General features: G+C 44.1%; 1 protein-coding gene and 6 long non-coding RNA genes across 7 annotated transcripts; 3 read left to right on the plus strand and 4 right to left on the minus strand.

Moving 5' to 3' along the window:
- The first annotated feature begins 2,279 nt into the window (after nucleotides 1-2,279).
- LOC125623147 (C-type lectin domain family 2 member D) lies at nucleotides 2,280-13,981 on the plus strand. The gene is made up of 5 exons (XM_048822022.2): nucleotides 2,280-2,726; nucleotides 4,432-4,521; nucleotides 8,412-8,575; nucleotides 9,996-10,099; nucleotides 13,247-13,981. Exons 1-5 carry the CDS (start codon nucleotides 2,378-2,380, stop codon nucleotides 13,380-13,382), a joined length of 843 nt encoding a protein of 280 aa, XP_048677979.2. The 5' UTR covers nucleotides 2,280-2,377; the 3' UTR covers nucleotides 13,383-13,981.
- LOC142069383 (uncharacterized) lies at nucleotides 12,194-15,837 on the minus strand. The gene is made up of 2 exons (XR_012665185.1): nucleotides 15,095-15,837; nucleotides 12,194-14,515 (listed from the first exon to the last, which is right to left on the minus strand). It is a non-coding gene; the product is annotated as an uncharacterized LOC142069383 (long non-coding RNA).
- A 2,512-nt stretch (nucleotides 15,838-18,349) lies between these two features.
- On the minus strand, nucleotides 18,350-21,993 carry LOC142069384 (uncharacterized). Its single transcript, XR_012665186.1, has 2 exons — nucleotides 21,251-21,993; nucleotides 18,350-20,671 (listed from the first exon to the last, which is right to left on the minus strand). It is a non-coding gene; the product is annotated as an uncharacterized LOC142069384 (long non-coding RNA).
- A 2,512-nt stretch (nucleotides 21,994-24,505) lies between these two features.
- On the minus strand, nucleotides 24,506-28,149 carry LOC142069386 (uncharacterized). Its single transcript, XR_012665189.1, has 2 exons — nucleotides 27,407-28,149; nucleotides 24,506-26,827 (listed from the first exon to the last, which is right to left on the minus strand). It is a non-coding gene; the product is annotated as an uncharacterized LOC142069386 (long non-coding RNA).
- A 3,116-nt stretch (nucleotides 28,150-31,265) lies between these two features.
- LOC142070631 (uncharacterized) lies at nucleotides 31,266-50,737 on the minus strand. Its single transcript, XR_012666556.1, has 3 exons — nucleotides 50,611-50,737; nucleotides 31,725-31,805; nucleotides 31,266-31,386 (listed from the first exon to the last, which is right to left on the minus strand). It is a non-coding gene; the product is annotated as an uncharacterized LOC142070631 (long non-coding RNA).
- Nucleotides 50,738-57,712: 6,975 nt separating this feature from the next.
- Nucleotides 57,713-59,650, plus strand: LOC142070632 (uncharacterized). The gene is made up of 3 exons (XR_012666561.1): nucleotides 57,713-57,839; nucleotides 59,117-59,268; nucleotides 59,376-59,650. It is a non-coding gene; the product is annotated as an uncharacterized LOC142070632 (long non-coding RNA).
- A 55,549-nt stretch (nucleotides 59,651-115,199) lies between these two features.
- Nucleotides 115,200-118,071, plus strand: LOC142069387 (uncharacterized). Its single transcript, XR_012665190.1, has 2 exons — nucleotides 115,200-115,835; nucleotides 116,985-118,071. It is a non-coding gene; the product is annotated as an uncharacterized LOC142069387 (long non-coding RNA).
- The last annotated feature ends 11,767 nt before the right edge of the window (nucleotides 118,072-129,838 follow it).

The following is a 129,838-nucleotide window of genomic DNA, read 5'->3' on the forward strand; positions in this document are numbered from 1 at the left end:
AAGGCTCTGTAGTGTCAGAGCTGGGGAGGAGGATACTAAGGAAGGAAACTGGAATCATGCTTGCTGGAAGTTCACCCCAATAAACATTGAATTGTTTGCACCTTTGGACTTCAGGTATTGTTGCTCTCTGTTCATGCGAGAAGGACCAGGGAAGTAAATGGGTGAAGGAATAAGCCCCTAACATCAGAGAGCATTTTCTAGAATTTAATGACATTGATGATACTATAGGAGCTGGTATGACAAATGTGATTCTTAAAAAGCTGGAAGATAGGGGAATTGTGACAGCTGACATGAGAGGTCAGGGCTACGATAATGGTACCAACATGAGAGGAAAGAACAGAGGAGTGCAGGCACGGATCCAAAAGTTAAACCCTCAAGCTTTTTTTGTCACATGGAGTTCTCATTCATTGAACTTGGTGGTCAGTGATGCAGCATCAGCTTCAAGTGAGGCTGCTGAATTTTTTAATGTAATTCAAAGCATCTATGTATTTTCCTCTACATCAACTCATCGATAGCAAATTTTGAAGCAACATCTGGGAACATCCTCTCTGAAACTGAAACCACTGAGTGCCACATGATGGGAAAGTCGAGTGGAGGCGATAAAGCCTATTAAACAACAAATTAGGAAGATAGATGAGGCCATAGTTGCCATTATGGAGGATAATGCTATGACAGGAACTGTTCGTGGAAGAACAGTGGCAGAGGGAAATGGAATCACCAGAAACATACATCACTCCAAATTTCTGTGTTGCTTAGTGCTGTAGCATGACATACCGTTTGAAATAAATGTTGTAAGCAAGAGACTCCAAGGTGTTGACCTTGATATATCTGGAGCAATGGAACAACTGGACAAAGAAAGTCATACCTACAGTCTTACTGATCAGGTGAGGGATTTCAAAACGTTCTGAAGAGTGCACAGAAGTTGGCAGAGGAACTTCACACTGAAGCTATTTTCCCACCCATTCAAGAATACAAGAGTCACCAAAGAAGAAAACATTTTGATTACGAGGCACGGGATAATCCCATAAGAGACCCCAAACAACAATTCAAAGTTGAATTCTTTAACCAGGTGCTCGATTGTGCAATACAGTCAGTTGAAGAACGTTTCATGCAGCTCAAGGAACACAGCAGTATATTTGGGATGTTTCTATGATATTCCAAAACTCCTCACTATACCTGAAGAAGACCTACACCAGCAATAGAGGGCACTAGAGACAGTGTTGACACATGATGACATGCGCGATATTGATGCGAGTGATTTAGGTGATGAACTGAAAGCCCTTTCGAGATACATTTCAGCAGGATCAACTCCAAAGGCTGTTCTGGAGTATATGTTCACAAATAAGATGACCACCCTCTTTCCAAATGCTTTTGTTGCTCTGTACATACTTCTAACACTTCCTGTAACAGGTGCCAGTGGAGAACACAGCTTCTCCAAGCTGAAGTTAATAAAAACACATCTACACTCCACAATGACACAGGAGAGGCCGGTCGGTCTTGCAATCATGTCAACAGAGCATGAGCTGGCGCAGACTGTGGACCTTCAGCAAGAAGCAGTTCAAATCTTCGCAACCAAGAAGGCACAGAAAGCACCACTTTGATTACTCAAACAGATACAATATGCAGACAAGAAAAGTTACATTTGCTTTTCAGGCATTTGAAAGTTAAGTGTTACTTAAAATTTTTGAACAAGGCATTTAAAGTTGTTTGTTCTCCTTTATTGGGGTAGGTAGCAGAGCAGTACCATGAGAGGAGTAGAACAGGAGAAAGGCAGAATTGAGACCTTTCAAAGCTATGGCCGAGCAAGAGGGCATGGGGGCATCATTTGAGCTCCCCGTCTCAGATGCCAAAATGTTGTGGGCCGGCCCTGCCATCTATGCATTAATCCCTTGTCCCCTGTCTCTGTCTGTCTGTAAAACCTCAGTCCTGTGCCTTGTTGCAAAGAGGGGGGTGGAACAGGAAGAATGCATTGATTCTGTGACTTGATGTGGATGACATGGTTTGACACTAAAATTGGATGCTTTTGCTTGCTTCTGCCACCTGGCTGTCCTGCGTCCTCAGCCTTTTCTACAGCGGGGAAGAGCGTCTGCATCTGGTGTTTGGGCTCAGCTCACTCGAAGGTTCAGGTTTCTGAACCCCTCTGATCTCCCCGAGTCTGGGCGCGTTGGTAACTCGGCAGGAGGGTGCCTGTCTCTCTCTGCTGGCTGCCGCCTGGGACTGTCCCTCGGCGGGGCCCCTGCTGAGCCCTGTCCCCGCCCTGGGCGGCGGGGCCGGGGCTGGGAGCTCGCGGGGGCAGTGAAAGTGAAAGTAGGCGCGAGAGGCGCGTGCTGGGTCCCGGGAGGCCGCTCGGGGCCGGGGGCGCTGCGCCGCCGGGGGGATGTGGAGCCTCGCAGGGCAGAGCGGGAGCGAATGGCCCCAGCGTCCTCCGCCCCGCGGGGAGAGGCCGCAGCTGAGGAGGAGGCTCGGCCGCCACTGTCGATCCAAGTCCGAGCCAGACCTGAGGGGTGTAGCCCCCGTCCCGGCTGGGGCCCCGCGAGCCCTGGGCGCCGCTTGCCCTGCGGACCCCTCCGGGAACCGGGGCTCAGCACGGCACTGCCTGGTGCAGGTGGATACCAGGGACCGCGATCCGGAGCCGGGACAAGGCGCAGGAGGGGAAGCGGAGCAGCTCTTGGGGCCAGGGCGGGGCGCCGGGACCGTAAAGGCCCGCTGGAGACAGGCCACGTGGGGTAAGAGGGGGGAGGGGGGAGGTCCGTGGCTGGTGTTTGTGTGACAGGATGCCTCCTCCTAGAGCCCCTCATCGTCCCTTCTCCCCAGTTTGCTCTTTCACCCCCTCTGCGACGCCACCCAATCTGCCTCCAAGCCCTCTGCTTCCCCCACAGCCCCTCGCTCTCCTCCACAGCCCTGGTCTCTCCTTTCCCCTCCACTCACTGCCTTCTTCTGCCCTTTCTATTTCCTCCTCTGCCCTAGCCTGCTCGCCTTGTTCTTTCCCTGGAACAAGCAATACTTCATTAATAATGTGCAAGACAGCTCCTTACACTTCAGCACAGCAGGGCTGAAAGAGATAGGAGAGGAGTGGGGGCAGGGGAAGATTGTGTGGGGAGAGAAAGAGGCAGGGGCTGTGAGAACAGGGTCACCTTACAGGCCATCTGTGAGGGAGGGGATTCCTGGATACACAGGCTGTGCAAGGAAATAAAGGCTTTCGAAGTCACTGCTAGAGCTGGGAATAATTGGGTTTTAGGTTTGGGGAATCGACCTGAAAAACCCAAATGAAAATTTGTTTTCAGTGAAATTGATTTACCTCCCCTGCAACAAAATGGAAACGCTGGAGGTGTTTGAGGTTGAACAAAACATTTTGTTTTGACCCATCATCAGCATGGACACATGTCCCCTGGACTGGTGGTTGAAGCATGAAGGGAGATATGAATCTTTAGTGCATCTGGCACGTAAATATCTACAACAGTGCCATGAGAACGCCTGTTCTCACTTTCAGGTGACTTTGTAAGCAAGAAGCAGGCAGCATTATCTCCTGCATATGTAAACAAACTTGTTTGTCTGAGCAATTGGCTGAAGAAGAAGTAGGACTCAGTGGACTTTCAGGGTCTAAAATTTTACATTGTTTTATTTTTGAATGCAGGTTTTTTTGTACATAATTCTACATTTATAAGTTCAACTTTCATGATAAAGAGATTGCACTACAGTACTTGTATTAGGTGAATTGAAAAATACATTTCTTTTTTTTTTTACAGGGCAAATACTTGTAATCAAACATAAATATAAAGTGAGGAGTGTACACTTTGTATTCTGTGTTGTAATTGAAATCAATATATTTGAAAATGTAGAAAACATCCAAAAATATTTAAATAAATGGTATTCTATCATTGTTTAACAGTACGATTAATCACACGGTTATTTTTTTTAATTGCACGATTCATTGCGATTAATTTTTTTAATCACTTGACCGCCCTACTAGTTATCCTTCAATATAACATGGGTTCCACTCTTTGTGATGTCAGAGGGATGTGTGTTGTAATGAGTGGACTGAGGTAGGGTAGACCTGGCCTCTAGTATCTCAGTTGTCCATCCTTCTAAGATGAGAGGTACTCTATCAATGAGTCATTCTCTAGCTAACACTACTGAAGGAAACCACACATTCACAGAGGTAAACACTTCACATTTTGAGTGCCTAAAGTTAGACACCCACATCCATATTTAGGCCTTATTTTCAGAGGTACCAAGCATCAGCAGTTCCCATTGACTTCTGCGGAAGTTGTAGCTGCTCAGCACCTCCGAAAATCAGGTCACATATTTAGGTGCCTAAATATGGATGTAGTTGGAATCCATGTTTGATTTTTTTTTAATGACCAAGTCTCTAAACTCTTCAGTTCTATACATGTTTAATTCACCGAAGCTTCTCAACTCTCTCCTTTTCAGGCCTCTGCTCACACTTCTGGTTCTGGAGACGGGTTGCTGGAGTTTTGATTGCCATTATTGTGATTTTACTCTTGGGCTGGTTTAGCTCGCGTAAGTGCTTTTAAGACAAAATGATGTTGGAAAGACAAAGCAATATCTCTTTTCTTTCCTCCTTCCCACCTCAGAGCCTTCTGGCTGCTATGAGGATGGGAGAAATCTATTATTATTTATCTCCCTCTCCCTGCCCCAAACCTACTGGCTGCTCTGATGGAGGAGAAGGGTGTCTTTACCTTTCCCCCAGGCTTCTGTTTTTGAGTCCCTGTCAGACAGTAGCCCAAACGTGTGACCCTTTTTTGACTGTATTCTGTCAACACACTTAAAATCTCTACACCAGCGTATGAAGTGCAAATCTTGCCCAGAGCAACAAGCTGTGCATTTCACCCTGCTCACTGCATCACTGTGACCCCCCCCCCCCATATTCCCCTGGATACAACATGGACTGTGGGACTGCTGTGCCTGCTTTAATTCTCTGGCTCAGGATACCTCTCACACTGCTCTGCTAGTGACAAGCAGCCCCTTCAGGCTTTGCTCTCACACAGCCATTAGTATACAAAGGCACACCCAAAGTTACATGCAGGCTCTCATAGCCTCTCATAAACTATCCACAGGGAGACACCACTAAATCCCCGCAGCCTTGCATCCCAGTAATGTGCCATCTTATACTGCTCAAGGCTTCCTTGGACAGTACAAGCTCATACGTCCATCATTTTATCAAATAAAATTAATATGCACCAGCCCTTGTTATTCTAAGCTGAGATTCCGTAAGCACTTCAATCAAAAATACACTGGTAGAGATAAAACATTAAACAAGTTTATTAACTACAGAAAGATAGATTTTAAGTGATTATAAGTGTTAGGTATAGAGGTCAGAGTTGGTTACATAAGAAATAAAAGGTAAAATCCTGAACTTTATCAGACTAAGCAAGTTTTGAATCAAACAGTTTTTCTCACTTTACTGAATGTTGCAGGCACTGGAGGCTGTCTGTCAACAGACTTAGGAAGATGGCACTGTATTGGTTACACTTGGTTCCAGTTTGGAAGGTTTCCTGGCTTCAACCGGAGAATCTAAGAGCAGAGAGTCAGATTCACCATTTTGTGTCAAGCTAGGTTTATGTCTGCTTTGAGTTGTTGTATCAGTGCAAATCACCAAGGATACCAGTGAATCAGGCCTTTAATGAAAACTTAGGTTCAGCAGAAGTTGATGGTACTTTCCTGGGAAAGTTTCCTGTGCATTCTTAGTGAATGGACAAATGGACTTTTCAAGCTCACTCAGACCATTTCATCTTCAAACTGCTTAATTACTATTTATTCTTGGTAAATATTATCATTCCTAGTTTATAGGTGGAGAAACTGAGGCAGAATTGTCAAGTGACTTGCTCAAGGTCACACAGTAAATCAGTGGCTCAGGCAGATTGGAACTTGAGCTCTTGGCTCCCAGTCTTGTCTTCAATTTACTAGACTGCATCTAATTTTCCACTTTTCCCCATCACGGTGTCTAACTAGTAATAAAGGCCCAGATCCTCAAAGGCCCAGATTTAGGCTTCCAACTTCCATTAATTTCAGTAGAAGTTAGGGGCCTAAATACCTTTGTGAAACTGGGCAAAAGTGCCTGTATTGCTGTGCAAAATTTGATAGTATTTCTAATTGATATTAAAATTTTAGCTAAACAGCATCAATGCCTCTCGTCAATTTTTAAATTAGAACCGTCTTTAATTTACATAGAGTGCTTTCCAATGCTCTCCAAGACATTTTAAAAAAATAATACCTGTCCTGGTATTTAACAAAACAGCCCCAAAATAATACCAGTCCTGGTATTTAACAAAACAGCCCCAAAATTGTTCTCTTTGTCTTCTCAGGTCCTCCGAACCTGCGTGTGGTGCCATATTCTAAGTAAATAAATTGCTGCTTCATCATGTAGGTCATTGAAAGGTTTCAAAGTTCATAAGAACTGTTTAGAATTAATGTTAATTTCAGCTCAATCCTACATACTTACCTGTATTAAGAGAATGTTAATGAGGTTGCAAAGTCAAGCACTCAAAAGTCAGTAAATGCCAGTATTATGATTGTCTGTGCAACTTAATTCTGCCACCTTCTGTGTATATATTATGAGACAGTCTTTAGTTATGTGATCCCATACTATTTTTTCCCTGGGACCCCAGCCTCATTCAGTGTCCAGTATGGTTGGTGTGCAGGTAGTGAGGCAGCTGTTCAATATTTTTATTCTCATTATTTAGTTATTAGTGTACACTATTCAAAGTCTGCAGTGAATAAAACATTTTTCGTTTCCTGGTAGTCTGTAGTTGAGCACTTGTCACTGTACTATCTGAGGACCTCACAAACATTGAGAAATTTCTCTCTACAATGAGGTAGGAGGGCATTATTATCTCCATTTTACAGATGGGGGAATTGAGACAGACCTGCCTGAGACCAAACAGTGTATCTGTGGCAGAACCAGACTTAAAATTTAGGTCCGCTTCACTCCCAGCCTTGTTTTCATTCCTTTAGACCATGCTGCCTTACTGTCAAGCATCCACTGACTTTAATTGTAGTTATAGGTGCTCAGCAGTTCTGCAAATCAGACCTCAGGTGTCATGGTTGGGTACCCAGAAAATGAGAAACATGTCATTAATAGCCACCTACAAAATTTTTGGTTTAAGTGCCTTGTTCAGCATCACATAAGAATCCCATGGCAGAGCCAAAGATAGAAATGAGTTTGCCTGTTTGGCATTCACCTGCTTTAACTACGATACCATCCTCTCCACACATTTTCTAACTTCTAGAGCAAGTGGGGCAGGAATCCTACATGCAGCCTAATTTACTCCACAACCCTGATTCATTCTCTGACCATTATCCATCTGTTGCACTGAATGAGACAGGGACCTGTAAAAAAAAGTATGTGATCATGTAATTAAAAACTGTATCATAATGCATATGCACAAGAGGGCCAAATTAAGGTTACACAGGCCACCTAAATTCTGGCATTTTCTAGGTTTTGAGTGCTTTCCTTTTGCAACCTAAATAATGTTCTTTTAACATAGTCTCATAGACTTAAGATCAGAAGGGATCATCAAGTCTGACCTCCTGCACGCTGCAGGTCACAGAACCTCACCCACCCACTCCTGTAATAGACCCCTAGCCTCTGGCTAAGTTACTGACGTCATCAAATCATGATTTAAAGACTTCAAGTTATGGAGAATCCACCATTTACACTAGTTTAAACCTCACTGAAAGTGGGTTCTTTTAATAGTGGGTTCTTTTAAAAGTGCCTAAACAGGTTCTTTTAAAAGTGATTTTAATGGGAGTTAAGCACCTAACCTGTTTAGGTGATTTTGAAGAGATCACTGTAAGTGCCAAAGTCACTTTGAACATTTTATTCAATGTCAGGTTTCAGAGTAGCAGCCGTGTTAGTCTGTATTCACAAAAAGAAAAGGAGTGCTTGTGGCACCTTAGAGACTAGCAAATTTATTTGAGCATAAGCTTTCGTGAGCTACAGCTCACTTCATCGGATGCATCTCTCACAATCTCAAACCACTTCCCATGCCTCAAAGCCCCAAACATTCTTCACTCAGCTGTCTGCCCTTCCATGTCCTGCCAACTTTTAGCTGTGTATTTTCAATACAGAAATTTACAGCCCATTGTCAATTGATAATTTAGGGAGAAAGTAAAATAAATTGAATTTAATATTTTAAATAATTAACAGAGCATATTGTATTGTATCGTTCAGTTTCATCTTTAATTCAATACAAACTTCCATTTTTTAATATACTAGAGGTTGCTGCAGAATTTCCAGGTTGTTCTGGCAGTATCACAGACACCAAAGTGCCTTGCCACAGAATTTAAGACCAGCTTGCTGTGAAGATTTTAGGGAATAGTGAATAAAACACAGTCCTATGCATTTGCTATGTACTAGGATAGTAATATTCACTTCATTTCAAATAAAGATCCTCTCAGATTGCCTCACCTGGAGCCGTGCCCTGATGACTGGTTATACTACAGAAAGAAATGTTATTACCTCTCAGAAGATCAAGCAGACTGGGACTCCAGTCAGAGCTTCTGCTCTGCACACAGGGCTTCTCTTGCTGTGATTGAAAGCCAACAAGAAATGGTAAGGTTTCCATCCTTCTGATACAGCATCCCTTCTCTCACCCCAACAATTCCTGTAATTGTATCACTCTTCCCCCTTCCTCCCTCTCCACCCCCCCCCCCCCATACACCCTGGAATATCAGAATATGCTGGAATCCAACATAGCATGTGACAGAGCTGCTTGTCACTAACAGAGAAGTCAAATCGCAAACAGCATGTTCAATGACATATAGGTTGTTTTCCATCAGCATCCATCACAGAAGCCCATTCATGTTCTGAGATGGGGTGGAAGAAGCTTTCAGAAATTAAAACTGCAAAGTGGGCATGTATTAAAAGTAATCATCAAAGGAAATAAAAAATTTGAGATGGACTTTTTTTGTGTTTCTTTTTTAATTAACAGAAAGGCCTAAATGTTGTTTTTTTAATAATAATTTTTTACTTATTAGAAATTTAGGGTCTCCTGTACCCCTAAAGTCAGTGGGAGGTTTGCAATTTGACTTCAGTGAGTGCAGGATCAGAATTTAGATCTGATCTTCCCAGAAAGAAAATAGAATGAAATGGTGAAATGATATTGCCAAAGTCAAGAGTAAAAATTGAACAACTGGGAAGGTAAGGGATATTTGTTCTGTATTTCTCAACTTTTATGCTGGTGTAACTCTACTGAAATCAGTAGAGTTACCCTGGCATAAAACTCCATCAGGAAAATGGTGAATTAGGCCCCGTGTACTTAAACACTGTAATCTCTTAATCTAGATATGTATTTACTTAGATTTCACCTACTCTCACCCCTCACCACTATTAATTGAGTGAAGTCATTGTACTGAAATATTTTGCTATCCTTCAGAGCATTGTATTATCTGTTATCCATGATATACAGCTGATGATATTAATGATCTATGTACTTTTGCAACTGCAGGGGTAGCGGAGCATGAGGTGAGGTGGGGTGAGGATATACCAGTGTCATTGTGGTGGTTTCTTTCTGACTGGCTGAAGTTGTATTTTGGTCTACTCTGATCAGCGAGCAAGGCTCTGTTTGTCCAATAACATGGCCAACTGGCTCATCCTCCATTGACTATAGGTCGTGACCTCTCTCTGCTTTTAGAATTGTTTCTTGCAATGAAATTTAGCAATAGAGCAGTAGCGATCTAATCAAGAAAACACATTGGGCTTGATTGTCTACTTCCTTGTATCTTGTGTGGCTATTTAGAACTGTACAAAGATGGGGTAAAACCCTTCCTGTTCAGAATGGTGTCATTTTTGACCCACTTGGTCCGGCAAAAATGACAACACAAAGTGCAGGGCTGGGGAGAATCAGATCCCCGGTATCTCTAAAATAAAGGTAGGAACCCATTTTCAGAACGGAAACTCTTCCATACTGAATGGATTCAGAAAAGATGCACTTCTCAGTGTGGAAATTCATTGTGACATATGTTTTGTCTAGAATTTCATAATGAATCGAATACGCACAAGAGACTCTTGGATTGGGCTGCGCAAGAAAGGAGCCAAGTTCTACTGGGTGAATGGAGAGACACTTAATACGAGTCTGTAAGTTTTCTTTCAAATGTGCTATGTAAGAGGAGAGTAAGGAAAGTGAGAAATTAAGGGCTTGTCTACACACAAAAGTTGTTCTGCTTTACCTTTACCATCTAAAGTGGACCCCCACCACCACCCCACCCCAAGTGTGGACACAGTTATACTGGTATAAATGTACTTAGGGGAAGAGGAATAAGCTATGCTAGTAAAAATCACCTTTATACTGATGTAACTGTGTCCATACTAGGAAGGCTATATTGGCATAACTATTTCAGTAAAAATATCAGGCCCCTCACTGAACTAATTATACCAGTACAAAGTCCGTGTGTAGACCTGGCCTAATGCTGTTGTTCTTCACAGAAGCTGGGGCTATTGTCCCCCTGAAGTATCATTTTCCTTTGTTCATTAGGAGAGAGCTCAGCTTCTTTTTAGTTAGTTAAAGAGGAGAGAAGAATTAGATATTGAAATTGTTGCTGTGTGTATGGTAACAGTAAAATCAAGACACTGGCCCACTTTCTACTCTGTTATGTCAATGCTGATCTGAAAGTACTTCATTGACTGCAATGGAGTTACTTCAGATTTACACCAGCTTAAATGAGAGCAGATCTGGATCAATCTGTTTCATTTAATCTTGTTGCCTGCCTTTTATTTGACTATATGCACATTATGCTGCTACAGTCATGACTACAATCCATTATATCTATAAATTTCCACCTTATGTGAGGAGAAATTGACAGTAGTAATTTTAGTGGGTAAGATTGTTCTCTAAACAGGAATTACCTATGCAATATGTTAAACTCCATGAGGTTACCCGGTATGTGAATCGTCTAGGATCCAGAGGTCCTGTACTCTTTTAATAGCTCTCTGTAGTATAGCGCTATATTGATAAGGGCTCCAGCACTAGCAGATGTCCCCAGAAGCCCCACTAAAGATTGGTTCCCAGTGTGAACTGGGAAATGCCTGAGGTAGCATTAATTTAGATGATTTTCTCCACCAAGTTGGTGGCCACCTCCACCTCTACCCCTCAAAAACCTAGCAGAGGAGGCTTCTCTGAAGTCTGGAAATCGGGAGACCTATGCTACAGGTGGGACTTTCCCTTTCCGTGGATTCCTCACAAGGTTTTTGCTGGGATTTTGTCCTCTCCATCCATGGAGATGGTCTGGGCCATTCTTTCATATCGAAATACCATTTTAGATTTTGAACTGCCTTGCGCATTCCAAACACACAAGCAGCTCCAGTAACCTAGCATCCAGCTGTGACTAAAGTAACCTTCTTTAGAAAGGGTGTCACACTAAGCAATAGTGGGAGTTTTCCATATACGAGTGTCACATGGTATGCTCCATCTCCCCATGTGCTTTGCTTTGCAAATAGCCCCCACACACTCCTCTCTAAGTCCAACATCATGTGCTTTAATTATAATGTCATATACACGTTCATGGTCTCCAAAGCATAATGCTTTCCCCAAGCTTCTACTTACTCCCTAGACACAGGATGAGAGGAGGGGGGTGTGCTCACCTTTCTGAGCTCCTGGGCTTCTTTGCTCTTCCTTCCAGCCTCCTCCTGTCCCATTCTGTCTCCATTTTAACTGCCCCCGCTGATGAGCTGAATCCCCTCGTTAACTGGTTGATCACCCAGTCTTTAATCAGTTATCTCCCATTTGAGCCCAGACAGGGAGGCTTACAGAGTGCATAGAGTGATGACTCAGCCTTAGGCTATGTGACGGGTTGGATCACAGAAACCCCCTTGGGGCTGCCAACTGATTTGCCAAGATTACTTCTGCCCCTGCTTTCCTGCCGTGGCAGCTTGGGACTTCAGTGCCCTGCCTGGTTTGAGCGAGACCTGCTAGCCTGCTACAAACCCAGTCCCAGGTCTGAACCATGTCCCCTAACAGCTGTAGGCTTAATTGAAAGCAGCTTAAGAAGTGTTCCTGCTTTAACACTCAGATACCCAACTTCCAATGGGTCCAAACCACAAATAAAACCGTTTTACCCTGTATAAAGCTTATACAGGGTAAACTCATAAATTGTTCGCCCTCTATAACACTGATAGAGAGATGTGCACAGTTGTTTGCCCTCCCCCCCCCCAGGTATTAATACATACTCTGGGTTAATTAATAAGTAAAAAGTGATTTTATTAAATACAGAAAGTAGGATTTAAGTGGTTCCAAGTAATAGCAGACAGAACAAAGTGAATCACCAAGTAAAATAAAATAAAACATGCAAGTCTAAGCCTAATACAGTAATGAAACTGAGTACAGATAAAACTTCACCCTCAGAGGTGTTCCAGTAAGCTTCCTTTTACAGACTAGTCTTCTTCTAGTCTGGGTCTAGCAATCACTCACACCCCCTGTAGTTACTGTCCTTTGTTCCAGTTTCTATCAGGTATCCTTGGGGGTGGAGATGCTATTTCTTGAGCCAGCTGAAAACAAAATGGAGGGGTCTCCCACGGGCTTAAATAGGCCTTCTCTTGTGGGTGGAGACCCCCTCCTCTCTCCTATGCAAAGTCCAGCTACAAGATGGAGTTTTGGAGTCACATGGGCAAGTCACATGTCCATGCATGACTCAGTTTTTACAGGCAGCAGCCATTGCCCACATGCTATCTTGACTGTCTCCAGGAAGACTTCTTATGTGGATTGGAGCCTTCCAAGATCCATGGTTTGTTAAGTGTTTCTTGGTTGGGCACTTAATTTGCACATTCCTTTCTCAAGAAGCTGACCAAATGCTTTACTAAGGTGACTTAAAAATCAACTAAGTACACAGCCAATATTCATAACTTTGAATATAAAAATGGTAGATGCATACAAATAGGATGACTAGATTCAGTAGATCATAATCTTTACAGAGATATGTTACATGGCATATGTAGCATAAAACGTATTCCAGTTATGTCATATATATACATTCATAAGCATATTTCCATAAAACCTTATGGGGTGCACCATCACAGGCTACTCCTGTTCTGACCCACAGAGAGATGGACAAAGCAACACGTTTGTTCCTCCTGAATCAGACAAATGTCAAATGGTTCCCTAAAATATGTTCTCTGGGGCTTTGTCAGCTCCAGTTTTAAATGACATAAGCAATGAAGCATTGATCATTTATTTCAGAATTTTCAGACTGGAATTTCTGCCTTAATTCCTATTTTCTTGTGGTTTTTCAGATTTCCTGTACACCTATCAGGTCATGAAGAATGTGCCCACACAGATTCAATCTCCATTTCCACATCAGAGTGCAGGTTACTCAGGAACTGGCTCTGCAGTGTGGGTCTGCCTCAGTCCAGCACACTTTCTCCATAAAACAGAGCTTGATGTGTAAATCCATTGACTTTCTTCACATGTGGATCACTGGCCTGTAGTCCACAATATCTGAACATTTTGAAATTCAGGATCATGGTAGCAGCAGAGAAAAGAGAGCCATTGTGGTAGGGTTCATGAATGCACATCTTCAGTGCCAGCTGGATACTGATAAAGAGAGCAGTCATCCCTACATGGAGAAGAGTGATAATTCCTACAGAACGCTGGTAGGGTCCGAGGGAAGGGCTGATATACTGATAGCAATTGTAGCAGACTTGACGGGCCATTGACCATAATGAGACCTAAGAAATGACTGCAACATTTATGGCGGGGTGGGAGATTGAGGCAAATCTCCTGGCCGCTGGTTATGCGCAGCCAGACACCAGGGCAGTTAGAAGAGCACAGGAGGGCACGGTGCGCATCAGAGAAGCTTTGAAAACCAGTTTCATGACTGGCCAGGCTATGGTGTGAAAGTTCTGTTTGTTTCTCCTTGATGAAATCCCCCGCCCCTTGATTCACTCTACTTCCCTGTAAACTAACCACCCTCCCCTCCTCCGTTCGATCATCGCGTGTAGAGGCAATAAAGTCATTGTTGCTTCATATTTATGCATGCTTTATTAATTCATCACACAAATAGGGGGATAACTGCCAAGGTAGCCCAGGAGGGGTGGTGGAGGAGAGAAGCGCTGGGAGGGGTGGTGGAGGTGGTGGGCGTCTGGGTGAGGAGGCTATGGAACTTGGGGAGGAGGGCAGTTGGTTACACAGGGGCTGTAGCGGCAGTCTGTGCTCCAGCTGCCTTTCCTGCAGCTCAACCATACGCTGGAGCATATTAGTTTGATCCTCCAGCAGACTCAGCATTGAATCCTGCCTCCTCTCATCACGCTGCTGCCACCTTTCAGCTTCAGCCCTCTTTTCAGCCCGCCACTTACTCTCCTCAGCCCGCCACTTCTCCTCCCAGTCATTTTGTGCTTTCCTGCACTCTGACATTGTCTGCCTCCATGCATTCATCTGTGCTCTGTCAGTGTGGGAGGACAGCATGAGCTCGGAGAATATTTCATCACAAGTGCGTTTTTTTCGCCTTCTCATCTTCACTAGCCTCTGGGAAGAAGATCCTGTGATCCTTGAAACACATGCAGCTGGTGGAGGAAAAAAAAGGGACAGTGGTATTTAAAAAGACACATTTTAGAGAACAATGGGTACACTCTTTCACAGTAAACCTTGCTGTTAACATTACATACATAGCACATGTGCTTTCGTTCCAAGGTCGCATTTTGCCTCCCCCCACCACGTGGCTAGCCCCTCCCCCCTCCCTGTGGCTAACAGCGGGGAACATTTCTGTTCAGCCACAGGCAAACAGCCCAGCAGGAATGGGCTCCTCTGAGTGTCCCCTGAAGAAAAGCACTCTATTTCAACCAGGTGACCATGAATGATATCACTCTCCTGAGGATAACACAGAGAGATAAAGAACGGATGTTGTTTGAATGCCAGCAAACATACACTGCAATGCTTTGTTCTACAATGATTCCCAAGTATGTGCTACTGGCCTGGAGTGGTACAGTGTCCTACCATGGTGGACGGAATAAGGCTGCCCTCCCCAGAAACCTTTTGCAAAGGCTTTGGGAGTACATCCAAGAGAGCCGCAAATGCCAGGGCAAATTAATCATTAAACATGCTTGCTTTTAAACCATGTATACTATTTTAAAAGGTACACTCACCGAGGTCCCTTCTCCGCCTGGCGGGTCCAGGAGGCAGCCTTGGGTGGGTTCGGGGGGTACTGGCTCCAAGTCCAGGGTGAGAAACAGTTCCTGGCTGTTGGGAAAACTGGTTTCTCCACTTGCTTGCTGTGAGCTATCTACAACTTCATTGTCATCATCTTCCTCGTCCCCAAAACCTGATTCCGTGTTGCACTCCATCTCCATTGAAGGAGTCAAACAACATGGCTGGGGTAGTGGTGGCTGAACCCCCTAAAATGGCATGCAGCTCATCACAGAAGCGGCATGTTTGGGGCTCTGACCCGGAGCGGCCGTTTGCCTCTCTGGTTTTCTGGTAGGCTTGCCTCAGCTCCTTAAGGTTCACGCGGCATTGCTTCGGGTCCCTGTTATGGCCTCTGTCCTTCATGCCCTGGGAGATTTTCTCCAAGGGTTTGGCATTTTGAAAACTGGAACGTAGTTCTGATAGCATGGATTCCTCTCCCCATACAGCGATCAGACCCCGTACCTCCCGTTAGGTCCATGCTGGAGCTCTTTTGCGATTATGGGTCTCCATCATGGTCACCTCTGCTGATGAGCTCTGCATGGTCAGCTCTGCTGATGAGCTCTGCATTCACCCGCAGCTTGCCACGCTGGCCAGTTTTATTCCCGGAAAACAAACATTTGAGAACAAACATAGCTAAGCACTGCTGTTGAGATATTACTATAGAATTGCCCTTGCCAGGAAGACCCTGGATGAACCAGTTGCTTGTTCTTGTTACACTCTTCAAATGCAAACAATCGCTAGTTCAGAAAAACAAAACAAAACTGTGCTCTGTCTCTGTCTGATTTTAGCACTGAAACAGAACAAAGTGTTTGACTTAACCACGTTAAACTTATTTATTGGAATATGGGTTTGAGCCAAATTCTCCTTTTAGTGATATGCAGGCCTGCCTGTAAAGGCCTATACTTTAAAAACTTAGGTGTATTTTTATCACTTAGCTAGTTATTGAGGTATAAAACAAAGAATCAAAATCACAAGTCTGCCTGTGTATGGGACTTCTCTCACTAGAATAGTCTGAGGCTTGGTTCTTAGGCTAAGGCCCTTGGCTAAGCAGCAGGGGCAGCCATAAGCTGGGAAGTGTATGGTCACATCCTCATATTCCAAACCAGTCACATTGAAATAAGGTGGTATTGGGCTGTTAGGAATACAATCCTGTCTGGCAAGAAATCACTTATCAATGGTTGTGGTTGTCAAACCCTCATTTCTGTATGTTTTATCTTTATAGCCCCCACTTTTCTATTGTTAATCTGTCTGGTTCTTTAATTATTTCTGTCTGCAGTATAATTAATTTTGCTAGGTGTAAGTTAATTAGGGTAGTGGGATATCATTGCTTAGAGAATTATGTTACAATATGTTAGGATTGGTTAGTTAAATTTCAGTAAAATGATTGGTTAAGGTATAGCTGAGAATATTACTATATAAACTGGAGTCAGACAAGAAGTGGGGGGAAGGGAAATTGGAATCATGTTTGCTAAGGGGGAGGGAATGGGAACAGGAAATAGGGAATGGGGAACAGGGACACAGGCAAGGCTCTGCGGCATCAGAACTGGGAAGGGGGACAATGGGCAACAGACTCTATCGGCGTATAGAGATAAGCCCGACTGATGTGAAGGGCTTCGGAATATGCTTGTTTGGAAACTAACCCCAATAAACATTACATTGTCCACGCTTTGGACTTCTGGTCTTTTGCTGCTTGCTGTCTGCATGACAAGAACCAGGGAAGTGGGAGTGTTGAGGGAAAGCCCTCTAACAGAAACCAGTGTAAATCCAGAGTCATTCCACTGCAGTAACTGGAGTTACTTTGGAATCACCCCGGTGTAACTGAAAACAGAAATTGTCCCGAGAAGTGTAAAGTTTTTTATTTACTGAAACCATTTTAAACTTCTTTCACGATTAATGCATTTTGATATTCACAGATTTCATTGAGTTATGTATGACTGGTGAAAAGAATCTAGAACAATGGATATTGGACATTAAACACTGAGCACTAGTTAGTATTTTAACTGAAAATAAAGCCAATAGCTCCTACATAATCAAGATTCTGCAAGTAAACTTCTGCCCTCTATTACACTTATGCAACCCTATTGTGGGACCTGCCCAGATGTGTAACTGAGACTCAGGGTATGTCTACACTGGCAAGTTTCTGCGCCACGAATTATACCACTGTTATTAAAATGCTGGAATTAAACCGCTGTTGCATGTCTACGCTGTGCTCCTTGTGACGCTGGAGTGAATCCACATTAGCAGCCCTTGCAACGGCAAAGACAGCAGTGCACTGTGGTAGCTATCCCACTGTGCAACTGGCTGCAGGGTGCTTTGCGAAGGGTTTGCAGTGCCTCATGGGGCAGGTACAGCATCACATGAGGCAGGTTTCCCATGGGCATCCGACTACATTGCCAGCCACTTTTCAAATGAAGTGGGTGGGGGGGAGTGTGTGACAGGGAGTGTGTGTGTGTATGGAGGGGGGAGATAGTGTGTTTTGGGGACAGAGAGTGTGTCAGCATGCTGTCTTGTAAGTTCAGACAGCAGCAGGAAGCAACCAGTCCTTAGGCAGTGGGAGGGGGAAACCCCAACATCAGCCCCCGCCTCCCTCCCTGGGTTCTCTGCACAGCAATCTCTCTCTCACACACATGCACACACAGAGACCGGCCTGTGTGTTCACCGGCATGAGCATTCTACATTAGTGGTTTGCTTTTTGTCCCGGAGCAGATCAGCACAGCATGCAACGGCTGTCAGAAATGGTGCTTTGAAAGGGGAGGGGCGCATGTCTCCAAAGCTGCTGAGTTCAAAACAATGACAGAGCAGTCACTTGAGGCATTATGGGACAGCTCCGGAGGCCAGTTACAGTGCAGAAAGCAATTAAGTGTTCACACTGGCAATAGGGCGCTGGAGCCTCTGCGCAAATAGCCTTCTGACTCTCGTCAAGGTGGGGTTTTTTACAGCGCTGCAACTGAGGAGTTTCTGCGCACCAAGTGGCTTGGCAGTGCGTACACGTCTGCAGCTTGAGCGCAAAAAGCTGCTTTACTCCACAGAGTGTTCCTGCTTTAACACTCAGATACCCAACTTCCAATGGGTCCAAACCACAAATAAAACCGTTTTACCCTGTATAAAGCTTATACAGGGTAAACTCATAAATTGTTCGCCCTCTATAACACTGATAGAGAGATGTGCACAGTTGTTTGCCCTCCCCCCCCCCAGGTATTAATACATACTCTGGGTTAATTAATAAGTAAAAAGTGATTTTATTAAATACAGAAAGTAGGATTTAAGTGGTTCCAAGTAATAGCAGACAGAACAAAGTGAATCACCAAGTAAAATAAAATAAAACATGCAAGTCTAAGCCTAATACAGTAATGAAACTGAGTACAGATAAAACTTCACCCTCAGAGGTGTTCCAGTAAGCTTCCTTTTACAGACTAGTCTTCTTCTAGTCTGGGTCTAGCAATCACTCACACCCCCTGTAGTTACTGTCCTTTGTTCCAGTTTCTATCAGGTATCCTTGGGGGTGGAGATGCTATTTCTTGAGCCAGCTGAAAACAAAATGGAGGGGTCTCCCACGGGCTTAAATAGGCCTTCTCTTGTGGGTGGAGACCCCCTCCTCTCTCCTATGCAAAGTCCAGCTACAAGATGGAGTTTTGGAGTCACATGGGCAAGTCACATGTCCATGCATGACTCAGTTTTTACAGGCAGCAGCCATTGCCCACATGCTATCTTGACTGTCTCCAGGAAGACTTCTTATGTGGATTGGAGCCTTCCAAGATCCATGGTTTGTTAAGTGTTTCTTGGTTGGGCACTTAATTTGCACATTCCTTTCTCAAGAAGCTGACCAAATGCTTTACTAAGGTGACTTAAAAATCAACTAAGTACACAGCCAATATTCATAACTTTGAATATAAAAATGGTAGATGCATACAAATAGGATGACTAGATTCAGTAGATCATAATCTTTACAGAGATATGTTACATGGCATATGTAGCATAAAACGTATTCCAGTTATGTCATATATATACATTCATAAGCATATTTCCATAAAACCTTATGGGGTGCACCATCACAGGCTACTCCTGTTCTGACCCACAGAGAGATGGACAAAGCAACACGTTTGTTCCTCCTGAATCAGACAAATGTCAAATGGTTCCCTAAAATATGTTCTCTGGGGCTTTGTCAGCTCCAGTTTTAAATGACATAAGCAATGAAGCATTGATCATTTATTTCAGAATTTTCAGACTGGAATTTCTGCCTTAATTCCTATTTTCTTGTGGTTTTTCAGATTTCCTGTACACCTATCAGGTCATGAAGAATGTGCCCACACAGATTCAATCTCCATTTCCACATCAGAGTGCAGGTTACTCAGGAACTGGCTCTGCAGTGTGGGTCTGCCTCAGTCCAGCACACTTTCTCCATAAAACAGAGCTTGATGTGTAAATCCATTGACTTTCTTCACATGTGGATCACTGGCCTGTAGTCCACAATATCTGAACATTTTGAAATTCAGGATCATGGTAGCAGCAGAGAAAAGAGAGCCATTGTGGTAGGGTTCATGAATGCACATCTTCAGTGCCAGCTGGATACTGATAAAGAGAGCAGTCATCCCTACATGGAGAAGAGTGATAATTCCTACAGAACGCTGGTAGGGTCCGAGGGAAGGGCTGATATACTGATAGCAATTGTAGCAGACTTGACGGGCCATTGACCATAATGAGACCTAAGAAATGACTGCAACATTTATGGCGGGGTGGGAGATTGAGGCAAATCTCCTGGCCGCTGGTTATGCGCAGCCAGACACCAGGGCAGTTAGAAGAGCACAGGAGGGCACGGTGCGCATCAGAGAAGCTTTGAAAACCAGTTTCATGACTGGCCAGGCTATGGTGTGAAAGTTCTGTTTGTTTCTCCTTGATGAAATCCCCCGCCCCTTGATTCACTCTACTTCCCTGTAAACTAACCACCCTCCCCTCCTCCGTTCGATCATCGCGTGTAGAGGCAATAAAGTCATTGTTGCTTCATATTTATGCATGCTTTATTAATTCATCACACAAATAGGGGGATAACTGCCAAGGTAGCCCAGGAGGGGTGGTGGAGGAGAGAAGCGCTGGGAGGGGTGGTGGAGGTGGTGGGCGTCTGGGTGAGGAGGCTATGGAACTTGGGGAGGAGGGCAGTTGGTTACACAGGGGCTGTAGCGGCAGTCTGTGCTCCAGCTGCCTTTCCTGCAGCTCAACCATACGCTGGAGCATATTAGTTTGATCCTCCAGCAGACTCAGCATTGAATCCTGCCTCCTCTCATCACGCTGCTGCCACCTTTCAGCTTCAGCCCTCTTTTCAGCCCGCCACTTACTCTCCTCAGCCCGCCACTTCTCCTCCCAGTCATTTTGTGCTTTCCTGCACTCTGACATTGTCTGCCTCCATGCATTCATCTGTGCTCTGTCAGTGTGGGAGGACAGCATGAGCTCGGAGAATATTTCATCACAAGTGCGTTTTTTTCGCCTTCTCATCTTCACTAGCCTCTGGGAAGAAGATCCTGTGATCCTTGAAACACATGCAGCTGGTGGAGGAAAAAAAAGGGACAGTGGTATTTAAAAAGACACATTTTAGAGAACAATGGGTACACTCTTTCACAGTAAACCTTGCTGTTAACATTACATACATAGCACATGTGCTTTCGTTCCAAGGTCGCATTTTGCCTCCCCCCACCACGTGGCTAGCCCCTCCCCCCTCCCTGTGGCTAACAGCGGGGAACATTTCTGTTCAGCCACAGGCAAACAGCCCAGCAGGAATGGGCTCCTCTGAGTGTCCCCTGAAGAAAAGCACTCTATTTCAACCAGGTGACCATGAATGATATCACTCTCCTGAGGATAACACAGAGAGATAAAGAACGGATGTTGTTTGAATGCCAGCAAACATACACTGCAATGCTTTGTTCTACAATGATTCCCAAGTATGTGCTACTGGCCTGGAGTGGTACAGTGTCCTACCATGGTGGACGGAATAAGGCTGCCCTCCCCAGAAACCTTTTGCAAAGGCTTTGGGAGTACATCCAAGAGAGCCGCAAATGCCAGGGCAAATTAATCATTAAACATGCTTGCTTTTAAACCATGTATACTATTTTAAAAGGTACACTCACCGAGGTCCCTTCTCCGCCTGGCGGGTCCAGGAGGCAGCCTTGGGTGGGTTCGGGGGGTACTGGCTCCAAGTCCAGGGTGAGAAACAGTTCCTGGCTGTTGGGAAAACTGGTTTCTCCACTTGCTTGCTGTGAGCTATCTACAACTTCATTGTCATCATCTTCCTCGTCCCCAAAACCTGATTCCGTGTTGCACTCCATCTCCATTGAAGGAGTCAAACAACATGGCTGGGGTAGTGGTGGCTGAACCCCCTAAAATGGCATGCAGCTCATCACAGAAGCGGCATGTTTGGGGCTCTGACCCGGAGCGGCCGTTTGCCTCTCTGGTTTTCTGGTAGGCTTGCCTCAGCTCCTTAAGGTTCACGCGGCATTGCTTCGGGTCCCTGTTATGGCCTCTGTCCTTCATGCCCTGGGAGATTTTCTCCAAGGGTTTGGCATTTTGAAAACTGGAACGTAGTTCTGATAGCATGGATTCCTCTCCCCATACAGCGATCAGACCCCGTACCTCCCGTTAGGTCCATGCTGGAGCTCTTTTGCGATTATGGGTCTCCATCATGGTCACCTCTGCTGATGAGCTCTGCATGGTCAGCTCTGCTGATGAGCTCTGCATTCACCCGCAGCTTGCCACGCTGGCCAGTTTTATTCCCGGAAAACAAACATTTGAGAACAAACATAGCTAAGCACTGCTGTTGAGATATTACTATAGAATTGCCCTTGCCAGGAAGACCCTGGATGAACCAGTTGCTTGTTCTTGTTACACTCTTCAAATGCAAACAATCGCTAGTTCAGAAAAACAAAACAAAACTGTGCTCTGTCTCTGTCTGATTTTAGCACTGAAACAGAACAAAGTGTTTGACTTAACCACGTTAAACTTATTTATTGGAATATGGGTTTGAGCCAAATTCTCCTTTTAGTGATATGCAGGCCTGCCTGTAAAGGCCTATACTTTAAAAACTTAGGTGTATTTTTATCACTTAGCTAGTTATTGAGGTATAAAACAAAGAATCAAAATCACAAGTCTGCCTGTGTATGGGACTTCTCTCACTAGAATAGTCTGAGGCTTGGTTCTTAGGCTAAGGCCCTTGGCTAAGCAGCAGGGGCAGCCATAAGCTGGGAAGTGTATGGTCACATCCTCATATTCCAAACCAGTCACATTGAAATAAGGTGGTATTGGGCTGTTAGGAATACAATCCTGTCTGGCAAGAAATCACTTATCAATGGTTGTGGTTGTCAAACCCTCATTTCTGTATGTTTTATCTTTATAGCCCCCACTTTTCTATTGTTAATCTGTCTGGTTCTTTAATTATTTCTGTCTGCAGTATAATTAATTTTGCTAGGTGTAAGTTAATTAGGGTAGTGGGATATCATTGCTTAGAGAATTATGTTACAATATGTTAGGATTGGTTAGTTAAATTTCAGTAAAATGATTGGTTAAGGTATAGCTGAGAATATTACTATATAAACTGGAGTCAGACAAGAAGTGGGGGGAAGGGAAATTGGAATCATGTTTGCTAAGGGGGAGGGAATGGGAACAGGAAATAGGGAATGGGGAACAGGGACACAGGCAAGGCTCTGCGGCATCAGAACTGGGAAGGGGGACAATGGGCAACAGACTCTATCGGCGTATAGAGATAAGCCCGACTGATGTGAAGGGCTTCGGAATATGCTTGTTTGGAAACTAACCCCAATAAACATTACATTGTCCACGCTTTGGACTTCTGGTCTTTTGCTGCTTGCTGTCTGCATGACAAGAACCAGGGAAGTGGGAGTGTTGAGGGAAAGCCCTCTAACAGAAACCAGTGTAAATCCAGAGTCATTCCACTGCAGTAACTGGAGTTACTTTGGAATCACCCCGGTGTAACTGAAAACAGAAATTGTCCCGAGAAGTGTAAAGTTTTTTATTTACTGAAACCATTTTAAACTTCTTTCACGATTAATGCATTTTGATATTCACAGATTTCATTGAGTTATGTATGACTGGTGAAAAGAATCTAGAACAATGGATATTGGACATTAAACACTGAGCACTAGTTAGTATTTTAACTGAAAATAAAGCCAATAGCTCCTACATAATCAAGATTCTGCAAGTAAACTTCTGCCCTCTATTACACTTATGCAACCCTATTGTGGGACCTGCCCAGATGTGTAACTGAGACTCAGGGTATGTCTACACTGGCAAGTTTCTGCGCCACGAATTATACCACTGTTATTAAAATGCTGGAATTAAACCGCTGTTGCATGTCTACGCTGTGCTCCTTGTGACGCTGGAGTGAATCCACATTAGCAGCCCTTGCAACGGCAAAGACAGCAGTGCACTGTGGTAGCTATCCCACTGTGCAACTGGCTGCAGGGTGCTTTGCGAAGGGTTTGCAGTGCCTCATGGGGCAGGTACAGCATCACATGAGGCAGGTTTCCCATGGGCATCCGACTACATTGCCAGCCACTTTTCAAATGAAGTGGGTGGGGGGGAGTGTGTGACAGGGAGTGTGTGTGTGTATGGAGGGGGGAGATAGTGTGTTTTGGGGACAGAGAGTGTGTCAGCATGCTGTCTTGTAAGTTCAGACAGCAGCAGGAAGCAACCAGTCCTTAGGCAGTGGGAGGGGGAAACCCCAACATCAGCCCCCGCCTCCCTCCCTGGGTTCTCTGCACAGCAATCTCTCTCTCACACACATGCACACACAGAGACCGGCCTGTGTGTTCACCGGCATGAGCATTCTACATTAGTGGTTTGCTTTTTGTCCCGGAGCAGATCAGCACAGCATGCAACGGCTGTCAGAAATGGTGCTTTGAAAGGGGAGGGGCGCATGTCTCCAAAGCTGCTGAGTTCAAAACAATGACAGAGCAGTCACTTGAGGCATTATGGGACAGCTCCGGAGGCCAGTTACAGTGCAGAAAGCAATTAAGTGTTCACACTGGCAATAGGGCGCTGGAGCCTCTGCGCAAATAGCCTTCTGACTCTCGTCAAGGTGGGGTTTTTTACAGCGCTGCAACTGAGGAGTTTCTGCGCACCAAGTGGCTTGGCAGTGCGTACACGTCTGCAGCTTGAGCGCAAAAAGCTGCTTTACTCCACAGAGTGTTCCTGCTTTAACACTCAGATACCCAACTTCCAATGGGTCCAAACCACAAATAAAACCGTTTTACCCTGTATAAAGCTTATACAGGGTAAACTCATAAATTGTTCGCCCTCTATAACACTGATAGAGAGATGTGCACAGTTGTTTGCCCTCCCCCCCCCCAGGTATTAATACATACTCTGGGTTAATTAATAAGTAAAAAGTGATTTTATTAAATACAGAAAGTAGGATTTAAGTGGTTCCAAGTAATAGCAGACAGAACAAAGTGAATCACCAAGTAAAATAAAATAAAACATGCAAGTCTAAGCCTAATACAGTAATGAAACTGAGTACAGATAAAACTTCACCCTCAGAGGTGTTCCAGTAAGCTTCCTTTTACAGACTAGTCTTCTTCTAGTCTGGGTCTAGCAATCACTCACACCCCCTGTAGTTACTGTCCTTTGTTCCAGTTTCTATCAGGTATCCTTGGGGGTGGAGATGCTATTTCTTGAGCCAGCTGAAAACAAAATGGAGGGGTCTCCCACGGGCTTAAATAGGCCTTCTCTTGTGGGTGGAGACCCCCTCCTCTCTCCTATGCAAAGTCCAGCTACAAGATGGAGTTTTGGAGTCACATGGGCAAGTCACATGTCCATGCATGACTCAGTTTTTACAGGCAGCAGCCATTGCCCACATGCTATCTTGACTGTCTCCAGGAAGACTTCTTATGTGGATTGGAGCCTTCCAAGATCCATGGTTTGTTAAGTGTTTCTTGGTTGGGCACTTAATTTGCACATTCCTTTCTCAAGAAGCTGACCAAATGCTTTACTAAGGTGACTTAAAAATCAACTAAGTACACAGCCAATATTCATAACTTTGAATATAAAAATGGTAGATGCATACAAATAGGATGACTAGATTCAGTAGATCATAATCTTTACAGAGATATGTTACATGGCATATGTAGCATAAAACGTATTCCAGTTATGTCATATATATACATTCATAAGCATATTTCCATAAAACCTTATGGGGTGCACCATCACAGGCTACTCCTGTTCTGACCCACAGAGAGATGGACAAAGCAACACGTTTGTTCCTCCTGAATCAGACAAATGTCAAATGGTTCCCTAAAATATGTTCTCTGGGGCTTTGTCAGCTCCAGTTTTAAATGACATAAGCAATGAAGCATTGATCATTTATTTCAGAATTTTCAGACTGGAATTTCTGCCTTAATTCCTATTTTCTTGTGGTTTTTCAGATTTCCTGTACACCTATCAGGTCATGAAGAATGTGCCCACACAGATTCAATCTCCATTTCCACATCAGAGTGCAGGTTACTCAGGAACTGGCTCTGCAGTGTGGGTCTGCCTCAGTCCAGCACACTTTCTCCATAAAACAGAGCTTGATGTGTAAATCCATTGACTTTCTTCACATGTGGATCACTGGCCTGTAGTCCACAATATCTGAACATTTTGAAATTCAGGATCATGGTAGCAGCAGAGAAAAGAGAGCCATTGTGGTAGGGTTCATGAATGCACATCTTCAGTGCCAGCTGGATACTGATAAAGAGAGCAGTCATCCCTACATGGAGAAGAGTGATAATTCCTACAGAACGCTGGTAGGGTCCGAGGGAAGGGCTGATATACTGATAGCAATTGTAGCAGACTTGACGGGCCATTGACCATAATGAGACCTAAGAAATGACTGCAACATTTATGGCGGGGTGGGAGATTGAGGCAAATCTCCTGGCCGCTGGTTATGCGCAGCCAGACACCAGGGCAGTTAGAAGAGCACAGGAGGGCACGGTGCGCATCAGAGAAGCTTTGAAAACCAGTTTCATGACTGGCCAGGCTATGGTGTGAAAGTTCTGTTTGTTTCTCCTTGATGAAATCCCCCGCCCCTTGATTCACTCTACTTCCCTGTAAACTAACCACCCTCCCCTCCTCCGTTCGATCATCGCGTGTAGAGGCAATAAAGTCATTGTTGCTTCATATTTATGCATGCTTTATTAATTCATCACACAAATAGGGGGATAACTGCCAAGGTAGCCCAGGAGGGGTGGTGGAGGAGAGAAGCGCTGGGAGGGGTGGTGGAGGTGGTGGGCGTCTGGGTGAGGAGGCTATGGAACTTGGGGAGGAGGGCAGTTGGTTACACAGGGGCTGTAGCGGCAGTCTGTGCTCCAGCTGCCTTTCCTGCAGCTCAACCATACGCTGGAGCATATTAGTTTGATCCTCCAGCAGACTCAGCATTGAATCCTGCCTCCTCTCATCACGCTGCTGCCACCTTTCAGCTTCAGCCCTCTTTTCAGCCCGCCACTTACTCTCCTCAGCCCGCCACTTCTCCTCCCAGTCATTTTGTGCTTTCCTGCACTCTGACATTGTCTGCCTCCATGCATTCATCTGTGCTCTGTCAGTGTGGGAGGACAGCATGAGCTCGGAGAATATTTCATCACAAGTGCGTTTTTTTCGCCTTCTCATCTTCACTAGCCTCTGGGAAGAAGATCCTGTGATCCTTGAAACACATGCAGCTGGTGGAGGAAAAAAAAGGGACAGTGGTATTTAAAAAGACACATTTTAGAGAACAATGGGTACACTCTTTCACAGTAAACCTTGCTGTTAACATTACATACATAGCACATGTGCTTTCGTTCCAAGGTCGCATTTTGCCTCCCCCCACCACGTGGCTAGCCCCTCCCCCCTCCCTGTGGCTAACAGCGGGGAACATTTCTGTTCAGCCACAGGCAAACAGCCCAGCAGGAATGGGCTCCTCTGAGTGTCCCCTGAAGAAAAGCACTCTATTTCAACCAGGTGACCATGAATGATATCACTCTCCTGAGGATAACACAGAGAGATAAAGAACGGATGTTGTTTGAATGCCAGCAAACATACACTGCAATGCTTTGTTCTACAATGATTCCCAAGTATGTGCTACTGGCCTGGAGTGGTACAGTGTCCTACCATGGTGGACGGAATAAGGCTGCCCTCCCCAGAAACCTTTTGCAAAGGCTTTGGGAGTACATCCAAGAGAGCCGCAAATGCCAGGGCAAATTAATCATTAAACATGCTTGCTTTTAAACCATGTATACTATTTTAAAAGGTACACTCACCGAGGTCCCTTCTCCGCCTGGCGGGTCCAGGAGGCAGCCTTGGGTGGGTTCGGGGGGTACTGGCTCCAAGTCCAGGGTGAGAAACAGTTCCTGGCTGTTGGGAAAACTGGTTTCTCCACTTGCTTGCTGTGAGCTATCTACAACTTCATTGTCATCATCTTCCTCGTCCCCAAAACCTGATTCCGTGTTGCACTCCATCTCCATTGAAGGAGTCAAACAACATGGCTGGGGTAGTGGTGGCTGAACCCCCTAAAATGGCATGCAGCTCATCACAGAAGCGGCATGTTTGGGGCTCTGACCCGGAGCGGCCGTTTGCCTCTCTGGTTTTCTGGTAGGCTTGCCTCAGCTCCTTAAGGTTCACGCGGCATTGCTTCGGGTCCCTGTTATGGCCTCTGTCCTTCATGCCCTGGGAGATTTTCTCCAAGGGTTTGGCATTTTGAAAACTGGAACGTAGTTCTGATAGCATGGATTCCTCTCCCCATACAGCGATCAGACCCCGTACCTCCCGTTAGGTCCATGCTGGAGCTCTTTTGCGATTATGGGTCTCCATCATGGTCACCTCTGCTGATGAGCTCTGCATGGTCAGCTCTGCTGATGAGCTCTGCATTCACCCGCAGCTTGCCACGCTGGCCAGTTTTATTCCCGGAAAACAAACATTTGAGAACAAACATAGCTAAGCACTGCTGTTGAGATATTACTATAGAATTGCCCTTGCCAGGAAGACCCTGGATGAACCAGTTGCTTGTTCTTGTTACACTCTTCAAATGCAAACAATCGCTAGTTCAGAAAAACAAAACAAAACTGTGCTCTGTCTCTGTCTGATTTTAGCACTGAAACAGAACAAAGTGTTTGACTTAACCACGTTAAACTTATTTATTGGAATATGGGTTTGAGCCAAATTCTCCTTTTAGTGATATGCAGGCCTGCCTGTAAAGGCCTATACTTTAAAAACTTAGGTGTATTTTTATCACTTAGCTAGTTATTGAGGTATAAAACAAAGAATCAAAATCACAAGTCTGCCTGTGTATGGGACTTCTCTCACTAGAATAGTCTGAGGCTTGGTTCTTAGGCTAAGGCCCTTGGCTAAGCAGCAGGGGCAGCCATAAGCTGGGAAGTGTATGGTCACATCCTCATATTCCAAACCAGTCACATTGAAATAAGGTGGTATTGGGCTGTTAGGAATACAATCCTGTCTGGCAAGAAATCACTTATCAATGGTTGTGGTTGTCAAACCCTCATTTCTGTATGTTTTATCTTTATAGCCCCCACTTTTCTATTGTTAATCTGTCTGGTTCTTTAATTATTTCTGTCTGCAGTATAATTAATTTTGCTAGGTGTAAGTTAATTAGGGTAGTGGGATATCATTGCTTAGAGAATTATGTTACAATATGTTAGGATTGGTTAGTTAAATTTCAGTAAAATGATTGGTTAAGGTATAGCTGAGAATATTACTATATAAACTGGAGTCAGACAAGAAGTGGGGGGAAGGGAAATTGGAATCATGTTTGCTAAGGGGGAGGGAATGGGAACAGGAAATAGGGAATGGGGAACAGGGACACAGGCAAGGCTCTGCGGCATCAGAACTGGGAAGGGGGACAATGGGCAACAGACTCTATCGGCGTATAGAGATAAGCCCGACTGATGTGAAGGGCTTCGGAATATGCTTGTTTGGAAACTAACCCCAATAAACATTACATTGTCCACGCTTTGGACTTCTGGTCTTTTGCTGCTTGCTGTCTGCATGACAAGAACCAGGGAAGTGGGAGTGTTGAGGGAAAGCCCTCTAACAGAAACCAGTGTAAATCCAGAGTCATTCCACTGCAGTAACTGGAGTTACTTTGGAATCACCCCGGTGTAACTGAAAACAGAAATTGTCCCGAGAAGTGTAAAGTTTTTTATTTACTGAAACCATTTTAAACTTCTTTCACGATTAATGCATTTTGATATTCACAGATTTCATTGAGTTATGTATGACTGGTGAAAAGAATCTAGAACAATGGATATTGGACATTAAACACTGAGCACTAGTTAGTATTTTAACTGAAAATAAAGCCAATAGCTCCTACATAATCAAGATTCTGCAAGTAAACTTCTGCCCTCTATTACACTTATGCAACCCTATTGTGGGACCTGCCCAGATGTGTAACTGAGACTCAGGGTATGTCTACACTGGCAAGTTTCTGCGCCACGAATTATACCACTGTTATTAAAATGCTGGAATTAAACCGCTGTTGCATGTCTACGCTGTGCTCCTTGTGACGCTGGAGTGAATCCACATTAGCAGCCCTTGCAACGGCAAAGACAGCAGTGCACTGTGGTAGCTATCCCACTGTGCAACTGGCTGCAGGGTGCTTTGCGAAGGGTTTGCAGTGCCTCATGGGGCAGGTACAGCATCACATGAGGCAGGTTTCCCATGGGCATCCGACTACATTGCCAGCCACTTTTCAAATGAAGTGGGTGGGGGGGAGTGTGTGACAGGGAGTGTGTGTGTGTATGGAGGGGGGAGATAGTGTGTTTTGGGGACAGAGAGTGTGTCAGCATGCTGTCTTGTAAGTTCAGACAGCAGCAGGAAGCAACCAGTCCTTAGGCAGTGGGAGGGGGAAACCCCAACATCAGCCCCCGCCTCCCTCCCTGGGTTCTCTGCACAGCAATCTCTCTCTCACACACATGCACACACAGAGACCGGCCTGTGTGTTCACCGGCATGAGCATTCTACATTAGTGGTTTGCTTTTTGTCCCGGAGCAGATCAGCACAGCATGCAACGGCTGTCAGAAATGGTGCTTTGAAAGGGGAGGGGCGCATGTCTCCAAAGCTGCTGAGTTCAAAACAATGACAGAGCAGTCACTTGAGGCATTATGGGACAGCTCCGGAGGCCAGTTACAGTGCAGAAAGCAATTAAGTGTTCACACTGGCAATAGGGCGCTGGAGCCTCTGCGCAAATAGCCTTCTGACTCTCGTCAAGGTGGGGTTTTTTACAGCGCTGCAACTGAGGAGTTTCTGCGCACCAAGTGGCTTGGCAGTGCGTACACGTCTGCAGCTTGAGCGCAAAAAGCTGCTTTACTCCACAGAAACTTGCCAGTGTAGACAAGCCCTGATTCTCTCCTGCTTTGCACCTTGTGTTATTCCGGTGAAAAGTGGATGTAAAACTACCAGATTAGAACAACTGGGCCTGATTCTTCTCCCACTTACACTGATGGAACTTCATTGATTTCAATGGAGCTACTCCAGATTTAGGTCTGGTCTACACTAGAGACATTGGTATTACTGTGTTGCTCGGAGGGCTTCTCCCGTCGACAGAGCTACTGCCTCTTGGGGAGGTGGATTAACTACACCGATGGGAGAGCTCTCTCCCATCAGCCTAGAGCATCTTCATTACAGGGCTGCTGCAGGACAGATGCTTCGGTGCAGCTGTGCCAATGCAGCGTTTTAACTGTACAGCTGCCCTTACTTAAGTGTGGGAGAAAGTTCAAGCCATAGAGCTGGCCACAGGTGTAAATTGCGTGCACGGGTTGCCAGGGAGTGGAGAATCAGGCCCTTTGTTTTTAATGTGGTTGCAGAGGTGTAAGAGAAGAGTTTATCCCTGCATTTGGAATGTAACAATTCTGCTTCTGATGCACAATGTGGAATAGGATCATCTCATGCGCCCATTGCTATCAGTCTCTGCAGTGCCACTAGGAGTGAAAAGGAGTGAAAAAAAAATTTGTTCTTGATGTAAGCAGATATGACTGTGAATACAGACAGGTGGCCTGAGTCTCCTGTCACTTGATCCAGGTTGTTTAAAACACTTTGTTTTTTGTTAGTTAACTATTTAATTCAAATTCTTGAAAATCAGTTGGGTTGAAATATCTCTTTATTAAACATTCAACACCTCTCTCTGCCTTTCCCCCTTCAATTGAGGGCTGAGAAATCTCCATCTCCAGTTTTCTGGTCTTGTTAAGGAGTCTTCCAGCAACAGCAGGAAAGACAAGTCTTCTCATTTCTGAGGTAAAAAATACAGAAGCAGATTTAAAAAAAGAAACCCTCTCAGCCCTCTTTATCCCTCCTAAAGGAATAACAAAATGGCAAAAGCTCAATTTTGTTTTCTGTTGTGGGTCCCCTTTAAGTTCCAGATTTCTCCTTCCCATATAATATTCCTGCCTGTTATTGTATCCCAAACTCTTCGGGTGCTGCAGATAGCACAGTTTTTTGCTCCCCATATTTCAGTGCACTCCTTCCCCTGGTCAAGACAGATTCTTTTTCTCCCCACTGGGACATATTACAGTTTCTTGCATCACATGCTATTTAAAGGGGGTTCAATCAGAAAATATATTTAATTACCTTTTTGAGAAGTTGACAGATATTAGAGCCTACAATTCTGAGAGAGATGTGATCTTCAGCCAGCAATCTAGATCCATGACCCTAAGAGCTCATAAAATCAAGAAGAGTAGTGTTAGGCCCACCAGAAGTTGCGATATTAACTCTTTCCTTTTCAGGGAATGGTGTTCAGAACCCCATAGGTCTCTAGGATTTCCCTTTTTCTGTGATCATAGAATCATAGAATATCAGGGTTGGAAGGGACCCCAGAAGGTCATCTAGTCCAACCCCCTGCTCAAAGCAGGACCAATTCCCAGTTAAATCATCCCAGCCAGGGCTTTGTCAAGCCTGACCTTAAAAACCTCTAAGGAAGGAGATTCTACCACCTCCCTAGGTAACGCATTCCAGTGTTTCACCACCCTCTTAGTGAAAAAGTTTTTCCTAATATCCAATCTAAACCTCCCCCACTGATTCCCCAGCTGTAATGCTGCTCACCTCTGTGCAGTATTTCTTGCCCAAATCTTCAGTCATATTCCCAGTGTCACCAACTGCAACTACCCTGATGGGATATTTAGCCCAGACACCCCCGTACGAATTTAAATTGTACATTTTGGCCCCATATGTACTACAACTATAACTGGATCAGGGGCCTGGCTACTGCACACATGTTCCTTGATCAAGTTATTATAATCCAGACCAAAAACACATTAAGATGGAGTCAATGTTGAGAGGTTTCAGAGTAACAGCCATGTTAGTCTGTATTCGCAAAAAGAAAAGGAGTACTTGTGGCATCTTAGAGACTAACCAATTTATTTGAGCATGAGCTTTCGTGAGCTACAGCTCACTTCATTGGATGCATACTGTGGAAACTGCAGAAGACATTATATACACAGAGACCATGAAACAATACCTCCTCCCACCCCACTCTCCTGCTGGTAATAACTTATCTAAAGTGATCAAGTTGGGCCATTTCCAGCACAAATCCAGGTTTTCTCACCCTCTGCCCTCCCCCCCCCCCCACACACACACAAACTCACTTTCCTGCTGGTAATAGCCCATCCAAAGTGACCACTCTCTTTAAAATGTGTATGATAATCAAGGTGGGCCATTTCCAGCACAATTCCAGGTTTTCTCACCCCCCCACCCCCCTCCAAAAACCACACACACAAACTCACTCTCCTGCTGGTAATAGCTCATCCAAAGCGACCACTCTCCCTACAATGTGCATGATAATCAAGGTGGGCCATTTCCAGCACAAATACAGGTTTTCTCACGCCCCCCCATACACACACAAACTCACTCTCCTGCTGGTAATAGCTCATCCAAAGCGACCACTCTCCCTACAATGTGCATGATAATCAGTTTGTGTGTGCAGGGGGCGGGGGTGAGAAAGTTTGAGAACCCCTGATCTAGCCAGTTCGATGACCCATCAAGGGCAATCAGCTATATAATGAACCCACTGAAAGAAGCCGGGGCTTCCCTAAGAGTCAGCAGGACATGTAGGGATATGGTGATGGACAGGGGACTCTCATATGCTGTGAGCTTGTGTTTGGGACAGAGGATGTACAAGCCACATGGGAGAGAATATAAAAAAAAAGTTGCATTTTATCTTCAATCCTGCTTTTTACCTCTGGACCAACTTTTCTACAAACTGAAACATTGAACAAAGGAGTGGCAGACCCATCCAAGCTTTGGATGTGTTACAGGGGGACTCCACAAGCCAGAAAACTCAAAAATGCTGCTAAGAACCTGATATATGGACTCTGAAGTCTTATGTATGTGTCGGATTGCTTTGACCATTTAACAACTCTCTTTTTAGTCTTTTATAATAAACCATTAGTTTTAGATACTAAAGGATTGTCTGGCAGCGTGATATTTTGGGTAAGATCCAAACTGCTATTGATCTGGTAATGTGACTAGCCCTTTGGAGTCAGAAGAACATTTTGTATAGTGAGCAGAGTTTTTAAATAACTCCTCACTTTACTGGACCTATTTGCTGGCTGGGAGCCAGAGAACTGGAATGCAATAAAGAGGGCTCTGGGATTTCTTTTTTCAGCTTCTTAATAACCAGTGCGGGGGATCAGGAGCACAGTATCTCACTGGTTGGTGAATCTAACTTCAGTGTTAACCTCCAGTTTTGCAGCTTTCCTTTTGCAGCCTGCCTTGACCTTGATATTTTCACTGTGGACTATGCTACGCACTATTCGTTCATCTGTTTGGGGGTGGTATGCAATGGAGCTGGATATCTGGACATCCAGTAGCCTGAGCACTTCACACAAGAAGTGAGAGGTGATTTGTGGGCCTCAGTTGAAAACTATGTGGTCTAGGAGTTCATGGAGCTGGCCCACATTGTGCAGTAGGAATTGGGCAGTAATCTCAGCAGTGGTCAGCTGGTTGCAGGGGATGAAGTGGGCCATTTTTTGTCAGGCAGTCCACATCTGTGAAGACTATGGCGTGGCCATCAGATGGTGGGAGCTCCACATTAAAGTCTAGACTGATGGTGGAGCAAGGCCTAGCTGGAGTCTCCAGGGGTACTATGGTGCCAAGGGGTGCCAGGGATACTGTGGTGCCCTCCTTTAGCTCACCATAAAATATCTTCTGTGGCAGTTGCTCATCTGACATTCTGGTGACATGACCTGCCCATCTCATCTGTGATTTCATCAACAGAGTATGGATGCTTGGAATACCTACCCATATTAGATCTTCTCATAAACAAAGTAGGGAAATAGAACCTAGATGGAGCTATTATAAAATGGGTGCATAACTGTTTTGGGGTGTCTTGGTACGTGCACACCACTTGCAGGAGTCCACATATGCTTGGACCTTAGCCCACATGTGGGGCTACCAGAAAAAATCAGAACCAGATGTGAGGTCTTCCAGTGGCCAATGTGATCCACCAATGGAGCATCATGGCACAGCCGCAGCACCTCCTGTTGGAGACGCCTTGCGGGCACATATATGTGCTCATTGAAGTATGTTACCCCATCCCAAATAGAATGGTACATCTTAGCCCCCAATGGCAAGGGGCTGAGTCATTTGAGCAAGCAAGTCTTCCTTCAAGATCGATCAGATAAGGGAGAGCAGGTCTCACTGGATTGTGGCATTGGCAAAGTTACCAGGCTTGAGGAGGTAGCGGGGGCTCAAAAGTCCATTATTTGCTTTCCAGGTAGTATTTCCCCTTCTGCAACAGAGCACCAGCTTTTCCATTTCGCCTTCCCGGGCGGTAGGTAACAGTGAACTCAAACCAAGCAAAGAAAAAGGCCCTCCTTAGCTGCCTCTGGTTCAACGCTTGGGCCTTGTGGAGGTACATGAGGTTCTTATGATTGATGAATACCTGTATTGGATACCAAGCCCCCTCAAGGGTGACACCATTCTTCAAATGCAGTTTGTATAGTGAATATCTCCTTGTGCCATATTTCAGTTTAGCTCAGCGGGGCTAAGCTTCTCAGAATAGAATGCACAACTGGGGCCTGAGTTGCTGTGAGAGTACCACCCCTAGGGCCACATTGGATGCATCTGCTTCCAGTGTAAACAGATTAGTTGGATCAGGGTACACCAGGCTGTAGTGAAGGTGGCCTTTAGCTGGTCAAAAGTGAGCTGGGCTTCAGGTGACCAAATGAATCACATAGCTTTATGGAGAAAGGAAGTCGGGGTGGGGGGTTATTACTTGAGAGAAGTCAGTGATGAATCTTCTATAAAAATGTGAGAAACCTGGGAACCAGTTAAGTTCCCAGAGGGACTGGGGTTCTGTCTAGTTACGAATGGCTTCCACCTTCTGTTGATCCATCTGGATTTGCTCTGGGGAGATGATGTATCCCAAAAATTCCATGGCGGCCTGCTGGAAAGTTCACTTTTCTAGTTTGGCATACAACCCGTGCTTCCATAATGTCCCCAGGATGGAACAGATATGGTAGTAGTGCTGCTCCAGGTTCTCAGAAAATATCAATATACTGTCCAGGTAGATAATCATGTATTGATCCGGGATATCCCATAACAAGTAATTTATTAAATATTGCAGGGGCATTGGTGAAGCCCAAACGGCATCACCAAATATTACTGTCCATACTGGGTACAAAAAGCAGTCTTCCATTCGTCCCTAGGCCTTATGCATACTAAATTGTCTGCCCTCAAAGATCTAGTTTTGTGAAGATCCTCGCCATCCTCAGGCGTTCCAGCAATTCTGGAATGAGGAGCAAGGGGTATCAGTTACATATGGTCACTTGGTTCAATGCACAATAGTCTACTCAGAGTCGTAGTGACCTGTGTTTCTTCTTCAAAAAGAGGACGGATCCCCCTGCTGGAGAGGTAGGTCACCAAATCTAAGCAAGCCCTTGGCAAGGTTTTCCTGCATATACCCATGCAGTGCTCCCAGTTCTGGTTCTGACATGGAATATATCCATCTATAGGGCACCTTTGCCCTGGGCTGTAGGTCTATCAGGCAGTCATGGTCTCTTGTGGGGATAGCAAATCTGCATTCTTCTTCTTGAACACAGCCAGGTAGTTGTGATACTTGTTGGTGGCTGAGGTTCTGGCCTGGAGCCACTCCCGCCTGGTTAGCACTTGCCATCAGGGGCTCTGCTTCTCAGGGTCCTAGGCGCAGGTCAGTTAGGGGTTGGTTGCTTCGTTAGAGACACACATTCTGACAATATTCAGGAGATAACATGGATTGTTCTATTCCAACCATATATATATATATAGGTAGAGGTCAACAATGTAATCAAACAGTCTCTGTCTATGCTGTATTCTGTTAATTCAAAGATCAAAAGACCATTTTAGCATTTAAATTAACTGTAAACACGGGATATCCGCTGTGTTAATCTCTCTTTGAAATGCATAGCCAATCATCTGAGAATGGTTGAAAAACAGGCAGTTTCCCTCATGTTAATTCGTGTAGCTAAGTTTCGGTATAAAGGATCCTTGTGTTCTGATCCTGTCATCTCAGATCTGCTTGAGATTTCATGCAGGAGAAGCTTAAGCAACCACGACTGAGATCCCAGTTCTGACTAGATCATCCTGATATAAACGTTGGACTATAACCTATGGACTATTTCTGAAAGAACTCTTTGCATCTACAAAGTTCTCCATCTATGTTATGAATCTGAATCTCAAGACTGACTCATGTCTGTATGTATTCTGTTTTTTTTTCACCAATTCTCTCTCCCTTTTCTTTTAAAATAAATTTCAGTTTAGTTAATGAGAATTGTCTGTAACCATGTATTTGGGGTAAGACATGGAATATTCATTAACCTGGGAGGTAATGTGTCTGATCCTTTGGGATTGGTAGAACTTTTTCTTTTATATGATGAATAAGATTTTTATTAATCCTCATCATACCTGACTTGGGTGTCTAGGTGGAGGCCTGAGGCTGGGTTACTTTAAGGGAACTGTGTTGTTGACTTCTGTGTAACCAGTGAGGTATAACAGAAGCTGTATTGTGCTGGCTTGGTAAATCTAAGTATTGGAATATCCACCAGCTTTGGGGATTGCCTGCTCCATTCTTTGCAGTTCACCCTAATTGAGTGACCTCAGCCGGCTCCCCTGGGATTCCAGTCACAGTGGTGAAATAGAGACACCTGCTGGCTAACATTTGGTATTAAAATGACAGGGAAAACAAATCTAAAGACAAATACTCCAAAATATAAGTGTACAGATGTAGTGATATGCCTCTCTTCCCACCGCTATCCCAGTTAAAAGTAATTTATTAAGATACATTTTAATTAACCATCCTATTGATGAAAATAAAATAATGAGCAGGCTGGGGAAAATATTGCTGTGGATTATGTGAGAAATTATCCAGATAGAAAAGTGCATGATTTCTTTACTATCATTACTGATCTGTCAAGACCAGCTTTGTGTTGTGAAGGACTTCCCCCCCCTTGTATAGTTGGTAGGCAGAGTGGGAGGGTGGTAGGTGTGGTGTGAGATATGAGCAGCAATGCCATGCCAAAGGTTCACTGTTTCATTGCTGGACATTCACTCTCCTCCCAGCCCTGCACACTTTCTCCTCTCAAACCAGACACATACATTCTCCTCTCAGCCCAGACACATAAATAGATGTCTTTGGTGAGGGCCCATCCAAGGAGGCTCTTCCTTTTCCCCTTTGGGCTGAGCAGAATCCACATTCTCCAATGCTTGGGAAAGACCAAAAGAGAATTAGAAATAATAGAACCCATTGCCCTAGCTCCAACCCTAATGATAAAAATAGTAATTATAATACACAGTTACTAATACTAAGCAATAATGAATTAGAATAAGTATAATACAAAGATAATTATAAGTATAATACAATGATAAATAATAATAAATACTTATTTAATAATAACGATAATATAATTGAAATTTAAAGCTATTAATAATACAGTTTATAGATAAAGCTAGTGCAATATACATTGTAACTGCTCTATAAGGCTAATTATCATAATACTTTATAGGTTTTATCCTAATGGTAATACCCACAGTAATGAGTAGTAAATAACTCAACTAATGGAATAACATAAAATATAATAAATAACAAGATGTCTTTGGCTGCAGGTGACTCTTCCTATTTTGGTTGAGGTCTATTGCAGGGCTAGAAAAGAAACGCAGTGAGATACTGACCCATCAGCTCCTGAGACCCTTGGGCACTCAGCTCTTGCACATGCTGCAGCCTTGGGGCTTGTACATGGAAACAAAGAACTGGAGTGGGTGGGTGAAGTTCTGTGGCCTGCAATGTGCAAGAGTCAGACTAGATGATCATGACGGTTCCTTCTGGCTTTAAAGTCTAGGAGGCTATGAGAGTGTTACACAGGCCAGAGGATCTTTATCCCTAGTAAGGATCATTTTTCTAGTTATAGCAGCTAATGTAGGCACAGGCACTGGCTTCTTCCTGGCCCTGGGGATGCTCAACTCCCCACTCTGCCCTTTCTTCTCGGTTCCCCTGGCACTAGAGGCTGAGCGATCATGCCAGGGTGATTGAGGAAAGGCACCGGGGAGTCTGAGGATGCTGAAGGATGATGCCGGTAACACTGAGGACACCCAGGAAGGTGCTGGGGTCACTGAGGATGCCCAGAGAAGGTGCCAGGGAAACCAAGGACACCATGGGATTGCGCCAATAAGATGGACGATGCTATAGAATCATGCTGGGGAGACTGAGAACACCATGGGACCATGCTGGGGAGACTGAGGGATGGTGCCAGGGAGATCCAGGATATTGAGGGAAGGTGTCAGAGATCTAGGAGGCAGAGGGAAGACACCGGGAAGCATAGGTGTTGACTTTTATTTTTCCCTAGGGGTGCTCCACCCTGGCTTCGCTCTGAGGCCCTGCCCATGAACCTTTGAAATCAATTCTTCAGAAGATTACACCCCAAAGTAAAGTTCATCCAAGCTGTGAGGAAGGGGTCATGGAAGGAAAATTGTGAAGGAAATTTCATGCTGGCTTCTTCCATTGGTGGTGTTTGATAACATGCAAATTGATCTGTTTCCTGCAACCTCCTCCCCCTGCTGTCTTGATGGTCCTGTTTACCTTCTATGTAATTTGCACTGCCATTGTCTTATCATGTACGTTGGAGATGCCTTCCAGGTGACAGAACATTCCTTTGTTTAGGGTGGGGTAACTTTAGTTTTGCCTGACAGGCACACTTTGATAACATAATTTCCAATATGCTTGTAATTTTGATTTTTGTCCTCCATACATACACCACACAATAATATTAATGATCAGTATGATATTAACTTTCAGTTGATATCTTGCATGACACCTTTTAGATACAGGGTATGACATTAGTGAGTTGAATATACTGGTCAAGCCAGCTGATTCTCACAACAAGATACCAATGAGCCCCTTGTCCTCTTGCATTGGGATGCTGTTAGGATCACAGCTGTCCCATCATATCCATTGCAATCTCTAGTTTTGCAGAATGAAGGAAAACGAGTGGTTCCCTCCATTCTGGAAGCACTTTCAGCAATGAAGACATGGATCCATATGGTACTTTTGCTAGCTCCAAACCAGAGAGGGAAGTAGGCTCATTCCTTGCACTGAAGAACCCTTCTTCAACACCAAGAGAGTCTTTTATCCTTATGGCACTGACACAGGTGAAGAATTTTCCGCAGTCCATTTTCTTGTTCCAGATCCAGAGGCTGGTGTCACTGAGGCTCTGGAATTTTTATCTTGACTTCTGAAGAGGGCCTTTCAGCAGAGGATGGGATTTTGTGGCCCTGCATGGAGTTCCTCAGAATTGGAGAATTCCGCTGCTAAAGCATCTTTCAAAAGAAGGCCCTGTAAGTGGTTCTTCCTTTCTTTCTTGGCCTTTCATGGAAAAAGATCTACGAACAGGGCACTGGGAAGGAGAATGTTCTTCACCAAGGCAGCTGCTAAGGCCAGGAAGGCTGGTGCACAGGAGATGACATACCTAAACTACGACTTCTGGATGGTCATGTCCAACATATCAGATCCAACTGGGAACTACATGCAGAAGGCTCCAGTGATCCTGCAGCACCACAAGGCATCTGTCCAGACTGAGAATGTGCAGCGCTCACCCTAGAAAAACTACTGGTAAAATATCCCCAAAAACTCTTCTCCATTTCTATCCCCATCCCTGCTGCTCAGCCTGACATTCTGAAATCCTCAAAGCAGCCAAACACCAGCCCAGCCCCTCAAAGGAATCCATCCTCCTACTCCTCCTCCTGGTGCTGAGTGAACCAACTGAACTGAAAGATGCAGTTCCAGGTCCACAGCAATTCCAGTGCTGCCAGACTCAAAAGAGCAAAAGTCATGAGATTTGGCCCCCAAGTCATGAGATTTTTAAAAAAATCTAATCATGTTTTTAGTCTTTTGACTTTTAACTCCCCCCTACTCTTCTGCCAATGTGTGTGGGTATTTCAGGTTGAAAAGTCAATGTTTAATGCACACAATATGAACATCTCTCCCTGAGTGCTCTCCCTGATCTTTTTATTAGATCTCAAGCACTGTAGCAATATGTTCAGAGCCCCCCCAAACATTATAGTTACCCAAAGTCTGAGATGGTTTTAAATGATACACAGCCAGGCTTCTGGAGGCCCTCCTTCCATCCATCTGACAGGGAGTAAAGGTGTCAGCTCCTTGCCCAAAGAAAAGTTCCCTCAGATTGCTCCAAGGTGTTTACTTTTACTTAATCTTTTATGGCTAACACAAACTCATAACTCAGAGCAACCCCTAGGGAATTACCATAGTAACCTGTACTGGGTCACCAATTCTCCTAGCTTTAACCAATTACTCATTATCTCTTATCAACAATACATTCCTAGTATTTCTAGCCATAATAAACTTATATGTCAGGGACACCAAATTCAAGGTTGCTGTCCACTTACTCTATTCCATTCTTTTCGTCTGTTAACTCTCTTCCCCTCCTCGCATTCTGATTAGCAAAGCTGCAACTGCAGCAATTTGGCCTGGCCTATGAGAGTTGTCAAGGTTCCTTCCCCACTCTGAACTCTAGGGTACAGATGTGGGGACCCACATGAAAACCTCCTATTCTGCTGAGCCTTTGCCTTCTCCATCTCCAGTGCATGCTTCCTCTCTTTTTCCTTCTCCATCTCCATCTGTCTGAGTTCTACCCATCTTTCATGTTCCTTTTGTCTTTCCTCAGCCTCAAATCTGGCTAATTCCAGCTTCTGTTGAACAGTGCAGTCTGTCATCTTAACCTCACTGTTTTTAACTGACTTTACACCTGAGAGTTAGAAAGAAAACAAAACAAAACAAAAAAAAAACCTTGGCTTGTAAAATTTTGCTGTGCTGTCTGGATACCTATGTTCTCTGATAGTGATTGTCAGACTACAGAAAAATCCTTTAAAAAAAACCCTAACACCTTTGTCTCCAGGTAAATAGACAGAAAACCCCTCTAGTTGCTCTTAGGAAAAAAAAAAACTTCTTCAGGTCTGTGAAGACTTATGAATTTCCCTGCAGGAGGTTAACTACCCTACCTTTAGGTCGAGAAAACTCTAGCTCACAAAAGACAATTCCCTTTTGTCTCTGCTCTGGCCCCAAAGCAGAGAAAAAAAAACCTCTAACTGCTTTTAGCTTAAAAGCTGCTTTCCAGCAGCCCAAAGGAAAAAAAATATTTCCTTTTAAAATCTGTGCTTCTGGTTCAAAAAATCTCAAATTGATCTCAAAATGATTTCAAGTTAATCCCACCGCTCTGCCACCATGTCAAGGTTCCTTCCCCACTCTGAACTCTAGGGTACAGATGTGCAGACCTGCACGAAAACCTCCTAAGCTTATTTTTACCAGCTTAGATTAAAACTTCCCCAAGGTACAAACTATTTTCCTTTTTCCCTTGGACTTTATTGCTGCCACCACCAAGCGTCTAACAGATATATAACCAGGAAAGAGCCTACTTGGAAATGTCTTTCCCCCAAAAATCCTCCCCAAACCCTACACCCCCTTTCCTGGGGAAGGCTTGATAAAATTCCTCACCAATTTACATAGGTGAACACAGACCCAAACCCTTGGATCTTAAAAACAATGAAAAAAACAATCAGGTTCTTAAAAGAAGAATTTTAATAGAAGAAAAAGTAAAAGAATCAGCTCTGTAAAATCAGGATGGTAAATACCTTACAGGGCAATTAGATTAAAATCATAGAGAATCCCTCTAGGCAAAACCTTAAGTTAAAAAAGACACAAAAACAGGAATACCCATTCCATTCAGCACAGCTTATTTTCTTAGCCATTTAAACAAACAGAATCTAACGCATATTGAGCTAGATTACTTACTAAGTTCTAAGACTCCATTCCTGTTCTGTTCCCGGCAAAAGCATCACACAGACAGATAGAAAGAGACTTTGTTTCTCCCTCCCTCCAGCTTTTGAAAATATCTTGTCTCCTCATTGGTCATTTTGGTCAGGTGCCAGTGAGGTTATCCTAGCTTCTTAACCCTTTACAGGTGAAACGATTTTTCCTCTGGCCAGGAGGGATTTTAAAGGTGTTTACCCTTCCCTTTATATTTATGACAAGAGTCCTGACAATTATTTCTAGCTATGTGGTGTTCTGCTTTTATTTAATGGTGGCTAAATACCACCCAAATGTCTGTGGTTTAGTTTGGTCAAGTTCTGGGGTTACACTCATGGCTTGAATGCTAGCTGCAGTTGCAGCATCTGAGTAAATAGTTCTCTTAATAAAGAGTTAGTTTTACAAGCATGGAGTCCTTTCATGTTATTCCCCATCGTGCCGTACATGAAATTGGGTATGTTATGGTGCATAGCAGAGAGAGAATCTGAAGATCTAATATTTCCAATGTAAAAAATCAGCAGGAAAAGATGTTTTTTTAAAAAGTCAATAGCAGTTTTTATACATAGGAGAGGAACAGTAAAGCGGGGGTGGGGAGGGAAGAAATGTTAGCTGAAGTGCACATTTAATTTCTATATCTAAAAATAGAATAATTTAAATTATAAAATATTAACGTTAACTGATGTGCTAGGATGATGTGGGCTGTAGGTGTTTGTGGTGGTCTGGCCTTCCTTTCTGCCACCTACAGCTGGCTTGTTTAGAAGCACAAACCAGTTTATGTAATTCAAAGTGACAAACCAGACAAACTCTCAGGCCAGATCAGTACAGGATGTTTGTTATACTACAGCTTTACTAACAACCTACCCATAAGTTTTAAAAATAACCAAAGAACAGTAACAATAGTGATATGAGTATGTAGCTGTGAGTCCTTTGCTTTCTGTGTACTGCACCGTTTTATTAAGAACTGCTGAAACAGACATTTTGAGAGGTAGAGTTGCTACATACAGCTTGTTAGAACGCACACACTGTGCTCTTTAAGGGAGACTTTCTAGCTTCTCTCTCTTCTTTTTCTTTCTTCCTTGTAGGGTATCTGTTTGCTTTATATGTAGTAAAGATGTGGACGGGCTCTAAAACCATAAGGCAAGAGAAAGTGAAGCAGCAAGGAATAGGGATCCTGATAAAAGCCCAGAGAAGTCAATGGGAGTCTTTCCAATTCATTTACTTCAGTGGGCTTTGGATCAGGCCCTAAGAGAAGAAAGGAGAAAAGTGAAAGGCCAGATTTTCAAATGTGTTTAAGCCCTAAAGATGCAGATAGCACCTTATGGAATTTTCCGAAGTACCTAAACAGGTTAGACACCCAACCACCATTGAAATCAAGATACTGCAACAATGAAGGCCATGGGAGTTTTGTAATTTAGGCTCCAATTTAGTAAAGCACTTACCTGTTTAAACTTAACTTTAAACACAGTCTTAAATTTCATTGTAAGCAATGGAAAGATTCCCCTTGACTTCACTGTGCTATCTGGACAGAGATGAATTTAAGAATGTACGTAAGTGCTTTGCTGAATTGAGGGTCTAACTTTACCACCTGTTATCTGGATAATATTGATAACCCTGAAAGATATAGAGGAACTTGTCAGAGACATAAATGAGACTCTGGTAAGGGTTCTGAATTCTCTCTCTCCCACCTCTGACCCCCTAAACCGCTGTTCCAGTTGGAGCAAACAGTAGCAGGTGGTTAAAAAAATGGTAAGATCTTAGAAATTCCACAAAGGAGTTCAGACTAAAAACCTTAACTCCAAAATTAAATATCAAATCTCCCCTTAAATACTCCAGAGCACTAGGTCTTGTGGAGGACAGCTGTGTTAAGCAACTCTAGAGATTCTAGCCCACACCATTTAAAAAATATTTCAAAAACTAAAAAACCAACAAACAAACCAAAAAAAAAAAAAAACCAAACAAACAAACAACAAAATCCCTTAAGAATGTGAGAAACATTAGTATTGTAAATTCCATGGGTGAAATCCTGGCCCCACTGAAGTCAATGGAAATTCACTTCACTGGGACTTAGGATTCACCTCAAAGCTCTGAAACATCTTGATTCCTATGAAAATGTGTACACATGCAAAAAACCAGTAACTCCTTGTGGCCAGAGATTGTGAGTGAGAAATGTCAGGCAGACAGGTTTTGATCTGAGGAATTCAGAAGGGAGCTCCAAATATCATGCATACAGGACAGCTAATTAATTACAGGTTTAACTTTGTTTTTATAAAAGGCAACACAGCAGAAACCTTATATCTTAACATTTTGGCTTTGTGGGGTTCTTTGTTTGGGAGCTGTATACTCCTTTAATAACTTGCAAATGTGTGAAATTAAAAATTAAACAAGACTAGCTAGAATCTATGAAGCCACATACAAAAGATGTATGATAGCTTCCTTCCTTTGGAAAGACTGACCCTTCTGTAGAGCTATTGCAGCAAGTGTGGTGGTGGGGGAGGGAGATGTAGGGTAAATACATCCCTTAACACCACAAAACCAGCTTGCTTTCAAACTGTCCCTCTCAGTATTAGTTTGTATTTTTCCATAAAGGTCTTTAGCTTAGAAGCAGAAATATCAATGTACCTTTATTTTTCATGTAATGTGTATGCACAGCTATGTAACACTTCTTGGAATCAGATCTATGTTCAAACATCTGGATCTGAAAAGGTCTAGCCTGTGTGGCTATGGTTACAGTCGTCTTGGCTATAATCATCTTGGTGTAAATCATGTTGGGTCGGAGAGATAAATGCTTTAAGATTGAAGAGGAGAGACTCTCCTCAAAATATATTGCCTCAAAACAAAACAAGAAGCTTTGGGCCAAATCTGAGAACTGGGCCCTTTAGAGTGTTCCAAAACTTAACAGGCTACTTTTAAAGCTTACTTTTTGATTAACAGTGTTAGTTATAATCATTCTAATTTTGCCATGATCCAATGAGAAATATTTTTAGCAAACATATTTGTCACCCCAGGGATGCTCCAGAATAAAAGCATTTGTTTTAAAAAGTAATTGTTTCCATCCATCCCTCATTGTTGAGGAGAGAACCTTCATTATACCTGGTTCACTTTCTCAAGTCTTCAAAACCAGGAAGACTAGAAACATGGGACCGACTATAATGTTGCCCTGCACCTTGTGTGGGTCACTTACACCAGTGCAAAGTACACGCAGAACGCTAGTGTGACATTTCACTCCATATTCTTTATGAAAATATGCTTATGATATGAATAGGACATAACTGAGATGTACTTTATGCAATATGGATCTTGTAAGGTATTATTGGAAAGATTATGATTTACTGAATGTGATTATCCAATTTGTATGCCTGTATCATTTCTGTATCTGAAGTTAGGAATATTAATTATGTATCTGTATTTAAAATGTGTTACTTTGGGTGTCACCCCCCACCAGCGCTTCAGGTACAACAATGGAAAAGCCAGACAGGGCTAATGGGCCATTAGCAGAGACAATGGACTGTGAAAGAGCTTAGTCTTCCTGTGGATGCTGGAGAAGGCTTTTGATAGCATTCACAGGACCAGCCTATGGCGCATTCTGCAGGCATATGGAATCCCTTTCCATATAACCAACACCATTAAAAGCTTTATTTCAACTTTACATGCAGTGTTGATCACAGTGTGCTCAGTTTTGAAGTCAAAACAGGAGTACGACAGGGGTGTGTCATGTCTACAATCCTCTTCATCATTGCCATCGACTAGGTAATGCGGCATATTGCAGAAGACATGCCAAGAGGCATTAAATGGACACTCTTCGCATCTCTTGAAAACCTGGACTTTGCAGATGATCGCTCTCCTATCACATACCCAACACCATATACAAGAAAAAACAACTCAACTCAATACATTCAGCCAGCAAATTGAACTGAAAATCAACAGCAATAAGGCAGATATCATGACTTTTAATATTGCCTCACCATCACCAGTACAGATAGAGGATTATGTTCTCACTAATGTAGAAACATTCACATACTTGGGCAGCACCATAACCAGGATGGTGGAACAAGCCAGGACATCCAGAACAAAATCAATAAAGCCAGGAACACCTTCAGGAGCTTAAATACAGGCTGGAAATCATCAAAATACAACACCAAACCCAAACTCAAGATTTATCAGAGCTGCGTACTTTCAACACTACTTTATAGTGCAGAATGCTGGGGAATGAGAAAGTATGACATGTCCAAACTGTCTTCATTCCATACAACCTGCCTCAGAAAATTCCTCCTTATCTTTTGGCCCAGAACAATTTCAAACCAAGATCTACTGACACAGTGCAGCCAAGAGGATCTGAGCACCATCATTGCCAGGAGGCGTTGGAAATGGATCGGTCATGTGCTTCGGATAGAAACTGATTCCATCACCAGAGTAGCAATAAAATGGACACCTGAAGACAAGTGAAAATGAGGCCACCCAAAAACAACAGGGTGAAGAGCTGTGGAAGCCAAGCTGAAAAACCTGGGACACAGCTGGGGAACCATTGAAAGACCTGCCAGCAACAGACAGGAGTGGAGGAGCTTCGTCACTGCCCTAAACGCCAAAAACGTAATAGGAACATAGAATCATAGAATCATAGACTTTAAGGTCAGAAGGGACCATCATGATCATGTCTGACCTGCACAACACAGGCCACAGAATCTCACCCACCCACTCCTGTAATAAAACCCTAACCTATGTCTAAGCTATTGAAGTCCTCAAATCATGGTTTAAAGACTGCAAGGTGCAGAGGATCCTCCAGCAAGTGACCCGTGCCCCATGCTACAGAGGAAGGCAAAAAACCTCCAGGGCCTCTGCCAATCTGCCCTAGAGGAAAATTCCTTCCCGACCCCAGATATGGCCATCAGCTAAACCTGAGCATATGGGCAAGACTCACCAGCCAGACAACCAGGAAAGAATTCTCTGTAGTAACGCAGATCCCACCCCATCTAACATCCCATCACAGGCCATTGGGCATATTTACTGCTAATAGTCAAAGATCATTTAATTCCCAAAATTAGGCTATCCAATCATACCATCACCTCCATAAACTTATCAAGCTTAGTCTTGAAGATGATGATGATCAGCTCTTACAAATGGGTATTACTGGCTTGGACTAACCAACAGAGCAAAGGGATGGGAGTGGTATGTAAGCTATTTCAGCTGTGGCTGGCAGGTGTGGGGGATGTTGGCACATCTGGCTGATCAAACCTAGAGAAAAAATCAAATCTCCCGAAGCAGAGTTGAGGAAGTGGTACTTGCTGGTTAGTTTTGATTTGGGGTGAGGTAGGTTGTGTGTGTGAATGCATGTATATATAAAAGGGGGACAGACACTATCAGTGGCCCTGTTACTTAATTTAAATGCCAACTTCACAATGGAGTCAACTTTATTCCCATGTTTTCACCCTCTCCAGAATTCCATTGAAAAATGATGGCCAAAACTTGAACTGTGCTTACCTTAGCATGAAGCTAAGTTACTGTCGACTGTGTGTTTCTAAGGACTTGTCTACACTTGAAATGCTGCAGCAGTTCAGCAGCATATCTGCACTGCTGTAGGCCAAGTGGACACTGCACACTTACTGTGGTATAACTACGTAGCTCGGGGGGGTGAAAAATATAGTTATACTGACCTTAACCCCCCATGTAGACTGCACTATGGGGGTAGCTCTCTTGCTGACATAGCTATTGCCTCTCAGGGAGGCAGAGTTATTAAACCAATGAGAGAGCTCTCTCCTGTTGGCTTAGAGCATCTTTACACAGAAGCAAAGACTTCCCTGGGACTGACAACAGCATAATACCTCTATAGTTGCTACATTCAGCCTTGTAGCCTTTTTTGAACAGAGTCAGAATAATTCCCTTCTTCCAATCATCAGGAATGATACTGGTGTGTCAGATTGTCTGGAAAAGCCTATGCAGTCATGGTACAATAATACTCTAACCTGTCTTCAGCAACTTAGTCAAATTCATTCAGCCCTTTGCTTTCGACAAACGTCTCGCAGAATTGCCACCTCATTTTTTTTCTTAGTTCCAACTGCTGTAAACATCTCTTCACTGATCCATGGTTGATATTTGAAGGGCTGAGGCCACAGCACCAAGCTGGCAGCAGTCAGCACTGCGGGCAGAGGAAGTGAGACTTCAGTCTGTAATGTTTCAGTGGCCTTACACAGGTCAGAACAGAAAGCTATCTGATAGCTTGGATGTAATACGAGCTTGGATGTAATACGAGCTGCCTTCCCCACTCTGAACTCTAGGGTACAGATGTGGGGACCTGCATGAAAACCTCCTAAGCTTACTTTTACCAGCTTAGGTTAAAACTTCCCCAAGGTACAAATTAATTTACCCTTTGCCCTTGGAATTTCATCTGCCACCACCAAACTTTAACTGGGTTTACTGGGAAAACGTAGTTTGGACACGTCTTTCCCCCCAAAATCCTCCCAACCCTTGCACCCCACTTCCTGGAGAAGGTTTGGTAAAAATCCTCACCAATTTGCATAGGTGACCACAGACCCAAACCCTTGGATCTGAGAACAATGTAAAAGCATTCAGTTTTCTTGCAAGAAGACTTTTAATAGAAGTAAAGGAATCACCTCTGTAAAATCAGGATGGTAGATACCTTACAGGGTAATTAGATTCAAAACATAGAGAATCCCTCTAGACAAAATCTTAAATTACAAAAAAGACACACAGACAGGAATAGTCATTCTATTCAGCACAGTTCTTTTCTCAGCCATTTAAAGAAATCATAATCTAACACATACCTAGCTAGATTACTTACTAAAGTTCTAAGACTCCATTCCTGTTCTATCCCCGGCAAAAACAGCATACAGACAGACACAGACCCTTTGTTTCTCTCCCTCCTCCCAGCTTTTGAAAGTATCTTGTCTCCTCATTGGTCATTTTGGTAAGGTGCCAGCGAGGTTACCTTTAGCTTCTTAACCCTTTACAGGTGAGAGGATTTTTCCTCTGGCCAGGAGGGATTTTAAAGGGGTTTACCCTTTCCTTTATATTTATGACACGAGCTTTTGGTTGAATTGCACTAATTTTGGCCCATTCACTGTCTGCATTCAAAGGTGTAAAAGCAGTTTTGTCAGTAGAAGTTGATGGTCAGTGTCAAGTGGAGCACCTCTGTGAAGGCGTACATCAGTGACCATTGACCACCAATGATTGTTAATGAGGACATGATCAGTAACAGTCACAGTGAAACCATCTGGGCTGTACCAGGTCAGTTTGTGAAACCTTGGATGACAGAAGAGCAAGTCAATGGTCACCCTGTCATTGGCAGCTGCAAATTCCAGCAATCACTGTCTGTCCCTGTTCTTCTGCCCAATACCAAACTTCCTGAGAGTACTCACCCAGGTGTCATTATCTTTTCCTTCCTGAACATTAAAGTTACTCAGGATCATGATAACATCTCTCATGATGACATATCTTCTTGGAGTTTCATTGAGGAATAAATGCAGTTGCTGGTAAAAATCATCTCCAGCCACATCATTGGCCTTGTACCATATACTGTGATGGGGGTAAAATGTCCAGAGCTGGTAAGGAGTCAGATGCTGCTAAGTCACTCACTAATCACCTACCAACCTGCAGTGCCCATCGGTCATTGTGGGAAAGTACAATAGCCACCCCTTGCTGGAGAAACCTATTGGGGCAGCCTGACAACAAAAATGTATAGTGCTCAACATTCTTTTCCCTGGCCATCACACTTCAGATAAAATGCAGATATCAACATTCAGACTTTTCAACTGCTTGACAATGAAGATGGCTTTACCTGTTTCAGACAGTGTTTGAATGATCCTGGCACAAATTTTACATTTGCCCCGAACATATAGCATACCGGAATGGCACTTTTACAAGGTTTCATTGGTAATTTTTGCCTCAGTGGCAGAGAAACTCTTGGCTGTTTCATCTACAAGGACAATCAACTAGATCATCACAGGTGGTCAGCTTCAGTATAAACACCCTCACGATGTGAACATACCAATCCTTCTTGTTAGTGTTCTTTCAAAGTGCACTGAAGTCAGTGGAAGAGTTCTGTTGGCTTCAATGGGCTTTGGTCAGGTCTTTACTGCTTTCCTTGCCTTTTTCTTTCCTGCCTGCATTACTGCCCCCCTTCAGTTTCTGCACCCAGTAACATTCACCCTTACTCACCATCCTCTTCTCAGTTAGTCCCTCCCTCCAGTCTCCCTGCAAGAGTCTTTCTTCCATTTATAACATTTACACTTCAGCCTTCTTGCCCACATTCATGAGAGATTATGAGAAAAATGTCTTTGCTGGGTAGCTCTTTGCTGACATAATTTGGCATGAGCAGTCAGCAAACATCACTGTGGTTTTAGCAAACTTTAATGCTTTGGCCACAATGTGAATGTCACTGCAGGAAGTGGAGAAAACTTCTGTATCTGATCACACTCTTTCCTGTCACTGCCTGTGAAATGTGCCTGGTATTGCTTTTTAATACAAACCAATTTCAATTGTACAAAGACCGGGCTGTGACATTGGGTGATGTCAGGGGAGTGAAACTGGTATAAAACTGGAGTGATTGCAGTGGGGAATCAGGCCCAGAGACTTTAACAATCTGAATAAAAATCCCATCTATTTTCAACTGTCCTTCCATGCCTGCCCAAGTTCCCCTCCCAACTGACTGTGATGTCAGAATCCGATGAGTTCTCCCATCTCATAAACTATTTCAGTATTTTCCATTCACTTTGCACTCACTTTGTTTTGGGGGAAATGACTATGTATGGTGCCAGGCCATGGGGAATCAGGCCCATAGAGTCAGAAGTCAGTGTTCTATATTGGTGTGTTACTGCTCAGAAGCGTCTGGTCTCTCCAGCCCTTCAGGAGTCTTGTTTCAGCTCTGTCTTTAAATGGGGGCAGGGGAGGGGTTGTTGAATAGCATCCAAGACTCTAAGGTAGAGTCCACACCACCAGATAGGAATACCTACCGACACCCTCTCTCTCCTTTTCACTAGGATTTAGCCCCTTACCCCCTGCTTAGCAAGTGCAGTTCAATTGAGGGTAACCTCCTCAGTCAGGGCAGACTAAGCACAGTTCTGCTGCCCTTTGCTCAGACAATAAGGACAACAATATAATCATTTCCCCTGCATTCAAATTTAAAAATTTTATTAAGATTATGTTGAGAGAAAAAGAAAACGGTACAGAGTTGAAGCATAGAAGTTTCTGGTTATCAGGGAATAAGGTACAGATTATCAAGGGGTGCGAAATTCAGTTTAGGAGCTGGTGGCGTAAGGAATACATGATCTGCAATCTCCCCGATTGGGGGTAAAAGTTTAACCGGTCAAAATAAAGACATTGAGATATGGGGGTATGTTGTTCATATAATGGCTATGTTCAGGTGTAGAGTATAATGAGCGGATACGATGATAGAGATGGATCTACCCTCATTTGGTGGGATTTAATGTTCAGTGAGTTTATGGTTCCAGTTCATATGGTCCAGTGGAAAAAGCCTCTCAGTCCCTTTCCCATAGTGGATGCACGATGTCGTACCAGCTCACACCGCCTGGTACTGTCGGTGGCCGGTGATGTGTTTGATGTAGATGTCCCTGGACCATCGGATGGTGTCCGAGACCATGAGGTGCCGCATGAGCCGTGCGTAGCGTCGACCGATCCCACAGGTCCGCAGCACACACTCGTTGCAGGGGTCCCAAGCGCCCAAGGCTCCAACGATCAGGGCATCCATCTGCACCTCGTAGCCCTTCGCTCTCAGGGTTTCGGCCAGAGGGGCATATTTTTCCAGCTTACGAGCCCAGGCTTCTCGGAAGGCCGGGGTCCTGTTCTCGAAGGAGACCGTGATGTCGAGGAGAATGATCTTTTTCTGGGCCTCGTCGGTGACTACCACATCGGGTCACAACTGGCTGTCAGTACCGGGGATGGCGCCATTCACGGCGATCTCCCCCAGGTGTGGTGCGATGGCTTTCACTAGGCGGTTCTGGATGGCGTTGTGGCGCAGCTGCCAGGCTCTGGAGTGGGGCTTGCAGCTGCACAGGACGTGGGGCAGGGTCTCGTTGGAGTAGCCGCACTTCCTGCAACGCTTGTCTCGGTTCCCGTGGTGGACGGCTCCGTTGAGCAGGATGCAGTTGAGCCGGGCACGGTGGATGAACTGCCAGTCGGCGAAACGGGTGAAGCCGCCCCCGGCGAGGAAGTGGTTGCTGGCGTCCCACTTGCTGGTCAGTTCGAAGGCTTTACCCTGGTCCGGTTTACGCTTCAGGGTTTCCATGTACAGCGAGTGGATGGCTGCCTTCAGGGTCCTCTCCAGCATGCCCCTGGCACTTGGGGTGTCGATGGTGTTGCCCTCAGACCTGATCTGCGGCACCAGGACTCCCAGCTCCTGGCGCTCCTCGCACCACTCCCAGCGGCAGCCGATGCGCTTCCCCAGGCGACGCGTGGCTTTGCGAGCGCGGGATCACAGTGAAGCGATGTCGCGCCCGTCCCGTCCGAATTCGCCATCCAGGAAACCGCTCAGGAAGCTGGCGGTGTCTTGGCTGGAGGGGGCTCTGCCAACCTGCTTCTTTGTTGCGTCATGGAGGGCGTTTGCTGCGATGTTCCTTACCATGGTGTCGGAACACGTCAGCAGGCGGAAGGCGTGGGTGATCACGGCGATGTCACATAGGTCACCCATGCAGGGGACATTGGCACCACCATGCCTGTGGGCGATGTAGACCAGCTCGTTGCTGGCTCTCTGGGGAAGGAACAGCCACTTCTTCACCAGCTGCTGGACGATCTTGTCTGCCTTGTTGAGGGGCATCTTTGCCTGATTTGTAACCCAACACCAGCCAAAATGGATCACTTTAGCAACACAGCTCTGTCTGCTGGATAGCTAGGCAGAGTAGGTGTGTTCATATAAATACAAGTATCAGGGTGTAGCCGTGTTAGTCTGTAACCACAAAAACAACAAGGAGTCTGGTGGCACCTTAAAGACTAACAGATTTATTTGAGCATAAGCTTTCGTGGGTAAAAACCTCACTTCTTCAGATGCATGGAGTGTAAATACAGTCTGCTCCTGAAGTCTTTTCCCCTCCCCAGGTCATCATTAGCTGTCAGGGGAGAGCTCGTTCAGACCCTGTTACATATAAATCGGAACCCCTTGGTCCCTAAAAAGAGTGGGTGTTATGTGTTCTGGAGACCTGTTTCATGGGGAGGCGGCTGCCTCATGATCCCTACAGATTCAGAGCTACATTTTCCAAAGGCCTGAGCTTTTAATTCAAGTCTTGGGCCCTGAAGAAACAGGCATAAGGGGAAAGTACAAGCTGAGCATCATGACTACAAAGTGTGACTGGAGTGCAAGTCATCAGCTTTGGCCCAACATAGTGCCTGTGGGGAAGGGCAAGGAGGATGCCACACTGGCATTTCTAAGGGGTCCTCCTGGTTTCAATTGTTCTACTGTGCTTCAAACTGTACCTGTAACTACCTGACCAAGTGACCGCCCCGACTCCCCCACACCACCCTACCAGCTGCTGTGCAATTATTCATTTCACCAGCCGTGGTACATGAACCAGCCAGAGACAAAGAGCAGTCACTCAGAACCTGGTCATTGCTGCTGAACACAGCACCAGCAACATCTTCAGAGCTCACTCCTGAGCCAACCCAACCCCAGGCAGGAGGGGAAAGGGAACAGAAACAGGAAGAAAAGACTCACAAGACCCTCACAAAACACACAAGGCTCTGAGTTGCTACAGAGAATTCTTTCCCAGGTGTCTGGCTGGTGGGTCTCACCCACATGCTTAGGGTCTAACTGATCACCATATTTGGGGTCAGGAAGGAATTTTCCACCTGATCAGATTGGCAGAGACCTGGAGAAGGGGTTTCACCTTCCTCTGCACCATGTGGCATGGGTCATGTGCTGGTTTGAACTAGAGTAAATGGTAGATTTTCTGTAACTTGAGGTCTTTACATCATGATTTGATGACGTCAGTAACTCAGCCAGAGGTTATGGGCCTATTGCAGGAGTGGGTGCGTGGTGGCCTGTGATGTGCAGGAGGTCAGACTAGATGGTTATGATGGTCCCATCTAGCTTTAAAGTCTGAGACCCAGAAATGGAGCAGAGTCCAACTGAATACCCAGCAGGAGTCACAGGATATGGGGCCACTGGGATAAATCCAGCAAGAATATCCCTGCTTGGACTTTCCTGGAGCCATGTACAAGTATACACACACACACACACACACTTGACATACTGTTGGACAACAGCCATATCCATATGCAGGATGTGACAGGGAACATGTGGCATATGAACAAGGACATTGCTGGGATCAGTCTCCCACCTCTGCTGCTGCCATATGCATAGAGCAGTCCAGGAGGGCCTGTCCCAGGACATGGAATCAGTAGCATAGGTGTCCATACCACAAAGGTGCAGGTATAACCCTGAGAGTGTATGTTCCCAGTGCACAGGGCCCAATCCTTCCCCCACCCCCCAGTGGCCATAACTGCAGTTTGGGATTTCATATCCTATGGCACAGTTTTGGCCTCTCTTGGAGTCAGACTGGGGATGACTCAGGAAATTTCAACCCTCATGCAAATTTCATCCCTGCCTGGGGAGAACATCCATTCTGACTGGCTGCCTTCCCCACAGTTTAACTCAGGCTCTTGTTGTGCCTGACACACTTCCTGCTGTGACTCTAGGGGAAGGTCAGAGATATGCACAGTAGGAACAAGGCAACATATTTATGAAATCATCTTTTTGGCCCCAATTTAGCAAAGAACTCAAGCACATGTGAATTATCACATCCCTTTTCAGCAAAACTCTTCAGCACATCCTTCATTTTAAGCAGATACATAATCCTATGGAGATTCAATGAGACTATTCACATGCTTGCTAGTATGAACTCAGCCTGAAGAGGTGAATAGTGAATTAAACCAGCCATGACTGTGGCTGGTAGGAGGCACCTATGATCCTGAAGCGAGGCAGTAGTCACAAGGAAATGATCATAGCCAATCTGCTGTGTAGTTTCCCCTAGAAGTTCTCAAGAGACCTGCCCCTGCTCCCTTCCTGTATGTACTTGCCTGGCAGTAAAGCTCATACTCTAGGGACCTAGAGATGGAGGATAAGGCTGGTTGTGGTTACACAATCCCACAACTCAAAGAAAGGAAACAAAGCTCCTACACAGGTAGGATTAAGACACGTGTATGTTTGATATAAAATACAGATATGGAGCTTATTTCCTGTGCTGTCTCTCTCCTCTCTTATCTTTCTCTGCACAGAATCAGACTTTCCACTCTGGGTAGGAGATACAAGTGAGAGCAAGATTTGGCTCTATCTTAATAAAAGTTTGGTTTAGTGTTGCTAGATGCCGATGCATTAGAAGCCACAGGTGAGGCACTCCGCTGTCTGATTCTGATCTCACCAGCATAATCCAGGAGTAATTTCACTGAAGCCAGTTTAGATACACTGCTGCAAGTGAGATTACTGTCGGATGTCAAATCTCAAGCTGCTGAATATGAAATTCAAAGGGAAATATAGATCCTAGTGGAAATAGCTTTGTTTTTTTTAAATAGACTCCTAGGGGACAAGTTCAATTTCAAGTGTAAAGAAAATATTTCTGTGCAGCACCAGTATTATCTAAACTATTCTTGGTGTTTGCTTCTATACCTTGGATCTGTATAAAGTTGAGAGAGAAGACATAGGTCCAGATCCTCAAAGGTATTTAGGTGCCTAACTCCAACTAAAAGCAATGGGAGATAGGCACTTAAATACACTTGGAGATCTGGGCCATACAGCCTAATAAGAGCCTGAGTCTCAGCTGATATCAATCAAAGTAGCTTCAATGTCAGCTCCACTAACTTACACCAGCTGAAGATCTGGCATAGTGAATTAATCCTCACAACACTCCCGGAAAGCAGAAAATATTAAATGATTTGCCCAAGGTCATACATGAAGCCTGTGGCAGCAACATGAATAGAATTCCCATCTCCCAAACCCCTGTCCAACATCTTAGCTACAAGATCATCCTTCTTCTCCAGTCAGTTATCCCCTAACTTTTTTCTCAAAGTGGTATGTGATCTTGAACTTCCACCTTGCCAGTTCATCAGTGTAGGGAAGAAAAGTGCTAGTCTTCTCACGCTGCAAAACAACATAGTTTCTTACAAGACAGTACCATACTTCCAGTGGACCTGGGCAGAAAGGCACATAATTTAACATCTTCTTTGAAGGACGCCACCCCAACCCACAATCTGCTTGTTGCTTAACAAAAAATTTACTCTGTCTTCTCTGAACAGCAGCACCTCTGTACTGTATCAGGGTTCAAAAGGGACCTTTTAGCCTGGCTTGTAGACTCCTTTTTACCAATGGGCACCTCTCACCTCTATTCAGATCTAAACTACCCAGCTACTGACACTTATTGGAACAGAGCTAACGTACAGCAGCTTCTCTCTGCTGAAACCAAACTCTTTCATTTCTTATTGCCAGGTCCCTGCTCTCAGCAGCCAGGCTGGTGCATTGTTGCTCTAATTCTAGGGACTAAGGCACTGCTGCAAGGAGTTGCAATCGTCTTAGCTCTGCAAGGTGAGTGACACTGCCCAAATGGCACAGTCAATAAGTGTGAGTTCTGTACTGTATTGCCATTGGCATTTTGGGTTTGTGATGGGCAATTTCAGATGAGTGATTAATCTGATATCACTTTGATCTGAGGTTGAGAAGGGTGAAGGTCAACTCCAAAAGGTGTATTCGTTCTATGGACCTGATTCTCCTCTCCCATACCTTGCTGTAAATCAGGAATAAGTCCAGTGAAGTCAGTGGAGTTTCACAGGTATAGTGAGAAGAATCATATTGTCAATATCTAGTTTTTTCCCAGTGACCATACTCTGCATAATAAAATGGTGCGGAGCTAGCCTGTCCCCTCCAGGCCTCATCTACCAACATTTTATCTGTCTACTTATAAGAACATAGGACTGGATGGGACCTCCTGGGTCATCGAGTCCAGTCCCCTTGCTATCACAGGCAATGCATGCTCCCATTACAGTAGTATACAAGTGCCTCACTAACAATAATGAATGAATCCTCACCACCACCTGTCAGGTAAGGGAAGTATCATTACCCCTATTTTACAGACAGAGAATATAAACACCTCATCTAAAGTCACAATGGAAGGCTGAGGGAGAGCTGGGAACCTAGATCTCTTACGTCCTAGCCCAGTACCTTAGCTGCAAAACCATCTTTCCCCTCATTTTATGTAACCAAAGTCCCTATTAACCATCAATTTATCTCCTTTTTTGTGTGTAAGCCTTGAGGGAGTGTTGTGAAAAGGCTGTGAAGACAGAGGCGTCACTAAGGCATAACACAAACCACACTTCAGTGGAAGATACACATGGAGCTCACTCCTTGGTACTGAGCAGACTGAAAGAGAATCTGTGTGGAAATAAACAGGGTGAGGAGATAAAATATTTCTGCAAGAAGATGTTTGTTTGTCATATCTCTGGGTCCCATCATGCTCCAGTTGAAGTTAATAGCAAGACTCCCTTTGATTTCAGTGGGAGCAGGGGCAGGCAACATAGTAGAAGGCTGCTCACTATGCGGAAGGTATGCTTACACTGCCCCGGGAGCAGTGTAATCCTAATATTCAGCCTACGGCCACATCCACATTGTAAATTAAGGGAGAGCACAAAACTGATCAAATGCAGGTTTCTACTGGTGGTGAACCCAAACGAGCAGTAATTTCTATGAATCTGGCAAGGAAAAGTCCTTTAAGTGCATATATTACAGTGGTGTGCATTTATTTTTATTTTAAAAGGGTAAATGGTACCTACATTTCATGCAGTTCTCAAACACCTGGAAAAGCTGCCAGCCTACTGTGGGCCTTGGTGTTCCAGGGGCTGAACGCCTCTGGTCTTTCAAGTATGTAGCTTTATTGAGACAGACCAGTGAAAGGCAATACAATACTAAGAGGTTTTTTTGCAGGTAAAATCAGGCCCACAAAAATTGTGCCTGCATTTTTTTGTGCCCATAGTTAGCTGAGCACAAAAATCCAAACAAAAATGTAGTTGCAGCTCAGTTATTTATGCCTCTAAATTGTTGGATTTGCCACCATAGTTGTGAGTGCAAAAACTTAGGTGCATTTTTCTGGGCACTACAAAAAACGGAAAGCTGTCCTTTAATACCAAGGTATAAGGCAAGTTTCATTCAAGGATCTCAAAGGGTTTAATAAATATTACCTAAGCCTCACGACATCTCTACAAGACAGCATAAGTATTGTTATAATAATTTTACAGATGGGTAAACGAAGTCATAGATCGATAGGCTCAAATTTCAAGACTCTCCACTAATTTTGGGAGCCCAACTTGAGACATGGTCGACCTGAATTTCAGAGGTTATAAGTAGCCACAACTCCACCTGAAGTGAATGTGTGCTGTGGATACTCAGCACCTCTGAAAAGCAGCCCCTAAAAGCCTCAGGCTGGGCACCCGAAGTGTTGAAAATGAGGGCCTAGGTGACTTCCCCAAGGTTATAGCAAGTTACGAGCAGAGTTCAGATCAGCATCTAGTTATCCTGATACTCAGTTTCCTTTCTTAACTGCAGAACAGCAAAGCTTTGTATTGTTTGTGTGAAAAGCCTATAATATTGAGAATTTTCACAGGTATAAACTTTAAAAAATGTACTGATGTAAAGAATCGTAAAAGGACCAAAAATATACGAATGCCCTTGCAGGAGCAGAGTGTGAGCTCTGCCCCCCTGAGTGGCTGCTGCACAGCGGAAGGTGTTACTACTTCTCAGAGGAGAAGAAAATCTGGCAGGCCAGCAAGGATTATTGTGCAGCCAGGAAATCCAGCCTCCTGATTTTTGAAAGTGAGGCAGAAATGGTGAGTACTGAAGTATTGCCCTATTCTTCAAAGAGGAGCAAAACAGACACCACACTCCTGGATTTCAGCAAGAGACTTACATATTCAGGTTATCATCTCACCCACAGGGATTTTTCAGTACCCAGTATGAAGATGCTAGTTTTCGCTGGATTGGATTAAATTTCAAAGAAGGAGGATGGACGTGGCTTGATGACCCCAAATTACAAGGATACAGGTCAGTGTTGTTTTTCTTCTTGAAGTTAAATTAGTTCTAAAGCAATTGGTTTGCCCAGCCCTAGTGCACAATTTGCTGCTCCCATTGCGTCATTCCCTTTACCCTGATACCTCAGCCTAAGAAGGCTCTTGAGTGCTGAGGCAGGCTGAGCTTCATCTACGTTTGCTTGAAAAGTACCCAAATCCCACAGAGCTGCTACTCACTTTTCCCTGGTCACGTTGTGTATCTCAGGTAGAAAGATCACTACATGCCCTCTCTTAGCCTTTTGATACATCCTTTTCGGTCAGAATTAGCCTCTGATTCAAACTAAACCCTACTGATTTTTCCCACTCCACATTGCTGCCTCCCTCAGATTTCCCCTCACTCTCACACTCACTTTCCCATCCCCCCACTAATGCCTCCCCACACTTACACTTACCCCATTTACCGTCTGCCACTGACCAGCAGCCTTCTAACTCTTTTCTCATGACTGCAACACTCACTCACTCACTCACGGTATTGCCAACCCCAAATGTTCAAAAATCATGAGTTAGACTCACCAAATATCATGAGATTGGCTTTAAAATCATGAGATTATGTACAAATAATAGATGTGGTGTGATTTTTATTTGCCTTCTGCTTTTTGAGCCTGCAGGGTGCTCTGGAGTCACATTTTGAAGCTTTCTCCGGAGCCCTCTTTTACCATTACCCCTGCCGTTTTCTGCTTCTTTCCGGTACTCAACTTCACAGTTCACATACCCAGCTACAATCCCACTCTCCCACTGTCTCTATTCTCTTCTTCTCTGTAAAACGTTTCTCAGTAAAACATTAAATCTCTCTCTCACTTTTCCTCTTTTCTGTAAAATCTGTTCATGCTTTATTTGAAGGATGTGGTATAACTGTGTATGTATTGAGCTGCAGCTAACATAACAAAGTGGTGAGAAGGCATGACAAGATTATAGGAAACTGGGTTACAGCAGCACAGACAAACTTCTGGTGCTCTAGTAGGAGCAAGGGTTGGTTTGTGGGCAGAGATATCACCAGTGTGTGTGTGGCAGGAAAGCAGAAGAAGCCTTAATACTCATGGTGGGAAATGTTCCTGGTCTTGCTGGTCCTTGCTGAGAGCAAATGGAGACTTTCAAGGGGCACTGTTGTATCTTAAAAAGAAAAGGAGTACTTGTGGCACCTTAGAGACTAACCAATTTATTTGAGCATGAGCTTTCGTGAGCTACAGCTCACTTCATCGGATGCATACTGTGGAAACTGCAGAAGACATTATATACACAGAGACCATGAAACAATACCTCCTCCCACCCCACTCTCCTGCTGGTAATAGCTTATCTAAAGTGATCATCAAGTTGGGCCATTTCCAGCACAAATCCAGGTTTTCTCACCCCCCCCCACCCCCCTCCAAAAACCACACACACAAACTCACTCTCCTGCTGGTAATAGCTCATCCAAAGCGACCACTCTCCCTACAATGTGTATGATAATCAAGGTGGGCCATTTCCAGCACAAATACAGGTTTTCTTAAACTCTGTTTTGACTGACCTTTGCTAAAGGAATCCTAGGCACTTACCTTGCTCCAGGCAGCGTTTCTGTGATTTGCTCACTCTGGCTGAAACTTCCTTGTTTCCTCTGCAATTGGCAGCAGCTTCTTTCCATCCTGAAGGAATGAAAATATCAGTGTTTGGTCAAAATATAATTGGTTTTGATTTTTCATTGAAAACTCAAAATTTTGTGTGTGTGTGTTTAGGGTGGGATTCTGTCCAGCTTTAGTCAGTAGGCACCCATCAAGCCTCAGTTGCAACCCCTGTTGCTTACTATTTGCATTCCTGGTATCCATTTAGATATGGGGAGATGTGCTCTAACTGTACCAAAGCACTAAATCAAAACCTATCTCAAAAACTTACTGCTTCCTTCAACCAGCTTAAAAGTTAGATAGAGATGATCCAAAATCAGAACTCTGTACCCAAACACACCTGAGCTTTGACGGTTTGGAGAAAATGGAACCCAGATCTGAAAATTCCCGATTTTGGGTTTGGTCTTGTAAATCCAAAAGCATAATGGGGCATCCTCAACCCATTTCAGAAGTTATTAGCTCACCTTTGAGATTTTCCCCCCCAGTTTTACCATGAAAGACAGAAAAGGTGGAGGGGGCTGTGCTGCTTTCAAGAAGCAGGAGATTCATGCGGATAGCTGTCATTCATCATACAAGTGGATCTGTAAGAAAAAGGCAACTCTGCTGGATTTCTGAAACATTGCAGGAGGACTGGCTGCATACGCAAGCCTTGTCACACTATATGTTCAAATGGATTGCTTCCCAATAGAGGGCACTTGTGACATTCTGTACTCCAAAGCAACATCCTAGCACCCCATATTCACCATGGTGATATAATTATAAGTTTTGCACAAAGTATGCCTTGTAAGGTATCATTCTAAAAGTCTTGATGTGTTGAACATTTATATCCTGTTGGATTGTATGTGCTGTCATCTAGGAATTTAGAGAACTTTTCTTTCAGAAAGTGCTTGATGAGAGAAGAAAAGGAGTACTTGTGGCACCTTAGAGACTAACAAATTTATTTGAGCATAAGCTTTCGTGAGCTACAGCTCACTTCATTGGATGCAATTTGTTAGTCTCTAAGGTGCCACAAGTACGCCTTTTCTTTTTGTGAATACAGACTAACACGGCTGCTACTCTGAAACTTGATGAGAGAAGAAAGTACATGTAGAGGAAGGAATAAAGCCTGAATGTTGCACTGTCTTGGCTCTCTCTCTTTGTATGCTGGACTACTGAATGCTGAGTCATTAATGAACTGGTTCCTTTATGTCCACATACCACATGGCTAGTAACCATTGCAGTTGTGTGCCACCCTTGCCAGTGGCCTAGGCTGGCACATATCTGTAATCCACTTACCACAGCTTTATTCAGTGCAGATGGGACCCTAATTGTTCCTGTTTAACCCAGTTTGGCTGCTTCTTCTTCCTCCCAGTTCTCTGTGCAACAGAACATCCCAGAGTGCACTGTGCTCCAGCTACTCTCTTCCAGTGCTTCTCAAACTTTTTTTTTCACAGACCACTTGAAAATTTCTAAGGGTCTCAGTGGACCACTTAATGATCTTTCCAAATGTTGTTTGTACCGTTAGCTAACTATTGTAAAGCTCTTTGGATAAAAGCGCTATATAAAAAAAACCTTAATACTAATGAATGTTTTCTTGTTCTACAAATAAAAGCACACAACTCATATTTTAATATCAGTAGTTTTACCTTTCTAATGCAATGGATGTGCCCTCTCTCCCCCGCCGCGGCAGTCCCCAAGTTGTGGCTGGGAAGGAGGTGGGGGTCTCTCCCTCTCTCCCCCGCCGCAGCAGCCCCTGAGCTGGGGCTGGGAAGGAGTGTGGTCTCTCCCCCGCCACAGCAGCCACAGAGCTGAGGCTAGGAAAGGAGGACCATTTCTCCCCACCAGCCACAGCCATGGAGCTGGGGAAAGTCACCTCTTTCTCTGGCCATCGCAGCCCCGCACATCCCAAATTCCCCCCACCCCCTCTTCCCCTCCCACCTACCCACTATTCCCCACAAGGCCACCGCCTCACCTTACATGTGCATCTTCTCCAGGGTCCAGACACCTAATTAGTGCATCCACGCTGGCCCTTCACTCTCTCGTGTGCGGCTGCCCAGGCACACACCTTAGAGGGAACTATCCGCGGACCCGTGAATGCAGCTGGGGGATCACTGGTGGTCCGCAGACCACAGTTTGAGAACCTCTGCTCTATTATATACTGCCTCAGCAAATGACACTGACTGGATTTTCCCAAAATGCCCTCTTAAAAACATATGGCCTATTCCAATGCAAACATTGCCATTGACCTCACTGGTTATTGCATCAAGGCCCTTAATGTGGGAGCTTAGCAGGTATGGATATGCAACTACAACTGAGCCTGGGTTCGACCCTGTGTGGTGAGAGGGTACCAGAGCTCGGGCTCCCTCCCAAGCCCAGAAGTCTACACAGCAATGAAACTACCCCAGCCCTGCGAGTCTGAGTTGCCTGGCATGGGCCAGCTTTGCAGGTTTTTCTTTGCTGTGTAGACATACTCTGTCTGCTAGCTTTCTCTCACTGAAACACACCACACACACAGCTGCAACCGGTCAATATTTGCAGCTTATGTTTGCAATCAGGCCCTAGGGAAATCCCTTGGCTCACATGGATTTATCTTCCGCTCAGGTCTTGCCATGCTGGCCCTTGCCTTGGACAGTAGCTTTTTTGTTTCATCTATCTCTACACAAAGGCAGGTGGTTGTGCCTTTATTTATATAGAGAGCATGCATCAGCTTTAGCCAGGTCTGTGGTCAATGGTAGCCATTAACACCTTCATTGAGCGTTGTCTCTGAAGACTAATTACAATTCATCTTTCACTGCTGATCAATTCACATAACTTTCACATAACTCTTTCACTGCTGATCAGTTCAGCAGAAATCTTCAGCAAATCGGCCTTTCCCACAATCTCAAACAAAGAGCAGAGGGGACTGCTGTAGTGATTGTATTAGCCATGATTCACAGTGAATTCCTCAGCTTCTTTTTCCAGTTAAATGCATTTCCCATTGACAGTATGAGTGGCTGGGGCTAATATCAGACTGTGGAGGTGATGCTATCCTCTTTCAGGAGATGGCACCACTGCCTTACACAGAATGCCAGTGCACCAAAAAGACTGTAGAGAGCGTATGTATGATAGGGCCACCTCTTGCATTGTTAGCGCTTAGACTCTTCTATAACAGACCTCCAGCAGAAGTGAGAGCAGCTTCCTGTTGCACACGCTGCAGTTGAAAATGTCCCTCCTTGTCTCTAAAGGTAGAGAGAAGAAACAGGACACTGAAGGGCTAAAGTGTGAACTTGTTATTAATGACTCTGCACCAGTCAGGCATAGTGTGAAGTTGTGAGACACATCTGTTGACTTCAGCTCTTCACCTTTCTAGTACACGTGCTAAATTTTTCTAAATGCTTTGCTGACAGTTAATCTAACTATACTTTTTACTTCTTGCTTAACATGTGGTAGCATGGCCACTTTATGCGGTGCAGGGACAAGGTCAACAAAGGGCAGAGGGTTTAATCTGTAAATGGAAAATGTCACATAACAAATACCAACCATTCACATTACCAGTTTAAATGATCACAGGAGGCTCAGTTAATAGGGCTGTCGATTAATCCCAGTTAACTCACGTGATTAACTCAAAAAAATGAATTGCAATTAAAAAAATTAATAGCAATTAATAGCAGTTTTGATCGCACTGTTAAACAATAGAATACCAATTAAAATTTATTAAATATTTTGGATGTCTTTCTACATTTTCAGATATATTGTATTCTGTGTTGGAATTGAAATCAAAATGTATATTATTTTTTATTATAAATATTTGTGCTGTAAAAATGATAAACAAATAAATAGTATTTTTCAATTCACCTCATCCAAGTAATGTAGTGCAATCTCTTTGTCGTGAAAATGCAACTTACAAATGTAGATTTTTTTTTACATAACTGCACTACAAAACAAAACAATGTAAAACTTCAGAGCCTACAAGTCCACTCAGTCCTACTTCTTGTTCAGCCAATCGCTAAGACAAACAAGTGTGTTTACATTTAGAGGAGATAATGCTGCCCTCTTCTTATTTACAATATCACCGGGAAGTGAGAATAGGCATTTGCATGGCACTTTTGTAGCTGACATTGCAAAGTATTTATGTGTCAGGTGTGCTAAACATTTGTATGCCCCTTCATGCTTCGGCCACCATTCCAGAGGACGTGCTTCCATGCTGATGATACTCATTAAAAAAATAATGTGTCAATTAAATTTGTGGCTGAACTCCTTGGGGGAGAATTGTATGTCCCCTGCTCTGTTTTACCTGCATTCGGCCATATATTTCATGTTATAGCAGTCTCAAATGACCCAGCACATGTTATTCATTTTAAGAACATTTTTACAGAATATTTGACAAAACACACAATGAAAAATGAAAGGGGAGGGGAGGTAGCTTCCTTTCACAGACACCCAGCCAGCCAGTTAGCTATAAAATCCCACTTAGTAGCTGTTCTCTACTTGCTTTACCTGCAAAGGGTTAAAAAGTCTCCCTGTATTGCATAGGTAAAAGGAAGGTAGTGGGCACCTGACCAAAAGAGCCAATGGGAGGGCTAGAACTTTTTAAAACTGAGAAAAAACTTCCCCTTTGTCTGTCTGTTGTTCTCAAGGAGAGGCAGACAGCGAGCAACTATGCTGTAAAAAGCTTGGGGTCAGGTATGAAAAATCATTGGTATCATACCTAGAAACTACTCATTTGAAATCCCAGATATGTCAGTAGATCAGGAAATGTCTAGCAAGACGCGATTAGGTTTATCTCTTTTTATTTCTTTATGGCTTGTGGACTCCTCTGTGCTAACCCCAGATGCTTCTGTTTTGCTTGTAACCTTGAAGCTGGACCTCAAGAAAGTTATTCTTGATGCTTAATCCTTGTCATTGCTTCTTTTTAAAATCTAGCAATAGCCTGAGTTTCCAGATGTATTTTCTTTCTTTTTGTTTTTAATAAAATTTACCTTTTTTAAGAACAGGATTGGATTTTTGTGTCTTAAGAGGTTTGTGCACATGTTGTTTAATTAGCTGGTGGCAACAGCTGATTTCCTTTGTTTTTCTTTCTCAGCTCTTCCCTGGAGGGGCGGGGGGGTGAAAGGGCTTGAGGGTACCCCACAGGAAGGAATTCCCAAGTGCGCCTTCCTGAGTTCTCGAAGAGGTTTTGCACTTGGGTGGTGGCAGCATCTACCCATCCAATGTCAGAGAAAAGCTGTAACCTTGGGAGTTTAATACAAGCCTGGAGTGGCCAGTATTAATTTTTAGAATCTTTGCAGGCCCCCACCTTCTGCACTATGGCTGGGGGTGTGGGCTCTGGGGTGGGGCTGGGAAGATGGGTTTGGAGTGTGGGAGGGGACTCCGGGCTGGGGCAGGAGGTTGGGATGTGGGAGGCGGTGCAGGGTCCCAGCGCTGCTTACCGCAGCTCAGAGGAAGTGGCTGCCAGGTCCCTGCAGCCTCTTGGCGCCGGTCCCCGTGGCTCCCATTGGTTCCAGTTCCCAGCCAATGGGAGCTGCAGAGCCAGCACTTGGGGCAGGAGCAGCACGCCAAACCTCCCAGTCCCTGGCTGCTGAAGCGCCTAGGGTCCACAGGATCCTGGTGGCCACTTCCGGGAGCCTCGCAGAGCTAGGGCTGGTAGAGAGCCTGCCTTAGCCCCGGGCCCCCGCTGCACCCCCAACCAGACTTTTAATGGCCCAGTCAGTGGGGCTGACTAGAGCTGCCAGGGTCCCTTTTCGACCAGGCGTTCTAGTCAAAAACCAAACACTTGGCAACCCTAGCCATAGCCCTCCCACTTTTCCCCATGGGCTTGACCTCCTGCCCTTCCTCTTCCACCTGAGGCCCTGCCTCCTAGCCAAGCCAGAAGCTGGATCCTGACTCAGGGAGCCCAGGCAGCTGTGGGGGGCATGGACCCTCCACCTGCCTGGCGTCAGGGGCCCGTGAGCAGCCTCCAGCCCATGTCCTCGCCCCCCGGGTCTCCCGCACAGGGTATATGGAGGGCCCGCGGCACCCTATAGCTTCTTGGGCAGCTCTTACCCCAACCCAGCTGTGACTCTTCGGCCCCCAAGGCCCCGCCCACAGGCCAGGCCTGGAGCAGGAGCTGGGTCAGGGTAAGAGCCGCCCAGACAGCTGTGGGGCACCCTGGACCCACTATCTACCCTGACTGGGGGTGGGGCCTCGGGGGGAAGAGAGGAGACTGGCAGGGCCTTGTGGCCCCCCACTTTTAGGAAGAATCTGTCACCCCTGCTAAGACTTCTTCATGGCAGTTTTGCCTGCAGTTCACCCTCATACCAGTATGACTCCTACCCTAAAGGCTTCTTCTTCATGTATTCATTTCTTCACTTCTCCAATACTCAATTTGCACCCCGTACAAGTGAAGGGGAACTTACAGGGCTGTATTCAGGTTGGTGCTGTTCACCCATCTCCTGTGCACTGTGATCCAAGAGTCTCACATATGGATATGATTAATTAGGAAATGCTTTAAAAAATGAAGTTTACAACAAGCTGAATTTCCTCCCTGGGAAGTGTACATTTTCTGTACCCATTCCGGAGGCAAGATCTTCTGTTCTCAAGGGAAATTCCCAACAATATCTCACAGAAAACCATGGTCCTGTGTTGAAGTCTGTTCTCACTTACACCTGTTATAGTCCAGTGTAACCCTAATCAGGCCCTGTGTTTTCTGGGTCAGATCTCTTCTTGCTTAATTCTGTTCCAGGGCACAGAGCACAGAGTTCATGTGCCGCATTCAGGCCTTGTGTAAACTGGTGAAACACCATTGACATCAGATGTAAATCTGGCCCCATGTCGCTAGCTGTTATCTCTGACAAAACGTGTGACAGCCAGTCAATTAGATAACATAACTTTCTAGCCCACCAACCATTATTGACTGAACAAAGCAGGAACTGAACATTCAAATGTCAGTCATCTGATTCATACCAGTACAGTATACTGCTATCTGATTGGTCAAAACACCAAAGGCCTGTTCACTATAAGGAAAACCAAACCAGATATCTAGGCGTAGTGCTGTGAAATGATGAAAGGTTCGACCTTCACCTTGTTGTAGGTATGCATCTCTCATAGGAATGACGGTCAAAATGTTCAAGTTTGGGTGCTTAAAGTTTGGCACTTAAATCCATGTTTAGGAACTGAAATAAAAAAGGACAGACTTTCAGAGCTGCTGAGCACCCTCAGCTCCCACTGAGCTCCCGCCCTCCGTGGTTGCAGAACATCTCTGAAATCCTGCCACTTGCTTAGGTGCCTAGGTATTTATGTAGGCGCAAAGCTTTAACCACACAAGTTTAATACATTTTTGCCTAGGTGTGTATCAAGGAAAACCAAGATGTGAGAAGCTACAAGAAACATCAGTTACAATGATGCAATGGATTCACACTTCTAACCATTCTTCAAGGGAAGGAAGGAATTAGGAAATCAGAAACGCAACAGGATTTAGAGACCAGAGTGATAAAGGCTAGAGACCACAGCTATAGTACCTACTGCTGTTCTGGCCCTGCTCACCACCCACAGCTCGGCCTAGGCATCTCCTCTGATCCAAGCAGACATGCTGCCACTGATGTTCAGACATCACAGCGATCCCCACAGCATAAATATTAGATAGACAGATACATAGAGAGGAGCAGGAACCTCACTCTTCCTGCCAAAATTCTGCTGGGGGGAAGTGAGCCAGTGCAGTGTCACCCCTCCTTTCTCTGACATCATGGAAGCCCTTCCATGGAAACTCCAGGTTTCTAGATCTAAACTTTCCAAGTGGGTTGGTTGGCCTAGCTGTGGCTGCAGAGACCATGGCAGCACAGCGTATAGCTCTTCTGAACACAAGATTCACATTAGAATTTCAGAGACCAAACCAAACTAAATAATCAATTCCATCCAAAAACCTACACATTAAGGTTGCTAAGTCAAGTATTCAGAAGTTACACTTAATTCTGTCATTTCCTCTCCCTTCAACCTTAATTTGCCCCCCTTTTGTCTATGCATTATGAGACAGTCTTTAATCACATGACTGTGTCCTGTCCTGTTGTGTACACAGGACCCCTGCCTCATTCAGTTAACAAATTGTCATATATATGCCTGTGACATTCCCCAGGGTGGCTCTCCAGCCTGGGATGCCTTTTCAGGGCTGGCTTTTGGGGTGGGCAGTCCGGGTGGCAGCCCAGGATGGCCTGCCAAAGAGGGCGCCGTGCGCAGGGTTTGCCATGCCTGAGTCCCACCTGACCTGTCGAGAGCCAGCTGGGCCGACGGAGGCAGCAGGCAGGCAGGCGAGCAGCAGTGTCTGGAGAGGAGGGAGGGACCCGAGCTGCAGGGGGGCAGTTGATGACCAGCCAGGTGATTCCTCCAGAGCGGGGATGCCCCTCCTCCCCCCTACTCCACTGCTGTGCGCAGCCGCCACTGCTCCTGTTCCCCCCCCCCACCCAGTTCCTCCCCCAGAGCTGCCCCTGGCCACCCTGGTCAGGACTGGGAGTGTCCTGTCTGCTGTGTGGGGGGACGACCGGAGAGAGGCTGATGTCAGGGTGTCCCGCTCCTCTCTGCCTGTGTACCTGGTCTCCGCTGAGCTGGGGTGGTTGGACGGGGGAAATTTGTCTGTGCTGCCGCCTCTCTGGGACCGAAGCTGCTGGTGTAGTGTAGTAAACTGCTCCACATAGGAATGTGCTACTGGTAGCAGTTACTGATACATATTAGATTGTAAGAAACAACTTTTGTAAAAATATGCTACTTCCCTCATAGGTCACATTTTCTAGACCTTATTTTTTTTTCCCTTTCTTCTCTGGACTCTCTCCAATTTGTCCACATCTTTCCTGAAATGTGGTGCCCAGAACTGGACACAATACACCAGTTGAGGCCTAATCAGCACAGAGTAGAGTGGACATCTGTTAGGATATAGATATTCAGGCCTGTCTGTAAAGGCCTGTACTCTAAGAATTTAGGTGTCTTCTTATCACTTAGTTAGTTCTAGAGGTATAAAAGAGAGAATCAAAATCACTGTCTGCTGGTGTAAAGGCCTTCTCTCACTGTGACAGTCTGAGGCCCTGTTCTTAGGCTCAGGCCTTTGGCTAAGCAGCAGAGGCAGCCATAAGCTGGGAAGCGACCGGTCACATCCTCACATTCCAAACTAGTCACATTGAAAGAAGGTGCTATTGGGCTGTTAGGAATACTGTCCTGTCCTGATATTGCCTATCGCCTCCAGAGAAAGGGAAGTGCCTAGAAGATGTAAAAGGAAACTTAGTTTGATAACATCCTGTCTGGCAAGAACTCACTTATCAATAGCTGGGATGTGAAATCCTCACTTCTGTATTGTTTTGTCATTATAGTTCCCACTTTGCCATTGTTTGTCTGTATAATCTCTGTCTGGTTCTGTGATTGTTTCTGTCTGCTGTATAATTAATTTTGCTGGGTGTAAACTAATTAAGGTGGTGGGATATAATTGGTTACATAATCATGTTACAATATGTTAGGATTGTTTAGTTAAATTTCAGGAAAATGATTGGTTAAAGTATAGCTAAGCAGAACTCAAGTTTTACTATATAGTCTGCAGTCAATCAGGAAGTGTGTGTGTGTGGGTAGGTGGGGAAATAGGAACAGGGATTGGGGGTGGGGAAATTGGAATCATGTTTTGCTAAGGGCAGGAATGGGAACAGGGACACAGGTGTAAGGCTCTGTGGTGCCAGAGATGGGAAGGGGGACACTAAGGAAGGAAACTGGAATCAAGCATGCTGGAAGTTCACCCCAATAAACATCGAATTGTTTGCACCTTTGGACTTCGGGTATTGTTGCTGTCTGTTCATGCGAGAAGGACCAGGGAAGTAAGTGGGTGAAGGAATAAGCCCCCTAACAACATCCCAGAGTAATCTGTTTTTTTGCAGTAGCGTTACACTGTTCACTCATATTCAGCTTGTGGTCCACTAGGACCCCCAGATCCCTTTCTGCAGAACTCTTTCCTAGGAAGTCATTTCCCATTTTGTATGCATGCAGCTTGTTATCATTCACAAACTTTACAGTTGTACTCTCTATGCCATTATCTCAATCACTGATTAAGATTTTGAATAATAACTTATCCAGAACTGATCCCTGGAGAACCCCACTGGTTATGCCCTTTCAGCCTGACTCAGCCCTTTCAGCCTGTGAATCACTGATAACTACTGTCGGAACTGTTTTCTGACTAGTTTTGTACCCATTTTATTTTAGCTCCATCTAGGTTGCATTTCCATAGTTTGTTTATGAGAAGGTCATGGGAGACAGTATCAAAAGCCTTACTAAAGGCAAGATAGACCATGTCAGTCACTGTTAAAGAAAACTATCGGTTTGGTTTTACATGTGAGCCTGCTTGAAATAGCTACATCAGATGTCCTTTTTTAGCAAAGCAGGACCTGTCACTGCTGCAGGTAGCCCGGTCCTACAGATAGCATTTTCACACACACACACAAGAAACTGCAATCTGTAGGGACATGCTACCTGTAACACTGCAACCTGATGAAGCTAATTCCTACAACTAGCAGTTTCTCACACCATAGGTTCATGAGACTGCTATCTGTAGCAACTAGCTACACCAGATGTCCTTTTTTAGCAAAGTAGGACCTGTCGCTGCTACATATGTTTCGGGATGGTACCAGGCCCTGGAATCTAATTGTAGAATCATATAATCATAGAATATCAGGGTTGGAATGGACCTCAGGAGGTCATCTAGTCCAACCCCCTGCTCAAAGCAGGAACAATCCCCAACTAAATCATCCCCGCCAGGGCTTTCTCAAGCCCGACCTTAAAAACCTCTAAGGAAGGAGATTCCACCACCTCCCTAGGTAACCCATTTCAGTGCTTCACCACCTCCTAGTGAAAAAGTTTTTCCTAATATCCAACCTAAACCTCTCCCACTGCAACTTGAGACCATTACTCCTCATTCTGTGATCTGCTACCACTGAGAACAGTCTGGATCCATCCTCTTTGCAACCCCCTTTCAGGTAGTTGAAAGCAGCTATCAAATCCCCCCTCATTCTTCTCTTCTGCAGACTAAACAAGCCCAGTTCCCTCAGCCTCTCCTCATAACTCATGTGTTCCAGCCCCCTAATCATTTTTGTTGCCCTCTGCTGGACTCTTTCCAGTTTTTCCACATCCTTCTTGTAGCGTGGGGCTCAAAACTGGACACAGTACTCCAGATGAGGCCTCACCAATGTCGAATAGAGTGGAATGATCACGTCCCTTGGTCTCCTGGCAATGCCCCTACTTATACAGCCCAAAATGCTGTTAGCCTTCTTGGCAACAAGGGTACACTGTTGACTCATATCCAGCTTCTCCTCCAGTGCAGAACTGCTGCCTAGCCATTCGGTCCCTAGTCTGTAGCTGTGCATGGGATTCTTCCGTCCTAAGTGCAGGACTCTGCACTTGTCCCTGTTGAATCTCATCAGATTTCTTTTGGCCCAATCCTCTAATTTGTCTAGGGCCCTCTGTATCTTGTCCCTACCCTCCAGCATATCTACCACTCCTCCCAGTTTAGTGTCATCTGCAGACTTGCTGAGGGTGCAATCCACGCCATCCTCCAGATCATTAATGAAGATATTGAACAAAACTGGCCCCAGGACCGACCCTTGGGGCACTCCACTTGATACCGGCTGCCAACTAGACATGGAGCCATTGATCACTTCCTGTTGATGATCTAGCCAGCTTTCTATCCACCTTATAGTCCATTCATCCAGCCCATACTTCTTTAACTTGCTGGTAAGAATACTGTGGGAGACCATATCAAAAGCTTTGCTAAAGTCAATGAATAACACATCCACTGCTTTCCCATCATCCACAGAGCCAGTTATCTCGTCATAGAAGGCAATTAGGTTAGTCAGGCATGATTTGCCCTTGGTGAATCCATGCTGACTGTTCCTGATCACTTTCCTCTCCTCTAAGTGCTTCAGAATGGATTACTTGAGGATCTGCTCCATGATTTTTCCAGGGACTGAGGTGAGGCTGACCAGCCTGTAGTTCCCCGGATCCTACTTCTTCCCTTTTTTGAAGACGGGCACTACTTTAGCCTTTTTCCAGTCATCCGGGACCTCCCCTGATCGCCATGAGTTTTCAAAGATAATGGCCAATGGCTCTGCAATCAAATCCGCCAACTCCTTTATCATCCTCAGATGCAGCGCATGCGGCCCCATGGACTTGTGCTTGTCCAGCTTTTCTAAATAGTCCTGAATCACTTCTTTCTCCACAGAGGGCTGGCCACCTCCTCCCCATGCTGTGCTGCCCAGTGCAGCAGTTTGGGAGCTGACCTTGTTCCTGAAGAGAGAGGCAAAAAAAGCATTGAGTACATTAGCTTTTTCCACATCCTCTGTCACTAGGTTGCCTCCCCCATTCAGTAAGGGCCCCACACTTTCCTTGACTTTCTTCTTGTTGCTAACATACCTAATGTATAAACATTAATCCTCACGGGGCATATCATTATACAAAAAAAAGTTTTGTCTGTGCCTGTAGTGGGGTGGCTTCCCCGCTCCGATAAGCAGGGGGTTAAATGCAGCCAAGCTAGGCTGATTGGGAGAAGCAGCCACAGCTGTGGTCATCTCAGTTAGGGCCCAGCTGGCCCTGGTAAGAAGGCTGTGGGCCAGAAACTGGAGAACTCTCACTGTAGCCCTGGAGTGGAAAGGGGAGCAAGGTACCTGAAGAGGAGCAGTGCTGGGGAAGGGCAAGGGGAGCTGGGGAGCTCCAGCCTGGTAAACCTCCAGGCTACAGGCCTTGATGAAGACCTATGAAAAGGTACTGGGGCTGCAGAGGAGCAGCCCAGGGATAGGCAAAGGCACCAGGTCCTAACCCCTTGCCAATGATGAGTAGCCATGACAGACTGCAGTCTGCCCCAGTAAGTGGGGGCTAGCTGATGACTGGCAGTAGCCACTGAGGCAAGGTGGGTTTAGAGGTTTGGGGGTAGACATAGTAACCATAGTGACTCTATGCTGACATAATTTGAGTTAACACACACTTAAAGTGTAGATATGGCCTAAGGTATATTAAATGTTTGGGAGAGGTAACAGGAACAGTGTGAGGTTAGACGAAGATTCATTCAGGTGTTTAGGCTCAAGGGATTGGAACTAGCCTTACTGCACCCTACAGGCTCAGGAACAAAAAGGCACATTAAAAAAAAAGATATCATTTATTTATTAAAATTTCTTGACTTGAGGGTGTATAACTCATGATTTTAGAATTCTTGTGGTTGTAAAGGTATCTTGGGTTGTAGATGTGTGTTCATTATATTTTTGAAAGGCAAAACTATGAATGGGTTGAACAAGGAATTAGATCAGTCCCTCAGGATAAGTACATTGGCGATTAGCCAAGATAACTAGGGATGCAGGCCCATGCTCTGCATGTCCCCAAACCGTCCTTTGACTGCCAGCTGCTGGGAGTGGACAATGGGATGGTTCATTGAGTCATTGCCTGGTCTGATCATCCCTTAGAAACACCTGGCATTGGCCACTGTCACAAGACAGGATATGAGATTAGGTGGACTATTGGTCTGACCTGTGATGGCAGTTCTAATTTTCTGCAAAAATTACAAGAGATTTTTTTCCAGGAAGAAAGAAGTTCTAGGAGATAGTATACTGCCTTTATTGAATATCTGAGAATCAAGTTGTACACAATGGCATGCGGAAAAACACTAAGGGCTATACTGAGAGGCAAAATAACTGTTGAAAAAATGCAATCCCCATTGGTGGATTGACTCAAAACAAAGTTTGACACTTGGCCAGAAATTCAGTCAGCTCTAAAATGAGAAGAAAAAATTAAATTTAAAAATTCAGGGAATCCCAGCAGCAGATAAGACAACTTGGGAAACTGCTAGGAGACTCCCTGCAATCAGATACAGTGATAAGGGATTCTTTGTTTCTGAGGGGATATATGTAAAATGTTTCACTGAATTAAGTCTCGGGGATTATCTACACTGGCAAGTTAAAGCGCTCTAACTTGCTGGCTCAGGGGTGTGAAAAATCACCCCCCACCCCACCCCCAGCGCAGCAAGTTTGAGCGCTTTACAGTGCTAGTGTGGACAGACTCAGCTCCCAGTGTTCGGAGCTAATCCCCTCATCGAGGTGGATTACCAGGAGCACTGGCACCAGGGGCAACGCTTTGAACTTTGTAGTGTAGACATAGCCTCAGTAGGTTAGATCAGACCAAGAGGAGCTGCATTTACTAGGCATGGGGATGCCTCTGCCTTTAAGAACCCAGCCCTGGGAAGCCGATGCTGAGAGGTGCTGTCTGTGAGAGGGGAAATAAAAAAAGCCCCTTTGCCCCCCCCCATTTTTGCAAACACTGGTGTCTCAGTCCCACTGGGGTAACTGCTACCCTCTGTGCCCCTGCCTGTGCCAGGTTTTGCCCTCTGACACCCTCCGCCAGCGCCTCACTCCTGGGCTTATCTCCTGCTCCTCCCCCCGCAGCCCTGATTTTGCCCTTTAGCCCCTCTCCTAATCCTCCCTCCAGCTGCTTGACCCCCCTGACCAGTAAATTTCCACCCCCTGTTCAGGCCCTGGCCACCCCCCTGCTCCGATTCGCCCCCTTTGCCCCTTTTTAACCCCGTCAAAAGCCAGCCGCAGAATCCTATGCCTAATAAGGGCAGAGTGAAGGGCAGTGGCTTCAGCAGATGAACTGAGCATGCTCAGTACAGGGTCACTAGCACATTACTAGGGAGAGCACTTTACTGCACTAGACCTGTAGCTGCTTGTGTCTGATCCTGAGTGCTTTCTTAAAGAGACAGCGCGCTCATACACTCACTCAGGCACACACACACTCCCCTCAACACACACACTCTGTCACACACTCACAGGTACGCTCTCTCACATACTCCCCCAACACACACACACTCTCTCACACACAGAGAGTCTCCCCAACACACACAACACAAACACTTCCTGCATCCAGGTCACTTTCCCCATCTGGGCTGAGCTGTGAGGCAAGAATCAGGAGCTGCTGCTCTCTGCCCTCCCCTTACATAGCCCAGGTGGGGAAAGTGACCTGGATGCAGGGAGCCATGATGTTGCTCCTCGCTCCCCTACCTCACAGCCCCCTAGAGGTGCGCGGGGCGAAGGAGCAGTCATCCGGTGGGGGAGTGAGCAGCAATGGCAGCTGCTTTGTGCATCCAGGTCCGTTTCCCCATGTGGGCGCATGAGGGGGTGCAGGGGTTAGGGGCAAAGGAGGCACAGTGCAGGGGTTAGGGGTGCAGGAGGGAGGTGTAGGGATTAGGGGTGAAGGGGATATAGGGATTAGGGGCAAAGGGGTTAGTGCAGGGGTTAGAGGTAAAGGGAGGGTGGGGAGTTTGGGGAGCCAATGGGGGCCAGGGGCAATGTGGGGCCAGGGGCACCAAAATGCAAATATGCCCAGGATGCCATTTGCCCTAAGGCTGACCCTGCCTTTTACACTGCTTTGCTAGTGAACAGCAAACTTCACCACAATCTCATCATTCATAGCCACCAGCAGGCAAAGTTAGTCCCAGCTGAGTACATGAATACTATGCTCACCATCCATGAATAGAAACAGGGCAATACCCACGAATTGCTCAGTCCCAGTCTTGACCCCAAGAAAAGTGTGTCCTGTACTGTTCAGTAGCCCACTGGTCTGTATAAGTTCATAATGAGTTCATCATTCCAACAAAGGATAATGAATATGCACCAGTCTTTTTGTCTCAAGTGGAGGCTTCCCAAACACTTCAACCACACACTCTGGTTTAGATAATAAACTTGTTTATTGTTTTAACTAGAAAAATATAGATTTTAAGTGACTAGAAGTGATAAGGCATATAAGTCAGAGTTGGATACAAAAGAAATAAAAAGATAAATGTACAAGCTAATTCCTAAACTTTACCAAGGCTAATAAGCAAAAAGTTTTCTCTCACCCAAAAACTTTTCACAGTCTGTACTGACTGGAAAACCTGCAAGCCGGGACCACTCCCCCCAGTTCAATTATGCCTTTCAAGTGATTTTGCTGTCAGCAATAGGGATGGGGGACGACAGGTGGTGAGGTGGTCACTGTCTCTCCTTTTTATACACTGGCCCTTTGTACTGGAAAAGTCTTTGCTGGGTCATGGGGTCAGGCAGTTCCATGGCATATGTGAGCTGCCAATTGTCCTTCAGGTGAATAGTAAATTTCTTGTTTGCAACTCCCCTGATGATGAATCCTGGCATGCCAGTGTGCCTTCCTCTTTGAGAAAATGGGTCTGAGTACCTAGAACTACAGCATACATCAGTAACAAGCATATAGCAAAATCTCATAATTTCACATGCAGTGAAGTTACACACATTTGAACAGGATAATAACATTCAGAAGATTGTGAGTTTTCAAATGATATCTCAGAAGGCATACTTCATACAAAACGAAAAGGAGTACTTGTGGCACCTTAGAGACTAACCAATTTATTTGAGCATGAGCTTTCGTGAGCCACAGCTCACTTCATCAGATGTGTACCGTGGAAACTGCAGCAGACTTTATATACACACAGAGAATATGAAACAATACCTCCTCCCACCCCACTGTCCTGCTGGTAATAGCTTATCTAAAGTGATCAACAGGTGGGCCATTTCCAGCACAAATCCAGGTTTTCTCACCCTCCACCCCCCCCCCCCTTAGATAAGCTATTACCAGCAGGACAGTGGGGTGGGAGGAGGTATTGTTTCATATTCTCTGTGTGTATATAAAGTCTGCTGCAGTTTCCACGGTACACATCTGATGAAGTGAGCTGTGGCTCACGAAAGCTCATGCTCAAATAAATTGGTTAGTCTCTAAGGTGCCACAAGTACTCCTTTTCTTTTTGCGAATACAGACTAACACGGCTGTTCCTCTGAAACCGCTCATACAAAACATATCCTAACCATATAAAAGTGGTGAACATGGGGCACAAGGTGTCACAATGTCATTTACCAGACATCATACAAATTTTGCCATAACTACAAAATCATAAATTCCCTGCTGAGGATTTCTATGGTGCTCTCACCATAGTATCTGAGTCCTTCACAAACATTTGACAAAATTTATCTTCACAACATTGCTGCTACAGGTGGGGATTTGAGACACAGAGCAATTAAGGTCAAAAGTGCCCATTAATTATGGGTGCCCAACTTGAGATCCCGAGACCCTGATTTTTCAGAATACATTCTATTATCATAGCACTTTATATATTCGAAGCACAGCTCCCACTGAGATCAGCTGCAGCTGAGAGCTAGGGTGACCATATTTCCCAAAGGGAAAACAGGACATCGTGCAGGGTTTCTCCAAGCCCCCAGCCCCGCCCCTGCACAGAGCTGGCCCAAGCCCCCGCGGCCGCCCACCACACGGAGCGGTGGCCCGACCCACTCACACAAGCCCCCAAGCTCCCCACCGTGCTGATCTGGCCTGAGCTGCTTGCACGAGTCGCCCCCCTTTGCCGGGGCAGAGCTGACCCGAAACCCCTGCCCTCCTCCTCGCGTGCGGAGCTGGCACGAGCCCCCCACCCTCCCACTGTGCAGAGCTGGCCCCAGTCGCTTGCATGAGCTACCCCCCTCACGCGGAGCTGGTCCGAGGTGCTCACACAAGCTGCCCCCCTCCCCAACACGGAGCTCGCGCAAGCAGCTCGCCTGAGCCCCCAGCTCCCTCACTGTGCAGAGCTAGCCTGAGCCGCTCACCCGAGACACCCCGCAACCCCAACAGAAGTGGCCTGAGCCACCCTCCTCTCCTGCGCAGGGCTGGCCTGAGCAGCTTGGTGTTGCTGCCCCCCGCAACATTCCTCCACATCCCACTAGGGGGTGCAACCCACTTTTTTTTTTTTTTTGGCAAAACTGGGTATTTGTCCCATTTGCTGTTGCCAACTGATCATCCAAATTTGGGATGGTCAGGACAGGATTAAAAAGGGAACTGTCCCAGCCAAAGCGGGACATATGGTCACCCTATTGAGAGTGCTCAGTGCTTCTGCAAGCCTGGCTCTGTGTCTCAAGTTGCACAGACAACCTTAATTTGCCCCCTTGAGTCTGTTTTATGTTGCAGCCTTTAATTAGATGATCACAGACTATTTTTTCCACAGGAACCCTGCCTCATTCAGTGCACAGGCTGGATGATGCTCACTGAATTGGCAGCTCTTCAATGTGTCTTTTTATCTTATTCATCCAATGTGTGGCCTCAGGACTTATTTACAGCACATCATCTTCCCTTCCTTGGGAGTTTTACCATTGACTCCAATGGGAACAGAGGCCAATGCACTTTTGAAAATCCTACCCAGAGACTTGAGGCCCCCAAGTTCATTTACCTCTCCATTAGAAAGGACAGTTTGTGATTAAAGGACTGCACAGGGACTCAGGAGATCTTGGTTCAAAGTCTGGCTCTGCCACTGACACACCAGCTGACCTTCAGCAAGTCAATCTCTCTGTGGGCTTCATCTGCAAAACGGGGGTAATAATATTCACCTACTGGACAGAATAGTTGTGAGTATAAATCAATTAATGCTTGTGAGGCTGTCAGATACCAGTGATGGGGACCTGTCACAGGCTAGCTGGCACTGTAAAGCAAGCCAGGCTCCGCCTGGCCTGTGTCCTACCAGCTAGCCCCTGCTGATGGTGATACAGCAACTGACTGATGACGAGTGACCCCAGTGGCAGGGAATCAGGAAGGATATTTAAATAGAGCTGGGCATTCAGTCCAGGGGGAGAGATTGTAGAGAGGGTAGGACCCTCCCATAGGCAGGTGAACCCAGAGGAAGCAGATCAGGCTTCCGTGGGGGAGGCTCTCAGGTAGGGTCAGTAAAAGCACGTCAGTGGCCCCTGAGGGGGATAGCGGACTCCGTAGTTCAGCAGGTGCCTGAGAACCAAAGGGAGGCTGTGTTAAGCACAGGCTGTGGGGAAGCAGCATAAGGGAGCTCAGAGGTAGGAAGTGGCCCAGGGAAACAGCAGCGTGTCTGAAGAAGCAGACTTGGCTGCTTAATACAGGGTCCCTGGGCTAAAACCCAGAGTAGAGGGTGGGCCTGGGTTCCCCTACCAGTCCCTAAGGAAAGGGAACACAAGCCCAACTGTATGAGCCAGTTAGGCTCTTGGGAGGGAGGCCCTCAGGGGGGGCCAGTAAGAACAATTCAGTGGTGCCTGAGAGGTACGGAAGAATTGTTATTTGGATGCTAAGCTTGGACTTTCAGTTGGAGCTTTTGTTATCCTGGAAGAGGACCGAACCTGGTGAGAAGCAGATGGCCTACCAGAGGTGCTGGAGACAAACCCTTGCAGCATTGCACCTGACATGGGGGGCTCTATGGGTGATGAGTACACTACCTTACAGGGCTATATAAGAACCTAGGAAATGGGAGGAGGAACGTGGCTGGTGATTTCGTAGATTTTTACTGATTGTGGTGGTGTACTGGCATTGGAGTAGTCTTAAATCTAAACACTGAACAGCAATCCACTTATATCCCCGCTGTGGCCCCACTGGGCTGCAGTGTCCCCTATGGTACCTGCTGAGTCCTGCTTCCCCTATTGAACCCCCTCTACAGCTTCACTCCTCCCTCCTGGCCACTGTGGAGCCTGCTTTCCTCCATGTCCTTTGAGCACTGCCTAGAGTGGACTGGTGCTACTCCCCCTACGCAGCCCTGCTCTCCCACATGGCCCTCAGAGCTTCTCATCAAGCTCTTCTCGTATTCCCACTGCTGACCATGCCCACCTTTGACCTTAGCACTTCAGTATTAAAAAAATAAATGTAGTAGGGCAGTGGGAAGCATGGGGAAGAGGGTGGCTCTTTAGATTGCAGAGTCTGGAAAAACACAGGACTCTGGGGGTGTGGGGGACTCAAACAGGGCTAATGTTTATCCATTTTCTCTGCCAAAGTTAGTAAATATATCAGTAAACAATATGGAGAATGCAACTTGCCTCTGAAGGGTAAATGTGTTTAAATTTGAAAATTAAATTCAAATATTAAGTGTGAACCAATGGGATCTAACGTTGGTTTGAATGCAATGCCCAATGCAACCTGAACTATGGAGTTCCCAGGGTACATCCATAAAAGTGTGTAACATGATCCAAGTGCCAGTCGCAGGGCAGGGTGTAGTCAGTGACACTGTAGAGCCACTCTTTAGACCAGTGGTTTTCAAACTTTTTTTCTAGCAACCTAGCTGAAGAAAATTGTTGATGCCCGTGACCCAGCGGAGCTGGGGGATGAGGGGTTTGGGGCGTGGGAGTGGCTCAGGGCTGGGGCAGAGGGTTAGGGTCCGGGGATGAGGGCTGCGGGGTGGGCCCGGGAATGAGGGGTTCAGGGTGTGGGAGGGGGTCAGGGCTGTGGGCTGGGGATGCAGGCTCTGGGCTGGGGCTGGGGTTGAGGGGGTTGGGGTGCAGGAGAGAGCTCTGAGTTTGAGGGGGGCTCACGGCTGGGGCAGGGGATTGGGGCATGAGGTTGGGGCACAGGCTTACCTCTGGCAGCTCCCGGTCAGCGGCGCAGCCAGGGTGCAGAGGCAGACTTCTCACCTGTTCTGGCAATGCGGACCGCACTATGCCCCGGATGCGACCAGCAGCAGGTCCGGCTCCTAGGCGGAGACACGCAAGCGTCCCTGCGCAACTCTCGCCCGCAGGTACCGCCCCCGCATTTCCCAGTTCCCCACCTAGGAGCCCCATGACCCCCCCACCTGGGAGCCGGAGCTCCTTCTGGCCGCTTCCGGGGTACAGCGCGGTGTCAGAACAAGTAGAGACTAGTCTGCCTTAGCCAGGCAGCACCACTGTTGGGACTTTTAACAGCCTGGTCAGTGCTCTGCCAGTACTGGGTCGCGACCCGCAGTTTGAAAACCACTGCTATAGACTACTCCAGTCTGATGCCTGGGTGAGATAAAACAAATTTAAGAGTCTGCTAATTTTGAAGAATCTATACTTACCCCGGAGCAAGACCTCAATGACAATGCAAGCTATGTAGTGCTGCATTCCTGAAAAGGCAAATAACTGCAGTAGCATGGGATTTGGGACCACTGTGGGTAGGCATATTCCCTAGTTTGGCAGGCAGAATGTATACTGTATGGGAAGACCACTGGCTTGTTGGCCAAATTCTGCTCTCAGAAATACTGGAATACATCTAGAACAATTCTACAGAAAAAAGAAAAGGAGTACTTGTGGCACCTTAGAGACTAACAAATTTATTTGAGCATAAGCTTTCATGAGCTTTCTACAGAAGTCACTCCAGCTTTTCTCTAGTGCAATGAAGAGGAGAATTTGGTCTGTGTTTACTCAACATCACAGAAGGGAATTGAGACACAACCTCACCAAAAATCAGCTTTTCCAGGACGATGAAGCACTTGGTGATAGTCTAAAGAGAGCTGGCTGGTCAAATGGACTAACTCTCCTTGTTCCTACTTGCTCAATTGCATTAAAGAAAGCTAAAAATAAATATTCAGGTGTAATCCTGAATGGGCATCTACTGGAAAACCCCAACCAGTGTGACCAAGCACATCTGGTGCGTGTGAGATCATGCTTTGTGAAGGACTCCATTTTGAGAACAAAATGGCAGTTCTGCTGCTGATGCACAATGTGGAACAGAACCATCTCATTGTCCCATTGTGGTCTATCTCTGTAGTGCCACTAGGAGTAAAGCAATTAAAACAAACATTGTACTGTTGTCTCTGATGCAAGAGATATCAACGTGAATACAAATAGGGACCTGATTCTCCTGTCACTCAAACAGGAGGGGGAAGACATTTCTGTACAGACTGTTAAATACATGTGAGTATTGGTTTGTTATCTATTTAACTCAAACTCTTCTAAAACAGTTGGGAGGGAAGATATCTTTGTTAAACATTCAACACCTCCCCCGCCCCTTCAACTGAGGGCTGAGCAATCACCCTCTCCAGTTTTCTGGTCTTCCTAGAAAAATAACTGCAGCTGCATTTCACCCTCTGTACGTCAGCAAGGGCACCCCACTCTGAGGCTTCGGGCTTCCCTGGCCATCACCTCTCTTGCGTGGAGACATACCCTAGTCAGCATGGAGTGAGATGTATCTCCAGGCTGCACTGCTCCCTGATTATACTGTGAATTTACCAGCAAAGTCAGCCAGCCTGAGCAGGCCTGCTTCGCCTTTCTCCTCAGAGACAGTTAACAGTGCTGTTGCCACAGTTATGAATTACCACACAGCACTTTCTATGCAAGCCTGTTTATTCTTGGGACATAAGCATTACAAAGAAAACGTATTAAAAACAATAAAAGAACCTACACACACACTAAAGCTCACCACAAACCCCCCAAACTATCACCAATATGGGATCTGGTAGGTGAGTCCTTCAAACCGCCAAAGGGGTCTCTTTTTTATAGTCACACGTTCATATCAGCCTCAGCTCAGAAGTAACACACTCATGAAAAGTTTAGTCCCTCCTTTAAACAGTTTGGAGATCTTTGAACTGGCGTTTGTGCGGGGGAAGGCAATCTGTTTCTGTCCTCACTGTTCAGTTTCAAAAGGATGGATTCAAAGTGGGTCACTGGTATTCCGCTCACCCCCAAGTATTTCCTAGGAAATCCACTTCACATGTAATGTCCCCCCTTTGACATTCCTAATATCTGCCCAAGATTGCATTAATCCTTTCTCCTCCTAAAGAAGTTCCACACAATCCCACAATAGTACACAAACATTTGCATTTTCAATACAATGGACCCCAAAACTGATAAACGTACTTCCATAAGGTTTGCCCAGGATATTGCAGAACACTGTCGTATCTGTTGCAGACAGCAAAAACAGAAGACATTTCTGATATTTCTAAGGTAAAAAAAAATCCTCTCAGGCGTTCTTTTCCTCCTAAAGGAATAACAAACTGGCACAAGCCCAATTTTCTCATTCATGGCTTCGGAAGCTAGTTTTTAACAGCTTCATTTGTTTTGAAAAGTATTTTTATGAGGGCACATAACACTTCAGTCTGATTAAGCATATTTTCAGTTGCAGTTGGTGTGTAACAGGGACACCTGCTGGCTATCTTGGACCATGACAAGGTAGCAAAAAATAAATCGAAAGACAAATGCTCCAAAAATTGAATGTGCAGCTTTAGTGCTATGTCTCTCTTCCCACCAACCTACGCAAATAAAACAAACTTATTAAAAAATATTGTAATTAACTATGATACTGATGGAAATAAAATAAGCAGGCTAGAAAAATTATTGCTGTGGATCTCATGAGAAATTATTCAAATAAAACAGTGCACAATTTCTTTGCAGTCACTATTGATGCTTTAGGAGAAGTTTTGTGTTGCAAGGGACTTTTCTCCCTCGTGTAACTGGTAGTTTACAACTAGAGTCTTTTGCCTCTTTTTTAGGATTACAACTGCTAAACTTATTTTTTTCCAGTGGAATCGCAGTAATTGATCAGCCAAATGACACAGCTTCCTCTAGCTTTGCACAAGTAACCCATAGATCAGATATACAAAAACCAATGTCCTTCAGTGGTAGACATGGGCCAGTCACAGCTGCCTGCCTCCTACCTAGATCACTTATGCAGCCTGCTGGAATCTAAGATGATGGAGAATGCTGCCAGGCAATTGCTCCGTGTATTGTTGTCCCTTCTGCTGAGTGGTGAGTGGTCTTTGGGACCTTACGGTGGATACCTCATTGGGAGTGGAACTGGTGACACTAAGGCCTGGTCTACACCAGGATATTAGGTCAGTATAACTACATCACTCAGGGTGAAAACAGAGCTAGGTTGATGGGAGAATTCTCCCATTGACCTATCTACTGCCTCTCAGGGAGGTGGAGTACCTATGCCAATGGGATACTCTCTTCCATTGGCATAGGTAGTGTCTTCACTGAAGCACTAGTGTGGCACAGCTGCAGTGGCTGCAGTGTTTTAGGTATAGACAAGCTCTCAGACTTACTGGATGTTTCCTCTTGGTCTATTTCCTCTTAGATTTTGTCTATATTATGAGCATTTGAACCAGTGTAACTACAATGATTTTAGTTACACCACGGCAAATTTTATTATAATAGACAATGTAGGGTTGCCAACTTTCTAATTCCAGAAAAACAAACACCTTTGCCCCGCCTCTGCCCCACCCCTTCCTGAGGGCCCCCCTGCTGACTAGATTCTCGCCCCCCCACCTCCATTGCTTGCTCTCCCCTACCTTCTCTCACGTTCTCTCATTTTCACTACAAGGCCCAAACAGGCATATTTATAGTTTTGACAGATGTACTATGCTAAGTTCAGGTTTTATTTGTTACAGGATGCTAGAGCTGGCAGCAAAGTAGTAAAAAGGGTCATTTTAAAAAAATTAAATCTCACAAAGGTTTTCAGGATTCTTTTCCTCCCCTCTTCCCATTTTTCGTAACCAGCTCCATCTTTTTTGTTCATTAAAGTTATTGTAATTTTATGTGTGGAATTAGGACCACACATTATCACAGCTGCAATGGGTCCACTAAAGGCCCACTCCTGAGCCCAAATACAAATCTATAGAGCACAACCACAGAAATGCACACCTGTTCAGATACCCATATAAATAAATCTGTAGAAACTGACTCCCACACCTACATGCAGATACACACATATATTCATGCGTACACATCTAACATGCACTAAGAGAGAGTCTGACCGCAACAAAGAATTTATAATATACTAGACAAAGGTGGGGAGAAATGTATGATACATTGGCTCTTCTGCAATTACTAGTCAACAACATTCACTTTTTGAGATATAATACATTTCTTTTAGAGTTCCCTTCTCTTTTAAAAACTTATTATGAAATGAATACACACATATTTTACGTCATCAATTTTTTTGTGCACAAGCCAGCAAAAGGAATAAAAATCAAAGAGTTAGGCTGCAAATTTTATTCACACAGGTATGCACACACATGCGGCAATACACACACCTCCCTACACAAAAACACACATCCAATAAGATGGATAGAAAGCTAGCTAGATTGTCAGGCTCAACGGGTAGTGATCAACAGCTCGATGTCTTGTTAGCAGCCCAGAACAAGTAGAGTGCCCCAGGGGTTGGTCCTGGGGCCGGTTTTGTTCAACATCTTCATTAATGATCTGGATGATGGGATTAATTGCACCCTCAGCAAGTTCGCAGATGACGCTAAAATGGAGGGAGAGGTAGATATAAGAGGGATAGGGTCCAGAGTGATATAGACAAATTGGAGGATTGGGCCAAAAGAAATCTGATGAGGTTCAACAAGGACAAGTGCAGAGTCCAGCACTTCGGAAGAAAGAATTCCATGCACCGCGACAGGCTGGGGACTGACTGGCTAAGCAGCATTTCTGAAGAAAAGGACCTGGGGTTTGCAGTGGACGAGAAGCTGGATATGAGTCAGCAGTGTGCCCTCGTTGCCATCGGCGCCAACTTTTCCCAGCGCCGGTGGGTGCTCAACACTCCCTGGCCCCACCCCGACTCCACCCAGCCCCAGCCCTGCCCCCATTCCAACCCCTTCCCCAAAGTGCCCGCCCCAACTCTGCCCCCTCCCTGCCCCTATTGGACTCCTTCGCCAAATCCCCACCCTGGCCCTGCTTCTTCCCCGAGTGTGCCATGTTCCCCCTCCTTCCCCCTCCCTCCCAGCGCTTGCCACCGCAAAACAGCTGTTTTGTGGCTGTCAAGGTTCCTCCCCCACTCTGAACTCTAGGGTTCAGATGTGGGGACCTGCATGAAAACCTCCTAAGCTTACTTTCACCAGCTTAGGTTAAAACTTCCCCAGGGTACAAATTAATTTTATCCTTTGTCCATTTGCCACCACTAAGCTCTAACTGGGTTTACTGGGAAACATAGTTTGGACACGTCTGTCCCCCCCAAATCCTCCCAACCCTTGCACCCCACTTTCTGGGGAAGGTTTGGTAAAAATCCTCACCAATTTGCATAGGTGACCACAGACCCAAGCCCTTGGATCTGAGACCAATGAAAAAGCATTCAGTTTTCTTACAAGAAGACTTTTAATAGAAGTAAAGGAATCTCCTCTGTAAAATCAGGATGGTAGATACCTTACAGGGTGTCATAAATATAAAGAGAAGGGTAAACCCCTTTGAAATCCCTCCTGGCCAGGGGAAAGCTCCTCTCACCTGTAAAGGGTTAAGAAGCTAAAGGTAACCTCGCTGGCACCTGACCAAAATGACCAATGAGGAGACAAGATACTTTAAAAAGCTGGGACGAGGGAGAGGAACAAAGGGTCTGTGTCTGTCTGTGTGCTGCTCTTGCCAGGGACAGAACAGGAATGGAGTCTTAGAACTTTTAGTAAGTAATCTAGCTAGGTATGTGTTAGATTATGATTTCTTTAAATGGCTGAGAAAAGAATTGTGCTGAATAGAATAACTATTTCTGTCTGTGTATCTTTTTTGTAACTTAAGGTTTGCCTAGAGGGGTTCTCTATGTTTTGGAATCTAATTACCCTGTAAGATATCTACCATCCTGATTTTACAGGGGGGATTTCTTTATTTCTATTTACTTCTATTTTTTATTAAAAGTCTTCTTGTAAAAACTGAATGCTTTTTCATTGTTCTCAGATCCAAGGGTTTGGGTCTGTGGTCACCTATGCAAATTGGTGAGGCTTTTTATCCAACATTTCCCAGGAGAGGGGGGGGTGCAAGTGTTGGGAGGATTGTTCATTGTTCTTAAGATCCAAGGGTCTGGGTCTGTAGTCACCTAGGCAAATTGGTGAGGCTTTTTACCAAACCTTGTCCAGGAAGTGGGGTGCAAGGTTTTGGGAAGTATTTTGGGGGGAAAGACGCGTCCAAACAGCTCTTCCCCAGTAACCAGTATTAGTTTGGTGGTGGTAGCGGCCATTCCAAGGATAACGGGTGTAATATTTTGTACCTTGGGGAAGTTTTGACCTAAGCTGGTAAAGATAAGCTTAGGAGGTTTTTCATGCAGGTCCCCACATCTGTACCCTAGAGTTCAGAGTGGGGGAGGAACCTTGACACAGGGTAATTAGATTCAAAACATAGAGAATCCCTCTACGCAAAACCTTAAGTTACAAAAAAGACACACAGACAGAAATAGTCATTCTATTCAGCACAGTTCTTTTCTCAGCCATTTAAAGAAACCATAATCTAACACATACCTAGCTAGATTACTTACTAAAAGTTCTAAGACTCCATTCCTGTTCTATCCCCAGCAAAAGCAGCATACAGACAGACACACACCCTTTGTTTCCTTCCCTCCTCCCAGCTTTTGAAAGTATCTTGTCTCCTGATTGGTCATTTTGGTCAGGTGCCAGCGAGGTTACCTTTAGCTTCTTAACCCTTTACAGGTGAGAGGATTTTTTCTCTGGCCAGGAGGGATTTTAAAGGTGTTTACCCTTCCCTTTATATTTATGACAGTGGCAGCAAGCTCTGGGAGCTAGGGGTAGAAGTGAAGCCACGGTGCACTCAGGGAAGAACGCAGAGTGGAGGCGAAGGTGAACTGGTTTGGGGGAGTGGGGTGCGGAGCTGCTGGTCAGTGCAGAGCACCCACCAATTTTTCCCCGTGGGTGCTCGAGCCCTGGAGCACCCACGGAGTCGGCACCTATACTCGTTGCCAAGAAGGCAAATGACATATTGGGCTATATTAGTAGGACCATTGCCAGCAGATCGAGGGAAGTGATTATTCCCCTCTATTCAACACTGGTGATGCCACACCTGGAGTATTGCATCCAGTTTTGGTCCCTCCACTAGAGAAGGGATGTGGACAAACTGGAGAGAGTCCAGCAGAGGACAATGAAAATGATTAGGGGGCTGGGGCACATGACTTATGAGGAGAGGCTGAGGGAACTGGGGTTATTTAGTCTGCAGAAGAGAAGAGTGAGGGGAGATTTGATATCAGCCTTCAACTACCTGAAAGGGGATTCCAAAGAGGATGGAGCTAGGCTGTTCTCAGTGGTGACAGATGACAGAACAAGAAGCAATGGTCTCAAATTGCAGTGGGGGAGATCTAGGTTGGATATTAGGAAACATTATTTCACTAGGAGGGTGGTGAAACACTGGAATGGGTTACCTAGGGAGGTGGTGGAATCTCCATCCTTAGAGGTTTTAAAGGCCCGGCTTGACAAAGCCTTGGCTGGGATGATTTAATTGGTGTTGTTCCTGCTTCGAGTAAGGGATTGGACTAGATGACCTCCTGAGGTCTCTTCCAACCCTAATCTTCTATGATTCTATGGGCATGGCTACACTTACAGATGTAAACCTGCGTTTGGAGAGAGCAGTAAGGAAAGCGCTGCAGTCTGTCCACACTGACAGGAACTAGAGCACTGGCGTGGCCACATTTGTAGCACTTGCAGTGGCATTGGGAGCAGTGCATTATAGGCAGCTATCCCACAGAGCACCTCTTCCCATTCTGGTGCTGTGGCTTGTGGGAAGGGGGCGGGGACTGCGGGGCATTCTGGGTCCTGTCCCAACACCCCCTGATGCATCGGTTAACGTCCCAGCAATTCCTGTGCTTCTGTCCACATCTGCACCATCTTTCAATGTTTTTTGTACTGTGTGCTCTGTCTTCCCTTTCGGTCTGTGGGAATAGAGCCCAAACTGCTGAGGAGTATGCTGACAAGTCTCGCCAGCACATCACATTTGGCAGTCAAGTTATTCCTTATCATCCAAAGTGACAGTGAGGGCTCTGATGATGATATCGACTCGAATAACGCATATGACACGAGTTTGCTTGTGGCATTCACAGACATGCTCACCACGTGGAATGCCGACTTTGGGCTTGGGAAACAAGCACTGAGTGGTGGGATCACATCGTCATGCAAGTCTGGGATGACGAGCAGTGGCTGCAGAACTTTCGAATGAGAAAAGCCACTTTCATGGGACTGTGTGAGGAGCTCGCCCCCACCCTGTGGCGCAAGGACACGAGCTTGAGAGCTGCCCTGCCGGTGGAGAAGCGGGTGGCTATTGCAATCTGGAAGCTGGAAACTCCAGACAGCTACCAATTGGTCGCTAACCAGTTTGGAGTGGGAAAGTCGACCGTTGGAATCGTGTTGATGCAAGTTTGCAGGGCCATTAATCGCATCCTGCTCAGAAGAACTGTGACTCTGGGTAACGTGCATGACATTTTGGATGGCTTTGCACAAATGGGTTTCCCTAACTGCAGAGGGGTGATAGATGGCACACATATTCCAATTCTGGCACCAGCCAACCTCACGTTAATAGGAAGTTAATAGTACGTTAATAGGAAGGGGTGTTTCTCTATGGTTCTCCAGGCACTTGTGGATCACCGTGGGCTTTTCATTGCAGGAAGCTGCAAGCTGGGACATTTTTCCCAGAACAGAAGATCACCATAGGGGAAGTCGAAATGTCCATTGTGATTCTTGGAGACCCTGCTTACTCTTTAATGTCGTGGCTCATGAAACCCTACATGAAACCCTACCCTACAGGGAGCCTTGACAGCAGCAAGGAGTGGTTCAACAACAGGCTGAGCCAGTGGAGAATGACTGTGGAGTGTGCTTTTGACCATTTAAAGGGCTGCTGGCAATCTGGAACCCAGCACAAACCCAGATTGTATGGGAAGTTGGAACTGGCTGATGACAGCAACCCCTCGGTTATATCCGTGTGCTGTACCCTCCATAACATTTGTGAAGGGAAGGGTGAATGATTCACTCAGGTATGGAACTCAGAGGTTCAACATCTGGAGGCTGAATTTGAACAGCCGGAGAGCAGGGCTATTAAAGGGGCCCAGCGCGGGGCTCCAAGGATTAGGGATGCCTTGAGGGAGCAATTTGAGGCTGTAAGCCACCAGTAATGTCTGGTGCCCTGCACGGGAGCGAAGTGCAGTGGTTCCAATGTTAGTAGCAGCTGGGACTGGACAACTTCCTCCCCACAAACATTGATGAGGTCCAGCACCTCGCCATTGCTCCAAACTGTGGATCCCCTGGTGCATGGAGGCATGGTCACCTAGAAAGATTCGCTGAGAGCACCCCACACCTGGCTGAGCAAACAGGAAGGGGATTTTTAAAATTTCCAGAGAATTTAAAGGGTGGGTCACCTGAGGGCAGGGCAGTAGAGTTCAAAGTGATGACTTCTGGAGGCCAATCAGAGCGCACTAACAGACCAGGGCATCCACACTGACACTGCGGTGCTCCAGCGGGAGTGCACAAAATGTTATTCCACTCGCCGAGGTGTAGTACTAGGAGTGCTCTAGCCGCAGAGTCAGAGTGCTCTACGTGCCTTGCCAGTGTGGACGGGTAGTGAGCTAGGGCAACCAGGGCTCTTTTAATGCACTGTAACTTGCAAGTGTAGCCAAGCCCTATTCTATGAATGCATGCATGCACACACTTGCCTACACAAAGACACTTTTTCATACACTTTTCCAGGGGCTGCCTAAATCACCCAGCCGGGAATGGAGGAGGGTGGGCTAGAGGGCAAAAGATGGGGATGCAGGGGGAAGCAGAAGGCTACGGGTGCATGAGGATTTGGGGTGCACAGGAGTGTATAGGGACATAATGGGCGTGCACAGTGTATGGAGGTGAATGGGATGCAGGGCTGTGGGGGGTGAGGGACATGGGGTGGCAGCTCTGGGAGGTGGAGAGGATGGGTGGGAGAGCGCTATAAGGGGTACAGGGCTGGGATGGGTAGATGTGCAGGGCAGGACAGGATGGGATGGGGAGGGCTGCAGTAAGAGGGATGGGGGTGCAGCCCCATTCCTAGCACTTGGAGATGGGGATACGCATACCTGGAACTCCTGGGTGCTGGCGATGGGGCAACAGACAGACCACGGTTCGCCACAGGGCACATGCCGCAGCTCAAGCCCAGCCGCACGAGGAGCACGAGGAGAAGAGGGCCGGGCAGCAGCAGGAGAGGAGTGCGCCACCCGACCCCTCAACAGCTGCCTGCTGAGCACTCGTGCGTCATGCTAGTTCCTCTCCTGCCCTGACCCAGCCAATGGAAGCTGCACCTGCAGGCAGGGAGTGGGGCAGCTCATGGACCCCCCCCTCCCCCGGCTGCTCCTAAGACTAGGAGCCAGACATGCCGGCTGCTTCCCAACCTGGGAGCCGTGCAGCAGCTAGTAGGGAGCCTGTCAGCCCCCCTGCATGGTGTGGCGGCACCGCCAACTGGACAGTCAACAGCCTGGTCAGTGGTGCTGACCAGGGCCACCGGAATCCCTTTTTGACCGGGTTCTAGTCCAAAACTGGACACCTGGTCACCCTAAGACAAGATCTTACTCTGTTTTATGCACAGTGATCCTGATACTCCTTCTATGCCAGTCAACTTCAAAAATCTAATTGTTACTAAAGCTGGTTGAAATATTTTGGGCAAAAAAAAGTATAAATAAATGGCATTTTTTTTTTAAATTATACTCTGATGGGCTTTTGTAACCTTTAGAGACCTTTAGAGAACAAAAGTTAGCCTGTTGCTTGTTCTTCAGCACAGCTTTTCATTATTTTCATTTGCAGGGTTTTGTTTTTCAGGTTTTGGTATGACTTTTTTTTGCAATTTTGATTGCGAGTAAAGTCACATGGTGGTATTTTTTTTTAAAAACTGAACAGTTTTGTTTTCAAATATTATGATTCTCAACAATGGGGAGAAAGTAAAACAATACTTCTATGGGAAAAAAATTTAAAATGAAAAATCGGTCAGTTTTGCAAATTATTCAAAGAAAAATATTTTCAAAATCTGTGCATAATTTTTTTAATTTTTCCAGTCACCTCTAGTTATTATTAACTTTACCATTCTCAGTACAGGATATTCTAGATACATATATTGCTCTCATATGGGCCATTCCCTGAAGTTCTTACTCAGGCAAAACTCCCAGGGAGTAACTGATTTGGCCCTTTTTGTCTGAATTATTACATTATCCTGTAATTTTTCCTTTGAAAAGTGGTTCTTACTTCCGAGATGATGGTTCTGATTTCAGTATATGCTATGTCTACACTAGGGGGCTCTGCTGATATATCAGCAAAGCATTTGTAATGTAGATGCCAACTAATCTCTTTTTCAGGAAGGTTTCAGAGGCAGGGCTGCAAAATAGTTTTTCATTAAGAGCTGAACGAATAATTGGTTGTTCCATTCGAAGGTCGGACCAAAATATCTGAGAAAAAAATGTTTCAGATCAAATGAAACATTTTGTTTGATTAAAAAGAATAGATTTTCATTTCATTTAGTTTGTGGCTGTTTTTTACCTTTTTTGTTTGTTTAAATAAATTTAGCCACATTTCTAAATGAAACGTTGTTTCCAGATCAAAAGTTGAAATGTTTCATTTCCAAATGAATCATTTTGACTTTTCAAAAAGATTTTTTCATTCTTTTTTTGGCCAAAATTATTCATGGAAATTACAAATTGTTCTGGTGCCTTGAAAAATGTATGTTTTGATAAGTTTATTTATTTAAAAAATATTCACCCTGTTCTAGTTTAAATACAGTGTAAAGGATATATGGGACTGATATGCCTTGAATGATTAATAACTAATGATTCCTTCTGGCCCTCAAAAATTAGAAAAGCCCACTTCTGTTTATCCCAAGATAAGATCCACCTATGAAGACAGCAAGAAAATGGTTCACATTTTGTCTAAGGACTCACATCAGCCAAGGTCAGGAATTCCCCTCCCCAACTATAGCAATTAAAATGGCTAAATGGAGGGTATTGTTAATCACCTAGGCAAGAATCTCTCATTATTTGCATATATATACACATCTTTCCCCCTCCCAATCTAGCAAAAAAATTCCAAGTTACCAAAAAAAGAGTTACACCCTACTTTCCTTTGCGAAGTAGTTCATTGCATGTTGAGTGGATCAAGAAGAGATGGGTAGGGAAGCTGCAAGTTTAAAAAAACAAGAAATGTGACCGTACGATTGATGGTCAAACTGGGTAGACTTACCCCAAGAAATCCAAGCCACCGGTTTTCACCCCAAATAATAAAGTATACATTGTTTCCTTGTAAATCAAATATACCATGAATAATCTGCATATTGCCCCAAATTAAAATCTTCACATTTGGTTGCCTTGTGAGCTAGATCTATATCCCTTCTATATGTGGAAAAGTGTCTTCTTCTGTTGAAAGTCCTAAGTAAAGTGAAATGCTTAGTATAATCAAAGAATGTACAGAGTATGTCCTCCAAATTTAGACAATAAGGATTTTATTGGTTTTCATTGTAAATAATTGTTGCACTCTAGAAGCAATAGGAATTGTCTGTCACAAGGAAGGAGAAATGTTGAAAGATATATACTGTGACTAGGGTATAACTTTGGGATATTAAGAGAAATGGATTAAAAGGGGAATCCCAATTGATAGTAGGGCTAAATAATTAAATATAATCCTTGAAATGAACCAAATTTAGACAAGAAAAAGATTAAGGAAGTTTGTTATATGCTGGATATGCTGAAGAAGACCCTGGTCCTCTTAGTCTTGCTGGCTCAGTTTGTGGTTGCTCCATTACAAGGCAATTCAACCCCATTATGAACATGGTCCCATTTGTTTTTTTAAAGTGATCTCTTTCTTACTCTTGCTGAAGATTCTCATTCTCTCATTACTGTTTCCTCAGAAACCTTGTACAGTAGACCCAGCCACTGGTGAAGATCAGTCAAGATTGCAGACAGAAGCTGTGGGTTTTACAACAGCTTTTGTTGTTCTTTATTAAAGTTATAAATTATATTTATATATATTTATATATGTATTACTATTATTATTCAGCATTTGCATTTAGCAGCCTAGTTGTGGATGGCACTAGACTGGATGGATTCAGAACTACACACCTATTTGTCAGAAGCCATGTACTGCTAATGGTGATTCTACTTCAGTTCTGCAGTTGGGGCCTGGATTTTTGGAGCAGGAAGATGTGTGTCCTAGCCTTGCTGCTGCTTTGAATTTCCGAGTGAGCAGGGAGTGCAGTATGGTGACAACCATGACAGTCTAGGGGACCATATATTTATTACAGTATTTTATTTTTATTATAATTTTCCCCTTCTTTCTGGTTAGTTATACAGCTATTTTTGTTTGTTAACAATTCTCTTGGCCCATCTTCTCCTCCTGCAGGGGAACATTTCCATTGCAACAGACAGCAGTGTAAACACAGGATCAAAGCAACATCATAATTTTCCAGGACTGATCTGAAGAGAAAATGGGCTGGGAGGGTGTAGTGTTACTAGACCCAGTATTGCATGCTGGGAGATGTAGTCTTTGTGTTTACAAAACTTAAGAAGCAGAAGTGTGTATATTGTCAGCAGGTACTGAGACAGGCAGGTCTAGGTCCACCCAACACTAAAGGCCTGCCCCCTCAACTGAGGGACAGGACCCAGGCCACAACTGAGTACTTGGGACAACAAATGGAAACAGGAACAAGAGTGAGGGTCAAAGGTTGAAAGTTAGTGAACCAGAAGGGGACATCAAGCAGAGAACCTTGGCAGTGCCCACCACTCCCCAAAGGCGTTTGAGGAGTCAGTGAACACCACCCAAAGGAACACTGCTCGGAGGTCTGATCGGACAAGAGACCAGAAATAGACCCCACAGTCGCAGAGCACCTCTGTCCAGCTTCCTCCTCTTGAAGTGATGGATGGCCATCTTGAACTGTGGCAGGAGGAGGTTGATAAGGAGGTCCCATGGCTTTGTGGGGCCAAGAATGGGATGTGCATGAGTAGGGTGTGGAGAAAAGTGAAACTGGAGCTTCAGTGAGAGATTCAGGAGGAGCTGGAAGGGGGGCTGCAACCTGATTCACTCTACATGAAGGTGTGCCCGCCAGGGTCTCCCTCACACCCCAAAAGGGGAGTTTGTAAACCACACCAGAACATTCTTGTATTTACTGCTTCATGGAGAACCTGCCAGCGAATATCCCCAGCAGGCCATCAGAAATGTGTGTATGTGCCACAGCTGGGATCTGGGGCCGCTGTTGCTGCAGCTGCTTCTGGTGTTGTTTGATTGTTGGATTTCACCTGTTCAGTTTTGGCCTCCAATACTCAACAGAGGGACGGAGGGAGAATGCTCTAAATAAGACTGAAGCATCTTTAGCAAGTAGCATCTTAGAGACTGATGTGCAAAGTGAATAGGATTTTATACAAATATTTCCTTCATTCCCATCTTCATCACTCCAGATAAATTGACCCCACAAGACTGGCATGGGATCTCAGTAGTAGTGCTGACCATGGAAATTGCATTAGTGGGAAGTTAAGTTATTTTTCTCATATTTTCTATTCTTTTCTTTCTCCAGGAGACTCCAATGTCCCTGAATCTGGGGAACTGAGAGGGGAAGCTAGTGGGGAATTAAGCAGGGAAGCAAGATGAGAACACAGTAGAGAAGTTAGCGGAGAAGAAAGAGAGCAAACTGTTGGGGCTTAGAGTGGGGAAGGAGGTGGGGACTGGAAGATGGAAGGAGGGGGGACTGGGTGTGGAAGCTAGTGGGAAAGCTAGCAGGGATCTAAGTATAGAAGCTAATGAGGAAACTATTGGGGAACAAAATATGGAAAAACATGGGGAAACAAATAGAGAAGGCAAGTGGAAAAGCAGAAGGGGAACAAAGTAGGGAAGCTAGTAAAGATCAAAGTGGGTAAAGAGGTGAAGCTAATGGGGATTGAATTAGACAAAAGTGAAGCTAGTGGGGATCAAAGTGGGCAAGTTAAACTGGATCAGACTGTGGAAGCTAGGGAAGAATATAGTTGGGAAACAAGTGAACCTAACCTGGGGCAAAAAGGGTAAGCACATGGTGAACAAAGCCCTGGAGCTAGTGGGGCACACACTGAGGAAGCCTGTGGAGAACAAAGAGGGGAACCAGCTGGTGAATTAAATCTGCATCTATCTCCCTTTTTTTCCTCCCAATCATTTCCCCTTAGCTCTTGAATTCACAGCCCCTGCTTTCTTGCACTGAGTTGGAATGACATGCAAAAAGCACGTTTTCCCTCTCTCTTGCATCTTCTCTTCACCCCTTATCCTTCTCTTTCACATGTTCTCTCACCAGATTCTTGCTCTCTCATATCTTGAGCAGCTCCCGGATTCAGCTCTTTGGATCACCGGGACAGGACAATGTGTCGATGTTAACAAGCCTAATGCTAGATAAATGTCCTCTTTAGTGCTCTCCTCACCCCTGAGACCCACTGACTAGGGCTCCCCCATGTTCTGGAGTTAGTTATTAGAGTAGAAAGATGTTTATTACAATGGGTTCCTAGGGGAATGACTCACTGGGTTTAAGACAGAGGAATCCACCTTCCCTGAGGAAAACTGCAAGAGTCTAAGTTTCCTTCCTTTATTTATTTATGATGCCCCCATTACCTCATTTTCCCTATAAAGTGTCACATCCCTGCTATTTACACTCCCTTTAATTACTTGGACTTGCAGTATATCTATCTGTTATATTTCTAGGGATCCTATTATCTTTTTATCTAAGGTTGAAGAATCCCAGATGAAATATCACCACAGGCTCCTGGTTACTTCATATTTCAGTGTCTGGGGATTTAGGGGAGAATGTCCCTGCCATGCTGGCATAGAGAGCCTTCCTGCGAGGCACAGAACTGACAGCCAGTGGCACACAGAGAAGACGCTGAATATAATGAATCCACAAGGCTTCTCTTTAAATGAGATCATCCTCTTTGTAACACAGGTTTTAGCTCTTAACTCACACTGTTGGCAGGGGGAGTTGTATTTGTAACTCAGAATTACACACGGGTATATTCTGAAATATTTGGAGCTGAATCCAGATTTGCATTTTGAAGCCCCTGTGTCCCAAAGCTTTGGAGTTATTTGAATACAGGGCTTTGGGTCAACAATACAGATCCATTGCTACTCTTTATAACTGAGTTGAACTCTCTTCTCTGATGCCAAGCACAGGGGTCCTCAACCGTTTTCTTTCGGAGGCCCCCCCAACATGCTATAAAAATTCAACAGCCCATCTGTGCTACAATCTGCATATAAATCCAGGGCCATCACTAGGAGATAGCAAGCAGGGCAATTGCCCGGGGCCCCACGCCACAGGCAGACCTGTGAAGCTAAGTTGCTCAGGCTTCATATTCAGCTCCAGGAGGTGGGGTTTTGGCTTTCTGACCTTGGACAAGTCTAATGCCGGTCCTGCTTGGCAGACCCCCTGAAACCTGCTCACGGCCCCCCAGTGGGCCCCAGACCCATAGTTGAGAACCACTGCCCTAGTCCATCCTTGCCTTTCCTTTTAGAATGTGAAGCACAAGTAAATCCAGGTGAAAGGAAATGACCTCTCTCCAAGACTTCAAATTCAGTGATGGAAAATTAACCTTATAGAAATGAGCACAAGTTCTCTCCCATCCCAGAACTGTTTGTAAAATGTCAGCAATAGCTGATGGTTGGATTCTATTATATTTCCAATAGTGTCATTTCCCTTTATAATGTATTAAACTTCAATGAACTGGATGGATCTGTTCAGAGACAATGTATATTAGTATTTATTATTTGTATTATCGGAGCACCTGGGATCTCTAGTCATGAACCAGGACCCCACTGTGGTAGGTGCAATAGAAACACAGAACAAAAAGTCAATGATAGCTGGGTCTTCACCTCTCATCTGAAAATAAACAGGTGATGCTATTCACTCTGTCACTGATGTTGCAATATTCTCAGTTCATAGGAGATTCAGATTCATTAGGGATTGAAATGCACCTCTCCCACCTAAAGCCAGAGTATTTCAACCAGCGTGGCAACAGCTGAGAAGAAGTGATTTTATTGCTCCACCATATTGGTCTAATAGGCTCATATCTTTCTCTCCTAAGGTCTTCTGGTAGCTCTTTTTTGACCCTGAACTTCCTCCTCCCACATCTCCGATGTCTGGAAAATTGCCTAGCACCAACTCTGTACTATTGTATAATGAGATTGCTGTTCCCCACAATTTATTTGGTTCATGTTTTCAGTTTATCCCTATTGCATTAATGGTCTTAGGTTACTGAGTGACCAAAAACCAGGGGAAACAAACTTGCTCTGAGCCATTGGAACCCTTTTTCCTGCACAGCCCAACTGGTGCAGGTGTCCACCCATATAGAGTAATTGTCAAGATTGGGGCCCTAGTCACAACGATTACTACACCAGCCAGTAATGGCCAGTGCAAAGGCAAGAAAGTCTTGAGGTGCTGTTGGGACTGTAATGCTGGTAGACCAGGTGCCAGCTCATGCCAAAGCTGTAGGCATCAGCTGAGCACTGACAAATTCATACCTGGAAATCAGACCAGCTCACCTGTATGTTAATATTGTTCCAGATAGGTGTTGCGCTTGTAAGAATATGTTTACATTCTATAAAATGCTTGTAAGTTGCTGAATGCATTAATGTTACTTGTAATGTCTGCAACACATGCTAGAAGGTAATATGTAAGTGTGACTTCCCCTGGTGTTATCTGGACTAGTGATCTGCTAGGTCACTCCAATCCTCGACTCTGGGAGCCAGCCTTACCCTGCTCTGCTGTGAGAACCCCCACTCCTGGGCTGTTCACATACAGCCTCTAGCATGTACACTGCTCCTTGGATTGTGCAACCAAATGACACTAGCCAATATCTCCGGTTCCAGACACAACCCTAGGAACCTCCGTCTTGCAGTGTCCAGTTATGCCCGCTGGACGCTGCAAGCTTATATGAGTTCATCAATTTAACAAAGAAATTGATATGCATCTGGCTTGTTATCCCAAGAGGAGTCTCTGACACGCTTCAAACCAAATGCACTGCTTCAGGTAGAATAAACAAACAAATTTATTAACTACAGAAGATAGATTTTAAATGATTATAAGTCAAAGCACAAGAAATCAGATTTGGTCAAATGAAATAAAAACGCATTCTAAGCTGATCATAACACTTCCAATGCCCTCATAAACTTAGATGCTTCTCACCACAGGCTGGCTGGTTGCCCTTCAGCCAGGCTCTCCCCTTTGATCAGTGCTTCAGTTGCTCGGTGGTGATGTCTGTAGATGGAGGTGGAAGAGAGAAGAAGAGCATGGCAAATGTCTCTCCCTTTTATCATGTTCTTTCTTCCCTCTTGGCTTCACCCCCTCTCCATCCCCCGCCCTTCAGAGTCAGGTGAGCATTACCTCACTGTAGTCCCAAACTGACAAAAGGAAGGTGGGTGACTCACTCTAGAGTCAAACAGATTCTTTGTTGCTGCCAAGGCCAGTGTCCTTTGTTCCTGTGAGGCTGGGCTGGGTTTGTCCCATACATGACCTGATGAGGTGTGAACTGCTCTTGGAGAGTTTTGCCTGGGTCTGTTTTAAGCCACGAGAACACATTTTCAGCCTCATAACCATATACATGAAATTACAACCTATAACATTACTGTAACAACAATTACTCTAACATCACTATAACAACAATGCTCAGTGCATCATGAGCCTTCCGAAGACACCCAACATGACAAACTTTGCATTGGATACCACACAATCATTTCATAAGGATGAGCATGGGGTGCAGGGTGTTCTCATGAGGTGCAGAACGTCACAGAAAGTTTTGCTTTAAAACAGTAAAAATGCCTGCTCTGAACTTGTGAAGTAGGCAGAAGGAGTGGTTCCCTCACCCATCAAGATGGACTATCAAAAGTGGGTGATTGTGAAACATCATGGTACAAAGACTGGACTAAGGGCCCTCACACCCATAAAGGTGCTGTGTGCAAGGAAGCTGGAATTCTGGGAAAGGGAATTAAAGATAGCTGACATGAAAGTTCTTCATCTCTTTGCTGTTTGGACTGTCACAGGGCTGGAGCGAGAAACAAAACCGAAGATCCCCAGGGTCAATCCAAAAGACAGTCAGAGCTGACAGGTTACTATAACTCTGTCACCTTTTGGAACCATAGACTAACTCGTCTGTGTTTATACTTTGCCTGCTTTATCGTGTAAATGACTCTCATTTCTTTTTCCTAGTTAATAAATCCTTAGTTAGTTGACTATAGGATTGGCTACAAGCATGGTCTTTGGTGTGAGATCTGAGGTGCATCTTGATCTGGGGTAAGTGACTGGTGTCTTGGGATTGGGAGAAATCTGAATATTTTATGATTTTTGGTATAAGTGACCATTTATCACTAAATCCAGCTTGCCTGGATGGCAAGAAAGACTGGAATGCCCAAGGGGACAGTCTGTGACTGCATGGTAAGACTGTTAATACTTCAGGAGTCCACTTTGTTACCTGGTTGGTGAAATCTAATCACAGAACATACCACCAATTTGGGGTCTCAGCCCTGCTTTTTGACAAACTGCCCTGAGGTTGGCATTCACAGTCATTAGCCATTCTAGACAGCATGATAGGGATTTTTTTAATTCTTGTTTCTGTCTGAAGGATACCAGGAAAGTGCTCTGTTGAATCTTAGAGAGAAAAGCATTTCAGTGCTATGAGCAAAGAAGTTTCTGACTCCTATCCTTCCAAACTAGTGGACATCAGCTGATGCTAAACGAGGCCAACAGGTTATCCCCATATAATTCCAGCCTTTAAATATTTCTTGAACAAGAAAAAAATACAAGTCATACAGCAGGCAATGGAACCCCTGGCTGTGATCAGTAAACCAGAGTACTTTGCATAAGGCTAAACCTTGCAGTCCTTTCTCAGACAAAATTCGTATTAGAATCAGTGGGAATTTTAACTTAGGAAATACCTCACAGTTTGACCCCTAGACACTGAAGAACGAACTATTAGGGTAGATCATTTTACCAATCATCTTATCTCCATTGCCAATCCCAGAACTGTAGACTGTCCATGGAAGAGAAGTGGGACTGTTTGATGTTCTCGGAACTTTTTTCCCCAGTCTTTTTCCTACACAAATTCTCAGTGAAGTCAACACAATTTCATGAAGCATTTCTATTCGACAGAATTGCATTTTCTGTTGCACCAAAGCTTTTCTGACCAGCTGTTAGGAACCAGGGCCTGCAGCAGAACTAGTGCACAGTCAGCCTCGTCAGTACAGCTGGCCTGCAGCAGCAGGCGACCTGATTGGCTGCAGTCCAGCTTGCTGGCTGCTCAGTGCTCAGACCCACCACTGTGCCTGCTCCTGTGTTACCTGGTTCCTGCAGCTACTACCTTGCACCCAACCTTGCCTGCTACCCTGCTTGCTCCAGTTCCTGCCCTCCAGCTTGACCCTTGGCTCTGGCTTCTAACTACTGACTACAGCTCTGACCCTAGTCCTTGGTTCCTTATGCCTGCTCCGACCACTAAGCTACACCATCCTCAACCCAGTCAGCTGACACCAGCTCTACTAAATTCCCATTGGCTTCAGTAGGAGGTGATAGGGCTTAGAACTTTGCAGAATCAGGCCCTAATAAATAAGGTAAGTTAAGCAGGATATGGGCCACAGTTTGTAAACAAGACAGCAAAAATAATAGTTGTACTGTGTGTGTACAGTATACAGAGACAAAACACTGATAAAATACGTTATCATTGGGAGACTGAAGAATAATTTTTAAGAGGGCTAAAAACTGAAATTGCATTTGAAAGAAAAACAGTAGCTTGTTTCCTTCCTTTGTAAATGCCTCTAGTCCTTCTCTTGACCCAAAGCAGTAAGATGGGTGAGGTAAGGAGTGGAAAGGATGTAATGCAGAATGCGTATCTTCTATGTAACCAGTTTGCTTTCAAATCTCAAGACACTTTGTCAAAATGGTGAGTGAAGTCACTTATGCAGATATACAGATACCACCAGAAGAAAGAGTGTGTTTTACTTCACGAACTTTGGAACCAGGTAAAAAAAGATGTCAACTTACTTTTTATATTTTTTTTGCATTTTAAATGACAATCTTAAAACTTTCAAATAATAAATAATTAAATAGTTTAAATAAAAATTTGGTAGGAAGAAGTATTAAATTCTGAAGAAAATCACTTAGAGCACTAGGACTAGAATGATATCTAACCTATCTACCTTTATTAATATGAGGACACTCTGAATTGTGAATTCTGGCAAAAGTAAACTATAGCCTCCTCATTCCCAGCACGTTAGTCCAATAGTGTATCTGAAACATGCTATTTTTGCAAATGGTTAAAAGTTAACAAAAAGCGACCAAAAGGAACTATTAGAAATCTGTGGTTACCTTCACTGTAAAGACAGCCCTAACTGGAAGCCCTTTACTTTTAGTTCTTTTACATTTTAAAGCAGTGAATTTCTGTAGTCACCATAAAATATTTTCAGGTCTGTCTACATTTAATTCTCCTTTTAAATTAAAGACACATTCATTCTTTGGCAGAGAGTGGCTGATGCTGATAAAACTTTCCTAAGAATAATAATCACAGTACTTTTAAAAATACAAAATATACATAACCATCTTTTGCAAAATTTATTAATTTTAATCTTTCCTTTTTCACCTAACAGTTATAGAGCTGACATGTTGAAAAGAGAAAACTAGCAGTCCAAACCAATGGACATGTTTATGATCATTCTAAAAATGTTTAACTGTATGATTTGTATATGATCTATTGATAAGACCTCAATATAAAGCTATTTCTTGAAAAACGGGTTTTTTTATGTAACGTGCATGAGATATAAATTAGAAGGTATAACTAGGAAATAGCTCATGTTTTTAATAAATTGTCATAATTCTCATCATATATATAGTGCTTTAGACAAAAATTAACTAATCTTAACTAAAAGTGTCTTCAGAATACAATATTAATTGCTTACAACAATGCCTCACATCTGTATTATATCAACAAAAGCATCAAGTAACCATGCATGTTTTTTACATTTATATCATAAAATAGTTTCTGCTGGTTATAGGACAACTGTGTGCGAGATATGTTGAAATAATAATATTTATCAAAGTAAAATATTTCCTTCTGAATGTGCTGTCAGAACAGTGTTTTCTCAATGAAAACAACTTCTACAAATCCCCACTGGGACACAGAGACTGAACAAGCTGACTGTACAAAATGTTTTTGTTCTTTAATCCATTGTGTATGGTTTGGTCTTGATACTGAAATTGGATCAGCACAGAAGGACCTTTGTGTCTCTGTGTAGCCCCACTAAAGTCAGTGGGGGTGCCAGGATCAGCTGGGCAGATGCAATGGTAGGATCAAAGAACGTAGTGTTGTAATATCTGAATGCACGAAACTCTGTTTTTATCTGAAACGCCTCTGTGTCCTGTCATGTCTGATAGAGTATTCTTCAATGAATAACCTAACTTGTCATATTATAATGGTAATATTAGTTTTAGAGTTTAATTGCTTTTAAGATTCTCTTTAATTTGAATGAACTGAACTCAGGAATTGTCATTCTGGATCAGATCAATAGTCCATCTAATCCAGTGTCCTGACTCTGCCCATTGCCAGCACCAGATATTTCAGATAAAAGTGCAAGAAACCAATCGTGGAATAACCAACCTCCAGGCAAAATTTGCTTCTAAATCCCAATAGTTAGCATTTGGCTTATGCTCTGAGACATGAGAGTTCATATTCCATCCAAAACTTTTTTTTTTTTAATATTTATTACTATAACTGTGGATGTTCTGCCAGCCATATAAATGTCTAATCCCTTTTTGAATTTTGCTAAAATCTCTTGTGGCAATTAATTCTACAGGCCACTAATGCATTGTATGAACAAGTATTTCCTTTTTATCTTTATTTTGAATTTGCATTGAATGGGCTCTAGCTTTTGTATTATGAGACTGGGTGAAAAGAAGTTCCTAATCTATGTGGTCATATGAAATTCTCCCCATCCCTCTAATCATTCTCATCACCTGTTTCTTAACTTTAAACATGAGTGTAGGTGCTTTGCTAAATTGGAACTCTGCTTCACAACCTGGTGGCACAACTGTGTTAATATTTTTGCCAGCATGAAAATTGACCCTTTATTCTGACTTCTTGTTTTCTGGGTGAGGATAACAGTACAAAATATAAATATTTGCAATAACATATGGATTTGATTAATATTGTTAGGAGTTGGGTGAAATCTTGTTATGGGTTGGGTTAAACCACATTGAGATGGATGGTTTCAGAGGAACAGCTGTGTTAGTCTGTATTCGCAAAAAGAAAAGGAGTACTTGTGGCACCTTAGAGACTAACCAATTTATTTGAGCATGAGCTTTCGTGAGCTACAGCTCACTTCATCAGATGAAGTGAGCTGTAGCTCACGAAAGCTCATGCTCAAATAAATTGGTTAGTCTCTAAGGTGCCACAAGTACTCCTTTTCTTATTGAGATGGATGAATGTGACCTCACCCTTTAATTTACATAACTGCAAGCATAAGACCCCAGCTAAGACAAAAGTGTATGTGAATCCACCCAGTAGCTTATGGATGAGAACTGTTTTGGTGGCAGGGGTGTGTGTTTGTGTGTGGGAAGAGAGTTCACACAGAAACTGAACAGACAAGAACAGAGACAGAGACAGAGGCAGAGGCAAGACAGCGAAGCAGGAGCCTAGAAGCATAGTGTGACTATGGAAGAAGCTAAAGCAGTGGTTTTCAAACTTTTTAGGCTGCATACCCCTTTCCAAATAATGTAATTACTAGATACCCCCACCTGAGATAGGGCCACAATATATCTTTGAAAACAGGGGGCTGTGGGGGAGGGGAGAAGGTCTGTAAGGAATAACATGATATGTTGTCCACCATTACAGGATTTTTCTCATGTGTCCCCTGAAAACAGCTCAGGGTATGCATACCCCATTTTGAAAACCACTGAGATAGAGGGAGACCTTTTGGGTCTGATTTTGGCTAGAGAGGCTTTAGGGATGTAAGCCTAGAAACTGCTCCTTTAGTTTTTGGTTCCTCCTGTATTTGGAGAAGCAGGACTTTGTACATTCCTTATAAATAAAGAAGATTGCACCAAAGAAAATACCAGACTCCTTCAATTTATACTTCCTATTGGAACATTCCCACAGTCCCAAACTTTAACTAGCCACTTGGGTCAAAAAGGGACAACAGTACTGAGTGTATTAAATCTTGTTAATTTACTAATGTCGTTGTTTAGGCATAACTTTCTGCATAGGCCTGAGAAATCACATAGGATTTCTGTGGCCGTTAATATAAACTGTTTTTCTTTCAGCAAAAGCTGGTGACAGTTACACCCCAATACATTTTAAGTTAAAAGTAAATACATTTATTAACATACCTGCTCGACAAAGGTCAAATGAGGAAGTTACTGTTGTATGCTGTGTATGTTTTAAATAGATCACTGATATAAAAAGACATAGACCGGCTTCTTGTGATTAAACAGCCAAATGTCTCTTTGGATGAAATAAGAAGAATGGGTAATAAAATGGACAAATCGATAGAGAATAAAGATATTAAAATGGGTGAAACCTGACATATAACTGAGAAGTTGAAAAGCCAAGTGACAGTCCTAAGACGGACGCTATTGATGCATGTCATAAGGCCTGGCTGTTTGCCCACAAGGCTGCTAACTGCTTGGGTAGTCATGCAGATCTGTTACATTGTTGAAAATGGAACACACTGCAGACCAACTCAAAAATGTAGCACCATTATTGATTTTAACTGAATAATAGAAGGGAAAAGTCAGAGATTTTAAAGGTAAAGAGTAAAGGTAAAGAGTTATAGAGGGATTACATTCTGCCATTTCATTAGCTGTCTCCTGATGGTAGTGTCCTCAACTAAGAAAAAATTATTATACTCAGTCCCTATAAACTATGCTAATGATTTAAAGTCAGCAAGGAATATGGAAAGACTGTAAAGTTCAGAGAGTGGACATTGGCCATGTCTGTAAGGAGACAAGAAGCCAACAGAGACTTTACCATGATAGCTGGCCAAAGACAGACTGATTGCGGGCAGAGGAGGGGAAAGGTGGAGGGGAGGGGGAGGGGGAAGGGAATCCCTCAAGGGACTTCTTACAAAAAACACATACAGAAAAACCAGATGCTTTTGGCAGGTGCTCATCCTGTCCTCAACTACTAAGTTATGAAAATAATATTTGGGGAAAGTCCATAACGTGTTTGCACGTAAAAGATGCATGGGCTCTCATGCTCTGAAAATGAGCCCAAAAGCAACAGATGCCCATAGATGTGGACATGGAGACAGTGAGACACAGACCCAAGAGTGTGGTTAAATGTTGAAGCTACAATTTTGTTAACTTAAACCATAACTTAACTGAAGTTAACAGCACTGCTCAGCTACCTGCCAGCTACCTGTGTTTTGAGAGTTGCTCACAGTGATTGGGATGTATCACACCAGAAGCTGTGGGGAGATCAATCATCTACCTATCACTTACATTCAGCTAGCCTGGATGCCTGCACGTCAGCCTTCTTCTCTCCTCACAGAAGGGTGGAGAACTGAGATGAGGGGAGCCTCAAGTTGGGCCAGACATAGAAATTTATTCCTCCTACATGCTGTGCCAATGCCTAGATCCAGTTCCTAAGTAGTGCACCAACTGGGGATATAAAAGATTCAAACTGACCATTGCTAACCTGCAATCCACACTGGAAACCCATCAAAAGTTGTGACAATTTAGCTCTCTCATCAAGGAATCTCCAAATCAGACCTCCTGAATGTAAAAAATAAAGTGAAAAATCCTACAAAGTGGTGCACCAATTCTCCTTTGGTGGGGAAATACCTTTCAGGCCTCATAGAAGATGATTGCCTGAGCCCCTGCTGTACCTGAGGATCGCACCTATGTAAAAAAATGGAGGAGGAGTGATGAAAAGAACCCCCTGAAAGGACCAGAAAAAGGGGGAGGGGCTAGAGGAAAACCTCAGCTTCTTGCTGCACCTCCCCCTGGGTAACGGGTAAAGATGATGCTTCAGTTATTCCCAGCTCTGTCAAAACCCCATCCCAGCGTTCAGGGTAAACAATTACAAAACATAAAACTACAAGAAAGACACATTCCTTTGTTTCTTTGGAGTGTGGAATAATGATGTCCAAGTCAAAGGAGAGTCTGGTTGGACAATCACAATTCCTCATCACAGATGAATGCTGCATCTTGAATGGTCAGGCCAGTTTTGCAAATATAGAAAAATTTCATTAGAAATGCCTTCAAAGACTTGATAAAACAAGCTGTAATCCTTCCTCTACAGCGGTGCTCATTATCAATTAACAAAAGCCATCTGCTATGCATATATTTCCCTTCTGTCTGTGGTAACTAGCAACATCTGGAGTATAATACCTAATTTATTTGTATAAATGTATAAAAGGAATAGTCATAGGAGGAGTATCTTTGTGCTGCTGTAGGGGACAGCATCTTGGTATGCTGATTGAACTGTTAACTTGTCGCAGGCTGTCAAGGTTCCTTTCCCACTCTGAACTCTAGGGTACAGAAGTGGGGACCTGCATGAAAGACCCCCTAAGCTTATTCTTACCAGCTTAGGTTAAAAACTTCCCCAAGGTACAAACTTTGCCTTGTTCTTGAACAGTATGCTGCCACCACCGAGCATTTTAAACAAAGAACAGGGAAAGAGACCACTTGGAGACGTCTTCCTCCAAAATATCACCCCCAAGCCCTTCCTGAGGAAGGCTTGACAAGAATCCTCACCAGTTGGTACAGGTGAACACAGACCCAAGCCCTTAGATCTTAAGAACAATGAAAAATCTATCAGGTTCTTAAAAGAAGAATTTTAATTAAAGTAAAAGAATCACCTCTGTAAAATCAGGATGGTAAATACCTTACAGAGAAATTAGATTCAGAACATAGAGAATCCCTCTTGGCAAAACCTTCAGTTACAAAAAGATACAAAAACAGGAATATACATTCCCTCCAGCACAGCTTATTTTATCAGCCATTAAACAAAAGAAAATCTAACGCCATTTTCTAGCTAGATTACGTACTAACTTAACAGCAGTTGGAAGGCTTGCATTTCTGATCTGTTCCCGGCAAAAGCATCACACAGACAGAGAGAACCTTTTGTTCCCTCCCCCTCCAGATTTGAAAGTATCTTGTCCCCTCATTGGTCATTTTGGATCAGGTGCCAGCAAGGTTACCTTAGCTTCTTAACCCTTTACAGGTGAAAGGGTTTTGCCTCTGGCCAGGAGGGATTTTATAGCACTGTATACTGAAAGGTGGCTACCCTTCCCTTTATATTTATGACACAAGCATACATGTGTTAGTGTATCTGTAGCTCGTATGGGGCACAACAACCATGCTTTGCTGACAATAAACTGGCCAAGCACCTTCACCACTGAACCAAGCCTGTGGTCTCTTTTGATGAATAGCATCAAGGTCAGATGAATCAGCCAGCTGCACTCTCTGCTCATGCAGCTAACACCAGAGCTCCCAGAACAGTCGCACTAGCAGCAGTAACAACTCTGCAGCACTAACAACCGGGAATATCAAGAGAAATTAGAAATAAGTTTAAACTATTACCTGCATAGAGTAGGTTAAATTTGTGAGATGAGAGTGTGATATTACTGTAGTATATTTAGGATGAAGATTCTGGCTATGACTCATATGACCTAGGAAGGCAATTTTGAATTAAATTGTCATTTTTCTGTAATTAATTGTCTAAATTTCCAAATAGTAATTTTAGAATTACTGCTGATTGTACTAGCATGAACCAATCCCACAATTCTTTGACTGATGTATATATTTATTGGTTTTTAACTGAACCTGTGTTTAACTTGACTGTCAATTTAAAAGATCTATATCAAAGGTCCATAATATCCTGTTACCACCAAAATCACTTACCAAGAGGGTATATACTTAGGATAAGTTACTAACAATATGATTATGCTTTGTGATAAATTTACTACTATGTGATTATATCTTGGTTTGTGGTGATTTTATCTTTACTTCTTGAGAAGTTTCAACAGTCTATGTTAAATTCATTCTTTCAACTTTGTAACACTATAGTATAGCCATCTTTGGTTTTTTTTTAATATAATTTCCCATTTAAAGTCTATTTTGATCAATAAAACGTATACATTCCAAAGAAATCTGAACTCTTGTACTTTAACTAAGCAAGACAACAGACAAAAGACTCATGAGAAATCTGGCATGTGTAACTGAGTCATTGAATTGAATTAACTAAGTTTACATAGCACATAATAATAACAATTAATACATTTGTATTATTTGTATTACTGTAGCGCCTAGGAGCCCCAGCCATGGACCAGGACCCCATTGTGCTAGGTGCTGTACAAACACAGAACAAAAAGACAGTCCCTGTCCCAAAGAGCTTACAACCTAAGTATAAAACAAGAAACAATGGCTGGATACAGACAGATGAGGGGCAGCAAGGAAACAATGAGACAATATTGTCTAAATACACCAAAAAGTCACAGGGTGTACCTCACATGTATGTCTACCCACAAACTTGCACTGGCTTAAGTGAAGGTATGTTTTTAGACCAATTTCACTAACCCAGTGCAAAACTCTCTATAAATACTTTTATTTCAATTTACTAGTGGTTTATGTTGATTCAATTTAAGCCAGTTCCTTCTCAATCTAAACAAAACAAAAATGTCACTCTGAAACTGGAATAGGAGTATCTCTAAAGGGTTTTTGGATACATTCTTAGTGTAACATTTCAAGACAACATTTATGTTTTATATCCCAGCATGACCTCCTTCACTTTATTTGATGCCTCAGCTTAGTACCTTTAATATGTATTTGCACTCCCAACCGTAATAAAAACACTTTGTATTATACACTCCCATACACACAAACACACGCACACACACACAATGCTGCACTAATTATTCTTTGCAGATTGTTTGACCTCTCCTGACTTTAGGAACCCTTGATTGTAAAAAAGGTTTGGGAGTCTCCAGGTACTTTTATAAAATCTGGGTTGCACTGGGAGTAACCACATATGACACTGTGCAATAGCCAGACAATTATAACTAAACCATTTTAGTGTATGTAGTTTGAGATTAAAGTAAACTGGTTTTAAATAGATTAGCTTTTATTTATTTGTTTTTATTTTCTCTCATAGCATCACTAAAAGGTAGAGTTATGATCGCTTGAGTGCCTTATCTATTCCTCTCCATACATTATCATGTTTAGATTTGTTTTAAGTTTAACCTTAACTCTGAATTTTCTGGGTTCATAATGCTTTCAATGGGATAGTTACAACATTCCTGTAATGTTTTTCCTAATAAACTATGGATATTTATTCTCAGCTTAACTCCGGATTAATATTTTCCCCCCTTTGGAAATTCAGACAGTTTCTGGATTTTATTAAATAAAGCAGTAATTCTTTCCATTTGTCTGAAAAATTGCATAGTGGAACAACAGCATGGATTACAATATCTTGATAATATCCTCTAGTACGGGTAGTGATGTTGTTCTGATCTATTAGGAAGGAGGCAGATGTGTCCTTTCAGGGAAGAATGAAACTTATTCTTGTTTTTTATTTTCTCACCAAAGGTTTGACTCTGCAAGGTGTTGGAGTAAATGGGAACTGCAGGAGTTCAGCACCCTGCAGGACTGGGCTTTGATAATTCAAAGGTCTACTGCTGACAACATTTTGTGTCTCCTTACAGGAGAGAGGACCACCTATGCTGAGGTGAAAGTGCACTGGAAATCTGACAGCACATCAGAGGCTATCCCTTCGGGTATTACAGTATCTTGGGAAATATGAAAGTCCATCTTTTTTTGTGTTTTATCATGTTTGCACACCATTAAAATATTCATATTACATGTAGTCTAGGAGTTATTTAATAGCTGCAGTACTGTGTCCCATTCTGGGCACCACACTTTAAGAAAGATGTGGACAAATTGGAGAGAGAGTCCAGAGGAGAGCAACGAAAATGATAAAAGGTTTCGAAAATCTGAACCATGAGGAAAGGTTCAAACTAAACTAGGTACGTTTAGTCTTGAGACAAGAAGACTGAGGGAGGATTTGAAAACAGTCTTCACATATGTTAAGGGCTGTAATAAAGAGGATGGTGATCAATTATTCTCCATGTCCACTGAAGGTAGGACAAGTAGTAATAGGTTTAATCTGCAGTAAGGGAGATATAGGTTAGATATTAGGAAAAATCTTGTAACTATGAGGGTAGTTAAGCTCTAGAATAGGCTTCCAAGGAAGGTTGTGAAATCTCCATCATTGGAGTTTTTAAGAACAGGTTGGACATACAGCTGTCAGGGGTGTTCTAGGTTTACTTTGGTCCTGCCTCAGCACGGGGGTGGACTTGAAGACTTCTCAAGATCCCTTCCAGCCCTACATTTCTATGGTTCTATGATCTGCTCAGATCCCATTTCTGTTGGTTAATGATCCAGATGAGCATTTTAGCTAGGTAAAACTGGCATACTGGGTCAGAAAGACTAGATGATCACCACAGTTCCTACTGGCCTTAAACTATGAATAAAACTTAATCCTTCAGATTTCCTGGAAAGGTTCTGATTTTTTTATGTGGTAAATGTCTTCTACACAAAGGGAGGAAAATAGTTTTAACTATTTTTTTTTTAACCAGGGTTATTTATTAGATTGGCATTCAAAATTCCTTGGGGAAGGGATATTGAACACTTTTTATTTGCCAGTTGCAGTATCTACAGGATCTGAAAATAATTGTAAAAGCAATGAATCAGACACAGGGATTGCTGTGCTCCTGCAAGGAAACAACAGTGGCCATATTGTAACGGCTTACATCAGCTATTAGTTGTTTTGGTGCCCGGTCCTGTGAAGTTCTGGGCACCTCAAGCTCCCATTGACTCCAATCAGAACTTGTAGGATCGGGTCTTTATTGAGGGAACCTTACATCAAAACTAGGGCTGGTCAAAAATTCTCTGCTGTGTTTTTGACAAACTGAAAGATTTTGAAGGAAGTGTCTAGTTTTTTGGATAATTTTTTTGAGGGGTGGGGGCACCACCCTATACCGGAAACCTGCGGACCGCTATACTTACCTACATGCTTCCAGCTTCCATTCAGGACACACCACACGATCCATTGTCTAAATCCAAGCTCTAAGATACAACCGCATTTGCTCCAACCCCTCAGACAGACACAAACACCTATAAGATCTCTATCAAGCATTCTTACAACTACAGTACCCACCTGCTGAAGTGAAAAAACAGATTGACAGAGCCAGAAGAGTACCCAGATGTCACCTACTACAGGACAGGCCCAACAAAGAAAATAACAGAATGCCACTAGCTGTCACCTTCAGCCCCCAACTAAAACTTCTCCAGCGCATCATCAAAGATCTACAACCTATCCTGAAAAATGATCCCTCACTCTCACAGAAGGAAGGAACCTTGACAGAAGCCTAACTCTCATTTGGTTTAAATGGGAGTCAGCTGTCTGACAGTAAGGTTCCCAATAATAAAGTAAAGTGTGTGTGTATATGCAGGATTGGAGTCTTAGAAATGTAATGGTAGAATACATAAAACTCACCAGTTTTGTAGCTACATCCATCACAACTATCACCACATTCTCTTTGTGTATCTGTACATAGATATATTTACATATATTCACATATATAGGATTACTGTTGAAAAAGTTGTATGTAGTTTATCATAAATATAATAACATACATATTGTCAGAAAGTGCAAATAAGACAAAGTCTAGAGAAATTTCACTCTATGACCAAACAATACATAAAAAACTCTAAGAAAAAACCATTTTGACTGGAATTTGCAAGAGTGCTCAGCACTGGCCTAACTCTATTTGCACTGAACTCAATGGGAATTTTACCAGTGACTTAAGTGGGAGCAGTTAGGCCAACATGAGCATATTTAAAAATCCCTCCCTTGCAGTTGAAGATTGTTTTTGTTATTTAGGGGGAAATAGAAAGTAAGCATAGCTATTCTAACAATTTTAAAATGCAAATAATTTTACAAATAAATTATGTTCAAATGGGGGGTTATAGATTTTTAAATATAATTGATATTTTTTTATCAAAGTCCTTCATTTATTGAGGATTTTCTAAAAGCTTTTAAAATGTCTTGGGCAGTTTACTCACAAGGTGAGATTTTAAAAACTTTCAAAATTTAGAAACATTTTAGAAAATTTCCTCTTGTGGAAATGATACATGATAAACAAAGAAGGCTAATAAAATTTTGATTAAATTTTTAGTAAATTCTAATTTTTTTTAATATTATGAGGGGAAATTATCTTAAAATATATTATAATTTTTTCCCATTTTTGAAACTAGCTCTGAAAGTAAATACAGTTTTTAAAAGTGAGCATGATTGTAGTGAAGATGTTCATTTTAAATCTTACTTATCTATGTTAATTTCATTTTTATTACTCTTATACTTCCTCTTCCTCAGTTTTCATTTGAGACACTGAAAGAAAAGTTATTAGAGAGTAACTAGAAGGTTAAACCAGAAAGCAAATTAATCCTTTGTGTTACTCCACTGAAGCCAGAGGAATTGTACCGGGGATGAATCTGAGCCATTTATTCACCCTGTAAATACTCTGTTTGTGCCTTTTAATTTTCAGCATTACTGATAATATAAAGCATGTTCTAAATAACACCAGTAAACACTTAATGAATAAACGGAAATCAACGGGAGCCTTTAAGATATTTTTAGAGGCAACGCTAACCACAGAAAAATGCTAAACGAGCGCACCCGATGTTTTTCCATTGTTAGGTTAATCTGAATTTCTTACCACAAATAAAAGACAGACCAAATGTCTCAGTATGTGTTTCTTGGTAAAAGCTTGGTGGACAGCCTGAAGGCAGAATAGGTCAGAATCTGCTCTCAGTTACAACTGTGTAAATATAGAAAAACTTGGTTGACTTCAGTGAAGTTCCTCCTAATTTTACACCAGTGTAATTGGGATTAGCCTCTGTCCTAACAAATCTTGTTGGTGACTTTGGTGTGTTGACATATTAGTAGGCTGTGTCCTTCTTAGCCCTGCTAAGTGTTTATTGCCTTTTCCATTGTAAACACCTAGCTGTTTCAGGTTTTCAATGTTTTGTTCTATTTCTCTCCAGGCTGAAATGCCTCATAAAGGATCTCAACCACTTCCCTCTCTTCATTTAAATCCCTTTAAAAAACCACAGGGGGGGCAGATGCCCAGCCTAACTCCATCATCCGATAGGGAATTTCACTCAGAGAAAACAGGATAAGTGTAGAGGAATGGGGATGGGAAGAAGAAATGAATGGGTGTTAAGACAAGCATTATGGATGGGAGCAGAAATGATGGAGGTGGAGATTAATGGATTAAACTTTTCCCCCCTACATTATAAATGTAAATACAATAGATGGTCTTGCTGGAAGAATAGATTAGAGAAACTGCCTTTTACCCCTGAAAGCTTGTGTTAAACTCCCGATTACATCAAAAATTAAGAGGAGTTTGGTGGTCCTCTTGTAAATCTTGGTACGGTCCCCCCAGAATAGCATAGGTTGGCATGAATTGCAGGTTTCTCCTCAAGAGATTACAGGACTGGAATAGCTGGAGGCTACAGGGCAGGATTATGGGGCATTGGCAGAGCAGTGAGGGGAGCCCAGGGCTGGACTAGCACGGGGGCTGCGGGCAGGACTGAGGGGCATTGGCAGGGATGTGTGGGGAGCCCAGCACTGGAATAGCAGCGGGGCTGCAGGGCAGGACTGAGGGGCATTGGCAGACCTATGCACAAGCACTAAGGAATGGCAATAAGCAGCTCTTTGTATCAAACCATTTCCTTGTCCTCTCCTTTGCTTCTCTCCCATTGTGTTGGAGATTCACTGTCAAGCCCTACCTGCTTTCCATCTCTTCATAAGGCTTAGGTTATTTACCACTTCTATAAAGTAGAACTACAAGCATTCAACGTTAGGAGTCAGGCCTCCATAATCCAGAGATTGGCTTAACAATTTGGAGACCTTAAAGATAGTACATTTGGGGTTCTTTTTATTTGCTGTATGGCTTTTCAGCCTTTGAGGTTCACATTTTCAGGCATTTTCTCCTCAGTCACAAAGGCTAAAAATTAGCACTGGTCAGACTATGGGTATGAGTTTTTTCCAGTGATGGAAAAGGTATTTCTCCGGGAGGCAAAACAGGCAACACAGTGCTAAATGTCAGCAGCTTCATTCCACTGCAAACCACCTCTTCCTTTTCTTATGGGCAGGTCCCACCTCTCAGTGCTCAGGCTGGTTGTATATTATTGCAGTCCTTGGGATTATTACACTGATTCTGCTAGTTACTGTGATCCTCTTAGCTCTGCACTGTGTAAAGATGTGATGGTAAGTGCTGCAGACCAATTGACACAGAGTAAGTCACTTTTATTCAAGAATTTGTTTTCATGAAAATATGATCAGACATCAGATCAGGATGTGGAAGGACCCCCTTCAGCTATATCCCCGTCACAATTCACTTGTCCAGCCACTTCACAGCTGCACTCAGATAATATCTAACTCTCCCAGGTGGTTTTGTGTATAATGGGCCATTTTATTCTTTACTAAGCAAGTTCTGACACCATCCATGTTTTGGTGGAATTACCAATCAGGCTAACCACCTTTTTATCTGCCCTTTTTATCTGAGGCCACTTTTTAGAAGTGGTAACTTAATTTTAGATTTTTCAAGTTGGATGGGAGATAACCCCACAAATACACCAAATACCTTAACCATCATACTGTTAGTGTAGCCAGTAGTTGCTTCCATAACTGCTGAGTCAAGGCCAGGACTAAGGGAAACCCTGTGTGCTGCCACCAGGCAACACAAGGTGTGTTAGTCTTGGACCTTGTGCGCCCAAGAGAACAAAAGGCTCTGTGCCAGGAGCTTCAAATAAAAAATCCTCATAGTAATGGCAGCAGGGCCCCAGTGGATATCAGGGTGCAATTTCAGAAAAGTATTGCAGCTGTCAATATCAGACATATGGAGGCATTTAGCCATTTGTGGAGATAAGAAAAAGGTCCTGTGGGGATTGGTGTCTGTCTGGACAGACAGCACATCGTGCTGGGGATGGGAGTGACAATGGAACACTTGGCTTTTGCAAAGAATGGAGTGTAGAAAGCAGCCCCACTACTGACAGGAGCTGAATAATTTCCCACAGGCCTGCAAAATGTGTTTCTTTCCATCTCATGATTGTTCTCCCAGGAAATTGTTAGAATGAAGACAAAACAGCAGCTCCTGTGGCAGTTGTTGTGTGGGTATGGGAATGGGGAAAGGTGGAGGAAACTGATACAAGCAAGAGGCCTAAAGAAGGCATGTTGTGGCAATGGCTCCCCATTCATATTCCTGATCACCAGTTCTTGGCCATGCTGAAATTTATGACAAAACCCAAAATCACACAACTCCTCTCCTACTCCCCATGAGAAGGCACTCACTCCAGTCCGGTTATACATTCAAAATAAAAGTCTGTAATTAACACCATTTGTCTCAATCTTTTCCAGATAACTCAACTCAGCAAGTCTCTCTTCAATGAAAGATCATCAAATGCTGGTTGAAAGTGCTCATAAATTACTCTTTCTTTGAAATGACTTTGATAAAAGATAGGCTTCCAGTTTGATCACTGTGACACTCTGTACCTTGGGGGAACACCCTACACCCCCATGTTCATCCTTATAATATGATTGTGTGGGATCCAATGCAAAGTTTGTCATGTTGGATATCTTCGTAAGGCTCATGATGCACTGAGCATTGTTGTTATAGTGATGTTATAGGTTGTAATTTCATGTATATAGTTATGAGGCTGAAAATGTGTCCTCATGACTTAAAACAAGCCCAGGCAAAACTCTCCAGGAGAAGAGGAGCAGTTCACACCTCATCAGGTCATGTATGGGACAAACCCAGCCCAGCCTCACAGGAACAAAGCACACTGGCCTAGGGAGCAACAAAGGATCTGTTGGACTCTAGAGTGAATCACCCCCCTTACCTTGGTCAGTTTGGGACTACAGTGAGGTAATGCTCACCTGACTCTGAAGGGGTAGGGTACAAAGCCAAGAGGGAAGAAAGAACAAGATAAAAGGGAGAGACATTTGCCATGCTCTCTCTCTTCCATCTCCATCTACAGACATCACCACCAAGCGACTGAAGCGCTGATCAAAGGGGAGAGCCTGGCTGAAGGGCAACCAGCCAGCCTGTAGTGAGAATCATAGAATCATGGAATATCAGGGTTGGAAGGGACCTCAGGAGGTCATCTAGTCCAACGCCCTGCTCAAAGCAGGACCAATACCCAACTAAATCATCCCAGCCGGGGCTTTGTCAAGCCTGACCTTAAAAACCTCTAAGGAATCAGATTCCACCACCTCCCTAGGTAACCCATTCCAGTGCTTCACCACCCTCCTAGTGAAAAAGTTTTTCCTAATATCCAAGTTTTGGATCTAAGCATCTAAGTCTGTAAGGGCATTGGAAGCATTAAGATCATCTTAGAATGAGTTTTGCTTTTATTTCATTTGACCAAATCTGACTTCTTGTGCTTTGACTTATAATCACTTAAAATCTATCTTTTGTAGATAATAAATTTGTTTGTTTATTCTACCTGAAGCAGTGCATGTGGTTTGAAATGTGTCAGAGACTCCCCTTGGGATAACAAGCATGGTGCATATCAATTTCTTTGTTAAATTGATGAACTCATATAAGCTTGCAGTGTCCAGCGGGCATAACTGAACACTGCAAGATGGAGGTTCCTAAGGTTGTGTCTGGGACCAGAGATATAGGCTAGTGTCATTCGGTTGCACAATCCAAGCAGTGGCTGGCCAAAAATGCTCACTCACATAGTTGGGAGCGGCTTACATGCTAGAGGCTGTGCATGAACAGCCCAGGGGTGGGGATTCTCACAGCAGAGAAGGGTAAGGCTGGCTCCCAGAGTCAAGGATTGGCGTGACCTAGCAGATCACTGGTCCAGATAACACCAGGGGACCGTCACAATCACACTGTAGTTGCGTCTCATCCATGTAGTTTCTTTGAAAACTGAACCATTTGAATTTATTGCTTATTTCCATAATGCCAGCAATTATCAAATGATCGGCTTTGTACATAGATATTGTCCTAAGATGCAAAATTCAAACCTGAAGTTAGAGCTTGTCTGCACAGAGAACTGTATTGATATACTATGGAACTTATGTTATTGTTTTCAATGCACTGTATTGATTTCTGATGAGCCTATTGTAAACAATAAAGAGTTTTATTAAAAAACAGCTCGAGCTTGTAGTGTTGGCAGCTGCCCTTAAGGGAAATAGTAGTGAAATTGGAAAAAATAGTATTGATAAGGCAAAGATATGAATTTTTTGTACTGAGCATAGCATGCTCACTACTTCATTTTGCACACCGCAGATACATGCACTCGGCCAGAATCATGCTTGGTATAACTTCACACAGCAACAGAGGAGAGAAACATTTTTTTTAAAATTAGGGGGAAATGTAGTTGTACAACCATAAGAATTGGCAGGAGGCCTTGCAGGCAGCTGAAGAACCTGAAATGACTAATGACAATATATATAATAAATTGACTAGATTTCAAATTGAGGTTGTCTCTTTAGTAATACCTGTCTTTAACTTATGGATCTCAAATAACCTTATACTAACAAATTAAATCTCCAATCTACACTAATTAGTCCCTTCATTAGAAGCAAGAGAAGGCCATGAAGCTATGGAGTCTAAAAAGATATGGGGTTTTATGTCATTTGTCCAGTAAAACAGCAGAAACCAAAAGTTATAATCTGTAGCAGAACTATGTACTGGAAAATCTCGTTGCTAGCTCCTGCCCTACCTGCCACATAAAATCCTAGCCCTTACAGTAAGTCATCGGTTCAGAAATGGGGAGCTCCAGAGTAAACTGCATATATGCAAATATGGAGATGAGAAACAATTTTCAAACCAATTAGAAATCATCACTGACTATAAGCCAGACAGACGCGTAAGCAGATAACCAGGTGTCAGGTTGCTGCACAAGGATCTTCAGTGGAGAGGTCAATCTTCTGAAGGTAACTATGAACAGAGAGCTGTGTGTGTGTGTCTGTGTATGTGTGTGTGTGTAGCTCACTAAAACTGAAGGGGGGATAATCTTTTGACTAAAATAAGGAATTGTGAATTAAAAAGATTTAAGGTGTCATCTTGGTTGGTCACTGCGAAATTGGCATACAGAGTTCCCATATCCTGTCTGCTGGCATGTGGCTTTGGCACACAGCCCATTACAATGTTTTAGACATCTTCAGCTGAGAAGTTTAATGTCTCCCTCATTCTCAGCAGAGGGAAGTTATTACTGCATATGTGGGACTATTAGCTGAGTCTGTGGTTTTCAGTTGTCAGTGTTTGGTTTCTACTTAGTGTTTCTTAGGTTCTGTCCAGAAATATCTGGCTGTTGATGGTTGCTGGCAGACAAAAATCAACGGATGACAGATGGGCAGGTGTTTAGCAGGTTCTTTTAGTTCCCTGCTCAGCTCTGGTTTCATTTTGGATGTTGTGGTCAGATCAGTTGATCAGGTCTTTAATTCATCAGTCTGGGGATTCTCAGGTACAGCTTGCTTCGCGGCCCATGGCTTCTTAGGCTCCAGATCAGGATAATGTAATCTCTGGCCCTTCAGCAGTGGGCAAACAAAATCTCTCTCTCTCACCCACACATGCACGCGTGCACACACACAAACATATAAAGCCTCTTTGACTCAGGGCATTTTCCTCTCTGATGAGATATATGACAATCTCTTTTTCTGAAGTGTTAAAACTAGGCTGTCCAGGCTTTCTTAATTATAAAACTTTAGAGAAGACTTGGAAGTCACCTTTCTGAAGAAGACTGAATAATAAGGGTTGAAATGCCAAGGAGGGGAGGAACTGTGTAAGTGACCAACAAGGGTATAAACAGAAGAAAACAGGAAAAAACTTCACAAAGGGAAAAATAGGTTGCCTGTTCAGAAACATTTGAGAAGGGGAAATGGCCATATGGCTAAATCACAGACCTTGGCATCAGGAGACTTGGGCTCTGTTCTTGGCTTTGCCATAGGCTTCCTAGCTGAATGTGGAAAGTCACTTCACTTCTGTTCTATGTCTCGGTTTTCCCATCTGTAAAATGCAAATAATAATGCTCACCTCGGTGTTAAGATTAATTCATGAATGTTTGTAAAATCTGCAGAACTTTGGAAGGAAGGTGCTTTAAAAATTCAAAGTATGGAGTCAAATCTTTTGAGACTGTGGAATTGTCTCCAAGGAGGAGAGAGATTCTCTGAAAAAAACTTTGTATATTAGAAATCAAAATAAATAGTTACTAAAATTAAATGGGCTGGTCAAAGCTGATGTTACAACTTTATCGGAACTTCTCTCTCTTTTGCTTCTCACCCATCTCCTTTTGTCTGGAATCCTCTGACTGCTTAGATTGTCCTGGCTTTTTCCTTGGTCTCAGTTCAATGACTCTGATTCCTGATGGTTCTATCTCAGGGTTTCTCTCTGCCCTTTTACCCACTCTCTTAGCCTTTCCTGATAAGTGCTGCCTCCCTTGATATATTATCCACATAGTATTAGCTCTGTGAGGGTTGAACAAGATAATTAAAAGAATGCAAACAGGATGGAGTGACCTTGTTCAGCAGGCACAGCATAGAACAGACATTTTAGTGACTTGAGAAAGGTAACTAGTAAAATGTTAGACAAGTATCTGAAATCTCTTAATATGGAAAATTTTAAACCCTTTCTTTTGGGAATTGTTCCTACAGGCTGCTTTACAGACAGGTTATCAGGGGACAGGGTAAAACTGTCTAATATAGGGAAGGGTTAATTCCGCAGAGATGGGAGTTTGTGATATTTCACACCTTGCCCTGGAATTCTGTCCATTAACAGAAAACTCAATATTCAAGATCCCTAGCAATCTTCAGCATTTCCTGGGGATGCAATTCCTGTGATAAACTGTAACAAAGTCTGCTTATTGGGAAAGAAACAGAACAGTGTTCCTGCTGATATGCCTGGCACCAGATCACAGAAGTTAGATGTGGGAAGTGCCTATTACTCCTGTCTTGATTGCAGGGGACTGGACGAGGTGACCTATTGCGGTCCCTTCCAGTCCTACACTTCTGTGATTCTATGATATTTGCATGTCTGGACATCTTCCCTACTTCATTCCTTTTGACCTTATAACTCATTATTTTCAAGGCCTTTCTTTACAACACATATATATTTCCTTAACCAAACTTAAGCTAACTCTAATTCTTTATTTATATTATCCTACATGTGTGTAACCTGAACCTCTTGTTCTCAGGTAGATTATGGAGAAGGCAGGCCTGGGGATTTGCTTTACATACACCCGTAGCTCCTTTCAGCTGGACACTGAAACCTTCATTTTTCTTCTTCACCTGTCACTCAGGCTTCACACAAGATACCAACTATGCTGAAGAAGATCTTGATCCTCCCAGCCCTGCTTGTTTTGCTTATGCCTCCTCTCATACAAGCACAAGGTAACCTGAACACATTATGAAAGTCCCTGAAGTCACACAGGGATGGATTTGATCCATACTCTTTCTTTCTCCAGCTTAAGGCTCTCACAATCCTCTCTTCTGTGCTTCTTACCCAGTAAATCCAGTTATTTCAATATTGTTATTATTTGTTGCCCCTCTGACAATGTGCTCATTGCTGTACAAGAATCAGAGAAAAAGGCACAGTTAGTCCCTGTTCCCCTAAACTGCCAGCCCCCGAAAAAAACAGCCTCAGGAGCAAGCCGGAGAGAAAAACTAAACTAAAATAAAAACCCTAACCTGAGATCCCTCAAACCCTAAGGGAGAACCATAACCCTAACCAGAACCAGAACCACCGCCTACATTTTGGTGTAAGACATTTTTTGTTTTGATTTCTTTTGGAATGAACTGTTGGTTTAAAATACTGGCATTTAAACCTCCTCTTTGGCAAGTCTCCAAACATGTCTAGGTCTGTTCTGTTTCCTGCACATTCTGGTTAATCTCAGTAACCTTCTCCTTGTGTTTGACCTGTACACACACTCAGATCCGTGTGATCAGGATGGGAAATGAGCCCTGAATGTGTGGGAATGTTTCTGAGCTGGACAAGTTCTTGTCAATTCTGATGAACTTCTCTTTTATTTTTACAGAGGATCTAAGTGGGGACAAATCTGGTGAGTGTATCCATCCTTTACTATATTTTGGTCCATTTGATTTACCTCCTAACCAATCAGCCTAATTATAATAAACCACCCCAGGCCCTGTAGCAGCTGGGGTGCAGGTTCAGGACAATCCCTATTTATCACACAGGAGCTTGGACCCTGCTGGACATCACTAATACTTACTCTTATGGCTCCCTAATATCCTTGCCTTTAGTTTTCCAAAGGGTTTCTCCTCATCCTAGTGAGAAAAAACTATCACTTCCCTCTGAATCCCAAGGATGGGCTGGGGTTGGAAGGGAGGCAAAAAATGGAAGCAAATGAGAGCATCATACACTATGTACATTTTGCAAAAAGAAAAGGAGTACTTGTGGCACCTTAGAGACTAACTAATTTATTTGAGCATGAGCTTTGCATCCGATGAAGTGAGCTGTAGCTCACGAAAGCTCATGCTCAAATAAATTGGTTAGTCTCTAAGGTGCCACAAGTACTCCTTTTCTTTTTGCAAAGACAGACTAACATGGCTGTTACTCTGAAACCTGTGTACATTTTGTTCCCCAATCCCATGGGACTAGAGCCCAAAGCATAAGGATAACATTACTGACAGAGAGTTGTTACCTAATTGTGATACATATTTATATATTATTCTCTTTTGTTTCTCCAAGAGGAATCTGGTGCCTTTGAATCTGGGCAAGCAAGTGGGGAGCTTAGCGGAGAAACAAGTGGTGAACCTAATGGACAAGTCAGTGGAGAGCTAGGCTGGGAGCCCAATGGGCAACCTATGGGTAAATTAATTCTGTTTCTTTCTGTTACTTTGTTACTGCTTTTACATTTCTCTACTTACCTGCCAAGAGAGACTGATAAGGTGAAAGAAGCCCCTAGTCCTCTCCTTACATCTGAATCCTCCACAATGCACTGAATTTTAGCCTCCTACTCACCCACAACCTAAGCAGCTCCCTGATTTGGCCCTCAGATAAGGACAGGCTGGGTCCAGTGCCATATGAATGCTCTCCTCAGCTGTATATGATCTATCCTGATATCTATGAATTAAAGGGACTCCCCACTGTAATGAGTGTTATCTGGGCCAACACCAGGGATTCAACCAGGGACCTCCACAGCTAAACACGAGTCATTACAGATTGAGCTAAAAAGACAGGCTCTCTAGCTCAGCACGCAAGCAGACTCACATTCTCTGTGGGTCAGGCTGAGAAAGAGGTTTAGTTCTTACTAAAATAATAATGATAATGCCTAGCTCTGATGGAGCACTTTTCATCAGTAGATCTCAAAGCACTGACTATGTAGAGTTTCCAGGATTAAGCCCTGATTTTTGTTCATTGTAGATCAATCCAGCCTCCCTGACGAAAGTAGCGGAAGTGGATCTGACCTCTGTAAGTGGATTCTGCTCTCTCTATTCTGTTGTGATTCCTCTTCTCCTCCAAAAAGATCACAGTCCTGCCATTTCTGCATGCACCATTTGACTCGTCTCTTCTGTCTTAATCAGAGGTGGCCTTGAAGGCTAAAGAATCCAGGATGAATTGTCACTGAGGTGTTCCCATCTCCGCCTGGCGTAAGAGGCCAGGGACTTAATTGCTGGAGGTGAGAGCAACTAGTGGTGGTTTTTTGTTTTGCCAAACCTTGTCACCCTGGGACGTGTTTTGCAAAACCAAGGTCTGTTTAGATTAAGGTTTAATTATATCTGAACCATTGGCATTCAGGATGGAATCTGGATACATGGTTCCAGTTTTGGTCTCTCCATATTAATCATTCATAAGGCAATGCAGGCTACCACAGCCCAGATGTTCTCCTTCTCTGAGGTCAATAGTTATGTGTCTGCTCAGCCTGGGATTTCTTGACACCAGGACATAAGGTCCAGATCACTGACTGCATCAGCTCATTACCTTTTTCCATCCTGCAGGTTGTTGTGGATTGGTAGCCCATTTTTATAAGGCCCTTGTAGCATCTGGGCAGTCCCCATAACATCCGTAACTTATAAAATCCCACTAAGAAAGATGCTAAATGGTGGGATTCCATATTGTACGTCTCTATCCAATCTAACTCTGTTTTGTATGGTGAAGGCTTGCTGGCTCCAGACCACAGAATTCAATTCTATTTTTACCCATGCATTATACCTTTTCTGTCCCTTTAGCATATGGAATAGACTGAGAGGGATGAAACTTCCCCCACTCCCCTTCACATCATCAGCTGCATTGAAGGAAAATCCAAGCCTCAAAATGAGAAGCACAACGCCACCCTTGAGAAATGAGTTTGTAGAGCATTAGCAAGAGTGCTGTTGAGTTTGTTAAATTTTTAATACTTGTGATTATTCTCTTAATAAAGTATTTAGGGTGCATTATATTCTGAAAAGTGACTATGTAAAAATGGTCACTTTTCATTCAGTAGCTCTGCTGTGTGCATGTATCAGACTCAGAGTGACTGACTTTAGTGACTAAAATATGTTTTTATGTGTGTTCATCCTGAAGAGCCAGCAGAGTTCAGAGAGAAGAAGCTGGAGTCTATGCCTTCTTCTGCATCATCCACAGAATTATTTACTGAAGTCTGGTTACACCTGTGCAAAGCCATTGATGGGAATGGGACTGCACAAGTTACTGAGGGCAAAATTTGGCCTGGAGTGCTTTTATTATTGGTGGTGACATACGGGAAAAAAAAGAACCCTGCTTGACTCTTAGAGCTCAGGCTGAGTTTGCAGAGTCAGCAGCCTGAAAAAACACCATTTTTATTTTTATTAATTTGATCTGAAGTCCCAGAAAGATTATATGCATGGAGCCCCACAATGCCATTTATATAGTCACTTTTCAAAGTATGACCATCCTCCAAGCTGTGATGAATTGGAAGGATCTATTGAGAGGTGATGTGCAATAATTAAACTGTGACCTCTGAGAATTCTCCAAGCAGGTGAACATTCTGCCGTTCTCTGAACTAATATCTATCCCTTGCTGATATAAAGATCACAGTAAATAAAAAATGACGAAATTAAAATGCTGATAGTGCGGCTCTCTATTGCAGCAGCAGATCACATCCTCTCCTTGCCTACGTAATGTTTTTTTTAAACTTTTTCACTTCATGATCTTACAGACTAGCAACAGTACTCCATATTACAATCTAACAATAAATAAAGCCCATAGTTGGGACACAAGTGATGTACATGTGATGCTAGTCAACCCTATTAATGATTGGTGAACAATTTTCTTGATCCACTTGCCTTGGGAGTCCATTCCTAAGCCTAATACATCTCACCATGAGGAAGCTTTTCCAGACGGCCAACCTAAAATTGCTTTTTATCCTTCTTTCATAAGACAATCTCTCCAGCCCATTACGTTCCAGTGCTGGGAACTTGTCCTGTCTTTCTTCCACATCCTGAGCTCCCAAAACCCTCTGCAACTGTGGGGTCACACAGTTCTCTGGCATCCCACCCACTGTCCATACTTCAGGTTTGGACTTCCTGCAGGGCTGAAGTCATCTGGCTGTCCTCTCTAACATATGGCCCCAGCCCTATCCTGTTTATAGGCTTGATCCATCAGCACTGGAGACCATGGAAGTTATATCATTGACTTCAATGAGACCTAGACCAGGCCTTAGTTTTAGGCATATATGTGTTCCTATGTAATACACGTTATACCAATATCACCATTGGAGTTGATCTAGAATCAATGCTAAAGATGTTTGTGGAATTTTGAGTCCACATTTCCTGCCTTTCCAATGGTTTTTATTTATATACTTCAATGAAAACAGGTCACTGGGTGAAATTTAATGGCCTGTGTTATACAGGAAGTCAGACTTGATCATCTAAGGCAGTGGTTCTCAAACTTGTTCCGCTGCTTGTGCAGGGAAAGCCCCTGGCGGGCCGGGACGGGCCGGTTTGTTTACCTGCCGCATCCGCAGGTTTGGCCAATCGTGGCTCCCAGTGGCCGCGGTTTGCTGCTCCAGGCCAATGGGAGCTGCTGGAAGCGGCGCGGGCCGAGGGACGTACTGGCCGCAGCTTCCAGCAGCTCCCATTGGCCTGGAGCAGCGAACTGCGGCCACTGGGAGCCACGATCGGCCGAACCTGCGGACACGGCAAGTAAACAAACCGGCCCGGCCCGCCAGGGGCTTTCCCTGCACAAGCAGCAGAACAAGTTTGGGAACCACTGGTCTAAGGACCCCTTCTGGCTTTAAATTCTATGAACCTACAGCTCCATGAATCTATTTTTAAAAATTAAACATGGTCCTGAAACATTTTAATGTCCTTTTTAATTGAACTCCTATCCATAAGTCTTAAACCAATCAGCCTAATAAAACATATCTCCATGATACATTCAACTGGGGAATTAGTTCTGGGCTCCCAATTCTTATGGACAAGCTGCTTCACAGCCCGGAACCTGTTCCCATTGGTAAACACTTATTGGCTTTAATGGTACAGGATCAGGCCCAGTGTTTCTCAAGTGGAGCTTAAATGGAAAGTCATAATTTCAAATAACAAAGCGCAGACACCAAGAAATTAAATGATACCATAAGAAATCATGGCCTAATACCCAGCACTCAGATTGTACATTTTGAAACATTCACACATCTGAAGAAGAATTCTCCATAAATCTTTCAATAATACCTAGCATTCAAGTTCTTTACCCTTTTCAAAATAATAAATTCAAATTAGTCCAATTTCAGTTTAAATTGTCTATTTCTTTTTCTCTTCTTCCACAAGGTTTGGTAATGGCAACTTTCCAGTAATACTGATTTAAATTAATTGAGATGTACTTACAGCTGTGGCTCATTTGGCTATGTGACTATTTGTTTTCTGTGTAATGTGTCTTTAAACCCCTAAGAACTCTGCTGTCTGCGGAGAGAGGCAGCAATTCTGTCTCTGGCTCGCTCTCTCTCTCTCTCTCTCTCTCTCACACACACACACAAACACACACACAGCTCTCTCAGGAAGGCTTTACTTTTGTTCTTTCATTTTTCATTTTCAAGTCATGGTGATGGACATGTTTCTGTTTGTATCTGTGGGGAAAAGCATTCATTTTAATGCTATCTTAACAAAATTGCATATCTATGAATATTAAAAACTCGGTGTCTCTTATAAAGGTACTGCATGATTGTTAGGGAACAAGAGGCAACCTCTTTCACTGCTCTGGTGAGCCTTTGCTGTAGGTCAGACAAACCCTGAATAATTGGTAGATTTCAGCTCCAAACTCAGAAGATCATAGAATTAGAAGGGAGAGCACGGGTCAGTCTAACCCCCAGATATCTGTCTCCACAGTCTCCCCTTTGAACTTTCTCTCCTTTGCCCCATTTCACCCTTCAGCAAATGCATTTGCCTCAGTAAATGACACTGGAAAAATGTCCAAAGGAAAACACAAGGGAAAGCCTTGTGCTGAGCACCACATGTGCACTGGGACTCAAGCATTGAAGCTATTAGCTGTCAGTAACATCCCTTTCTAAACTCCTCTCCCCATCACCTTGCCTGTTTTAATTTGTGGTAATTGGGGGGAAAGACGTTCAAACAGCAACACAGGAGGTGAACAAGTTTTGTGAAACTGCATGAACTGTGATGCAGGTGAGGCCCACGGAGTGGCACCAGCAGCTAACAGAAGTTCCTTTTAGTTCTTTCATTCTTAGAGATGGCACTTCTTTCTACCCCAGAAACATGACCAACCTTATGATTTGCAGGGCAAGAACTTGTGATTGGGGGAGAAATGGGGCGATGGGGTACTCTTCTCTCCAGACCTGCAGACAGACAGGGGATAAGAATAGGACAGGGTGAGGAATCCGTCCATAAGTTACAATAACCAAGTCTATACAAATAGAAGTAATAGTCTGTGAGGCTAAGAGAAGCAACCTCAATCTGCCTGATTTTTCTCGGTTTGTGGAGAAGGAAATACGTTCTGTTATTTACCCTCCTTTGGTTTCAGCCTCATAACGCTCCTGCTCGCTTCAAGAGCAAGGATGTAGCCCATGAAAAATGGGCTTTACCCCATGAGACAATGTGACACAATAAGAGAAGCACACGGCACCAGGCAGTGAGAAAATGGGAGAGGGCAAGTGGAGTGTAACACCGCCAGTCAGCAGGGGGACATGGCAACATGGGATAATATGGAGCCATTAGCAAAGAGACAGAGCAATACAAAGAGGGTGACCCCAGGTCACGAGCCAGGGAAGCTAGGCATTCAGCAGGCAGAGAGGGCAGCTGGAGTGTAAGTTCAGGAGAGTGATTACAGGGATGTAGGACATATCTACGCAGCAAAAGCTGTGCATGTGATAACCTACCTGAGCCTGCTTCAATCCAGCTCGTGCAGGTACCAATAGCTATTATTGCAGGCTTCAGCACAGTTAGTAGTATAAGCCTAGGACAGACCCTGGGTACATACTCAGCTCACTAGTCCACTCTGCAGCCTACACTGCACTGTCTTCACTGCTATTTGTACCTGCACTAGCTGGATTCAAGCTATTTCAGGTAGCCCAGCCATAGTCATGCTGGGCAGACATACATACGCTAGTTTAGTGAGAATCTACCCTGCGGTGCTGGCACAATTCTCCGTTCCCATCCCCTTTCACTGCAAGAGGAAAAAAATTTCCTCTCCTTTCTCTCAGTGTCTTCTCCCTGGGGCCATTAGCAGCTATGTAACAGAACCAGTCAGGCAAGATGAGGTCAACTTGTCAGTTTCTCATCACAGCTGGAAACACTGGTTTGCTCACTTTTTAATTCATGGTTCCAAGGTCCCACACTGACTGAAACAAATATTCCTCCCCAATGGCACAGGGTTACAATGCCACTCAATTGTTTTTTTGTGTGGGGTGAATCGGAGTGGGGCCCTGCTGGGGGGCAAGGACGCCATTTGCCCCACCCTTCAAGAAATATCTGAATTGGCACCACTGCCCCCTCATCCCCATACCTTCTCACCACTAGGCCTCCTTGAACACCCTGTTGCATCTGTAGGAAGCAGAGCCCTAGTGTTTAAGATCTGGGCTGTGCGAGTAAGAGAACTTTGGGCCAAATTCTGTACTCATTTATACTAAGGTAAATCTAGAATGACTCCACACCGATGCTTATGTTGGTGTAACTTATGTCGCTCAGGGGGGTAGAATAATCGTACCCTTGAGCGACATAAGTTACAGCAACATACTTGGTAGTGTAGACATAACCTCAGCATACAGCCACAAGAGGGCTTTTTCTATCACTGGCTATGTCTACACCACCACTTATGTCGGCAAAACTTATGTCGC

Source organism: Caretta caretta, chromosome 1 (genome assembly GCF_965140235.1).
Source record: "Caretta caretta isolate rCarCar2 chromosome 1, rCarCar1.hap1, whole genome shotgun sequence".
Classification (NCBI taxonomy): domain Eukaryota; kingdom Metazoa; phylum Chordata; order Testudines; family Cheloniidae; genus Caretta; species Caretta caretta.

What these genes read in the sequence shown, in the direction of transcription:
- LOC125623147 (XM_048822022.2), top strand. Translation starts at nt 2,378, where the DNA reads ATGTGGAGCCTCGCAGGGCAGAGCGGGAGCGAATGGCCCCAGCGTCCT. An exon ending in CTGGAGACAGGCCACGTGGG is followed by an intron (nt 2,727 to 4,431) that starts GTAAGAGGGGGG and finishes TCTCCTTTTCAG; the next exon opens with GCCTCTGCTCACACTTCTGG. An exon ending in CTTGGGCTGGTTTAGCTCGC is followed by an intron (nt 4,522 to 8,411) that starts GTAAGTGCTTTT and finishes TTTCAAATAAAG; the next exon opens with ATCCTCTCAGATTGCCTCAC.